General features: G+C 37.4%; 1 protein-coding gene across 1 annotated transcript; it reads right to left on the bottom strand.

Moving 5' to 3' along the window:
- Positions 1–13,614: 13,614 nt before the first annotated feature.
- PPARGC1A (PPARG coactivator 1 alpha) lies at positions 13,615–106,170 on the bottom strand. Its single transcript, XM_063107644.1, has 13 exons — positions 106,087–106,170; positions 100,933–101,112; positions 50,590–50,784; positions 48,617–48,739; positions 47,551–47,755; positions 43,541–43,586; positions 43,358–43,431; positions 31,269–32,184; positions 30,613–30,717; positions 30,339–30,459; positions 20,642–20,763; positions 20,144–20,295; positions 13,615–15,216 (listed from the first exon to the last, which is right to left on the bottom strand). Exons 1-13 carry the CDS (start codon positions 106,132–106,134, stop codon positions 15,113–15,115), a joined length of 2,391 nt encoding a protein of 796 aa, XP_062963714.1. The 5' UTR covers positions 106,135–106,170; the 3' UTR covers positions 13,615–15,112.
- Between the last annotated feature and the right edge of the window lie 38,009 nt (positions 106,171–144,179).

A 144,179-nucleotide genomic window follows, 5' to 3' on the forward strand; every position in this document is an offset into this window, starting at 1 on the left:
TAACCTTACCATCTGGAATTGTCTATGGAGACTAAAACAAACTAAAACAAAATTGATTTTAAAAATGCATCCTTTTGACCTCAGATTTCACCACAACTTTCTACTTTTTCAAAGGCACCGAGAATGGAGTGTGCTCCTTGCTTGCCAGGTTCTTTTAGATAGATTAGTCCAGGAAATGTCATGTCAACCCCACCAAATTGGCTCTGTTTTCCCATTTTCTTCTGAGGAAACTGAGGCTAAGAGATGTAAAGAAATAAACGTCCTTGAGTCACATCATTAGGAAAGATAGTTATTTCATTGTCAGATTGTCCTAATTATTTTTCAGTTTGTCACCTTCTTAGGGGTTCTGATTCCACATGCATACTGCCCAGAAGGGACCATTTAGGGGGCCAATCAATAATTAAAAGAGGGGAAGATTAATTAACAAGCTTTGTTCTCTGTACTGGAGGACTGAGATGGATTCTAAAGTGGAGCCACAGCTTTGGTGAAAACAGGAATATCCTTCAATAAATGCCAATAATTGAGAACTATCTCTATAGTTATTCACAGAATTGGTGCTTTCTACTTTCAGAGCAAGTCTATCATTGTGCAGAGGCCTCAGCCTCTTGTGTTGGAAATGAGTTAACGTAGTCACAATATGACATGCTATTTTTATTCCTTACCCAGATCAGCCAAAGCCTAACAATACATTTCAAAGTACTGCTGATGGAAGCTCCACCTGAAACCTGTTCTCCCAGATAGGTATCTTCACCCTATTCATCGTTTCAAGAAAAAAAAAAAAAAAGTCTTACTGCATGGCAGCATTTTCATCTGCTTTGGTTTCAGCTGGAGATAAACCGTGCCTGCTGCAAACTAATTAATATCAGTCACCTGGAAAGCAGAAATTGGGAGACAACAGGCTTCTCTTTCTTGATAAACAGATTGGTGGGTAAGGGATGCACATGGAAGTGACAATTCATTTGGCCGTAGAAATAGGAGAAATGAGATGTTTTTAGACAGATATTTGGAAGGCATGAGCAAATATCCCCAGGCTTCATCCATTCGAGCTCAGATGAGTCTTTTGTGCTAAGTTTCAAGCTTCTCTAAGTACCTAGGATCAGCAGAAATCTCCAGGCCCCCAGGGAAGGGCCCCTAAAACAATAACCAGGATTATTAAAATAATGGCCTTGGAAAATTGGTGCTATACCCTGTCCTCAGCAGACCCCCTTGTCTGACCCAAGTTCCCATTTGGGTAAGGAACCAAAAAGCCTGGATCTAAAGCCATGCAGCTAAGAAAGAAAAGCAAAAATGTTTAAAAGCAAAGGATGTTTATAAACAAGAAACAGAGGACAAGTTCCTCAGAGCTAGCCTGGGAGGGGAGAAGCCCAAAAGCTCTGAGGGAAGACAGCCCAGGTTTTGCATGGACTGGGTTGGGCAAGTTCATTGGATGACCTCCAAATGAAAAAAATCACATTTCTGTTATAGCAAAAGTGTTGTGTTCTGGATTGTTCCGTAAATAAATCATAAGAGGGAAAATGCCACCACCCTGGTATTCCATACCTCAGTTTCTCAAAGAAGGCCCAACGAATCATTTACCCATCTCAAGAATCATAAATTGCTATTAGTATAGGAGCTAGAGAAGAATGATATTCCAGAAGCAATTCAGAGCCAGGGCATTTGGGGATTAGTTTGGCTAAACATGAAAATTTCGTGAATTTTCATCTATCCATTCAGTCTGTCAGCCAACATCTTTACAAACTCAAAGGACACAACAAAAGTAAACTAATAATTTAGAATATGATATTATCAGTGCTATGGTAGATGTGCAGAGGACACAAAAAGGAGTAGGTTCTACAAATCTGGAGATAGAAAGTGGGAAGAGATGGGTCAGGGAAGTTTTTGTAGAGAAAACACTTGAACTAAGTCGTTGAACAAAGGGAAGTATTCAAATAATGACAGATTAGAGAAATCTTGGCTGGTCTTAACTCCAGGAGAGATCTCTGAAAAGAGAGAATTTTATAACTTCTGACTGTCCACTGACCAATTCTACATTCTAAGGGTCAGCTCAGGCAATACAGATCCCATGGAAACTTCACTGTCCTTCCTCCCTCCTGGGTAGCAGGTTTGTTCCCATGGATCTGGTGACATTACTTAGTTATACACTCATTATATTGTGTAAATCTACTAGACCAAATTGCTTGATCACAGGGTCTCTCATTAATTCATTTTTGCCACCTTGGTGACTATAACAGTGTCTGGGATATAGTAGGTATTTTTATTAAAGTTTGTTGAATACTACATATGTCTCCACACTTGATTAGGAGATTTTTGAAGATAGAAACTGCATAATTTATCCCTTCTATGTCTAGCACAGTGCTCAAACTAGATCTTCAATAAATACTTAATGAATGAGGAGCCCACTCAAACTTCAACATAATAGTGAAGTCAATAGCACCTTATGTGTCCTTCCTCTGAACACCCAGTGTCACTGTCCTTTCTGCCTTCCTCCAGGCAGTGAGGACTTTGTTATCCAGATTTCTCTCACTTTTGCCCTAATACAACCAGCTCTCATCTTGAAATGATCTGAGCAAAGGTGTACTAGAATTAGTAATGGCTATAGTTCATTATCTTTTCCAGCTTAATTAAAGATACATGAATCACCAAATGTTGGATTTCCATATGATTTGTAAGCCATAGAGCAGATATTTGGGAGAAAAGGATATATCACAGACCTTTTAACTAATATTATCGGTACAACTGCTTAATCTGCAATAAGACTAATTCTGCCTTCCTTTTTGGCTACACCTGACTGGTCAGTGTCAGTATCCCTGCTGTCCTTACAGACTTAGTTTGTTCTTCATGAGTTTGTTCTTGTTGATGGGTTTCTGGTTTGTATTCTAATGCTGTATGGTGCCAGGCAACTTGTGGTATAACTGAAACAGCAATGGTAGCCTATATTCTTACCCACACTCTACTGTTGTGTGACCTGAAGCCAGGATCTTATCACCTGTGATCATCCTCGGCAACCTCATTTGTGTCCTCTAACACCCACACCCTGATTTAGTTCTAATTATTTGACTTTATCTATTGTCTCAAATAGAGTCCAGGAAATCAACCGATATGGTATTTAGCATTATCTTCTTCTTAAGTTTCCTTTGGGAGGGGGAGGTGTAACCCTGGACCCTGTGAGAATCACCATGGATCTTGTGTGACTTGTTACTCGAGATGATTCATTAAGCTGCCAAGAGGTTCACAGCCCATTCTAGCCTCTCAAACAACCCATTCAATCCTAGTCCTTGACCTGATCTAAGTAGATGGTCAGAAAATTCCCAGCAGTAGAAAGCAGTAGAAATGGAAAGTCCTAGGTGACGGGGGAGACCTGAAGAAGTAGAAGAAGCAGCATCTTTTGCCATCTTGATTTTCCTCAGGTCCATCCCCTTCTTGAATTTAGACTTTCATTAATTATACACAGTGGCCCTACATATAAAAGGGCCCAGGAGAACTATGTCCTCCAAACAGCCTCATAAACCAAATGCTAGCCAGATTCTCCCAGAATAAAACGTTGCACTTCCTCCACTGAGCTCAACCTCCTTTCAACAACTCCCGTCTTACTTGGCTCGTGCAATGAATCATGAAGAGATTATTTTCTGGGCAAATTGGTAGAAAAATCCTGATGCAGACAGTTCCTCTTCTGATTGCAGCTTGCTTTCCACTTATTGAATATCACATCAAGTAGTGGTTCAGGGATTTCAAAAGAGAGCTCAGAAAAAGAAGAAGAAGAAAGAAAAAGCCCACAAAGTTTTTCAAGGTACCTACTGCAGAGTTATCAGGTCACGGATCTAAATGTCAGCACTGTATGCCTGATTTGCACATTCCAAACCGATTTGGTAATTTTTTTTTTTTTTCATTTTTATCTGCACACATGAAGTGCTTTGGAATACTGGAACAATTTAGAATCATACTTAGTTTCCAACACTTCAATTAACTTAAGTGCTGAAACATGTTCTCCAGCTGGTAACTAGTTTAATTGGTTACTATTACAAGAAATAATTTCTTCAGTGCTGGGGCTCCCGAATGTCATCTCTGGAGAGGGCATGGCTGTGCACAGGTATGTGGGAATGGGAAGGTGAGGAGTCTGGCCAAAATCACTGACTTAACAAAGAAGAAAAAAAAAAATAGAATACGTTCTCATATAAAAAATAAATAAATAAATAACTACCCAGGTATGGGTTTCCATCTTCTGCTGTGATTTTATGACCTCCTGTTCCCTTGGAACAACTTTATAACCACTCAATGAGTAAGAAGAGGGTGTGGATCAAGGGTCGAAGACTTTTAAAGTTATTGCATAAATGCACTTAACCATGAGCCAAAGCGATAAATAGGAAACCAAGATGAATGTCAGGAATGCTGTGAAGAATGATTAGCTGGGACAGTTAGAGCAGCTGCTAAGGCACCTGGAAAAGAAGGATTTCCTTCTGGCTTATACCAAGGCTCGATTGTTCTAATTGCATTTGCATTAACTGGCACTACTGGCAAATTGCAAAAAGATATGTACGGTAGAAAAAAATTAAGTAAATTTTCAAAAGACACAAAATAATAATACTGCATCTTACTTTTGAATATATGGAAATGTAGTTTTAAAAAAGTAGGTGGAAACAACATATACCAACAACTGGAGAGAGATTACTACTGAGGTGGGAAGGAGAAAAAAAAGGATGCATGTGTGATTCGTTTTAAGAGCAATCTTAAGCATATTAGATAAACTGTTAACATCTCATAAATCTAGGTAGTAGGTACACAGGGCTCAATTCTATTTTTTATGCACTTACATTTTATTTGAAATGTTTTTAAATTAAACTTAAAAACATTTTTAAAAGGGTCTATGACACTACCTGTTTTGCAGGCATTTCTTGAAATCAGTCACTTCTCGAAAATTCTTCTCCTACCATAGAAACCACAAACCCTAGACTATTTTTATTAAGGTTCACAGAATTCCAAAGATGAAAGTTTATGACCAACTTCCCTTCTTTCCCATCTTGTCATCTTAAATGACCTATTCTCACTGAGCATGGTCACTGGATTGGAGATGGGGCCCAGGAATTGCAATGTTATGAACTGAGCCCCTTCCCCTGCTATTGATGTCAATAGGTACAATAAGGACACTACCCCAAAAAGGCCATCCATAAACTGAGACTATCGTAATCTTAAGATTTACCTAGAAAGAGGTTAGCATTGTAGAAAGAAATCCAGATAAATATATTTGAGAAATCTTAAGAAGGTCTTTTTTTATGAACACCTATATTCAAGTTAGCTTTGTGTCATAACAGCGAGTGTAACCATAGGAATGAGGCAGTGTTTGGTCTAAAAGTGGCTATTCAATGTGCCTGTCACTTGTCACATATCCTAGCCTTAAACCAGAAACACTTTATTAGTGCTAAGAAAACCATAAAAAGCTATTAAATATTGATTATTTTTATCATTTAATTCCTCAGTGGTAGGAGTATACCATCTAAAACATCCAAATACACTCGAATGTAGGAAGAGGTCTGCCTTTTTAAAAAGCTGGTTATTCATGCTTTTAAATCAGGTTGTATACCATGGGATCACAGAACTGTAATTCCCGACTATTAAGTATGAGGATCTCTGGCCTCAACTTTCATAGACGTTGGTTATAAGCAATATGCATTCCAGAAAACACAGTAAATGTAGATAGGTAGGTAGGTAGGTAGGTAAATAGATAGATACTCACCCTAAGGACCCTGGCAAGGGTGTCCTACTGCTACCATTAGAAAACACACATTTTAATTTTCTTTACTATACTTCCAGGTAGATGTGGAGTAGGAACTATGTATGTTCCTCCATTCTGCTCTTATTACCTAGTGTGATCTCTGGCATATTGGAGGAGTTCAACAATGTAAAATGAGTAATTGCGATACATGCAGAGTTTTGCTTCAACCAGATGGTAACAGCAAAACTACAGAAACTTTCAATAACCAATTACCTCCAACAGAAAAAAAGTTTTCTTTTGAACACTAATATTTTATTCCTGGGGGCATTATATGTATACCACAATAGTTTAGAAAATAAGTGTTGGAGTCAACTAGAATTTGCCCAAATCTGAGCAGTTACTTAACTTCCCTAAACCTCCATTTTCTCATCTATAAAATGGGAAGCGTTGTATACCTATCTCATCCTTTGGTTAGGAGGATTAATTGAGAAAACTCATGAAAATAGCTAAGCAAAGTGACTAAAAGATAGTAAATCCACAATAAATGTTAGCTGATGCCATCATCATCATCATTATCATCATCATCACCTTCACTGTGCTAATCACATCTGAATCTCCTGGACTTTCAATTAGAGGGCAGCTTTCCACATTTCCTTCTTACTGCAACAGGAAGATCTATTTAATTTTACAATGAAGATGTTGGAGAAAAAGGGTCAGGTTAAGCCACATCATTACCCGAGGTTCAATTGCTGGGCAATAGGATGACCAGGTGTGTCTCTAAGAACTAATTCTAAGAAAGGAAGTCTCCAAGCTTATCAACTTTCCAAATGGAGTTGATAAAGCTGAGTTTTTAAGAGAGAGAGAGAGAAAAAAAAAAAAAGCAAATAATGCCTTTAAATCAATCCAATGCCATGAATTTAAAAGTCTCCATGGTATATAGCAGATATGACTTTTGAGAGGGTTCAAGTAAAACCTTCAAAACTGAAAGTCCCCACTCCACTTTGTATTCCAAGGTATGTTCTCTAGGGAGGGAGGTTGGGGATAATTGGGTGGGGGACATGGGGTATAATCACAATTTGTGGTAATGGGTGTGCTGCCAGAATGGATCTGGCCTTCACATCTTGGGCACGAGGGGTGACAATCAGCTTTGAATCCCATGAATATTCATAAATAATAAAAAAAATTATGAATATAAAAATAATGTATTATTTTCCAAATTATAAAACACAATTTTAATTAATAAAGAAAATAAGTTTGAAAAATGAAAGTCGGTAAAGGTCCCTTGTTACAAATGGCTAGTTTGAGATGGTAAAACTGAATCAATTAGAAGAAAAAAGGGGGCCTTGTTTAATGGATCACTGGACTGTGAAGATCCCTTTTTCTTTAATTGTTTTTATGTAGGGGCATCTTTTTTCTATCATTCACAAAATTAAAGCTTCAAAGTTCTATCCAAAAACCTGGCTGTGGAAATCCCCAAGTGCCTCCCATTAATCTAATAACAAGGCAATGAACAGGATTTTAATTAACCCCTCTGAGAAAACACCAGGCCATGAAAGGCCAGTTGCCTTCTAGCTGACACAGAACCAGCCACCCACATGGAACCAGCACTGTGAGGTTCCTTCTCTTCTTCACAGCTCTACTGGCCTGCTGTACAATCGTATGATCGACTCTTTTGTTTATATAATCCCATGGAATGAGTCAGCATAAAAGGCAAATAAGAAACCATAGGAAATCTTTGCCCAAACCTTGCTTTGTATCTGAAGTTCAATTGTGTTTGGTTAACCTTTTATTTATTCCTTCTCTTTCCTTCAGGTGACCTTTCTAGTCTTAGTCCTTGCCATGACATGGCCTGGCAGATAGTGGCTCAGTGAGGCCCTGGCACCATGTGACAAAGGGACTCTTATGAGCTGCCCATGAATTATTTCATTCATCAGGTGCATGCACTGGCACTCCCATTGTAGGCCACCACAGCTGCCATTGGAAACAGGAAAATATCAGCCCAACACACGGGTACTCCCTACCCTCCACATACTTAGGCCGAATGATGAATGGTGAACTCCAGTTTTTGCTTTTCCTCCTATTGTTTTTCTGTTGGACAGTCTGAACTACGATTCAGATTGCTGACTCTGGGAAAGGCAGCTCACTGAAACCATCCCAGAATGCTTTCCCCATGTGTTCAGGTAAGTGGAGGCAAATTAGGCCATGCATTTCACTTGATCATAAGTCACCTGACATGAAAGTAACACAGCCACATCACATACTATGTGACCAGTTTACTAACTTATCCTGCTCTAGAAAGCAGAGAAATTAATCATCATTCTGTCATAATGTACACATATTCCTGCCAACAAATACAGAAGTGCTTACAGAGTGTGGTACCTCTAAATACTGTGCAACATTAGTCATATGTTTGATTAAAGGGAATAGCCATCAAGCTGAAAACCTCCTAAATGGTTAAACTAGGAACAAGCATGGCTTCACTTTCTTTTAAGAGTTAAGTAAGTCTTTTAAGTGCACTGCGAAGCTATCAAGAGACCTGGTTGGGAATAAAGTGAGAAAGCAATGATAAGAGGGAAGACAGGACTTGATTTTCAACAACACCAAAGTCAATCAAAGGAAAGTACCTGTGAATTTCCTTAAATGACTTGCTGGAGGGTATTGCGTTGTATAGCCACTTTCTTTTCATCAATTAGTATTGTTAAAGGGAAGCTTGACTATAGAGTTCCTAACAGCAGCAAAAATAAATTCTCTCCAATTAAGTAGTCTAATAAGCTATTTAGGATTTTACCACTTAACATTCTTTCCTTCTCATTTAATTTCAGCTTTCACTTGAATGTCATCTTGTTGAAAATCCATCACAGAAAACTATGTGGAAAAAAAGATAATGTTGCTAAGTGCCCCTGATGTTCAAAAACGAGCAGGAGCACAATATTTTTTCTACATCACCCCAGGATTTTTCCTAATAATTCAGCTTCTTCCTACTAGAAATTAATATATGAAAATGTATGAAAATGGTCAATATGCAAATTCAAATATCACACTAGCTACTTTCAATAAGTGCTATATGCATAAATTTGAAACAATACAATATTTTAAGGTTCTTGATTATAATAATGCCTCTGTGTGCATATGTGCTTGTATAATTATGTTCATTTAATTCAATCATGAAAATATTATAGGATCATTTTGTTTTCTCCTCTAAAAGTTCTCTCACGTTTCTCAATTAATTCCACTCTGCCCCTTCTATGTCAGCTGATGGTAAATAATGGGTTTTGAGGTAAAAGGAATATGATCACATTTCTACAGAATTATGGACAGAAAAGAGGGATGAGGGAAGGGGATAGCCTCTTGCCTATAGTGTACAACTTAGTCATGGGGTAATGTTAGGCTTTTCAGTAGAAGCTGGTCCTTGACATACCCACATTTTATGATCATTTCTCCTTGCAAGTTTCCAGTGTCCCCAACACTAAGAATTTGCCCAGGGCCAGTCACCTGATTATAACCAAAGAGACCTGAAAATTGTCCCGTGTGACCCACACATTCCACATGCTTGACTGGAGTGGAGTTTTTAGGACTCTGCATAGTTACTGGAATCACATGGGATATACTGGGGTAAGAGGGGATAGAGGACATTTAATTTAACCATGCACTAGAAGAACAGATAATGCCACAGTAAGTAGAACAAAATGGGCCATCATGAGTGGGCGGGATGAAGCATGACATAAAGGTGACTGCATATTATCCTTCCCCCATCAAGAAAACCTTATTTTCCTTCTCATGTAAAAAACTATGTTCCTTTTCCCAAACATATTAACAGAGACCATTGAAAAGAAATAGATGGCTTTGTGCCCATCAATAGAATCTATATAGCATCTTTTCCCCCAGGGATTAATTCAGCTTTTGATTAAATCTTTCCTAGATTTAAATCATGATGTTACAAACCTCCAAGGAACTTCTCTATGAGTTGTGACCTTCTTTATTACTCTCTGCTGTTTGATGAAGTACAGAGATTTATTTATAACGGTGTATAGTGTGTGTGAAAACAAGAAATAGCAGTGAGAATTGCAAAATTGAAGATTAATATAAAGTAAATATTGCAAAAACTAGGCTTTGGTTAAAATATTCTAAAATTAATACTGAATTATACTGGGTAGCTAGTAACACTAGTGTCAAATGAGTATAATAATGGTATTAGGGCTGTAAATTACATCCACTGATTAGTTAAATAACCCTACAAAGAAGAGAAAACTAGCAGTGCTGAAAAAGAATCTCAACTTAATATCACATTGTATATAGATCAGACAGATTTAGTTTAAAGGACTTTTGAATTAAGACAAGCTTCTTTTAAATAAACTACTCATAGCAAGTGTTTGTTTATTTTTATCAACCTAATTTTGGCTTTAATAATTATTTTGCCATTAGTATCATCAAGGATGGAAGTGATTTAAGGTTTTGAGGACAACATGAAAGGAATCCTTTATCTCTAATCGGTATGTCTCAGCACCAAACTAGTGGGGCTACCACTGCTGTTTCTTAAAATCTCTCATTTTCTCTCTGCCTTCAAAGGCTTTATTAGGGTGAAAAGTTAACCTTTTGGGGAATACTTGAATTATTCTAATGCCCTTGCTGGTCCCAGCCAGAATATGAAAAATGCCCTGTACAGCTGAAGCATCGAGGAGAGAAGACAAGTCAGGATGTCAGGTTTATCCACTGAATCTCAGGAGCGCTTAGTATCCACAGTTGTCAACGAATGCATATTTGGGTGAGATAAAGGTAAGTTTTTATTTTCTATTTTGATAAAATTATTGACAAATTTTACACTGGTATAAAATAGAAAGAGAACCATGGGGAGTGCTTCTTGTGTTGTTTAGCAAATTTTAATGCACTATTGAAAGTTTTATCACATCTCCAATATTTACAAACATTTCCTTTCTCTCTAGGAGATTGGGGCAGGGGGGTAGGATATATTTAGCCACAATTCCCCAGTGCTGTGTTTATATTGGGTCTTTCAATACAATAGTTGGAAGTGGGAATGACCACCTGAAATTGGGAGGGAGAGGAGTACTAATTCATTAATAAATGCATTCTGTGTCATCAGGACCGCCATCACCTACCAGGCACAGTGGACACTGTGACAGCAAGATGTGTCAGCAGCTCTTAGTTCATCCCATATTTAACCTGATGACTTGCATATGATGGGGGATTGCATCCTGTTACAGGTCTTTGAAAAATATTCAGTCCATCCATAATAGAATCGCTTCCTATGCTGCATATTTAGTGGGTTTCTCCCTAGGTGCAATAACTTGTACTTAAAAATACACTTTCCAGGGTTAGGTACAAAAATAGAGCTAATCCATTTGATAAAGTCCCATGTCACTTTTCACCTCTGAATGTTCATTATAGAAATCACCATGTCTGCCTTTGCTGTTTGAAAGAGGACAAGGTAAAATACAGAAGGTGCACATTACCTTAGAGCTGAAATGTATACATGAATATGGAAAAGCAGGGAGAAAGGAAGAAGGAGCCAGACAGGAAATAGAATAATAATAAGCAAGTAATGTATACTGATCTGAGAAAATGCCAGTAGTATGGTTACGATAAATAAGAAAAGCAGAAGTAGATTTGAAACATTCGTTTCCCTTTATTAGCTCAGTGAGGCTGATGTGTACTGCACATTTAAAAAAAAAAAAATCACAGGAATTTTCATACAATGGATAAAACCACAACAATACATGTAGAATTGGCAGGTGGGAAAAAAGCCCTGTAAGGGCTCAACTAATCGCTCACTTTCCCTCTTCAGCATATTTCAACCAACAGCATTACACTTTCACCTACAAATCTTAAAGTAGCTCCATCAAATCAGCAGTTCACATTATTGAAAATGTCTGTCACATAGGTACAAATTTAGAATCATCACATTATAGTACATGGCTATTCTAGGTCATCTATAGATCAGGTCTTAGACTACGGTGATTGAAGTTCTCGTTACAGCCATCAGAAAAGGACACATAATCATTACCTACTGTAAGCTCACATCTAAAAGGCATGAAAAGGTTTCCTTTTTTCAACTGACCCAAACATTATACTCCAATAGTGCAAAGTTCCCTCTCTGCTGCTTTGAATGTTGACAGCCCAACCGTTGTTCTCAGAGTCGTTTAGCAAAATTGATTTTGTTGCACTGGAAGAATTATTCTGCTACATCTCTTACAAAACAAAACAAAACCACATTTCTAAAGCACCAGTTCAATTACCAAAATTGTAGATGTGGTACTTACCACAGCATGAAGGCAATGGCCCGCGATCATCTAAAAATCCTACAGATCTACGCTGAAATTTGCTTCCAGTAATGATGGGGTGCATGTGCTCATTTGAAATATTCTCTTCCAAAAAAAATTTAAAATAAAAATAAAAGGAACACAGCTTATATTTTGATGGGCTACCCACAGCATTTGCATAAGACACAAAGGCTCCACTAATTTTAGATGAAATTTGAAGTTCATGGAGAAAAACTATCTTCCTGGTAACACTATTTCTCAGGCTGGAGGGGACATAAATTAATCCTTGACATGAAATCTGTAGTCTTGTCTTTTGATAAGTGAGAAAACAAAAAAATAAAACCCCAAGTGTTTCACTCATGTCAACAATCCAGGGCACAAAGGAGAATGTATTTAAAATTGGATCACAAAAAGTTAAAGGCAAAATAGAGAACACATCTGGTCCTTGAACACATAGTAGGATTTACTAAATATTGATTTTTTAAAAATAATTTATTGCTCTTAATAGTCTTTTTATTTTATTATTCTACAACAGAAGATACTCAAAATTCAGAAAGAAAGACTGTAAACTTTAGTTTGGCGTTCACACAGAGTTAAAATACCTGCATTTAACCTACAGAACAACAAGAATTAGGCGGATTAACGATGTGTTACTGTTGTAACGCAGAACCTGTGAACAAGTTCTTTTATTTCATAGTATTTTTATTGCTTTCTATCTACTTAAAAAGAAGAAGCCAAAAAATCAAGCAAGCATCCGACAGGACAGACAGTGGATTCACTCAGAACACAATATGCTGGTGATAAATGAATGCAGCTATCAAAATTAGCTGCATTGGCCTGGGGGTGAAATCCATTTTATAAGATCATGTTGGATGGGAGAAAGGAAAAGAACAATTAAGTAGTAGGTATATCACGTCTTCCAGAAAAGTCATGTCAGCCAAACAGTAATCAAATCTCAGTTTAGAAACTGGAATACACACTCCAAACTTTACTGAATTCCATTCCGGGGACTTCACACTCAGATGAAATCCTGATGCTCAAAATGAAGGTTTTTTCTGAAGTTTTTATTGAATTTAGCAGAAGCAATGTCATCGAGAACAACATCATGGTCACGTCAGAGGCCATGCTAGTGCAAGTAGAAACACTGCTTCTGCAAAAGCTGAATTTCCCAAATGAAGCACTTACACTCCAACCTGACAAATGCCATGCATCCTAGGTAGAAAATTTCCACTGGCTTTATTATTTTCATCATCTCATAATTTATAATAAATAGGCTATTTGCAACTGATAAATATGTCTCTTTAGTAAACAAAGGAATGAAATATCAGGATTTATACAGGATGCATAACTGTAAAAAATACAGATAAATACCATCATCATACTCTGCCAAGGGAAAGAGATACTGGCTTCAAAGATAGTCTTCAGACACACATTAATTATTGTAAAAATCATACTGTAATTATTACCTCAGCATTTTGTATCAAATTAAAATCACAAAAATTAAAACAAAACAGCATTTTAAAAAGATTTTTGACCTCTAGTTTTCAAAACTACTGTTGATAGAGAAAATAAAAACATTTCTTAATGGTTACCCATTGAGAGACTTTACATAAAATCATGATATCTTCTAGAAAAATTTTAGATGAGAAAATTTCATTCCCCTAACAAATCCAGTGTATAAAACTTCAAAGAAAAACAAGCAACAAGAAAATGTGGAAAAATATCGCAGAAGTGGTTAATACCTTTAGGGGACTAGGATATTTCTTGACAAGATGCTTAGATAGAAGCTCACCTAAGCCGGGATGGATTGCGTAAAGCATCGTTTTGTTTTGTTGCACTCAACAGACACACACACTGTCTTTTTTTTTTTTTTTTTACAATCAAATATATATAAGCAGTAAGTTCAGCTTCTAAATATGTTAGTGTACAATAATCGTTTCACCTCATAATTACATTTGAATATTCTTGATTAAGAAAAATTTAGCAGTTTTGAAAAGAAGGCTGCATTTACAGTGCATAGCTGTAACAAAAAAAGAACATCATTGTATAGTATGTACATAAAATAAAAATACTCCATTTAACATCTGTAAATACTTAACTACATCAGAGAATGTAGCAATTACACTATCTGAACACATCCCAGAGAGTTCTACCCAACTCTCATTAGTAATGTAACACCGTGTCCGCTCCTCAAAAAGAACCGCTGAACAAGCTGCACGCTTGACCATCGACAAGGCTTTTGAAATTTGCGGTGGAAGATCAACATTTTGGACATATACATGAGTGTCAGGATAAAGGACGAACTACAGAAACTTCAAAATGTTAGGAAAGTTTAGCATTCTGGTGCCCACAGTATCCTCTCCCACCCAGATTCCATGGCAAAAGAAAAAAGGGAGGAAAGAGAGAGAGAGAGAGAGAGAGAGGATATTAGTTCTATGGAACCTGTGGTTTCTTCAGGATTGTCATATAATCACTACGTTACGAGAGAGCTTGCTTCAAGTTGATTTTGCACTTTCTTAAAAAATACAGTACAGAGGAGGCCAATGCCCAGACATCAGCGGCTGTCATTTTAGGGTGGTTTGTGGTTGGTTGGTTAGTTTTCTTTCCTTTTAAATTTGTGTATTTTTTTTTCCATTTGAATAGAATATGAACATTTTGAAGTTCTAGGTTCTAAGTGTGTCTTCGTGGAACTGCTGCCATTTGAAGTGATTTGCCCTTGCACATTCTGATCGGGTGCCCCCAGTCTCCACAAGTGCATGCACATACTTCCCTCAAACCAGGTTCCCGTGCACACATACGCGTGCACATGTGCACACACACACACACACACACACACACACGCACACACATCATCACTAAGAGACTCCAGAGAAAGCAAATCCGACACCCATGAATAAACGTGTGCTTACTGGATATCATTCTGTCTCTTGCCTCTTCAGCAGCTGTGTTCATGTAAACCATGGTTGTGGTTGTTGTTCTTGTTGTACTGTTGTTCTTTTAATTTGCTTTTGTACAGAGAGTGTAAAGTAGGAGAAATTCCTAAGTATGACTTGGAATAGTCTGTTAGGGAAGGACGCGCTGTCCCGTGAGGTATTCACCATCCCTCTGTCATCCTCAGTCAGGGAACATGTTACCTGCGCAAGCTTCTCTGAGCTTCTTTCAGTAAACTATCAAAATCCAGAGAGTCATACTTGCTCTTAGTTGAAGCAGGGTCAAAGTCATCTGAGTTTGAATCTGAAAGAAACCCAAGCCAGGTTAGATACGTGCTTTGCTAATAGCCATTAACTCAATCATTCCAATCAAAGATTACCTGATTCAATAGCAACTTTTCTACACAATATACTTTAAAAAACAATGCACAGACTTTATTGGAGAGTGGGAGTGGTGTGCTCTCAAAAACACTCACCCATTGACTCATTTTAGATATAAATATTCCTGGGAGGTAGGCAGAGCAGACTGTAGTATTTCTGCTTTATAGAGAACCACCCTCCCATTGCTCCTGGCATATTAAAAGACTTGTCCATGATTCCTCAACTTAATTGCAGAGGTAAGAGTAAAGTTGGAACTTTCCTATTCAATGGTATTAATTTAATTGAGCATAAAATCAGGTTGAGTGGGAGAGAGAGAATCATCAGCACTTCCCCTAATCTCCAAACTGCTGTCCCCCTTCGAGGCAGGAGGGACATATGAACTGGCCATCTACTCCACTACCTCTGGGATCCTCAGCAACAATGGTGCAAACTCTCCCCAGATTAGAAGGTCTAGGGAAATGCTTCACATTCCAAGAGGGTATGTTCAGCATCTTTACTCATTAATAGGAGAAAAAAAATATGCAGGTATAAATAAACCCATGCTCTTTCTTGGATCCTTATCCTAGTCCATGTCAGCTTTTGTGCAAATTTCCACAAGTCACTCCAAATAACCCTTAACAAATTGATTATGTTTTAGCAGTGTTGAATGTAAAGTGAAATTCTGTGAAATATTTCTGATTTTTCTCTATGGACATCTTTGAAAAAAATCAGATATTTCTGCTGGTCTTGCAAGAAAGAGGGTGGCTCTTGCAAATACTTTCATTCTTTTAAAAACATTTAAGTGAAGGAAAAACAAATCCTTTCTGGAAAACATGAACAATTCTACTAAAATATGAGTGTTTTTCTGTTTTTCCCAGATTAAGTTACAAAATAGAAATGCTCGAAGTGACAGATGACTATAGTACTAGATAATGTACAGGTACAATCACTGACCTAACAAGTTGTTTTGCTGAAAAGATTACAAGGCCCCAAGCTCTCCTGACCCAGCCTGATTTCCACCACCCCAAGCTTTAATCTACTTTCACCATTTTAGATGGCAGAGACAGAAGAAAAAAGAATTCCATTTGCAGTGTACATCAAGATGGAAGATTTTCCCAGCAACAGCACACTGTGTGACAAAAGTCATCGTGAAACTGTCAAGAACATATATACTTAACTTTCCTTGGAGGGAATTTTGAGATTATTTTAAGTGTCCTAACTTGGAATTATTCTAAGTAAAGCCTAGAATTTTAGTGCTTTTGTATTTTCATTAGCAAATATTAAAAATATTGTGAACGACAGTTCTCAAGAGTTTCTTCTCTGTGAAATACAGTGATCATATACATACCCACTTACAGGGGCATACTATGTTACCCAGTGGGCAACCAAACAATCTTCTTTTGTTGTATGATATAGAATGTGGGTGTATGCAATTTTTGAGGCAATAGCATCTACTCTTTCACTTTCTCTCTCACTAACAGAAGGATATTGGAACACAGTAAGGGATATTAAGATTTATATAGGAATAGCCACAAAGCCCCTCTATTTTTCAAAAGAAATTGCTGTAAATAATTATACCATATTAATAGAAACAAATCACATTACACTTGGATTTCTAACATCTGGAAAACCATCAGCACAAAGTAGGTACTCAAATTAATGTTTTTGAATGAATGTCTTACTCTCAAACACCAGCATATTATTAAAGCCATGGTCGAAAATATTTGTGTGGGGATCTGAGAATGATTTACCAATGAATGGCAAAGGTATATATAAAGTTATGTATATATTCAATATGCTGATAATCTAAAACATTTCAATGAGTTAAAAAATTTGTGATGAATGTGTTATCTCATTTTTACTGTATGTTTGAATTCTACACCCCACTAATTCCTGGTCAAAATTAGTATATTCATACTACTGACCCATTCTTCTGTTCTAATCCTATAGTCCATATTTAATTTCTTTCTTTCTTTCTTAATTTTTTTATCAAGTTTTTTTAGAAAGATCCATTTGTTTATAAGACAGTGAAAAGAAAGACAGACTACACAGACTACACAGACACAGAGATTTATAGAAAGCTGGACTTAATTCCTGGCTTCACTATGGTAACCTTGATCAAGTCACTTTAAATGCAATGTCTCATTTATAAAACTGGCTCATAAATAGTAGCTGGAATAATTATTATGTTTTGTTTTAATAATATTGTAGTTACCATTACCTCATTTCAATAGTAGAGAAATAGGATGTGTGAGGTAACTAAATTTGGTGGAGTAAATAAAAACAGAAAAAAAATCGGTTAAACCTATCTAAAATGATATGTCACCTCACTGCGTGTATGCATGCGTGTGTGTGTGTATAACTTTTAAATTCTACTTTTCTCAATTAATATTATATAAGTTTATTTCCTCTGTATTTTGCTCTGTATCACAACATTTTGCTTCATTCTGGATACATGTAAGCTCCCAGTCCCTCTAAGAGTCCAGTATATTCTTATGGTCACTGTATTTAGTGCCCACACACGCCCTGAAGCATTTAACTTGAATTCTTCGGGGAACAAAGAAAAGATACATGACAATTTTGTTGCGTTTCAAAGCTGGCCCCCTTGTTGATTCTCCCATTTTAAAATAACTTTAAATTTCTCACTTCTTCTCATTATCATCATTTTTAATGATAATCATAGCTATTATTTATTGAGCGACTATGTTATGCCAGACCTTGTGCTAACAGCTTCACAAACATTTATTTAGTGTTTACAGCAACATTATAAGGTATTTTTTAAATGAAGAACTAGAAGCTGAAGGAGCTAAATTGTTTGCCCAAGGTCAGTGGTAAGCCAGGTCTGCAAACCCAGGTCTGCAGGATTCCAAAGCCAGGGCTCTTCTGACTATGCCATGCCTACAATCAGAAAAATTATCTCTCATGCCATGGTAGAGCTTGAGGGAACTGGAAAAACCCATGCTACTACAATGCACATCAAAGGTACTCTTCAGAAAATACAGAGCGAGCTTAGCAATACCAAAGTTTCTATTGCTGCTGGCTAGGCAAGGAGATAACGAGAAGGGAAGCATTCTTCTTAGAAATATTTTAGGGAGGCTCTAGTTCAATTCAGAAATACCATCCAATCCTCCCAGTACCAGTGATGAATTATGCTCTACAGGCCCCTCTAGGTAGCTTATTTTAAACTCTAGATGTTTTGAGAGACTAGAAACACCTTGGCCTTCATCACTGAAGAAAATAAGTCAACTCGACTCAAGACTTCAATCTGTCTTGACTGTTTTTATCAGCCAACATTTGAACAAATGACTTGCCACGTTTTATACTCTCATCCCTAGGCCTCTATCTCTCTAACAGTCAGCCAGCTCTCCCCTGCTTCAGACTATCTATTTAGCTTGTGAAGTGAATTACAGCATATTCCCTCTGAACAATGCACATCACCTATATCAATTACACTAAGAAGACATCACTTCACTGGAAGGGAGAAAAAAATTCCCTGTATTTGGTATTCATTTCTTTCTTTATGCCAAACCAGAGTAAACGCAAATAAATGTCTAATAATGCTGAGGAATAGATTTATATGTTAGTTTTATGGTTTTAATTATAAATTAATTTAAAATAATTATGTCATATTCACAAGACATTTGCCACTTTTCTTCCTTTGTTCTTTCCACGAAGAATGTAAAGGCTTACAATACACACATTAGATAAGGAATGACATGCAATGGAACAGAATTAAAATTGAAATGAAGGTGTCCATTGTAGCATTATCTGTAATATCAGAAAATTTAAAAATTGAACAAATGTTTATTTATAATGAAATGATTAAACATGTTACTATTCGCCCAACAAAATACTGTGCAATCATTAAAATATGTTGATAAATTATTTTAATCCTGTGAGTCACGGGAGAAAATAAATTTATATAATGTTAATTGAGAAAGTAGAATTTAAAAGTTTTATATATATATATTTCTATTGCTGCTGTATACGTGTGTGTGTGTGTATGTACATATATATGATCTCAACTATAAAAAATTAGACATTTGAAGACAAAATACTTCAAGGCAAATCACTTGGTTGGTAATAGTGCTTATCTCTGGGTTAGGTGATTTTATTTTTCTTAATACTTTTTTATATTTTCCAATTTTACTCCTTGAGTTTGCAAAATCTTTAGAATAAGAAAAACAAATATGTATGTATGCTTCAGTTTCCTTATCTGTAAAATGGGGATGATAATAACAATATCTACCTCCTAAGATAGTTCTAGTAATTAAATGAAAAAATCCTCGCAAAGCTCCTACACAGTAACTAGCACAGTAACTCAACAAATAACTATTTTTTTTAAAAGTAAGTACAGCATGATACCATATGAAATTTGATTTTATCTCTCAAGTTGTAATTCACAGAACGTGATTATATTTCTAAGAGTCTGTGAAATAACAAGGAAAAACGCAAGATTTTTGCATATTTTGTTCTATAAAACAATGATGGGAATGCTATGACTTGTACAAAAAGATTCAGGATATGCACAGAAAGCAAAAGCAGATTTCAAACATACATACACACACAAAACATAAACAAAGGTAGATACACACAATATACTACACACACACATGCACACGCACAAATCGTGCAGAATTTCAGCACCCGGGCAGAGAATAAAAAGAACTAACTTTCGCCCTTTATTGCCAAAACATAAGCCCCTCACTTCTGAAACTGTTTTAAACATTAAAAAAAAAAAATCTGAACTCAAATATTCCCTCTAGTAAAATAAAGTGATAGTCCAACCCAAGCTACCTATGGATTACGTTTGCTACCATTTTGAGCTCTACATTATGGATTCTTCATTCCACATACAATAAAATCCATACCTAGGTCTGCATAGTTAGACTTGAAAAATTGCTTGCGTCCACAAAAGTACAGCTCGAAGTCAGTTTCATTTGACCTGCGCAAAGTGTATCCATTTTCAAGAGCAGCAAAAGCATCACAGGTATAACGGTAGGTAATGAAACCGTAGCTGTCTCTGTAATGGACAAAGAAGACAAGTTTGAAGTTGGTGAAGAAGCATTAGCATATAGGACTGTAACCCTTTCTACTTGGGGAGACTTGGCTGGTGCCAACACGTGTGGCTCTGCATCCATTTATCAGTGTGATTGTCCTGTCAAGCAGCTAAATACTTATTTCTGAGACAGGAAATCTCAACAAGAAAGATTAATAAATAGGGATGAGAGAAAATAAATAAGGTTCTGAACTCAACATGTCATCTGTCAAAGCACTTACATTGGCAACTCCCATCCTAGTAATCTTACAGCCATAATTTTTTTACATACGTCAGCTTCTAAACAAGAAATAATCTTGAAGATGCTCACCCATCATCCCGCAGATTTACTGTGCACTCTTCAATTTCACCAAAAACTTCAAAACGGTCCCTCAGTTCTGTCCGTGTTGTGTCAGGTCTGATTTTACCAACATAAATCACACGGCGTTCTTCCTATGGGGGGGGGGAGTCAGGAGAGACTTTTTGCTAGTTCTAGAGATAGGAAAAGAGTTGAACCTCTAGCAACATTTGTAAACGTACAATAATGCATACTAGGAATTCACAGAGCATGCCAGTGACAGCAAAACGTGCACTACAACTGAAGGAAAGACTCTGCTTGAACTGAGTTTTAATTTCCATTTCTTCAATATCAATCTCTTCTCTATCACGTGCATTCTCCGTAACTCTCCTCTTTCCTACTTTTTCTATCCATCTCTCTTCTCACATAAACATTTATGTGTTAGAAAAGACATTTATGCAATGTGATGTTCTTTTATCACTAAACTGCTGAACAATACCTACTAAACATTTGAACACTTGTGACTTAATTATTAATCTTCAAAATTGGTATGAAACTGACCTGGCTTTCAAAATTATTTAATTTCTCATTAAATTCTAATAGTGAGATGTACAAATTTTTATATCCCCCAAAGAGCAGTTCTCCAACTCTGATATAAATAAAAATCACTTGGGGTGCTTGTTAAAATGCAAATTATTGGGGTTTATCCCAGTTATACTAAAAAATAATTTTTAGAAGATAAGGTTCAACGATCTTTATTTTTAACAAGCACACCCCAGTGCTTCTGATGCAGATGGTCTGAAGACAATAACTTGAGATATACAGTCTTAAAATGTAGGCCATTTAAGCCATGGGTCTCTGAAGAATAAGAGCTAAATAAAAGAGGCTATAAATTTCACTTTGCCAATAAATCTAGTCTTATTTTAAGATCAGACTAGAGGGGTGTGGCCTAATTTTCACAAGTGGAGTCAATATCATCATAATCTGAAAGTCATCAGCAATTTATTACCTACAAAATATGGGAAGAATATTTTATAGCCTGAGGATGAATTTCTTTGTTAAAAACATGAATACAATCTTCATGTAAGAAACGATCCTACATCTCTTATTCCAAGAAGGCCAAAGGTGATGATATCTCTCAAAACTGAGAAAAGGTTTTTTAAGAACATAAGGAGTTAATATAAAGAATGTGCTTCCAAGTTAGTCTGTATGTCTACAAGTATTAAAAAGAATAAAATGAATTTAAGTTTACAGAGATTTAAGTTAGATTGAAGCAAAGGCCAGGAAACATAGGACTAAGGTACAGATTTAGCTTGTCCAAGAGTTTTCTTTGGATGTACTGTCTCCAATATAGAATGATGTAAAAATTAATTTAGGCTTAAGGCAAAGAGATGACCTACACTATTTACTGAATGTCTTTCCTTTTCATATGCCTAATATTTAGCAAAGAATATGGCAAAGATGGACACTCAATAAGCATTTGTGAAATGTAACCAAACAATTCACAATTCCTAGATGATCTGATCATCTATTCCTGGTCTTCTTTTACCATATGTAACACTCCTGTCTCTATTTGCATCAGAGAAGTAAGGTGCTCTGAGCTCTAGACTCAAATAACTATCTACTTGACAGCTCAGGTTGGCTGTTCCCTAGGCACTTCAAACCAGACCAACCTTACCCAAACCAAACTCTCCAATTTTGCCCTCTCGTTAAGTAGTCCTTTTCCAATGTTCTTGTGAAAGTTAACACCATCTAGCCATTTATTCAGGACAAAAACTTGAGTGCCTCCATCACCTCTTGATCCCCTCCACACACCCAGTCCCTCATTAAGTCCTGCTGATTTTTTACCTCCTAAATCTCTCTTTAGTTTGTCTCCTTTATTCCCTCTCCCCTAAGCCAAGCTGCTGGCTTTCTTCTTGGACTAGTATAACAACAGCCTCTTAACTTGGATCCCTGTGTTCATGTTTACTCTACTCCAATTCATTCTTTCACTGCAGTCAGAATAGTCTTTGCTAAAGAAGCAGAATTCCAGACATGTCAATTACCACCTAAAATATTTAAATGGCTTCTCATAACTTTTAACAAAAGACATAAATCATTAAGAAGACCTACAGGGCCCTGCATGGTCTGGACTTGTCTCCATCACAGTCTATATCTCCTACATCCCATTTTTGCTTTGACTCTGTTTTCCAGCCACACTGAGCTTCTAACAGTCCCTTGTATATACCATGCTCTCTCCTTCCCACAGCCTTTGCAAAAGCTGTTCCCCTGCTACCTGGAACATCCCTCCCACACTGCCCCTTCCTGAATCCCTCACATACACATACTATCTAGAATTACATTAAGTTCAAAAATCACTTCCTTTCCGAGACTTAAGATGAGGTCAGATTTCCTATTAGCTGCTCTTATAGAAAAGTCAATTTCTCCTTTATAGTTACATACCCAATTGTAATCAAATAATTAATAGTTTCTTCATTGTTCAATGTGTGCCTCTCCGCTACAGTAAAGGCTTCATGCTAGTAGAGATCACAGATGTCCTATCTCTACTCTAAGAGTAACTAAAATATAACCAAGTCCCAATAAATATTTGTTGTAAAAAACCAATCAATTTCCAATTAATTATTTTTTAGCACTCAGCCTATACCCTTCATTACATCAAAAATGCCTAAGTGTGATCCTTACTCTCTGAGACTCTTCAATGCAACAGGGAGTGAAAACTGGATTTGGTGATTTATCACAGAAAAACCCTTGCCCAAGTAGCTCAGCTTAGTGGATTAACAAAGGTTTCCATGATTTGTTTTTACAGGTTTAAGTATAAGAAGTGTAGAGAAGCTATATGTTTGCAGGGCTCTCACTCATAAAAATTGCCTCTGGAAATCAGAGGTGGAACTCCACTGAAACAGTTGATTAAACACAACTCCTCTGACAATAGCTATTGAACCTAAATAACTGACCAAGTAAAGTACAGCAAACAGAGCCAGCTGCCTGATTCACCTCCATGCAGATTGTATGTCTCAATTGAAGGCTGTAATTGTGTTGTTCCAGAGCGCCTAGAACATCCTGGCAGTAAATAAATAGAAATGGATGGAGAGGCTCATTCTGGAGCAGTGTTGCACACTTCAGCAGGGGGATCATAACACATTCCTTTCTATTTACGCAGCTAGCTCTAGCCAAACAGCCAAATGTGATGGGACTGTTATCTAAACTTAAACTTCCTGGCGCCTGCTCGCATGGGTGTTACGGATTTTTTTTCTTTAAATGAGCCTTTTAGGAAAGTTACTACTGTAAAGAGGAAAAGGAGGGGTGAATGCAGAAGAGAGAAAAAGAAATTGAGCCATTGCAAAGAAATTGCTCAACTACCATTATGGGAATACACACAGCCTATGTATTAAAGGAAATTTGAAGTTAAAGCTAAAATAGACCATATGTACGCCCAGATGCAGACATATTGGGACAGCCTCTGAATTGCAGCTTTACACAAAGTTGTATACAACAATGATCCCACAAAAAAGATAAACCAGAGGACCTTTTATAATGGATACTGATACATTCTGCAATAAAAAGAAGATACAACCTCAAGGGGAAAAACAGGAAACCAAAGGGCTACACTACAATCACTTAAATTACCTATTTGTCTATCATCTCTTTTTATGAAACACAGGAATGGGGCCATGCCTTGCTACTTCATAAAGATCATAGATGAAATACGTGTTGAAGTTCTTATTTGAGAAAATTATTGAAGTAGTTGGTTTTCCTAGTGCTAAAACTGAAAAGAAAAGGCATCCAAAGTTCTAGAAAGCAAAGACAAAAATCTTTCCAAGATTGGCCAAAATGTCTAGCAAAGAACCAATTCTTTTTAACACATTGCCGTTGTATTAGACAGATGAATAGATTTCATATCTTTACAAAACCTTAACATTTGCAGCCAATTTTTCAAGACATTAATTTCTAAACAGGAGATGAAAGGAAAAGAAATCAAAATGCTTAATAACATTTCCAACTTCTTAAAGGCTTGAAGGAACTCTAAACCTCTGGAAAAGGCTCCTTGAAAAATGATTTTCAGACCAGTTTTCACTATTGAGGAGGATGGAACATTTATCAAATAACTTTTAGCTTCAATTTTCACAAAAGCTAGTTTGCTGATGGGTGGATAATAAAATTGAAGATTTATGTTGTATTAACAGCTACAGTAAATCCTCATTATATCAAAACACAGGGGATAAATAAAAGACTGACTGAATTAACTGACTTTGCATTACCAAAATCTTTATCGAAAGGAGTATAGAGCCTCTCAATTAGGTGGGGAAAATATATTATGGTTGTTTCTCATCAAATAATAAGCTACTCCTGGTAAAAAAGATCTTGACTAAGTAAAGACAAAAAGCAGTAGGAAGGTTAATATTTATTGAACTCTAATCTATGGTAAGTACTATGTGTGATGGTTTTTTTATGGGTTATCCTTCTAAAATGTCCTGTAATGCTGGGTAACAAAAAGGAAGAGCCTAATATAATTTAGGTTTTGGTTTCCTCTCCATTTCCAAGTCAGAAGAATGTAAAAATTCGTCCTCCAATGCTACAAAAACTGCATGTCCATTTTGTCGATGAAAGATGCACATTCATTTCTAGATTTTGCTGCAACCTGACTTTCTCAAAAATTCCAAGGATATTATAAACACCATGGATGAGTGAATGGTGTACCTAGGTACTCTTACTAAAAGAAAACACAAGAGGGGTGAATGGCCATAGAAAGATATGAGCGAACAGAAATACCAAAACTCTGAAAAATGCTAAAGAAATGTGTTTGTTTTTTCTTTCTTACTCTTAATATTGATTACATGCATCTAATTCAGCAGGCAATCAATAAGTGCCTACTATTAGGTGGTGTTCTTAGGGGAGAAACAAAATTATAGCATTCAATTTTCCAAAGTTAATCCCATCCAAGTATTGCCCAGGAATATTCCCGCTTAGTGTTTAAGGCCAGATAAATGTGAATAAATTCAGGTTAGTCTACTTAAACACTAAAACATAAGTAAAAGCTAAGATGCAAGTAAATGCATTGATAAGCCAGAAAACATGAAACTACAGAGTATGCATAACTGCTTTTTAAAAGCTTTATTGAAGTATAATTGATACACACAAAAAATGCACATATTGAAGATATAGATTTTGATGAATTTGGACATATGCATACACCCATGATATCATCACCACAATCAAGGTACTAAATGTATCCATCGCCTCCAAAAATTTCCTTGTGTTTTTTTGTGGATTTGTTTTGTTTTACTGTGTGTGTGTGTGTGTGTAACAACACATAACATGAGATCTATCCTCTTAACATAATTTAAAGTACACAATACCTTATTGTTAACTATAGGTACTATGGTATATGGCAGATCTCTAGGACTTAATTCCAAGGATATTATAAACACCACGGATGCATGGTGTTTGTAATATCCTTGGAATTTTTGAGAAAGTCAGGTTGCGGCAGGTTGCCATAAAACTAAAGATTTCTAAATACTGAACTTAGAGTGATAATACAACATATATCTACCCGCATGAAATATCTCGTTAAAAGGCTTAAATAGAAAACTATTTTATTTTCTCCAAAAAAGAACAGCTCTGAGAAATTGCACAACTTTTTTTTTTTCATTTGGAAGAAGTATATAATTATCAGTGATGATACACTGTTCCTGGCTCCTGGGCTGCTACTGACCAAAGGAGAAGAAAAATGAAATGGCAGAGTCATTGCCCAAGCACATCTGGTTTGGGGTTTTAAGCACTGAGCCATATTATAATGTCTAGATTTGCCCTTTAAATTAACATCCTATTATCATGTTTTCTGGCAGGAAACTGTACAGATTGCAAATGAAGTTGGACTTAGAACTCCACAAGAAATTAGAGCAGTGACAGTTTAGAGATTAAGTACTACACTCTGGCTTGCTGAGTCCCAATATAACCTGAATTATTTGAAGCTGATGAGACTTAAAAAGGAGAGAGCAAATTGGTTATCGAGAAAGAGTTTAGATGGGAATTGGAGGAAATTGGAAACTGAAACAATGGCAATATTCAATCACAATATATGATTCTATATTAGTAATCACTAATTAGCAATGTTCTCTTAGCTTTCTGATTTGGTGCACTTGACCTGGGCTGGATTAAGACTTTTAGAGGCATAAGCAATGAAAAGTTTGTAGACCTAATCTACCTCCTTCTTATGGAACTCAAAATAAAAGCAGTACACACCACAAGAGAAAGGTAGAAAAGATTACTTTAATTTGTAAAAATATCAATTATTAAATTTTTAAAGATTTTTAAAATTTCCTTTTGGAGCTCTGTTTTGTTGTTCCCCTAAGTACTGTATGATTACTCTGATTAAGAGATAATCCAGCACTGCACCTAACATATTCCAAATGTAATTTGCTACTTATTCATTACTTTAAGGATGTCTCAAAAATCTAATGGAAATCACATACCCAATCAACTTAGGTGGACTGTCCTAGCTCCCTTTAAGCTGTTTCATGAATGACTTTTCAAACTAATTTAGTCAAGTGAGTCAAAAATCGTTGCATGCATCTCCATGCTCAAGTCCATAGAAATATGCTTTGCAAATGCTTTATGGCACAAGAAAGCAGACTATATGGAGGAGGGAAATCAATCAGAAAATCTTCCTGTGGGTAAACTCATTAAATAGTTCCAATCTGCCTTCAAGATAGATTTCAAAACCTTTAGCATGAGTTACATGACCCTTCAATATCTGCCTTTCACCAAGTTCTGTAGATGTATTTCTTGCCCTCGTGTGTCCCAGTGTTCTAGTTAATTAAATAGTAGTTTCCCAATATACCTTACTTTTTTCCAGAGACTTAGTATGAGCTGTAGCCTCTGCCTATAATAGCAATGTCCAACAAAAATACAATGCTGCATATTTAATTTTAAATTTTCTATGAGCCACATTTGAAAAAGTAAAAAGAAACTAAAAAATTAATGTTAATAATATATTATATTTATCTCAATATATCCAAAATATTAGCTATCAACTTATAATTCATATAAAAATATTCATGAGATATTTTACACTATTACTTTGTACCAAGTCTTCAAAATCCAGTCATACAGGGCATCTTAATTCAGCCTAGCCAAATTAGCCATATGGCTAATGGCTACCATATTGGACACTGCAGGTGTAGAAAACCTTTTCCCTTCCTCCCTTTGGATTTAGACCAATCTCACCCTTCTCAGGGATGCTCTCTCTTATTCCAAGGTCTAGGTGCCCACTTACATACCACCACAATGCTTTAGATGTACCTGGTATAATAGCATTTACCATACTGTATTGCCTATTTGTATATCTTTATCTGCTAGTGGATTTGAGGCTTCCTGGATGTGGAGACTATGATTTACCTAACTTTATATCCCAGGAACCTAGCAAATGTTTGTTGCAGAAAGAGTTTTCACTTATATGAAACAGAAATAGCATACAATTGTCCAATTGGGCACTGGTTCAACAGCAAATCACAAATCTTTATTAAGCACTTACTACCCATAGGTCATTGTGTTAGTAAGCATCCTTCATGTCCTTGGTTTTTTAAAATCTGATTTTCAAAAAAACCCCACAAAAACAAAAACTAATCTCAAAGCCAAAATTTTACAAATGCGTAGTTAATATAAGATGATTTAATATATGTCAAGTAGACATTTGCACTACTCTAAGTCCTCTTTTGAAGAAAACTGATAAAGATGGTGTTAATCAAAGAATTAACTAAGCAACTGGTCAACATTCATAACACAAAGGGATAGCAGGGGTAGTATCTGCTTCCAAGTTGAGGCTGGTAACCCAGAAACTGTTTCCAAACCAATGACACTCTTTGATCTATTTGGAAAGGGTCACACTAGCAAAAAGACTCCTGCCTCTCTTTGTTTATCTCCTGCTAAATTACCTTTAGAAGGCATAAAACAGCACATGTCATTTATCTACATGTTACTGATTAAAACATGAATCTGGCTTTGGTCATAATTGTGTTGTGTGCTGCCCAAATGAGCAAATATACAATGAAATTATTAATCTCTTTTTCATGTCTTATTTTTGGGAAAAAAAATGAAGGATTTTATATAATATGAATTTGGAAACATTGAAAAAACTATCTTCCTGCATGCTTGTTCAACAAGATTCTCTTTTCTAATGATTAACTGTAATGTGCCATATGAAAAAGCTTTGTAAACTATAAGACACTATATAAAAGTAAGTTGTTATAATTATTGAGTAGGCCATTAATTAAATATAGCAATATTAGAAAAAATTGAATTTTTAATTTTCATTAGTCTTTGTGAGTGCAACTAATGATACTCTAGAAAAATCTTAAAATCACTTCTCATTTGAAAGTTGAGAAAAATGAGAGAAAGTTTAATTCACACAAGGCCTTTGATTCACTCTTAGGTAGACTCAAAGTTAAATGGCAGCAAACACCCCAGAATTTAAGCCTCCACATTCATTTACTTCTTGCTTCTTTCTCCTTGAGTGCCTATAATTAGTAAACCTCTCATTTAACCTTTTTCTTCCAGCTAGTAACTGTTGGCCAATGCTTGACTCTGACTCTATTCATCAGCTCTTTTATATAGGTTTTTCAAAATTTTGTTGATGTTAGTGGATTTTCTTAAAGGCACCACATAAATCTAACCTGTGCAGTTAAAAATCATTTTCCTAAACCTTGCATGCAAAATATGGCAAAAGCTGATCTGCACTGAACTGACTCTTAGCAGCTAGCACAGGCAGGCAGCACCTGCAATGAACACAAGCAGTGCCAGATCTGATTGATTAGCCGTGACTCCCTGAAGTGCCATGTTGGGAAAGACTCTAAGGCTCTGTGGGGGCTCAGTGGGAAAGAGCTTCATGATCGATTAGGAATGCCTGTCATGGACATGTACTGGATGTCGACAATTGGAGAGTCTCATTTTTCCATCCAAAGCCTAGGTTGATAAGCAGTGGTAGGGAGCCCGGGTAAAGTCTCTACCCATTAGTAAGTAACTGCTGAAAAAGAATACTGACCTTTAGAGAGCAAACAAGTTCAATAGAACCTGGATCTTTACACAGAAAAGTCAGCACTATCTATACGTCAAATGAATATAACAACCTCTAGTAAGTGGTGCTGAAATCTGTAATGAGTTATTGAAAAGAAGTTCATAAGAAAAACGGACTTGTCAGCTACCCAGTTAGGTGTTGACCCATCACAGGTTAATAAATGATGACTTTCTTAACAAATGTTCCTCTGCTGCCTCCTTTAGACCTAACTTGAACCCAGTCTCTTCGTGGACAATCCAATGCTCATGTCTGCCAAAAAGACAAAAACTGAAACAAAACAGCAATTCCTCCTCATTTTCCACTCAGAGAAAGAAGCAACAGGAAACAGAAAGCAGAACTCATCCTGGGACCAGAGGAAACCGGTATCTGACTGAATGCATCTCTACTTTCTTCTTTTTTTCAAAACAAAAGTTAAAAACAGTAATGAACTTCAGAATGAAACTATGGATGAGAAATATACCAACTTAACATTTTGTTTTCCAGTAAGTTGAAGAATTGAAGACTCATTGACTATTTCAAAGCCAAAAGGCTGAAAATTGCCTATATCTAACAAAGCCTTAGCTTTACTTTTTTCTAGTCTACCAATCAAAAAAAAAAAAAGCACACAGAGGAAAAGAAACCCTCCTTGAAAGTGAAAATTAGCTGTGAGCTGCTTACAATTGCCTTCTGCCTCTGCCTCTCCCTTTGCTTGGCCCTTTCAGACTCCCGTTTCTCATACTCTTTGCGGTATTCTTCCCTCTTCAGCCTTTCGTGCTGATATTCCTCGTAGCTGTCATACCTGGGAAACACAACTTCATCATTAAGTCAACCACCTCAATTTGCACAAGCAAAATGAATAATAATTTGGGGAGGGACATAGAGTCTTAGATAATATCTTGTCATCTAAAAGACGGGACAAAAAGAGACGAGGGACAACGGCATGCCTCATTACCTGGGCCTACGGCTGTAGGGCGATCTTGAACGTGATCTCACATACAAGGGAGAATTTCGGTGCGTGCAGTGTCTGTAGTGGCTTGACTCGTAGTAGTAGCAGGATCTGGGAGAGAGGAGAAAAACAAAAATGGCGTTTGCAACTGCCACTTAATCCAAGTTTATCAGCACTATGGAACATCCTCTGGAACACCGTCTTACATAAACCGGCTTTTCTTTCTTCCTAGCTACTAGTGAGATCTCCCAGTGACAGTGTGTGATCATCTAGTCAGCTCAAAAGTCTGGGAGTGATGTGTTCTCTTTGAGCATCTCTTATTGATGTTAACACAGAGCACCAGGTCTGGTAGACTGTCAGCTTTATCTTGCATGGATCTCAACTATCCTGATACAGGGCAGTTCTCCAGGTAATGGAAAAAGTTAGATGAGCAAGTTTCTTACAAATTGCTCTCTCTGATCTGACTGGCTCAAGGCACTGTGCTCAGGGCTGACAGATTTAAGAGAACACAGGAAGGGATGTATGTGTAACAACATTCTTGTTAGTTGCAGCGTGGCATTCAGAAGGCAATGGTGAGGGGCTGGGCTGGCTTTGGATTTTGAATACTTTTCTTGACTTCCTGGGAATACTTTATGCACTGGGTGGGTTTTGACAAAGTTTACCTTGAAGAGGATCTACTGCCTGGGGACCTTGATCTTGACCTGGAATATGGTGATCGAGAACACGACCTGTGTCGAGAAAAAGACCTTGAACGAGAGCGCATCCTTTGGGGTCTTTGAGAAAATAAGGATTTGGGTGGTGACACGGAATCTCTACATGGAGAGTTAAAAGAAGAGCAAGAAGGCGACACATCAAACAATGAATAGGATTGCGTGCCATCCCAAGGGTAGCTTAGTTTATCACTTTCATCTTCGCTGTCATCAAACAGGCCATCCATGGCTAGTCCTGAATTTATAAACATAGGTAGTTTGGAGAATTGTTCATTACTGAAATCACTGTCCCTCAGTTCACTGGTCTTGTCTGCTTCGTCATCAAAAACAGCTTGACTGGGATGACCGAAGTGCTTGTTCAGCTCGGCTCGGATTTCCTGGTCTTGGAGCTGTTTTCTGGTGCTGCTAGGAGAGACCTGCTTGCTTGCCTCCAAAGTCTCTCTCAGGTAGCACTGGTCTGAATCTGTGGAAGAACAAATCTGCCCCTGCCAATCAGAGGAGGCATGTTTATATACTAGTTGTCGAGAGTCTTGGAGCTCCTGTGATATATTAATGCGTATTTCCGTTTTGGAATTAATTGATTGACAGTAGTCATGGTCACCAAACAGCCGCAGACTGGGCCGCTTGGTCTTCCTTTCCTCATGTCCACTGGTGAGCACTGAGGACTTGCTGAGCTGCGCATACAACTCGGATTGCTCGGGCCCTTTCTTGGTGGAGTTATTGCCTTGGGTACCAGAAGACTCACTGTACCGGGGCTTCTTTGATGGTGGTGGCACCACAGTCTTGCAAGAGGACTTCAGCTTTGGAGAAGCCCTAAAAGGGTTATCTTGGTTGGCTTTATGAGGAGGAGTTGTGGGTGGAGTTAGGCCTAAGGCAAAAAAAGAAAAAATAAATAAAAAGGAAGAAAGAAAAAGGACAGAGATGTTCTTAAATGCCGGAACACGCTTCCTAACTTTCCCAAGATTTTGGACAAGAGTTAAAATTGAGTGAAGAAGAAGGGACCTAAATTCATGACAAAACCTGAAAAACTGACTGTTCCCCTAAGCCTCTGTCACCAAGAAAAGATGGATCCACAATGCCAGGCAGCAGCGAGAACTGTGATATTTTGTATTTCAAACACCAATGCTAACAAATCCTGCTTCCCAGAAAACATGAATGTGTCACCACTGGCCTCCACAGACAAGGCATCACCAAAGCTCCCATTTTCAAGGGTATCACATAGGCTGCTTTATGAGAAATTAATGCAATGGGACTCGGGAGTCAAAGAGTAGCTTTAGTGGCATTTGTCTGCAAAGAACATTGTGGAGGATACAAGCAGCTCAGGGTTCCTTTTCCAAATAAGGAAATCTACCCTGGGAGCCAAAGAATCAAGTGACATAAAAAAAAAAAAAAAATGGGATGACAGTAAATGTGGGGTGGATGAGAATGACATAGGCAGCTTCAAAGTTAAGTTCAATAAAATACAACAGATGAATGCGGGGAACTGGAGCAACTGTGCAACTAGATGGCAATGATTCTTCGTCTCCACAGTTCATTAACTTAGTAAACCATGGCTAATGTAGGTATAATACATTCTTGTAAGCATAACTAATACATTCTGTCTAAAATATGGTTCTGCAACAGAAACCTAAGTGAACAGTAACACTAAATACTGCAGTGCCAGTGGACTATTTTATGTAGAATACACCACCAGTCAGGGTTACGAGACTGAGGGATTGAAATGAATCCAACCTTCAGCAACAAACTAATTAAATAAGTAAAAAAATAAAGGAAGAAAGGTGATTACCCATCAGTGGTTGTCTTTCTTGCTTTTCTGCAGAAAGGCTGAAAATTCCCTCAAAAGCCATTGTGAGAGAGTCTATGAAGCATAGTAGTTACCTCTTACATTTCACCCCTGAGCAAGTCCCACTCATCCCTTTGTGCTGAGGGAGAATCATTGAAAAATGGCTCTGGAGTCCAAGGAACTTTGAAGAGGGGCAGGATGGAGTTCAGATGACTTTCTGCTTACAACAGAACATTTTCGTTTACAATACACTTTCTATTTAGGAGGATGGGTGAATGCTAGTCAGCAAAAAGAACTTCAAGTCCACTAACAAGCCTGGGGTGAGACTTAAGGCAACTGCACGTTTCAAGGAAAAATTCTACCTTGCTGGAAAAAAAAAATAGATATCAAGAATCAAGTAGGTCACAGAAAGCCACTTGAAATGCTGACATGAAGAGGAAGACACTGTCTCACTCTTCTACTTTACAATAAAGAGATGGAAGAGATGGATGTTTTCCCTCAAATAAAGTATTTTACATCAGTACTTAGCAATTTGTATCAGTCGCAGCTAATTCTCCCTAAGAGAGGAAAGTAAGAGTACGAAAATGCTACGTGGTTTGACTTTGGAATTCCCTCCCAGAAAAGTTCAGAAAGACAGGAAAATGTAGACTCAAAGAGAAGGGGACACTGCCTTCCCTTCATGCCACACCTGAGTCTCAGAAAAGCTTGCCTTTGCTATCCGTCACTTTTGTGTGCCTCCATCACTTTCTAAAAGGGGGGTGACATATTATTGGATGAAACACCTGTGCCACTGACACACACTCCTTTGTTTCCTCTTTCATACATGATTAGGTCTTTTATTCAGTCTAAGAAATCCCTATATGGTCGATCTTTTCTTCTCTCTCTCTCTTTTTTCTTGTTTCATTTACCTTGTGCACTGTCCCATTCATACATACTGATTTCTACCACACGCCACGTTCAATGACTACTACAACAAATTTAAAGATACTAACTCACAGTAAAGAAATGGCACTTTCTCAAATACTCCTCATAGGAGCCTAAGATGCATAAACAACTGATGATGAATAATTTCTCTTTGCTGAGTAAATACCAGTCAAATATGGCAAATGAGGTAGCCCTTGAATTAGAGGAAATGACGTTCAACATCCCAAAATATAACTCCATAAATCTTTTCATGATCACTCCAATTTATGTATTTATTTAATTTTTTATTGACATATCATTGATTGTACATATCTGTGGGGTGCTGTGTTGAATCACCTCAATTTAGCCTAATTTTTACTTCCTTAATGATAGAGTTTGGAAGTGTTGTCCTGCCCAAAACTCATGTGGAAATCTGATCTCCAATGTGGCAGTGCCGGGAGCTGTTTGAGTCATGGGGGCAGATCCCTCATGAATGGATTTATGCTTTCCCTGGGGGATGGGGGTAGTGAGTGAGATCTCACTCTATTAGTTCCCAGGAGAGCTGGTTGTTTAAAGGCATCTGGCACCTCCTCTCTCTCTCTCTCTCTCTCTCTCTCTCTGTCTCTCTCTGTCTCTCTCCGTCTCTCTCTCTCACCCCCTCCGTCCCTCTCTCATCTCCTGCTTTCTCTCCCCATGTGATCTGCTCGAACCATCAGCTCCCTGCCACTTTCTGCTAAAAGTAGAAGCAGACTGAGGCCCACACCAGATGCAGCTGCCCCAGATTCGCAAGCCAAATAAACCTACTTTCTTTATAAATTACCCAGTCTCAGGTATTCTGTTATAGCAACACAAAACAGGCTAATACACTTAATAATTTACTGTCAAGATCAATCACTTGAACCTTAGACATTGCTATGTACTCTTGCTTATTTCTTTCTGAATGTGAATTATATCTTGTTTGTCCAAATAGGTTCTAAACTCTTTGGGGGATGTTGCTCAGGCTTATTTGTTGCAAAAATTTTTTTTTCTCATTTTTATTTTTCTTCTTCTAGATTCTCCTTTAATAGTGGGTCTCACAATTCAGCCTTCCAAGGATCACTTAGGAAGCTGGTTAAGCATTTTTAATGACCTGGTTCACGGACCACATGTGGAGAATCACGGCCTCAGAGTGTCTCTGGCAGCACAATACTTTGTACTCTCAAGGTACTCATATTTTGATTGACATTCTAGATTTATAAAAAGAAACTCTAAACTTCAGAAATGCCAAATTAGGCCACCATTAAAGAGAGACTAGTTCTAAAAATAACTCAGATGTCTAGGGATTTTAAATATAGAAATTTTTTTTAGTCTTGAAAATTTGAAACCCTTGTCCTCATACCTAAGCTTATTATCCCTTTAACAACTGGTTCTCAAGTTGTTCCTGGGAATGGTGGCACCCTGATTATACTTCCTTTGAGTTGAGTACAAAGCCCTTACCTTCTTCACATGTAGCCACCATGTGGCCGCCGAACAGACATTCATTGAACACCCACTACCATGCGCTGGACGCTACGCCAGATGCTGATATTGCAGGGACTCAGTCCCCAAGGACTTCACGGTTCAATTTAATAAGGAGGCAATTCTTTCTAATTTGAAGTAAGTATATGCTCTTGCAGATATGCTTAGAATTTCCAAAAATATTCAGAGACAACCAATTATGCCCTATGAGTGAAAATATCATGCTGTAAATTTCTGATGGCATCCCTTGTTGAAACAAGTAATACTTGATTATTGAATGGAAAATATTTTAGAACTAGTGAGTAGGTGAGTAGGAGGAAATAATTTACAAAGTTTACTAAACTTTTTACTATTTACTGAAATGTCTTCAATCAGAGAATATCTTACAGTAAGACTGAGAAATCTCATGGATGACAAGACTTTGTATCCAAGTGCCTAACTGAAAATCTATTTCCAGAGATAGTTGAGACCCAAACCAAACCAAACCAAAGTGCACACAGCATTTTTTTTTTCCTTTTAACATAGTGTCAAACTTTTAAGAGCTGCTGATGGGTCAGGCAAAACTAGTTCTATTTCTCTAACTTCACCCGCTCTATCCAGAATTGTCCCCCCTGCAGTAGAAGGGAGGTCAATACTCAATCCCTTAATGCCACCACTTTTGCTCATCTTCCCACTAATCGTCAGACTCTTGATTTCAGGCCACCAGCCTAAATCAACAGTGCTAATGCCTTCCATAACCTCTGGATTATTTCCTGTGTGTTGATTTTCTGGGGAATGTGTACAGTTTGGTGTTGACAGTACAAGGTATATTCCGTGCTCTCTCTTGAACTTAGCAGGTTTTGACAGATTTATGTGAGGACAGATGGCCATTACAGGCTGAAGGCTGACAAGAGGCAGTTCAGAGCATTGTTAACACACTTGCACAAACTCTCAGCAGTGCAGCTCTGTGCAGAATGTAATTCAGACTATAGCTTTTTTATTGCTGCCTATTTTCTTTTGTCAAAAGAGCCTGCTGTGCAGAGCAACAAACGGCTGCTATTACCCGGAATGTAATGGGTGTCAGACAAATCACGTAACACAAACAATCAAGAGTATGTAGGTCATATTTCAACAGAGCACAACCTTAGCAATATTTATGATTACTGCATTGAAATGTGCTCTATAATAAACAAGTACCCCTACATCACTCACACTCACGCACTTCGGCACAGCAAATCTGGGAGAAGTGGTACACACTCTACAGTCTTTTTAAATGGACCTCTTATTTAAAAAAAAGTTCAAGCCAAGTTTTGTTTTGTTTTGTTTTTTATTATGCGCTATAAACAATTTTCTTTCAGGAGTCCTTTTGGGGTTTTGTTTGTTTAATTGAATGACTGATAAATGCTGAGTCCTTTGCTCTGTTTCTTGTGCTTTCACTATCTACCCAATGACTTCAGCAGGACTTTTTAATTTTTTTTGGAATAGTTTATAATATTTTACAGAATCCACTGTTAAATCTGCAACTTACTTATGATTTTATTTAACAGTGGGATTTTGCTCGTGTTGCACACCAATTCAGGTACTTGAAGGAAAAGAATAAGGAGAAGAGTTTCTAATTTGTTTAAAACCTCACCAAAATAGGAAGACTCCTCAAAGAAAGGTGTGTCACTTGTCCAACTCATATTTTAGGCCTCAAGAACTTCAAGTGGGTTTCAAGAGAGCATAGGGAATACCAATTCACTCGGTGTCAACAGTTAACTCTACACCAGTTGTGAAAATACTTAGTTGAAAGAAGCTCCTCTAGTGCCCCCCACACCCCTCATCCTCACTTCCATAGGATTCACTGGAGCTCCACAAGATCCAGCAACTAAAGCGTTAACACTTGGCACAGCAGAGCGTCCTCCTACTCTGGTCCTCTGGCAGGCATCAGTCCACTCTGACAGCGAGGGCCCTGCCTTTACTGCTTTTTAAGTATTTCTTATATCACCCTTGATTACTGAGGAACAAGCTGGCTTTGCAGAACATTCCTATGACATGTGCCTAATTCCCCAACTCTTGCTCATGGAAGATGAAGATATGATTAATTGGCCCTGGTGTACTTTCCCACAGAGCTGGGGCAGGGACAGAGAAGACCTGGCATTCCAGGTATCTACCACCAAACCCCAAAGCTGATGTGGGAGAGGAAATTACTTTGTTATCCTTGGCTTAAAAGAAATGGAGCAGTCCCAATTTTAGAAAAGAAAACTGAGGAACAAGGGAACTATTGTTATAGACATTGGGTCAAGAAGAATGAGATTGAAAACAGAAAAGGAAGGATATGGTTGAAATATGGAAGCAATTCCTGACAGTAAGAGTTGCCAAACATTGAAATGGGCTATAAAGAGAATTTGTTGAGTTTCCCTTTCTTGGATTCTTCAGGCACAGGAATTGATTACATGACCTGAAAAAATTACTTTCTAGTTCTCTGATGCTATGGTTTTCCTTTTTAAACTACCAACTACTGCTCATATTTTCTTTGGTCTGTTTTCCCAAAGACATGTCACACACAAAACAAGTACAAAAATGTACAGCAAATTTATGCTGTTTGTCAGTATTCCTTCCAGCAAAATGAAATTTTAAATGGGAAGTCCAAAAAAGACAGTATAAAAATTTACCTAGAGGAGAACAAAAAGTTATAAATTAATTTATCACTGAATGTTTTTTTTTTTCTTTTTTTCTTAATTGCAATTTTGCTAAAATGCTGACATAAACCATGGGAAAACATTTAGTGAGAAATAAGTAACATCAAATCACACATCCACTGTGATTAAAATCACATGGAAAAACATGTATCAATAAAGGAAAATAATGCTAAGACCTAGTTGTGTTAGGGTAATGAGACTTCTGATTTTTCTCTTCTCAAACTGATTTACTTAATCAGATACAAAATAGTTGTATTGATTTTACAATGCTTACAGTAATAACAATAAAAATAATTTATATATACATATACATGAAATTTTTGAGTCAGTCACTTTGGTTCCTAACCAAATTCCTTCAGGTTTTGTGTTTAAAACCATCACCTTGTTGAGCTGACATTGCTTTTCCATTTCCATTTCAGAAACAAAAAAGGGTGGCACTCCGAAAATCCCCATATGCAATAGATTTAAATGCCTTCTGCCAAAAGAGCATTCTCTTTTCTCTCATCTTGCTTTACTAACAGCTATTCTGAAATCAAATTAGTTTTTACACCTGTAAAAGAAAAGAGTTTTTTTTATCAGCCAAAATGAGCCAGTTTAGGACATTCACAAAGAAGTCAAACCAGCTGGCAATACCTAATAAAGCAAACTTCCTATTGCATCCCTCCTGTTTCCCAAAGACACTGCAGATGGGGCAGAGGCATTATTCTGGAGGTCTTAGAATTTTGTTGACTCTTTACATTTCCACTTAAACATTTGGAAAATTTCACTAAAATTTGTGAGAGTAAAGAAAAAGAAGACACCAGAAGGCTTGGGCAACAGATTGATCCCTTCCTCTGCCACAACCAAACAGAATCAGCAGGTAGAACAAAGATCAACAAATCAAATGCTGATTCTATCCTCTCTACCCACCTGCTGCACCTATGGCAGACATTACTAATTGATCATGACATTCCCACTGAGTACAAACTTGGCCTCTGAAATCCTTCTCAAAACAATTCTCCTGGCAGCTCATACCAGTCAATGACACTTGGCAAGTGAAATGAAACTTATTTAACATAACAGATGTCAACTACTATCTTTTAAATTCAGGCTTCAGGAAGGAGACATAATCTCTAGTTAGACAGACCTGCTTTGAACCCAGGGTTCACCACATGGCTGATATCAACATCTAGCTCAACAATTAACTGGGCAGGGTGTTAAAAAGATAATATATGTAAAGTGCCTATTAGGGAGTGCCTAATTGCTAGAATTTGTAGTAATAGAAGTAGCAGTTGTTGAGAAAATATCAAAGAAGTTATTTTTCTACCTTGACTTGGTAAATCCCACATTTACACCCAACGTAATATCGTTTTAATTTTGTGAGAAAGGTGGAGGATTGCCACAAAAAAATAACGAATAATTTTATGTATGAGGTTCCAAAGAGGATATAGCAGCAAGGCCAGTAAAAAGGAACAGTTGAAGAGAGTCAAAAGTTGAAAAGGTAAGAAGTAAAATACAAGATCCTCAGTAGATGAAGTTAACTCAGAATTAGTAATTAAGTCTGATATGTATTGAATACTTCTATAATATGCTGGCACTCATGTTCCATCTCATTTAACTCTCACAGTGATCCAGTACTGAGATGTTGGTAACTGTCATTCTCTTCATTTGATGCATAAGGATCCTAAGTCTTACAGAAGTTAAGTATATTGACCAAGGCTGTACATTAGATGGGAGTAGATCCAGAATGCAAGTTTGTCCAACATCAAAGCCTAGGTTTTCTACTATTTCACTGAGCTATGCTGTCTGCTTTTAAAACATCATAATAGACAACTTTTATTTGGAGCTTTCCTGCTTATTAATGTTGTTACTTCAGGTTGAACCATATGGAATTGCCATTTTTGTATGTCAAATGGTTGAATACTGGCAATTTTATATTTCAACCAATATTTTAGTCCTTTGAACCAGTAATTGCACTTGGTAGTTATGAATATGACTTTTAAAGCTGAGGAAACGTAGTCTGAGAAAAGATCAAGGATACTGAAAAGAGTCTTAGCAATCAAAAGATTAAACAGGAAAAGTGTGTGTTCCATTTTGTCATTCCTTACTGATTTCAACACCCATGTCAAATTCACTGTCATAAAAGCATCTCTGATTTCCTGCCTTCTTTATGGAGAGCTCAGTTTCCTCCAAACTCCTTTCCATGGATCACCTCTGTCATTCACTAAGAAATGGGATTGCCTTAATGTTTCTTTCAGTCCTGGAACAGTCTTTAAATTTTTTAAAAATCTTTTGCACAACCATTGTCTTTAATTTGAAGCCATATTACAGTGTTCCCTTTGATAGCTCCTTGCTTCCCTTTATGATTCTCTTGAGCTACCATCAGTGTTTGTCACATCCTCTAAACACTAAGCAACAAATTTTATCAAAGATTTTTAGAGGAGATGGAGATCATAGGCATCATATACTACATAGCATTTCAAACCCAGAATATCTCCATCCAAAAAAAGTACAAAAACAAAAGACCAAATAAAACAATTTCCCCCCTGACTGCCTTACATTCCAAACTTCACCTTCCAGCCTCCTCCAGCATCCCCCAAGTTCCTCTTCATCTCTTTGTTTTCACAGAGTTCTAAATTCCTTCTCTTATGCAATGCAATTTAGCTCTACCTCAGCTCCTCCTATTTACATCTTCACAGTTATTACCATCATGCTCAACAAACTAAAAACCACCTTCTAGGTGCAACTTTCTTAGAAGGTGGCAAAACATTACATAGAATAAATAATATTTTCCATCCATGTTACTTATCAATATGTGTTATTTTCCCAACAAACTATAAGCCAATGTCTTAAACACAAGAACATTTATTTAGCACCTACTATGGTCAACTACTATGCTACATACTTTACATGGACTCTATATCTTACACTTCCTGAAGACCCACCAGGACCAACCACATTGCCAGCATAAAGCAGTTATAAAAAATATATTAGTAAATTGGTTTCCATTGTACCCATTAATCTTTCAACAGTACCAAGAAGAAAATATGTAAACTAAGATGAATGTTGATTCACTGACAGAAATAAATCCACGGTATGCAATTTTAGGTATCCCTAGTATTAACAAAAAAGTACCTTTTATAAATCACTACCTGCCTTTCAATAGATGAGCTATCAACTTTTAAAAATTGTAAGTGTTTTTTCAAACTAGTTATCTACCAACAACAAGAAATGTCCAAACTTCTGCCAAGGAGAATAAAAAAAAAAAATGTTTTTTTTATTATACTATAATCTCACTAATAGTATAAATGCAATCTAAATGATATGTTTGTATATATAGATTAGAATAACACTTTAAAAACAAAGATACCCAATGCTAGCAAAGATGTAATAAAGCAAGTATATCCATGCAGTGATAATGAGACTATAAATAGAATTACCCTTTTTGGAAGGAAATGTGCGTGTGTGTGTGCGTGTGTGTGTGTGTGTGTGTGTGTGTGTGTATGTGTGTGTATCAGATACCTCCAAGATATTTATAGCCTTATTTTCAGCATTAATAACTATTAGGAATCTATTTTGAAAAAATAAGGTTAAACATTTATGAACAAAGATGTCCACTGTTGTGCTATCCCAAAATAACAACACTTTAAAACAACCTAAACATATAACAACAGAAATACGATTAAATAATTTTTATGTGACTTCCCAAACTATGAATATTTTTTCCTACTAGTTTATATTTTTGACACTTTTTGTAGTAAGGTTGTATTACTTATAATCAGAGAATAAAAAGTGTTTACTTAATGGAAAGCTCAGTACTTGTGTATACAAAGGAAGCTCTCTCACCCCTCTTCAAAACAGAGTAACTGACTAATGCCTACTACACTCTGAACACTCCTAGTTATTAAATTCCTTTCTACTGAGTTGATACCAAGAACCACAGTAGTTTACTTTCCCAAATCAGTTAATATTCATTGTATTGATAATTGAAATTTTATAAGATAGTAAAATGTTACATAAATGAATGAAATGTGAGTATGAAAAGTCATTTCTATAAAAAGACCCATATAAAGATGCATCACTACAAGAAGAGCTGTCAAATTAAGTGTGGATGGGTGGTATTGAAAAACATTGGGAAAAATTATAAAAATCTAGAAAGATTTTCATTCACACTATTATACAAATGCCTGTAATTCTTTTTCTTCAAAGAGCAAAAAATGAAAAGTGGATGCCATCTATGATATATCATTAGAGTGGTTTGTGCAAGAAAGATGAATGGGTCACCAGTTAGCACACTTAAGCTCAAGGTGAATGTCTCTGTCTTCTACCAAAAATGTGACATTTGAGTGTACATATATATGTTTTAAGTGAAAGTAAAATAACAAAATTGTATATGCTTGAATCAGCTTTTAAAATAAACCCACCAATTACTGTTCCCCACTGGTCAAATAAGTAGGTCTCTACTGCGTAATATACAAACACAAAAGTTACTTCTAATCATATATATGTAAGTTGTAATTTATTCAAGAAACATTATGTATGTATGCATGTGTTTAAGAAATTATGTGTACATTTATAAATGAATATATGTGGATATATATGTATATACATACAAAGGCATATTTGTATATATTTATATATGTGTTGGTCTGCATACACACACACAACACACATACACTCTGTATATATATATACCATGAAATTAACTACTCTATTGCTTCACGAAATCATGCAATCATGCAATAGACCTTTCATAAGGAGATAATTTAGCAAACTCTAAGTGTGAAATTAAACTTAGCGACAATAACCATGGTGCGTGTAGGCACCATAGTTCTGGATGAAAGCATCTTGTTTAACTTACTGTTCCTTTACCCTTATCAGCAACGGCCAGAGCCAAGGAATTTCCTATTCAGACATCCTAAAATTCTCTTTCCGGTGGGGTTCAACTACCTCAACCTAAAGTACTTAGTGCAAAAAACCATTTGCAATCAACTCAGATCTTTGTCTAGGAACTCTTCATTAGTCCAAGTTTCTAAAGCTCTTCAGCATTTTTTAATTAATTTTTTTAAAGTAAACAACTTAAAATATTTACAGATAACATCTTACCCAATTTCATTTGTACTCTTTCTGAATTTCATTAATCACACAGAGAATACACTCTACTATCTAATATATATTTCATATACACACGCAACTTCCAAGTGAAATGTAAGGCTTACCTGCAGTTCCAGAGAGTTCCACACTTAAGGTTCGTTCAATAGTCTTGTTCTCAAATGGGGAACCCTTGGGGTCACTGGAAGATATGGCACATTTATAAAAACAAACTGAAATGGAGTTGCTGTAGCCAAATGTATTAGAACCCCCTTCCCTTTATGAAAATGGTTACATTTCTTAATACTTACTTTGGTGACTCGGGGGTCAGAGGAAGAGATAAAGTTGTTGGTTTGGCTGAACGGAAAAAGAAAAGAAACTGATTATGAAATATTGAGTGTTTTTTAGATTCATTTTCTTTCTACCATAGTCAAGTTGGGAACACAACCAGGAAACTGGAAGACTGAACTCAGGAAAAGCCTGAATATTGGATCAAAGTCAGACAACAGTCCATTATGCTAAAACAAATTCCAAACAACATTTGCATCAGTAAACCATCATTTGAAAACACATAAAAAACCAGAATTTTCCCAAAATGTACCATCCCTATTAAAAGATACAAAATTTGCATCGTATCGTCAGAGAGAAATAATGTTTTCTGTTTTAATTTGGAATACAGTACATGGTTTGTTTTGACAAGAAAACTGCAGAGTAACTACAAGGCGACAGAACGTTATGAATATTCAGTTGATTTTACTACTAAAATGTATAATTTTATATCTAGCCCTGAGAATAGGTTATTTCTATGAGGTCAAAGCTCAAGCAATAACTATTCCACTCACTGAAAATTAATTGAGGAATTATGGCAAATTGTGGGCATTGACCCAGATGGTTTAAAAGGACATCAGATCCCCAAATCTGATAGACAACTAAAGTAAGATACCATGTTTATCAGTTTAGAGATCTATAGACTTGCAAAGAGAGCTCACTACTTTCTTTTATGCTGTCCTAAATCTTACCTCCTATGGGAGGCATTTCCCAATAATGAGGGGTGGAGTAAGAATCTTCTCACTCCAAAATTTCAATTGCTTCTCCTTGGCAGTCTTGTATTTTGAAGTAGGGGAAAGGAGGAAGGAGGGGAAAATATGATGAGAAAACGTGCTTGGGATATACATCCATGTATTATGTATATAATATAGCTATATATTTAGATGTATGTAGATTTATGTCTAATTTTTTTCTTATCAAAATAACTACTTTGAAAAGATCAAGAGGTAGCCATTTATGTAGCGAAAATCATAGAATTGAAAACAGAAAGGTCTTTAGAATAAACCTTCTTATTTCATGGATAAAGAAACTGAGATCCAAAGATGCTAAATGATATTTCCAAGGCCATAAAATTAGTTACTGGCAGAGTTGGCCAAGATTACATATCCTTTTTCCTATTATCAAAAGGAATTGCATTCCAAAGACTTTAAAGTAAATTAATCAACCCCAGTAATTAAGATCCAATGAAATGTGAAAATATTATTTATGTCTAAATTAGCCTGAAATTAGGTACTTTACTTGATAAATAGTATTTACATACTTAATTTGTAGATTTAGATTTAGTTTTTAAACAATTGAATGGTATGTCATCTATATACAATGTGCATCCAATAATATGAAGCTCATACTGTCTTCTACAAATTAGGTACACTGATTGATTAGCTTTTTCATATATGCAGATAAATGAGCTAATTGTACACTTATTTTTGAGTATGTCTAATATAATAAGCCTTTCAAAAAGAATGCGTTTATGAAGGAACTTTACTAACTTTTATGGTGCTCAACTAATAATTAGGATAATTCATATAGGTTCTATAGAAAATATAACAAGAGATGAACTGCATGCTCCGTCACACCATAAACATACATTGAAAAACAGTCACTGAAAGTCCGATTTTCAACACGTAGGGTAGGCTGTCTGAAATGCTCAAAGGAAGACCCTTAAAATTCTGGTAGGAGGGTACAGGTAAAGCCAAGAGCAATGGAAGAATCAGCAGCAACTGTATTTAATGGTACCAAAGGCAAACAGGAAATGAGAGCCATAGGAAGGGTACAGTCCCCAAACCACATACAGAACCCAGTTCCTGAATAAGCCCATGTTCACAAACGCTACCACTAGAGAAGGACTGACTTGGTTTCCTGGAAGTTTAAGCCACATTGTTCCAATTACTGGTAGATCAGAAACTGGTAGGATTCTTGAGGGCACGTATGCATCATTTTCATGCAGATTAGGGCATTTTTGAAAGAATGAATTAGCAAATAAATGAACAAATGAATAAGTGGGACACCAACCCACACCAAAGGCAAAATGATTATCCTAAGCAAGTGAAAAGAACCTGACCCCACAATGTTACGAAGACCGCAAATGAAGTGCAGTGAGAAAAAACTATAGCATGTTAAGAAAGGTAACTTCAGTAGATCCTCTTAGTTATCTCTAATTGTTCATATACTCTTTACTTTTTGATTTTGAATAATAATTTAAATAATATCTGAAGCTGAGCATTTATTGGTTATTAACAGCCAGCCACGTTTTATATCTTTAAGGCTTTTAATAGCTACAGGTTTGTTGTGTGTTTGTTTTGTTTTTCGACAGGCTTTGTTCCCGGATAAGCCTTTTATGCTTTGCCACAGATAGATACCTTTAAAAAAAATCTACATGCAGCTGATTTCCTCTAAAGAATATTTCCTCCAGAGGCCTCTTTAATTCTTCATTGTCATGATTTGTAAATGTTTACAGTAATGGTGAGTGAATTTAATAAATGAAACAGCTCAAAATTTAAAAGAACCTACTTAAAGAAAAAAAAAGGAAAAAGGGCTTTAAAACAGGCTCTGATGGGCTGGGTTCACTGATTACAGGTTTCATCGAGCTTGGTTGGGACTTTAAATTCATCTCCAGAAAATGAATGACCAGCACAAGGTGGGAAGTAGCCGGTGAATCTATCAGTTCACTCACTAGAGCCAGCCCAGAGGGCTTTCCTTCACCTGAGGCCTTCAGCGCCGAACAGTCCCACAGTAAAGTGGTTCTGCTCTAAGAAAATCTGTTACAGTGCTTGAGATGAGAATCCAACCAGCACAAAGACAGCTGGAGGAGAATTGGCCATTTTGCTAAATGTATTTTCCCAAATTGACAGAAAGCGATAGACAGTGAGTTGGAGATATCCACCAGGGAAAATCTAATTGAGAGACAATATAAAATATTAAAGGAAGGTTGCTGAAGATCCTGGGTTAATGATGAGGTAGGGATGAGGGAGGGAAATTCAAAACCCTGGGAAAGAAAATACTTATTAAAATCAGCAGCAACAACAGCATACCTGTATGAAATAATCATGGTTCAGAACAGGGATCAGAGGTTACCACTCTGCAGCTAAAGGGGAAGTTGGAGAAACAAAAGGGAAAAAAAGAGGTGGGTGTTTATAATTGCTATTTTAGAATATGCTGACTTCCACTGCAAGGTTAGAGGTGGAGTTAAGGTAGAAGCTGGCATATTTTAAAGCAACAGCTACTTTTGACAAGCTCTTTTTGGGCCTCCAAGACTACAATATTTTGAGAAGGAGGAGCCCAAAAGAAAGAAAACAGTATCTCTGCCAAGAGAGGTTTTCCCCAAATCACCCAGATCTGCATCAGAAGCATCAGCCTTCTAGCAATGCACAGGGAACAATAAAAATCAACCCAGATGTTTAGTTTGATCTAGGCAATAGTTTTTTTTAAATAGACAGGGGGAAAAATGAGGAATTATTTAAAAATTTTATTTACAAAAAATGAGATCATCCACGAGCATATTATGTGGTCTTAAAAAAAAAAAAATGCATTTAATAATCAGGAGAGGTTGCATAAATACTATTTACTCCTGCTTAAGGGATATACAGCAAATCAGCAATGCCTCATTTTTTTCATTACTGGAAGGGAAAAAATAAAAGCTCTTTATTGAATTGGCTAGCCCAGCTTGCACACAACTTCGGTTATCTCAGCAATTCAGAGATTCATATAAACTTCATGTGATGTTGCAATTCCTCCCCACCTCCTCCCCGCCATGAGGCTAACATTTCAGGTGCCTTTTGGTGATCGTGAATTAGACCACCTATCAGCTCAACGGGATATGTTCATCCTGTGTTTGAGGAAGGATTTTTCCCCCTCTATAACGAAGTGCCAAATTCTCTTTCCACAGAGAGACACCAAGGGGATGGGAGCATGAAATTTTGCTTTCTCAGACCTTATATGTGCTTTCTTTGCCTTGGGCGCCCTCACTGACAGGTCGTTTTGGTCCCCAGCCTACCTTGTAAATGTTGCGACTGCGATTGTGTGTGGGACTTCTTTTTGGAGGTGCATTTGTCTCTGCTGCTGTTCCTGTTCTCTGAGGGTTTGGTGTGAGGAGGGTCATCGTTTGTGGTCAGATACTTGAGAAGCTCTGAGCAGGGACGTCTTTGTGGCTTTTGCTGTTGACAAATGCTCTTCGCTTTATTGCTCCATGAATTCTCAGTCTTAAAAACAAGGCATAAAGAAAGCTAAAATTAGTGAACTGAACCTTATCAGAATGGATATAGGTTTTCTGAAGAGATGAGATTTTCAATGAAGTGTTCAGTCTAAGTGTACTAGATCTATGAGCTGTGAATAATTGTTTGCAGAACAAGGAAAGAAAATTACATTTAAAATTCCTAAATGACATTTATGCTGCTTTTTATTTCATTTCTCCTACATTTCAATGTTCCTACTCAGCAACATGTAACTAACAAGACCCTACAGCGCCTTTACTGTGAATAAAAAAATATAAATAAGCTGGTTTAAACCTTAATTTGCCGCTGATTGCTGAAGCCCAGGACTCACAACTCTCTTAAGTACCCCTTAATGCTCCGTTTTCACTCACAGTGAATGGCAAGACAAACATTGTTTAATACAGCCCGCTAACCGAATTATGTCATTGCCAGCATTCCATCCAATTAATGGCAGAGATAGATCTTCTGCAGTGATTCCAAAGCAATCTTTCTCAGGTTAGACAGCTGGCGAAACAGCAATCCTACGTCTTAAAGTCACTCATAGATAAGACCAGCCTATCAGCAAATTTTACTGTAGCCCACATGGCCGCCTGTATTAATAAAGTGGGCAAGGAAGAACAGACAGGGCCACTGCATTCCAATCGACCAAAGACAAAGCATAACTGAGCTCTTCCTCGTTTAAAGGAACTCAAGTGCTGCTTTCAGAGACCATTTCTTAATCTGGTTTACCAGTATGAAGCAGCTGCAGGTTCTAGGTTGAATTAATACATTTAAATCTGTTTGTTTTACAGCTTCAAGCAAAAACCCTTTGTTACTTTCTCCCCTGTATTAAAAAGTTTACGTTTGTACCTTAACAACTGCAGGGTTTGTTCTGATCCTGTGATTATGGTTTGCATGGTTCTGGGTACTGAGACCACTGCATTCATTATAACTTAGCTGAGTGTTGGCTGGCGCCAGTAAGAGCTTCTTAAGCTAGAAACATATCAGGGAAGGGGAAAAAAAAAGAAAAGTTATGCATCTTTCAAGCATTAGAATAAGTTATTGAAATTTCAAACTTAATATTAATTAATTATAATAATAAAAATTAATTCTATCACTAATTACATCACACTTTAGCACAATAGTGCTAAAGAAAACGTTTTTTTAAGAAAGAAAAGTTTGGCATTACATTATCAACTGCAAAAACATTTCCTTTTCCTACATTTGAGACTTGGTATTGTCTACCTTAATTTTTTTTTTTTTTTTTAAGATGCATTGAAGCAAAAGGATTTCCCTAAAATGATTCCCAAGTCACTACTAGATGAGAAAAGCTGCCTTGCTAAATGAGGACTTGGGAGTTGGAGGACATAGGTATACATTTTTCTCATCAAAACCCCAAATAAATCAAATGGCAATAAATAAAAAGATTCTGCAATGCTTTGAACTATGTCTCACAACCAAGTACACACATTTACCAACTCAAAGAATGTATGGGATAAAAGAGTGACTATCACTGATTTCAGAAAGGAAGAAAAAGATTTGTCAGTAGATGGAGTTCTGGCCTATAGATCAGGATTTGTGGGTTCTGACTCAGGCAAAGCATTTACTGTCCCTTGACTTCTGTTTCTTCATTTGACTGGATGACCCTTGAGGACCTCCCTGCCCTAACATGCAGTATGTCTCTGAGTTAACAATCCCTCCCAATTGAATTAACTGTGCAGATGACAATCATCTGGTATCAATGTAAAGCAATCAGGGTATAAAACAGCAAAGCCAAGGATGCAGACAAATGGAGGAACTGAAGAATAAATAGATAGCAATTATTTATGAACTATTTGCCTGTAGACCAGAAATCCAAAAATGCAAAGAAATTCATGTGTTATGTGGAGTTCTTTTAACATTTAAAAAATCAGAGATATGAGAGAAACCACCTCTAAATGGCATGTCAAATCACATTATTAAAGTTTGGAGGATGACATTCCATTATTTACACAGAATGCTCATATATCAGATTTATGGCAAATGGCAAATGTCTACCATAGATGAGAAGGTAAACTGTATCTTAGAACTAATAAAATTCTGGTCAGGCACTGCACTGAACACAAAATTCACTTTTCATTGCCAACAAATTCACTCTTCATTGCCTACCATAAATTTAAGTAACTTAGGTTGCAAATGTGCTATTATTTTTCAATCTTTATAAGAAGTATGGACCCAAAGTCTTAAAATATTGCTCACCCTTTGATCTACCAATTCTACTTCTAGAATTGTACACATAAGTATAAAAATGTAAATATGTCAATTACTGTACAATTCATAATAATGAAAAATAGAAAAAAAAAAACCTGCATACCCAACCATAAGGGATTGCTTAATACATTAGAACATCTTCATGCAATAAAACACTGTGCAACCATTAAAAATTATGCTTATATTTAATTTCACCAACACATTCATGATATACCTTAAATCAAAAGAAGATTTCAATCATTTTTTATATTAGAAAGTTATTTGAAATCACAAGTGAATTTTTAGTCTCTTCTTTGTCTACATTTTCTAAGTTTTCACCATGAACATAAATAATGCTAAGAAATAAAAATACACACACTTAAACAGCAAAAGATAGTTTTAAAAAAGAAAACTGTAGTAAGACCCCATGAAGAGCTGTATTAGCAACACTTTTAAACAGAGAATCACAGGATTTGCAGCTCTGAGTGTGCTTGGGGATTGTTTGGCATCAGTTTAAATTAAAAATCCAAACCTTATTGTTACTACATCATACCCATGCAGCGGGTAGCCAGAGGCAACTCCAGTTCCTGTTAAACAGTAGGAAGGATTCTTACTAGAGACGGTTCTTCTGCCTCCTGAGGTGGAGGGGTGCCGTCAGGCATGGAGGAAGGACTAGCCTCGTTGTCAGTGGTCACGTCTCCATCTGTCAGCGCATCAAATGAGGGCAATCCGTCTTCATCCACAGGGAGACTGTCCAGTGTCTCTGTGAGGACTGCTAGCAAGTTTGCCTCATTCTCTTCATCTATCTTCTGCAAAAACAAAAAAGAGAAGACGTGAGTCAGTTGACATGGGGAGGTAGGTAGCACTATTAATCAACATAGCCTGACCATGTTTAACCAAATGAGTAAACTGTAGGTGAAATCTTGAATGCCCACAGCAGAACACAAAGACCATGGCTTCCTCAAACTCCAAATCCACTTTTGGACTGAATCACATAACTAATGAATACTTCTTCTATACCAATCTCTGATTGCTGAGCTGTCCAATTTAACTGCTGGTTATGTCAGTGGTTAACAATGCTGTGTATGATTCTGTCTTGTTCTCATTTTCCACATGCTCATGTCTTATTTCCCTAAGTACAAGAGGTTTAGAAAATCTCAGGACTTGAGAGAATTTGAACCATCATCTATTTCATTTTCAGATATAGTGTTTGACTCCCCTGTACAGGATACCCCCAAAAATGTTTTTAAAATCCCCTATTTGAACACCACCAGAAATGAAACTATGCCAAGAGAAACTATATACTTTCATGGTTTCAATTATAATCTCATCACTGAACACTCCAAAATCATTTTTTTCTCTCCCTGACATCTCTCCCAATTTTAGTCATAAATCTTTAACCCTACTGGACATTTCTGCTTTGTAATAATAGCTCCCACATCTCCAAAACCCAAACTTTGGACCCTTTGCAACAGAACTGCTATTTCTCTTGACTTCTTTAGTTTGGATAACAATTCTTCAGACTTAAACCTTGGAACTACCTTGACTCCTCTTCATCTGGTCAGTCACTGAGTAGAGTCTAACATTGTAATATCTCTTAAATTCACCCATTTCTTGTGTCCAGGGATACTATTCTAATGCAACGTGATTTCTAATAGGAGGTTTCTACTAATATAGTCATGTGCCGCATAGCAATGTTTCTGTCAACGAAAGAGCATATATATGATGTTGGCTATACCATACGGCCTAAGTGTGTAACAGGCTATATCATCTAGGTTTGTGTAAATACACTCCAGAATGCTCACACAAGCAATGACAAAAGAGCCTAATGGCGTATTTCTCAGAAAGTATCCCTGTTAACAAGTAATTGTATATTCTAACTTGTTTTCCCACCTCCTAGATTCATTCCCACCAACACACTTTTGGAAAGTTAATCTTCAATCATTCATTCCTAAACATTTTTGAACATCTACTCTGTGCCATGCTAGGTGTTAGACATACTAAGAAACAAGACAAAACTCTGTCCCTTTGAGAATCCCTCAGTGGAAGGGAAGAACCTGTAAACAATTTATTATAAAAGATAATATTTATTTCAGTATTCCATACATAAACATTCAAATACTACCAAACTGGAGCTTATGTGCCTTATTAACCGGGCATTGTGTATATTCTATGCACCTGGACAATCAGTACCAGTGCTGGGCCCACGGGATAGGGAATCAATGATTACTTGATGAATAATCCATTGATCTGCATTTACTGCCAACAATATACGCTATATAGACCACTTCTTTTCCTTCCTTCAGCACTTCACTTTGTCCAATTTGACCTGCTTCAAAAGTCTTCTTTTTTAAGTTCTGTATACTATGACATTAACAATATGGGCTAAATTATCCACACAGATTCTATTATGAAATGCACCTACATTGCTGACATCTAATGAAGCCAGCAGGGCCCACATTCCTTTCCCTGTAGCATTGAACTCCAGTTAATTGACCTGACAAAATTACAAGAATCACAGAATAAGACAGCTAATCAGAAAATCAAATTGTATTACTAGAGAAATTAGGCAGGCCCTTATCATGTATACATTCTATTTTCACATAAAAATTATTTTCCCTCATTACTGATCAGTTTCCATCCAGGAGTAAAAACTATAAACTTATTAATCTTTTGGATTCAAGGGGCCAAGAAGAGCCCATTTGTACTCAAGGCAGACTTTAATTGGCATTTTTTACATTTGCATAATGCATTTCCCTAATGCCTCTGTATCTGAGATTGTGAGTCAAGTAGTTTGGGCACAATCTGGTGTGACAACTGTATGAGGTTTAAAACTCTACTGCAGGAGGTAAATTCTAATCCAAAGCGGTAACTGTTAGCTTCAAAGTGGTACTATTTACTTCCATAAACTGACCAATTTGTTAAAATACAAATTGCACGATTCAGCAACAAAATCTTATTGAACACCCCCAGCCTCAACTCTTCTGGGAATCATAATCCTGATAATAAAGATACTGAAATAATTTTCCCTTATTTTCTGCCCAGGATCATAATCTGGTATCCAAAGATTCCAACCATCTCCTTTTTAGATTCCCCCACATGCCAAAAACAAAATTCAGATTATTAAACTGTTCTGAATAAGATTATATTTAAAAAAACATGTATCATTTTAAATTATCTAAAAATTAATGCTTACTTATTATAAATATCTCCATATTATCTAATGAAATAATATTAGAAAACGTCTCAAACGCACACCCACTCACAGACACATTTCAGTAAATTGGACATTTTTTCCAGGTATTCCATTTTTCAGAAAGATTTATTTCACTGAAGTTCAAACACAGCTCAAGAAAGATAGTTAAGAATGTTTACCAATAAATGAGAAATTTTGTTTATCCCAATTTAAATTTTGTGTTTGTCTTTCCAGCAATACTACAAGCTGCTATTTGCTCTCAATCACATAATACAATAGCACTTAGCTCGATCCCTAGTGTAAACAAACTGCATTAATTCCAATCAAATCAAAATGACAAAGAACAGTGAAATTAACTAGTTTCCTCCAATTTCATTAATAAGTCTGGGTTAATGCATACCAAAATACAATGGCAGAAATATTGGAGCTTGATGTCATAATTAATTTACAAGATCTGATTAAACCACCAACCATTTTAATTCTCTTATCTACAGGAACCACAACAGAAGAGAAGAATTTGAGGGATGTGAGATTGGCATGGTGTGTGTGTCTGTTTGTGTGTGTGTGTATGTGTATGCATTGGGATATGTAGGTAGGGAGTCTAGTATTTAACCAGTATGTACCAGTAGGGCAGTAATCATTATTTACTGTCAGTGTCCATTAGAAATAATGATTTAATATTTTTATCTTCATCCCTGTACATGACTGACCCAGAGAGGTACTCCAAGACCATTTATTTTAGTAAAGTTCTTCTTGAATTAATGAAGAAAAAAATGTTGTTATTTAAAATTTTCTGTTTTCTTTAATCACGGAAGGCGGAGGAAGAAAGCTTGATATTTACCAATGATACTTTTGTGTTAAAGCTTAACAGATACTCCCTGTCTGTAAAGTTGAGTGGACACGGCCCCTCACTATGGCAATTTCAATTAGTTTAATACAAGTTTCAACAATCAAACGCCCCAGAGAAGGCAATGGTTGTGACAAAGAGGACTCTGTTAAACAATTAATGTTACTTTACATTATAGCTTTGGTCCCAATTTACAGAGCAAATAAATCAAAGTCACCACAGATGAAGCAAACTGGCCTACCAACACATGTCTGTTCACAGGTGACAGGGTATGGAAAAACATTAGTCAGGAAAATGACATTGCAAGATATCCTTTCAAAGACTCGGGTCTGATTGTGCTTTCTAGTTGTTTGAAATATACTTAGCTCCATCTAATTTTTAAAAAAGAAGAGAAAAGCAGAGACATGTGAAGGAAAGCAGATCACCAATTGGGTAGTCATCTGCAGCTACACAAACTAAGCTCAGTTTTGGAGCCACTGCAGAGGTAGAAATCCAGGTAGAAAACAGGCCAACAGGCATTTCCAAAGTTTAGCTCTATGGCTGTTAAGCAGCATTTCCTGATGCAATTCTTCCGATCTCAATAAAGGTATCTGTGACCATAACATTTTCTTCTCTAAGAGCTCTCCAGAAAGAATGAGAGCACATCAACAAAAACTGATTCAAGGTGTAAAGAAATTCCAGTGACACATGATACACATGCACTTATACTAACAACCCAAAATTTAGAATCTACAATTCCTAAGCCACATCATTTCTAACAAAATTAGAAAGTTCATCACTGCTCTTTGGGACTGCCAGTCTTTATATAGGACCTGCATTAAGTCTGACATAATTCAAAAGTCACAGTTAAAAGAAGGTAGATTCTACCCCTTTGAGTGCCCAGGGTCACCTCAAGATTGAAATTCTGGATCCAGTCTATAATATCTTGCACTCTCTCTTCTGTGAGCAGTTGGCAAAAGGATCTTCCAACTAGTTATACATAGTAGGGTAGACAGTGCATTCAACTCACCCAACTACACACAGAGGGTGAATAAATCCACTAAATTAAGGAGGAGATGAGGGATTCCAAGATATTAACTGACACCTGAAGGGAGAACGCAGAGTGAAAACTGTATGGGGTATTCCAAAGATTTTTAAATGCAGGTTATTACGGAAGGACCAAGCCCTGCTTATGATAGTGATTTTTTCTGCATCTTGTAGATTTTCAATTATACTCTGCATCCCCAGATTCTCACACTCGCTTGATCTCTGTTTGATAAAAATAGTTTAATAGCCATTTAATCACAGCTTCATTATCTTAGCTCTCTTAATGCGAATTAGGCCAGGAGAATACTCGCTTCCTCATTATTCAAATCATCAATAAGAAGGAAACAGTGGGGTCTTCTCATGCTTTAATCAGTTTCAGTATCTTAGGTACTGTTTACCTAGAGATCAATCTGTGTGAGAGGTCACTTAACCTCTCTGAGCCTCTATTTTTTTTTTTTCTATGCAAAATTTCAGGTTATTATTATTTGCCTAATTCCTGTTATGGAACTTTTCCTGCACTCATGATGAATAGAAAGAAAGAGTTGATAAAGGCCTGAGAATTCTTCAAGAAGGTGTTCTAATCATTTCCAGTATATATGCCCATCATCTTGACTAATCGTATTTGAATTTCATTCTTTGAGCACAATCTACTGCCAACTTCTAGCACTGGGCCAGCTTCCCCCAGATACCCAGCATGCCCTGGGCTTCCCTTTGCCCCATCCTGCTGATTTGGAAACAGCTAATGAAGACAAAATTAACTCCTACTTTAAGTGGGGCCTAATTAGGAAGGGAAATCTGCTAGAGTAACATCTGGTAATGTATTCCGAAGCCAAATGTAAATGACATTTTTGGATTATCCACTATTTTGGATTATTTGTTCTAGTAGTCCCCAAAAGGAGTTCAAAAACTAAACGGAGAAGTGACTTTTACGACAGATTCAGAAGTTCAAATAAAAGATACAATCGATCATAGGTGTTCCTTTCCTGAATCTCCATACAGAAAGCTCTGTACCTCAATTTCATGCACAAATCAGCAAAAAAGCTTGCATGTATAAATTTTGGTTTTGATGTGTAAAGTTTGATTCAAGATTTGTGAGATGAATGCAAAACAAAAAAAAAACAAAGTTGTTCTTCTGAAATGAAATTAAGAGATAATAATCCAGACTAGACCATTGAAATAGAATTTGAGGTTTTAAGCTTATTTTCTTTAAAACATTATAATCAGGAAAGATACCACTTTGCTGATTGTTTATTGTACATGTTTGCTCTGAGTGGTCTGAGCCTTTGCTAAAGAGGCTGTGAAATATTTTAAATACCATTTTTTTTTTCTGGCCCGTACAAGGATTGGACCCTGGACCTTGGTGTTATCAGCACCACACTTTAACCAACTGAGCTAACCGGCCAGCCCTTGAACCCCCATGTTTAAGCAACTCTCTTTCTATTCCTCTTTCTCTTTCTCTCCTTAAACTCTCTACAATCCACCATGGTTCTTCTTCCTTCTCTTACACCCAAGTGTGGGCACCAACACTTGGTCTTCCACCTTCTCACACACTCAACAGAAAATGGGCAGTATCCCCACATGGCACTACTAGTAGGTGTCTAGCTCCTGCCCTATTCAATAGAAGTCCCTAACATGACCCACTAAATTTTTGTTTAGCATATAGAATACAGGGCTTTGAATACACGATGGGCATTTCAAGGTAGGAAAAAAAGATTTGAGGAATCTTAAGCATATATGTGCAAAAGAAAAGTAGTCAAGACAGTAAAGACCACCATGCATATAAAATATGTTTGTGTCTATGCATTTCTTATAAATGCCCTGAGAGTTAGCTTATTCCTCTTGTTTTCCCAGGAGAGATAAGCATATTTATGACACTGTACTTGCCCTGCTGGATGCCAAAGTTGTTTGATTTAGGGGCTAGCACAAAGAACATAAATTGTGATTTCATTGTCTGGGTAACTCCCCAGGGCCATACAGAATAATAGAAATACCATGTATGTGAATGTATCTATACATACCACCTCCCAACACTCATGAGTTTATCTCTCAAGTATACATATTTAAAACAGAATCTATGTACATGTACATCTCAATCTATTGAGTATATTCTCACATATTCAAGTGTAATTGACTATGTAAAAATATGTCATAAGCGCATACATCCTTCTTCCCAGTTATCCACTCTAACTGAAGAAAGCAATGATGAGAAACTGAGGATAATGCCTGCAAAAATAAGAATCAAGTTGAAATGAAATATAAGCAAAATTGAAGAGTTCTCTCCAGAGATAGATTTAGACCTGTGGGAATCCATTTAAATCCCATCAATACATGTGCTCCTACTGAAGCAGAAATAAAATTTATATTCACATCTGTACTTAGACTCCATTCTAATTTATTAGCTTATATCACACGTTCATGAGTTCATAAGCATGTACTGAATCTGTGGAATTCATTGTTCTGGAGAGGCTACATAAGCCAAAAGCATAAATACAGGGTTCAAATTGAAAGGCCTAAAAAAATCCCGGTTGATGAATGCAAAATGAACTATTTCAGGAAATAAAAAATAATCACATTTTGTGGTAATGGGCATGCTGATAGTGTTGATCTGGCCATCACATCATGGGTACAAGTGGGGATGGCCAGCTTTGTACCCCATGAATATGCATAACCAATATAATAAAAATAAGGCAAAATAATTTTGTTAAAATAGGAGATGTTTCACGCCTGTTTCTCACTATGGGAAGAGAAAGGAACGGTATTGTGCAATCAAACAGGAGCAAATGGTGCTGGGAAAACTGGATATTCATATTTAGGAGAATGAAACTAAACACATACTTCTCCCCATATACCAAAATCAACTCAAAGTGGATTTAAAAATTAAATATACATCCTGAAACAATAAAACTCCTTAAAGGAAACATTGGGGAAACACTCCAGGAAGTAGGATTCGGTATAGACTTCATGAATAGGACCCCAAAAGCACAGGCAACCAAAGGAAAAATAAACAAATGGGATTATATCAAACTAAACAGCTTCTGCACAGCAAAAGAAACAATCAACAAAGTGAAAAGACAACCAACAAAGTGGGAGAAAATATTTGCAAAATACACATCTGACAAAGGATTAATATCCAGAACATACAAAGAACTCAAACAACTTTACCGCAAAAAAACAAATAACCCAATTAAAAAATGGGCAAAGGAGCTGAATAGGCATTTCTCAAAGGAAGATATATGAATGGCCAACAGACACATGAAAAAATGTTCAACATCACTCAGCATTCGGGAAATGCAAATCCAAACCACTCTGAGATACCATCTCACTCAAGTTGGGATGGCTAATATCCAAAAGACTGAGAATGATAAATGCTGGTGAGGTTGTGGAGAAAAAGGAACTCTCATACACTGTTGGTGGGAATGCAAAATGGTGCAGCCTTTATGGAAAATGGTGTGGAGGTTCCTCAAACAATTACAGATAGATCTACCATATGACCCAGGTATTCCACTGCTGGGAATATACCCAGAGGAATGGAAAACATCATGCTGAAGGGATACCTGTGCTCCCATGTTTATTGCAGCACTATTTATAATAGCCAAGAGCTGGAACCAGCCCAAATGTCCATCATCAGATGAGTGGATATGGAAACTGTGGTATATCTACACAATGGAATGCCACTTGCTATAAGAAAAAATGAAATACTACCATTTGCAGCAACATGGATGGACTTAGAGAAAATTATATTAAGTGAAACAAGTCAGGCACAGAAAAAGGAATACCACATGTTATCACTTATTTGTGGGAGCTATAAATAAATAAATAGATAGACAGAAAGACAGGCAGACAGATAGATAGATAGATAAATAAATATACAAAGAAATAAAGGGTGGGGAGAAGACACAATAATCACAATTCCATGAATTTGTTAAGACAAGTGAGCAGATATGATGTTGTGGGGAGGGAGGGCGGGGGGAAGAGAAACAGGTAAAGGGATATGAAAATCAACTAAAATGTATATTGAGAAGTTAAAATTTTTAAAAAAATAAAATAAATAAAAACAGGAGCCTTACTAGACCTGAAAAGAATCAGCAAGGCATTCCATCTGTCTTCAAGTTTAAAATAAGAGAGAAACTGGGCACAGTGGAAAGAACGCCAGCCTGGAAGTCAGGAACATTATTCCTAGTTCCATTTCCACCACTGGCTAGCCACATATCCTCAAGTGACAAATCTCAAAACTCTATGGCTGCACTACTCATGACTGGCTTCTCTGTTTTCACCTTTGCTACTTGCCACTCCACCCCAATATTCCACTCTCAACACAGAAGACTAAGTAATCCTGATAAAACCTAAGTCATATCTCGCCCCTCTTCTGACCAAACCTTCTATGGCTTCCCATACCTAAAAGCCAAAGCCAACATCTTTTTTTTTTTTTTTTTTTCTTTTTTTTTTGTCTTTTTCGTGACCGGCACTCAGCCAGTGAGTGCACTGGCCATTCCTATATGGGATCCGAACCCGCGGCTGGAGCGTTGCCACGCTCCCAGCGTCGCACTCTCCCGAGTGCGCCATGGGCTCGGCCCCAAAGCCAGCATCTTGAGAGTGACCTACTACCCTAGGGTCACCATATAACTTATCATCTAAGCCAGAACACTTTTGAGTGTGAGAGGGAATAATATCAATAATCAACTACTCAGGGGTTAATTCAGATGATCCCAGGCTAACCAGGATGTACACTTGCCCTATACTAGGCCAACATCATCTGACCCCATCAGTACCCCCACCTACCTGGCTGAATCCTTTACAACCGCTCTGGTTGCCTCACTAGTCTACAGAAATGCCAGGAATTCTCTTGTCCCAAGGCCTTTGTACTTGCTGTTTTCTCTGCTTAAAAGGCAGAGAAAGACTTAAAAGGCTCTTCTGCCAGATGACTACATGGTTTGCCCCTGCATCCTCTCATTTACTCAAGTGTCAGTTTCTCAGTGAGACCTTCCCAGCTACTCTGGACACATTCTATCCACCTTCCCTAGTGTATTTTTCACTTTGACATTTATCTCTACAACTCAATATATATTTTAGTGACTTATCTTCTTCATGGCCTATTTCAAATAGAAGCTCTGAGGTATATTTGATTACTGTTAACATACTTGACATATAGATGCTTAACAAAAATAAATAAGAAAAATAACTAAAAAGTCTAACCTGTCCTAAGACTATAAAAATGTGGCTTTTCATTCTTCCTTTGTTGTTGTTATTTTGTCTGTAATTTCTGTCTCCTCCCACCTCCCACAGATTATTTTGCTAATGATATTTAACTTAGGCTGTGTTTTAAAATAAGCTTGCATTGTTTCACATGTACCAGCTGAAAGGCCAGGCCAGCAGCCTGTATATTCTTAGTGGGAAAAAAAGAAATATGAACAGTTATACCTACAGAGGGGCTAATTCTTAACCCTTAGTCTCTGAATCTGTAAGAGTAAGTGTAATGCCCATCTTTTGTAAAAGAAAGGGTTTGAATGGGTCTTATAAATGCAGAGATTGATTCACCCCAACTCTGTTGTTTGGGAGGATACAGGAACATATCACCAAGCAATCAATTTGCAAACATCTTGGAAGAGTCAGGATGGTTTTGTGAAGAGAAAATCATGCCAGGCAAACTTACTATCTGCTCGTTAAGGAGTGTTGGCTCACTAATCAAGAGAAAACAACTGAGGGAGTCTATCTGTACTAGAGTGAGCTTCTTCATCTCAGGCCCTATAATACACTCATCTACAAGCTGGGAATATATATTAATATTAGCCAAAGGTTTTCAAACTGTGTTCCATGGAACCCTGAACATTAGAATAGTTGCTGAAAAGATTAATTATACATAATGTATTTATGATGTATGTTGTGTATTTATATAATTGAATTCATTTGTCAATATAACTAACTTTTTTAGAAAGCAACATGCACACTCAAATGTGTTATCTATTTTATCATAAACACAGTGGAGCCCACCACTACATTAACTAGCCAATGGAATCATTTTGTATTGATATCAAGATAAAAATAAAAGTCTTGAGAAGTGAGGGCTAGCAGTTTAACACCTGGAACTATTTACAAATATTCATTTCTACGAAGCAGCATTTTCTCAATCCTCTTTAATCAAAAGAAAGTACAAAATAATTAGTTGCTAAGATTAATAACAAGGTACCAATCATCATCTTAAACCTGAACTTCCCTTTTCTCTGTTCATTTAAGTAGTGTTATAGTTCTCTCAGGTAAATGTTATTCTAATTATAAAAATAGTGAACAGAAGCTGACCTTGACCGAGTGCTTCCTCTATTCTTGATGCTGAGTTAATTTCTTTACATTTATTATTTTATTAAAACTACCCATTTAACCCAGTTATTAGCTCCACACTTACACAGTTAATGAGAGGCAGAGTTGGATATCAAACAAGTTATGTCTGATGAAATATTATTTTCACTCCCTTTCTTTATATATTGGGATTTTATGAAAAAGGTTATTAGAACAAAAATGAGAGGACATGGGCTACTCTAATTTTTCTTCATATTAGGGGATACAAAATGAGTTAGAAAGGCATATCTGTTATTTATCAACAGATATAAATTAAGGTGGGGAGTCACAGTTACATCCCATGAAGCAGAGCTGGCCTTCCGTGTAGAAAGAGGAGATTGCTTTGAAATTGATTCTCACTGTTTATTGCTGGCCTGGTGTTGTTATCTTATAGTCTGTCTTTGGTCCTACTGAGTGTGAGTTACTTTTCTATTAGAATGTTCTTCTTTTTTCCCTTCATTTGTTCATTTCCTATCCCTACCTCAAGGCTGCTTTAAATATTTTCTCTTCTATATGATGTTTTTCAACAAATCCAGCTCATACGGTGATTTCCAAGTTCCTGAATCCTTTACTGGAATAACCTGGATTCCTGGGTAGAAATACAGATTTCTGGGCCCGATCACAAACCACTAAATCAATCTCTAGATCACGGTTTCTCAACTTCAGTACTATCGACATTTTGAGCCAGATAATTCTTTGTTGTGGGGGCTGCCCTGTGCATTTTTGGATGTTTAACTGCAACCCTGGCCACTACCTGGTAGATGCCAGTAGCATCTCTCCAGTTACAATAACCAAAAATGTCTGCAGGTATTGCCAAATGTTCCCTAGAGGCAAAACTACCCTCAGTGGAGAAGGACTGTCCTAGAGGAACTGCCTAGGATTCTGCAATTTTGATAAGCCCCAATTGATTCTAATAATCAGGCAAGTTTCGGTAATTTGTGAATTTGTGACTATTGAGTAGTGTATAAATCAATTTGGAATTTATAATTCTATAGGCTAGATTCACCGCCTCTAACATATGCAATTCTACATCTTAATAGTTATTAACAACGTATTTTTTATTTATTCTATGCGAATTCTTATTCCCAATATCTTACATTAATGTGCCTAGATATTTTACGGTCTATGCTTCCCTGGTGGTTACAGTTTATTGGTTATTCACTTCCTGAATTTCTTTTTGATTAGTCCTATGGCATCTCACTCTTTTTATTGCCAGCCATTCTTTCTTTAACATCTTCTGACCATCACCATTATCATAAAGTTCATTTTGATTTTGTAGTCTATTTGATTACATAAACTACATGCTAAATGATTCTTAAGGATTTTCGTCTATATACTTTCAAGGAGTACTCAAGCATTTCTAGACTTCTTAAGATTTTTTAAAAGCTCAAAATAAGCATCAAGGTCTTATATTTTTATATTCTTATGAAAGAGGCAGTGAGGCAAAATATAGGCTCTGAAGTTAGACTGCCTGATTTTAGATTCTGAGTACTTCACTTACAAGGTGTGTGACCTTCAGCAAGTTACTTGATGTCTCTGTGGCTCAGATTTCATGTCTGAGAAGTGTATTATAACAGTAAGACCTACATTGTAGGGTTTATTCAGAGAATCAGTTTAGCTAATCCATGCAAATTATGTATTAGTGACTGGTATATAGTGAAGAATTGTGTTTACTCTTATTAATATTATCATTTTTATCATCCTCTTGCACTAGATTGAGTTCAAAATAAGTGAGACAAATACAGATTTGTCGAAAAACATCCCATAATAGAGGGAAATTAGATTTTGACTACACAATAAGCCTCCACAATATAGAAATTGTAAGTGTGATATCAAAATTATTAAATACATAAATGCTCAGAATTCCCTACAATTTGTATAAAGGCGATTTTCCACTAGTTATTTGTGAAGGTTGATATGTTGGAATTAACAGGCATGGCTTGATATGATCACTGACTGTTGGCAAGTTTATTGCACAGAGCAATCACCTGAAATCTGTACCAAGCTGAACTATAATATCTATACTTGACACACTCTCCACTTGTGCACACATGCAGGCCTATATCGTATCTACAAGTACATTTGTATATATGCATGTATATTTATGTGCATATTTACAAATACATACATAATTACTACATACATACTTATTGAGTACCTACTATGTGCTGGAATTTGTGTTCTAGGAACTTATATTTTAGTTTTGTGGAGAGAGGATGACGGATAATAACCAATAAGCCCTATCCAAATACAGATAGAATATATATACATATATGGAGAGAGAGAGACAGAAAGAGAGAGAGTAGTATTTGAGCAGTAAGCCATAATAGCTGCAAAAGAAATGTTCTAGACAGAGAAAAGAGTAAGTGCAAAGGCACTGAGGTAGAAACTTGCAATGAGTAAGATATTATTTTTGCATAGTTTGCATATAGGTATAAATGAGGGGGGTGACAGTCAAAATATTTAACAAACATTACTCATAAGTATTGATCAATCAGAATAGCAACACCAGGACTTCAGGAAGGAGGCCTACTGTAAATAACTGACAAAGCACTGTGAATTAGCAGACTACATTAACCCTGGACAAAACCAGTGTTTTTCAGACTGAATATGTAAGAAATAGTAATTTCCCGTTACAACCAAAAGGTTCTCTATAAGATAGTACATTTTATTCCTAAAAGATGTGCTTAGAAGACACCATCACAGAGGTCAATGCTATTTGCTCATAAAGACTTAGCACCACAAGGTATATGTGAAATTGTGCAGCTGCAGATTCCTGACACTTGGATCTACACTTGGTAAATTAAGGTTGGACACTAAGGTACAGGTGATGTCAAATGATCTGATTACTATAATATACTGGCAATAGCATCAGAATGAGAGAAAATTGTCTCAAGGTCGTTAAAAGCTATTCAGATGGCCTCTCTGTGAGGCCATCCAGGGTAAAGGGAATCTAAGTGTGCCTCCTGGTAATCCTCTGGGCCTTTTGTGTCCCTTTCCCAAGAGACTAGAAGCCACTTAGAGACTGGGATTGGGTCTTGGACTCCTTGAGCAACTTTTACATCCAAGTTTTCTGCACAGAATAGTGTTTTGTCAATAAATGCTCGCCAAGTAAATACAATATAAGAAGTCTATCTAAGTGTTCTACATGGGTTTAGGTTTTATCTGGGTAAGTTCACAATCTCCTAGGATTTAGAGACTGAGCTCCTTTTAATGCCAGACTGAGTATACCTCTTATGAAGAATCTTTAAATACTTTATACTGACTCCTTTCCAAATGCAGACTCCTTCATGGTTATCCGTGATTTACACGCACATGTGGTAAGCATGCACAGCAGAGTAGCATATGCCATTGGGTTAGACAAAATGGCTAACAACACTGAAGTGGGCATTTTTAAAAATGAGTTTGATAATGGGACCTGTCCGTGTAAGAACATGGGAAATGACAGGAGAATTGCAAACTAATCTGCATAAAAATTTAAGAGTTACAGAACAATGAAAGGAGAAAACAAGTCACTTAATGACTCGATGTAGTAACACCAAATAATAAGAGCCACAAATAGTCAACTCACGCAATGTTATGCTTTTGGAAATGAGAAGACTGACACCCAAAGGATTCAACAGACTTTCTCAAAGCCAACTAATAACTGATCTAATTCTATATCTATTTTGGGCCTACCTGCTCCTTAGTTTTCCTACTAGACCATGCTTCTGGGAGAATAAAAGGAAATAATCATGAAGAATAATCTTTCTCCTACACTTGCCATTTTTCTTCTTTAGGCCTTAATATTGTTTAAAATATTGTAAATGGAAAGTTCTGCTATATTGACCTCTATAGAGATACTGGACCATTATTATTAATTTTAATGTTTATATTTTTCAATATATCATAAGCTTCTTAGGAATAAGAATTATAATTTGTGCATCAAAATGAGTGTCAAAAATGTTAACAAATATTTATTGAGTGCTTACTGTGTGGTGGGCATTCTTGACACTGGGACTATAGTAATGAACAACAGAATGAAAAATCCTTGCCCTCATGGAACTTATTTTATAGGGTAAGACAAACTATTGACAAAATTAATTATTGTAAACAAAATAAACAACCATGAGAAATAAATGGATGGATAAAGCAATAAGAACTCAACTTGTATTTAAGGAAAGCCAAATATATTTAAAAATCAGAGTTATTTACAAAAGCAAGGCATGAATGTTTTTCTTAGAAAAGGCTTAGTACTGGGATAACGTAGAAACACTTAAATCTCTAAAACTGTTTGATATAATTCTTTGTGCAAAAACTTGACTAAAAGAAAAATTACCTACTAGTTTTACACGAAGTGAAAAATACCTACAAAGGAATAAATCTCAATGTTGGCTGTAAAGTTTGAATCATCTGTGAATTTAAAAAAATATTTATGATTGGAGCCCACCCCAGAGCAATTAAATCAGTATCTTTGTAGATGGAAGTTAGTATTTTTAAATGCTCCCCAGATGGGATTCTAATGGAAGCTAGGACTGAGAACCACTCCTATAAAAGACTGCATAGTAGAGCCTTGGAGGAAAGGTGAAAATATTTGTTATACTCTATTTTGTGGGCTGAAGCAGAAAAGGTTTGCTCATCAGTGAGGACCATGTGTCCCACCTTGAAATGCTCAGAATCCCTCATGTGTTACACAGAATGTGAATGCTTTATCTTTATCCAGTGCATACTGAGCCCGGCCCCCTTACCCGGAGGGGTTTTCTTTTTTGAGTCCCAGTTCTCTCCTCAATTACCCACTCAGACCCTGCATCAGTACTTACTAAGTCCATCAGATATATCCCTTTGGCGTATGACAGGGCCACGCACCAGCCAAGACCCTCGTGACAATGACTACTGCCTTCAGGCTAGATCCCTTTTCCAAAAAAAAAATCACAAATCACAGTAAAGCTACAGATCATATTAGAGTTTTCTTTGACCATAGGCTGGGCAGGCTACAAGAGGTTGGGTTCACAGGTAAAAAGACAACCAGGGTAACTCATACGGTGAAATGTTTTATATGCATGAAAAGGATGACATAGGTATATATTTGTTAAATGAAGCATGCCCACTGAATTTTATGAAATCAACCAAGAAAAAGAGCACTTGTTCAGCCCATGATCTATGCATGTATACTGAGAAACACTTGAAAGAATAAACACCGAAATATTACAAGGTGAGACTTCAGATGACTTTTAAAGTCAATTTGTCTTTTTGTAATCTTTCTGTAATGAGTGTTTTTGTACTCAGAAAATAGAAATATAAAAATTAAAAGCCACAGAGTATGTGTGTGTGTTTGTAGTGTGTGTCAAAAAGTCAGGAGAAAAATTATGATTAGGTAATTAATAAAGGTCAGTCAAGAACTACTCAACTTTGTAGCCATGAGGTTGAATTTGCCTTCCTTGGGCCTTAATTTTCTCATCCATAAATAGGCACTAGTGAAATCTGCCAGGGCTATTCCATAAGGTTATTAATGTAAAAATAACACAATAACTATGTGATTTGAGGAAGAGTTAAGAAGCATTATATAAGAATATAGTACTAAAGATTCATGCATCTCAGACAAAATCATTTAAGCAATATTTACTGAATTTGTATTATACTTATATAGTTGAATGCTTGACAAGTTTATGTCATCCTCATAACACCTCAAAATAGCAAGTAGACTATAACAACCTGAATCAAAACAATAGATTTTGTCTGAGACTCTATAGCAAAGCCACAGAAGCAGAAGAGACACCATGATGCCCTCACGCTTAAGCCTCTTCAAAGTTCTCATCACCCCAGCTGATATCAATGGTTGTAGACAAACTTTCCAGCTCTGTTTGTTGGGATAATGTCAGCCAGCTGTAATATGTTTATAGGTGAAAGGTCTGATGCTATTAGCTAGAGGTGGCCCTGGAGTAGGGCCAATCACCTCCAGGAACAATATGAAAATATCAGGCTTTAACAATTGTGATGGAGTTTGGATGTGTTGTCCCCTCCAAAACTCATGTGGAAATTCGATCTCCAATCTGGCAGTGTTGGGAGCTGTTTGATTCATGGGGGCGGATCCCTCATGAATGGATTTATGCTCTCCCTGGGGGAGGGGGAGTAATGAGTGAGTTCTCACTCTATTAGTTCCACAAGAGCCAGTTGTTTAAAAGACCCTGGCACCTCCCCTCTCTCTCTCTTGCTTCTTCTCATCATGTGAACTGCTTGTACCCACCAGCTGCCTGCCTCTTTCCACCATGAGTAGCAGCAGCCTGAGGCCCAGCCAGAAGCAGCTGTCCCAGAATCTTGAGCCAAATACACCTCTGTTCTTTATAAATTACCCAGTCTCAGGTATTCTGTTATAGCAACACAAAACGGACTAATAAAAATTGATAGCAAAATAGTTCAGTGCCATTATAGCATCAGTTGCTGTTCACCTTGTCCCTCGAAGAGCATTCAATATCCCTGAAATATTAATCCAGCCTCTTTCATTGTGAATATCTCCAAAGTAGTATAATTAAAATCTTATGGGATATGGCCTAGGAAGAATTGGGTTCAAGTTCTAATACTATCACATACAGGCTTTTGTCCTTGAAGAAGGCATTCGGGCCTTCTGACCTCAGTACTGTAAAAATAGAGATAGCTGCTTCACAACATTGAGGTAAGAATTAAATGAGATATTGGGCATAAAGGGCACCATAAAACACCATATTAATATTTCCTGCTATTTCTCTAATGATGCTCCTTATTTGAAATCATTTTCAAATTGTACTGTGAGTGAAAGAGCAAAACTTAAGAGAAATCCTAGGAAATCTTATGCCACAAGAAACTAATCTATTACCTAAGATGAGCCACATCACAATCTTTACCCCTGACTACATAGCCTTTCTACTTACATAATAAATTGAGTTTAGTATACTTGGCAAAAGGCTCAAAGATAGAGCCTTCAATTTGGAGTAGTTGAACTAGGAGAAAAAAATCACTTTTTTAAAAATCAAGAACCATTGAAGTCATAGGAAAAGTAAATGGGGATACATACAAGAAAAAGGGTTTTTTGTGTTTGAAGATGATAAAGGGAAGAAATAAATTAATTCATCATATTTAAAAATAAGACTATGGAAAATAGTGTCTTCAGTAAGTAGAGCAGGGATTTTACCTAAATTCTTTATAATATCAAAAAAAGGGGTGAGGGGCAAGGCCACAATACATACTTAAGCTACTTGTAGGCCATAGTCATGTTTTATTGGCTTTATTCATTCCTTCCTTCTTTTATTTATTTGTAGACTTAGAATGGCAGGTGTCTCAGGCATGCGGAGACATAGCAGTGTACCAAATAGGCACTGTCCCTGTCTTCATGAAGTTTACAGCATCCTAGCTGCCTAGCAGAGTCACTGGTCTACAACGTAATATAATTATTCAAATGCTCAATGAGGGAAATAATAGACTAAATGAAAAAATGTAGAAAAAATGAAAATCAGAAAAGGAAATTAGAAGGGGAATGGAATAATCCATAATTTTATTATCAATTTTAGTTGAAAATAAAATATTTGCATATTATATTGTTCATTTGTGCTATGAGCTTCAGAAAATAATTACTGTCTTTGAAATGTGAAGTAAAGTTTTAATCACCACTCACAACTCTTCAACTGCTCTTTATTCTTAAACATTGCCGAAATCTTTGGGAGGTATAGCTATAATAAAGCAATAGAGGAGAAGCAAGATTTTTCTTTGAGCTTTTGACAGTGATCAGAGTAATATTGCCATAAAGGCCAAATAAAAACATCCACAATCTACCAGAGAACTAAAAAGTAACTGTTTCGGCAGAAACCATCAATTTCTATAAAGTACAAGCATGACAGCAAGATATAGCCTTCTTTCTAATAAAGAATACAAAGGGCTACAAGCTTTTTAATGATTACATCTTTAATGTTGAAAAAATTAAATCAAACATTCCAAGATAAAGGCAAGAGAAGAAAAACATCTAAGTTCACAAATAAAAGAGTAATAATAGCAGCCATTGACTAAGCTGTTGCTAGTGCTAAGAATATTGCTAAGCATTTTATACATGCTAATTTCTTTTATATTCATAATAAACCTTTGAAATAAATTTTATCTCACCATTTTACAGATGAAGATTAGTGAGGCTTAAAGAGGTTAAGTCAGTCACTGAATGTCACATAACAAACACGTGGCAGAGTAGGAATTTGAATCCAGGTTCCCCTTGCTTCAGTGACCCTAACTTTTCCAGAGCATCATTCCAGTGACAGAATTCAAGACCCTTATACTTTCACCGGTATAAATTTAAACTAAATGTTAATTTTATTTTCAAGATCTCTTTTGGGGGCAAAACACAGCTCACTGAATAGTCTTTTAGAAAAAAAGTCACATGTTTCTTTGCTTCTAATGAGTTGCTACAGTTCAGAAATTTCATTACATTCTGACAATTAAGTTGCTAATAAAGTGAGGAACCACTAATTGACTTATCCATCTCACAAACTCAAGATCCAGCTAGCAACCTAGAACACTACTTCCACCATTGGACCAAAAGTCATTCACATTTTGCAATATACTTAGTGATTTGATTTGATTTGTGGACATTGAATATTGTTCCTGTACTTGACATGAAGTTCTGATTGAGAACACACACACGCACACATGCTCACGTGCATTTTAGTAATGTGTTGTGCAGCTGCAGACTGCATTATCAGAACCAATGATAAGACATTGTTATGCTGGGGCCAATGCAATAGCTATGGCCACAATATCAAAAATTTATGGTAATTGAAACCACAAAATCTTAGGAAATGCAGTCAATTTCATAGACTACCAAAAGGTCACTCTATTCAATTTATACTTGAGACTGAGCGCAATATTGAAAAAAACACATGAAAGCAAATGATCTTATCAGTTGTCTAGGATTCGACAATTTGCTGACTATATAAGGTAATTTACTGATTACCAAATAAATGCTTTACCTATGTGGAGCTTTGTATTTGGCTCACCAAGTTCTCATGAAAAACTTAACATGGTGAATGCATTACTAAATATGTCACCATTACCATATTAACTGCTCTGGTCAAGCTTCAGTAAGAGTGAAACTTTTTCATTTAGTGTTCCACTAGTAACCCTAAAGGTTGTCTGAAATTTTGCTATCTGCTCCAACTTTTGAAGTATGCTTTGTCTTACAGGGGCTGTTTAAAAACAAGAAAACTAAATTTACTAAATCTGGTGCTTCTCAAATATTAATAATGCACATACAAATCACCTTAAGATGTTTAAATGTAGATTCTGATTCAGGAAGACTGGGGTGCAGCCTGAGATTCTGAATCTCTTACAAGTTCCCAGGTAATGCTCAAGCTGCTGGTCCACAAACATAGCTGAAGCAGTAAGGTTCGAGTTTTAATCAACTCAGCACATTTTCTCAAGTACTTGCAACCATCACGCAGGGCAGAAAAATTCTGTCTGGTTACATTTATTCCCCACTAGAAAGGCATGCTGTCATATTTGGAACTAAAACTTAGATGTTTATATCATTTCATTCATCCTAGCTCAGGTTGCAAACAAGAGGTCTTTATCCCAAACCGGCCCAGACACATGTATTGTTTGGCTAACAGGTTTTTTTGCCTGCAAAAGATTTTAAACATTTATTAACCTGGAAATTTCATCTGAAATTTTTGCTCTTTAAAAATAAATCAGGAGATCTGGAAAGATTGGGATTTGCAGAGCAGCTGATCACTTTCCACAGGGGATAGTCTCTCTCGGCCTCTACTGTCTCCTCCACCCCGTACAGCCCTGACACTGAGTTTCTTTGGCCACTCTCATTGTCCTTGCCTCCTCTCCAGGGCACACTGCTCATTTACTTTCCTTCCTGCAACACTCTCCTCTGATTTTCCTTTTTGAAAATGTTTCCTCATTTTCCTACCTCCTCATTATGGTATCTCTGATATAGCATGTTTTTCCCACTTTTTATTCCTGATGGAAATTCTAAGACTTAAGATCCTGTTTTAGTTCTCCTGTCCCATGAATTATTAGTTAAGCACACTAACCTAACTTTTTAAAACTGTGTTAGCACATCGTGCCATGTTTTATACTTGTACAAAGCCCAGTTTTTATCTTTTCATAAGCACATCAGCCTTTACCTGTATAATGAAATAGACATGTACAAGAGCTACATGACCCAGATATGCATAAGCATGTGTTTGTATGTGTCCACGTGTACACATACATGTACACAAATTACCTCACTGTCCTCAGGGAATTTATGATGCATTGTGGTGCTTGCAAGTTAACAGAATGATCTTCATGAAATCATTACAATCAAAATTATTTGCTGATTTGGTTCCAGAGCTATGAGAGATCTATCACAGGCTTTTCTTTTCGTATAAGAGATTTATAAAGAACTTTTTAAAATTAAGCATTTAGCATTTAGGATATTGGTTCTCCATATTAGAAGAAGGTTTTCATTATAGAAAGCAAAGACACAGTAAAAGTTTTTAAATACTTCAAACTTCATAGCTTGATTAAGGGTAAGTACAGAAAGAAGGGATCATTACTAGTGGAAGGCATTCTCTGAAATGTCTCTTAGGGTGGGAAAAGTGAGAGATGGGAGACAGAAAGATGGTACAGAAAATTAAGCATAAAAGTAATATTTACATCAGTGTCATTAAACCTTTTAGGACCTATTACAACTGGCCAAAGAATTATTATTTATTAAACAAATGAAAAGAAAGATTTCCTAAGTTATGTCTACTATGTTGCTTCAGATAAATGAAATACATTTTGAGGAGGAAAAGTTGACTAGACCAATCTCAAATTTGGGGATTAAACATGTTCCCATATCTGAATCTAATGAACACTTAGCAACTATGAATTTTCAGTGGTGACAATGAGGACAGATTTCTGCAGATAATTCTTTGTTGTATCTGAAATAATCCCTGCTCTTTATTCATATTATCACCAAGAATATTAAAATAATAACAACTCTCTTATATCTACTATGCAAAAGGACATATAGAAACTTGATACAATCATGAAAACATTTAGAATTATTTGATAAATCAATGATTAAATATTTTTGGAGCATCTTCCATGTGCAAGTGACCCTGTGGTAAAGCATGAGCTATCTAGAGAAGCCACATAATGAAGTAGATAAGGGTACAGGGTATGCAGTCAGACTGCTTGGACATTGAGCCCCCCCCTGCCACTTACTAGGACTAGGGACCTAGGGCAAGCTACTAAACTTCTCTGGGATTCAGTTCCCCATCCACCCTGAAGATAATGGTAAAATACCTGCCTCATAGGTTGTTATAAAAATTAAATGAATGAAAACATGTAAAGTGCTTAGAATACTGCCTGGCACATAGAGGCCTTCAGTAAATATTAACTACCACCAATGTTATTTTTATTGTCTGCAAAGAGTTTATAATCTAATCAAGAAATGAGACAGGAATAGTGAAAATATAGCTAAGTCCACAGGCCATATGAATATGGAAAGTGTCAGATAAGTCATTCAGATACTGAGTGTTAGTTCTGAGAAGGGAGAATCATTTTTAGTTATAGATAATGTTGCCAGGAATCCAGGCAAGGCAATTCTTATCAGGTCACAGGGTTTTTAGCATAGTTACTTTATTTTGGTCATGGAAATCCCTTTGACAGTTATTTCAAAAAAGACCTCTCCTACACACAGCAGAGTGGCGCAGCGGAAGCGTGCTGGGCCCATAGCAAAAAAGACCTCTCCTAACATCTGTGTATATTAAGGTATCCAGGTTTTCTCTCCTTCCGGGAAATAAAGGCCCATGATGAGCACATCTAGACTTCATATAATCCTTGATTATGAACCTATCCAGTTACCAGAAATTTGTACAAGTTTTTATAGCCTCCAAACTATGTCTGGCCTGACGGAGAGATCAAGCAGACAAATAGTTCCAAAGAAACATAGGCTGAGAGAACGAATAAAAAGTCTATAAATGAAGATGGCCTTGTCCCACAAAAATGGGACATCATAAGCATTTTACTAAAATGTTTGGCTGAAAGGTAGGGCTCACCTCTAAAAAATGTTTAACGATGTGTATTTCTGGAGAAGGTATGTTATTTATTTTTGTATTCCGATTATCTAACCAATGCTTACATCCCAGATGGATGAATGCGTGGATAAGACGGGAAACAAAAAAGAAGAAAGAAAAGGCCTTTGTTTCAATATAAAAGAGGTAGAAATATGTTACCAGTCTTTTAAAGTAATCTTCCCACTCAAGTCACCCCTCATCCCTCATTGTCTAATTTGAACCAACCCTTTAGCACTCAAGACAAACAACTTTTAATATAGTTATAGTTTAAAATACTCATCTTTATTTCCAAATAATTGGTAACCTGGAACACACTAGGCATTCAAAAAGCACTTGTCAATTATATGAAAATGTTGAGTTAACTAGAAGCACCTTTAGGACATGCAAGTGCCTACTATGCTCGATGCTTCTTAAAATACCTCATGTTGTGTTTTGCATGATGCACTCCAAAAATAATTTCACATTTATTTAATTCCTTATTCTGCAGTACTTAATAAACACTTACTATGCTTCAGACATTGAGTTAAGTAACGGTACTGAGTAAGTAAAAATCATAGACCAGTTCTTCAAATAGCTTCCCATCCAGTGGGAGAGGCAGAGCAGATTAGAAAGAGCAGACTGAGAAATCATGGGGGAAAGTATGGCCGCTGCAGGCACATGGTAGAGACACCCCAGCTGTCTTAGGGTGCCAGGGGTTGGTGATTTGGGAGAAGTGACGTAGGAGGGGAAGTCTTGTTGATAATGAGGAATTAGCCAAGGAAAGAAGTACATAAAAAAAATATGCTACATCAAAACCCAAAGCAATGCAGCTTACACACAGAAAACCCACAATGTCACCAGACCTGGCATATAGCAGACATTCAATAAATAGTCATTGAATTAATAAATGATTGTGCTAGTGTTATGTTATGCTATGGAAACCATCTAACTACCACCAGGTTCTGCCATCCTGAACCAAAATAAAGTATGATATTTGGAAATGTGTTGTCATAATTAAAATATAAAATAAAACATTTATATTCCTATCCCTACTCCAGAAAGATCACACAACATATATCCCAGCTTATTGCCTTTCCGGAATGTGCCACCACCACCGTAAAGTCAATCACACAGCAGTTGTTGAAAATGCCAAATGCTGAACTTTTGCAGCCAGTATTCTGAGCAGGGATACTCAGTGCTGGTATTTTCTGTGGTGCAGGCCACTGCTTCTTGGTTTCTGCATGCCAGGGACTCATTAGTCATTGCAAGCATTGTTGACTCAACGTGGTTCACTTGAACATACAAAATGCCTTTGCTTATTGGCTCTCATCAGCCACATCAGAGAGAGGCCCGGGCCATGCTCAAAGCTGCAGGACACTCTCAGAAGTCACACTGTGATTGCTTGTCTTCCCTCCAAAGGTTACATTTCATGACAGAGATAAAACACCTTGCCCGTTCTAGGGTTGCTTTTGAAAATTATGCACTAATGACAGCCACTCAAGCAAGCTGCTTAGTCATTTCCCTATGGCCTTTGTCTAGAGCATCCCAATTGGGGTTTTCCTCCAACAAATATTTCTTTGGTGCATACCATATGCTAGGGTCCATGGTAAGTGTGTCCATGTACAGTGACATATAAAACAGACACAGCCCCTCCTTTCTGGAATTTACCTTTGATTAAAGGTACACACTGGATCCACAATGGGCACCCAGTAAGCAGAAGCCGCACCCTCCTTCATCAACAAGGGGCTGGCAAGAGCCCAGGGACAGGCGTTGGACGCTCCCTCCCTGGAATTTGAATCTTGACCAGAATTCTTAATGCAGTTTTGTTCCCAAGGACACTTTTAGTTTTACAGAGCTATCCAGGAAGTCCAAGGTATTGGATGTTCCTACAAATTGCCATTTATTGACTACCAATTAAGTACAAGCATTGAACTATGCACTTTCCTTATATTATTTCCACATATATTATTTGAAGACTTCAAAAAAAGAAAAGGCTAATGTTTCTTGGCAGAGACACATAAATGATTTCTCCAGGATAGCAAATACATGTAATTACGCAAGGCAGTATGTCGTGTCCCTCCATGTTTCCAGAGCCGGCACACCACTGAATTCACAGAAGATGCTTGTTGCTGATACTTGCTTTGTGTCTCTGGAATTGTTGTGACAATATAAAAGGCAATGAGTGCAGAGTGACAAATGCCAATGAGATGCAGAGACCACAAGATGGAGGGCTCCCCTTTAGAAAATAATGTTAGGCATGAGATTTCGTTAAATATATTTAGTGTGTATATGTATATATACACATATATGTACAGATGAATACATATTTACTTAGATATTTATGTTTTAAAAGCAAATGGTAACTAAAACACAAGCACTATTTTCAATTCATGGAATTTCAGAGGATAGCCACTGGGTGGTAGAATTCCCACTGTTTAGTTGGGAACAAGAACCCCATTTCTTTCCTTAATGTCAAGCATTTTGTGCTGACAAGATCCCCATCAACTTTAACACCCTATAGCTGTCATGGGTTGTTTCTTGACTGCCCAATATGTTGTAACAGCACCACATCTATAAAAATATCTCTTCTCCACTGGATATGCACTGAGAGCTAGGAGGCAAAAGCCTACTCTCTTTTCACCACCGAGGAGTTGACAGGCAACCTATGGGAAACCTATTGAAATTTGAATCATGATCAGAATCCTGTTGCAGTTTAGTTCCCAGGCTCCAGGTCTTTTAGAAGATTCACTTGGTTCAACACCCTCTCATCAACTGCATCAGCCACAAACATCCTTCTGACCTTCTGCTTGAGGAAACTAGAGCTCATTCTTTTATAATTATTATTTCATTATTTGCAACCAAAGAACTCTAAATTATAAATCCCAACTACTATAGCTAAATTCTGAATAGTTTCCATGTAATGAAGTAGTTCTTGGAAAAGTAAAGGCTTTGTTAATATTACATTTCCTATCTCAATAGATGCATTTATGGATGAAAGGCAAATGCCATCACCTCCCTGTTTATAGGTTTTATATACATTTTGCAAAAAATTATTTATTGCCTACTGCTTCTGTTCCAAGCACTGTGCAAAGCCCTTTGAATACATTATCTCATTTAATCTTCACAACTCATTAGAACATAAGCTCCCTGGGGGCAGGCTTTTTTGCTTCCTTGTTCACTACAGCATCCTTAGAAGATTTTTCACAGGTGATCAGTAAATGTTTGCTGAACGAATAAATCAGCAGACACTAATTTACAAAAGAAGAAATGTATCCATGGTCCCCCTGCAAGTAAGTGGTGGGGCTAGGATTTGAAATGCAGGCCTGCCTGACTTAAGGACCCAGTCTCTTAACCATCTCACTACACTGCCTTTGTGTTCTTGGGATACAGAGAAGAAAGAGAGGGTTGCTGACCTCAGAGAGCCTGGGCAACTCCCAGAGTCCTGGTTTCCTCATTGTGACAATATGGCCCTCATTTGGATTTTGAAAGCTGAAGATAGTCTCTTTGCACATATGGAAAATGACAGGTAGAGATAATATGTTAAAATTGGGAATCTGTTAAGTATTCGAATAAACAGGAGATTGAGAGTCCTATCTCATCAGAGCCATTACTAGTTTGTGGACTGGCAAGCCTCTCAATTCTGAGACTCAGTTCCACATTGTAAAATATTTGCCTTTCAGTCCTTTTAGGAAAACAGAAACAATAAGTGAAAGTTGTATAGACTGGCTCTGTGAGTTGAAATATGAATATAACTTAAGGTATATAAATATATATTATATAAATATAAATCATAAATTTAAACTGTAAACATATATTTACATTTTATAAGATAAATTAAATATAAATTAAGGTAATATATAAATATGTTTCCATAATATAAATAAATATGTTTATAAATTAAGGTATTATGATAATAACTTTAATACCAGCCCACTCTTGTACACTGTTCAAATGAATTATCAATTCTATGGGCTTCCCAAGGAATAATGTTATACTAGGAGACTACTCAAGCATCATTTCATAAACCATTCTTCTTTGGGTTGTCTCTGTTAATAAAGGAAGGATAGTATTGCTTAAAATGCCAGTCCCAAAGTCAAGCCGAGACAAGGTTCTTAACTCAGAGATGATGCCAGTACAGCCAGACACAGAGCCACTGGCGGGCCAGTTCAGAAGTGGTCCTTGGCTTGACCAATTACGTGTAGTCTGCCTGCATGCTGAAAGTTTAAGGGAGAGGGACCTTTAGGATCTTCCAGCAAAGGAAAGAGAAAAGATGGGTTTAAAGAAGAAGGAAGAAAACTGGGAGACTGCAAAGAGGAATATTAGCAAAAACTCAAATATTTAGAATAAAACACCAAGGGAGAAAAGTTCACTACAGCCTGGTCAATGGGAAATATTCCAATAGCACAGATAATTCAAGAAGAATGGGGACCTGAAAAGGGCTTCTGTATTAGGCAATTAGACAAGGGGGGGAGGAGGGGAAAAGGGGAAATATAGGTACAAACTTGCAGTTATGTAGGATGAATAAGTTTAGAGATCTGAGGTACCACACGAGGACCACAGTTAATAACATTGTATTGCATAGTGAAATTTTGCTAAGAGTAGATTTTAGGTGCCCTTACCACAAAAAAGTTACTATGTAAGGTGATTATTAATTTACTTGACTGTCATAATCATTTCATGATGTATATGTATATCCAAACATCATGTTGTACAGCTTAAATGTATACAATAAAAAATAAAATTAAAAAGGTATCTGATGACATCAGAGGAAGCACCATTAAACACAAGAGAAGAGGGTTACAAGCAACGATATTGTTTCCTCATAATCCTTCAAAAATGGATGAAAATATGAGTATTTCAGCAAGAAAAAGAAAGGAAGGAGAGAGAAGTGACAAGGAAGTTCTAAAAAGTCAAGGAAACCTAAATAAAGAGTAAAACAACAGATGCAGGAAGAGCAAAGGGCCAGAATCTAAATAGTGGTGAATGAAGGGGATTGGGTGCCACTGGCTTGCACTCTGCTAACACAACTCTTGATAACATTCACCTGCTGACCATTTTGACAAAGCACACAAGGGATGACCAGGCTCCCAGGAAAAACAATAATGCCACGTAATACCAGTTGCATTCTTGGATATTTATCTTCATCCAATCAGCAGTACAGCTGTTCCCATAATACTCTGATCAATAATTTGCTACCCAAACCAGAACACTATGACCTCTAAGTACAACATATTTCAAACTAAGGGCAAAGACACATAACAGCTCTTTCTCACTGTGCTGCAGTGGGAGTGGTTGTGAGCCCTCTCATGTTTAGGTAGCAATAAAACACTGTTTTGTAAACGTAACCAGAAATGCAAAATGGGCACCACTTTATCTTAAAACATCAATGCAGAAAAACCTGTTTTATTTGAGACAAAGAATGAACAAGCTGAAATGGAATTACTGACCTATCTGAAGATTTTGATACAGTCACCAGACCCAGCCCAGCAGCTACTCAACAGATCTTGTTACTCAGGTAATTTTCCTAGTCCCCTAAAAATATTTCCAGGATGGTTTAGAAGATCACAAGCTAAATGTCATTTATTCATCCATTTATTCATTAGCCAACTACTGAGTACCTGTTATACATCATTTTGAACTAAAGACTGAAGAATTGCTAGGAGAACATAGTAACCAAAAGAAATAAAAGTCATTGTCCCTGCTTATAATTTAACTAAAAGAATAACATGCTGTCTTGTGGCATGTATTTATTGGGCTCCTATTATGTGTGAGGCATTGTATATAAGAAAAAGATGAATAAGGCATGGTTTCACTCCTTAACTCAGGAGCAAAAAAACGCCAAAATATTAAGAAAAAAATGCATAGCCACAAATGCAGAATGATTTAGTGCCCACTAAGAGAAAGGGAATGATCAGAACTAAGTATAATTTGTAAAAAATGGTTTATTAGGGGAAATATGCATATATTCAAATGCATTTTAAAGGAGTTATATGCCCCACTAAACTTGTCTTTCAGGTGACTTATCTTACAGGCATATTCTACTGAATCTAGTTTACGAAGACATGCCCAAGAGTTCACTAAAGAACTTTAAAGCCAAGTTTAGGATGCATTATCAATATTCTGTAATTGCCTTCCTTCTCAACCAAATGCCAACAAGAATCTTAGTCAATCAATCAACATGCATACTGCAGATGAAGGGTAACACTAATAGTTTCTAGCCTTACCATTTTAACATATGTTTTTTATGTGCAATCCTCTGCAAATGAAAATATCTACAGCTGTATGGTCAGTAGTACATGAACTCTGATCTGCTGACCAGTCTGCAGCAGGGTGGATTTATGCTGAACTCTCCACTAAATAACATGAAATCTACTGGACAAGATGAAGTCAAGGCTCTGCTAGTTATTTAGGTAGAGGTGGAATTAATCAGGGAAAACTTCCTGAATTCGAGAGTTTCCTGTGATTTTAAAATTCAGGAGAATTAAAAACAAGGAGACAGAAATAATTCCAGGCATTTGGAAAATTTGAAAAAGGCTAGGAGTAGGAGGGGATGAGAAGCTTAGTGCCTAGCAATAGAGGTATTAATTAAAAGGCTGTATAAGGGAGTGGTTAAGAACTTAAGTTTTGGAGTTAGGCAATTTTAGCTCTTCTGGTTACTTTCTGTAACTTGGCCCTGCGCAAGTTACTTATCTAAACCTCACTTTCTGAACTATAAAATGAAATAACCTCTCTACCCCATCATGGTGATTATGAGAGTTAGATGAGATTAGTATTTTTTAAAATGTATTAAATTAAACTTTATAAAACTGATTTTTTACATTAAAAATATTTGTATAAAACGTTTAGCCCCCATGCCTGGTACATGGAAATACCCAAAGCTACTATTTTTACTAGCAAAAAGAAGCCTGGCAAATGATCGGCCCCAAAGCAAAAATGAAAAATCTTTAATATGAAGACACTTCAAAAAGTTCATCGAAAGATTTGTATTATCTTTTAATACTATTTTTCCATGAACTTTTGGAAGTACTCTGCTTTGTGGGGCAAAGTGAGCCCTGGCATTTCTCCCCGAGTGTATCTGCCAAGTAAATATATCCTTCAAGACACCCCTCCTCATAAAGGCTTCCATGACGACTGCAGAGCTCAATCATCAGGGTATTTTGTTCACAGACTTCTTTGCACTAGCGGCCACCTGATGTGCTTTACCATCCACACATGGTACATTCTGGAGTCTTCTTTGCTCCTTCCCTGAACCATATCCTCTTGATTCATTTTCGTGAACTGATCTCCACTTCTCCAAATCACCCAAGCTTGAAACCACAGGCATTTTTATTCCCTTTTCTTTCACCACAGCATCGAAACTATCACTTTACATGATAAAGATTTTATCGATTCTTTCTTCACAAAGTCTCCCACATACATCCTTTCCTCTCATTGTCACCCTCATCCCCCTAATTCAAGCCCCATTACCTCAAGCTTGGTAACCACAGCTACTTCCTCGCTGGGCTCCTGCCTGCAATCTGCCCACGATCACCCTTCTTCCATGATGCTTCCTTATAACTCTTAAGAGTCCTTGGTCTCTAACAAGCCCTATCATGTCTTCTCCCTGCTTGTCCTGACTTAACGTTAATATTCCTGAAGCAAGTCACTTAACATGCCTGCGTCTCAGTTTCCCTATTACCAAATGAGAGTGCTGAACTGAATCTCTCCTCATGTTAAGTTACTACCAGAATCTAACCACATGCATCACTTTCTGTTCTGGACAATCATCCTATTTCCTAATCATTTCTTGGGCTTTCCTCATCAGTGTGGCTTTGCTCATACTATTGTCCAATTCAGGTTCTTATTCTAATACCTAACATAAATCCTTGCACCTCGTAGGTGATAAGTGTGTGTTAAAACAATAATGAGATGAAAGCTCATGTTTGAAACATCCACATTTCCTGCCTGCCAATGGAAATCTCTCTGCATCTTGAAGATCTATTTCAGAGACAACCTCTACTAGTCTAGCTTCCCACTTCACCCACAGGTTTTATGGATCTCTTCCCACCTCTAAAACTCTTAGACGAATTTGCTAATATCATGCCAATGATCACATTTGCTTATGCAACAATGAGCTTTGAATGGGCCCTGAAGGCAGGAGCTGCTTCATCGATTTGTATATTCCGTAGGATGCCTAGAACAGAGCTTTGTCGAGTGACTATCCACATGTCAGGCATTGTCTGATTGTATCACCTGGGTACATCTTGTCTCCCCATAAATCTGCGCATCCCCCAAGAAAGACCATCTCTAAAGTTCATTTGTATGTACCACAGTTTCTAGCAAAGTTTCAGGCACACGACAGAAGCTGGTTGGTTTCGTAATCAAGCACGGTATGTGTGGGATATGACACCTTCAGGAGTAGCGGGGAACAGCACTGACAGAGGGGAGAGAAGGCAGTGATCACCTAGGTACAAGCTACTAAGGACACAAAGGAAATGACAGTCAAAGACGGTGAGCATTCACTGAAAAGCAAGAAGAAAGCTGTTAGCAACAGACCATATGTAGAGAACAAAGGACACCTTGATGACAGTGACCCCAAGGCTTGCAGTTTGGGGGGAAAACAGCAAACTGGTTTCTGATCCCTGGGAACACACAAACAAGAAGTTAGGCAACCCAGTGTGCACTATACTGCAGAGTCAGCCTTGTGCTAAAGATTAACAGCCGGTCTTAAAGGGGACTAAAGATCAGGAGTGAGCTTGCAAAGCACCAAACACCTCATTGGCAGCAGACTGCAATAGCGGGGCAATGAATGTCCCACCAGTTCTCTGCAGAAATAGGTACCATTTGACCATTTAACAGACAATAGAGCATCTCAATAAAGCAAACATAACCTTGTAGATCACTATGCAGCTGGCCAGTGTTTCTGAGGCTTCCTAATAGAAAATATCAATTTCATCTTACTGGCACTGAGGAGAAGCAGTAGGAACCAGGAATTTGAGTTCTGGTTAAATACTAACTCCTAAATTCCTACTCTGTGGGAAGACAGAAACCATGCATAACCAGAGGTAGTGATTGGCACCTAGCTGGGGCCCAATAAAACGTTTATGAGAAGCGTGGTAATTCAGGAAGAGTAAGACTCTATAAGAGGGAAGACCTAGGCATGGTGTCTGGGACATAGCAGGATCTCTATAAATGTCCTATGCTCCCTTGGCTGCCATTCTATGGGCATGGGTATCTCATTTTTGCAGTTCAGTGACAGTCTCCTTGAGGACTGCATTAGATGCCTTTCAACTCCCCACTGTACCTGGCATAATACCTTGCACATAATATGAGCTCAAGAACTACCTGGTGATTGATTGCCTCATGGGGAGCATCTGTGGCTGAAATCTATCCCCTACTAAATTGGCAAATGCAGTCTTCTGAATTTAGGTACACTGGTCACACTTGGGACAATCTTAAACTTTGATGATGAGCAGCTTTGTTTTTGGTGAACTGAATGGAAGCTAATACATTGTTAAGTGCTGTAATCCTCATGTGTGGTCATTTGATTCAAACTGAGACAACCTATTATACCTCCAGAGACACACCTCACCCCCCCCCCACACACACACTCACAAACTGAGAAGGTGGGGAAAGATAAGAGCTGATAAGGTTATTGTACATGCTGTATAGAGACAAACAGACAAGATTTGACAGAGCAATAGTCTCACAGAGAGTTGTTAATATGTAAGAAAGAAAGATACAGGAATAGCCAGCCTCATGTTTTAAAACTGCATTTTCTTTGCTTTCTGCTTTTAAATTACACACTGCAAAGTCACTGAGGAGAAAGCTTTAAGAAAACTTTCATTTGCTATGGTACAGCTCGCTGGTCTTTCTTTGCCTAAATAAATAAATAAATAAATAAACCCCTGGAAACGTTTCTTTCTTCTCATAGACATTAATAATGATAGCTTGAACTGTAAAGATTTGGTTTTACTGAAGGTAATGGAGTAATGTTTATTTCCATTAGACCAGGCCTATAAAATCCTCTTTTTATAACCATGAGCCTACAATTTCAAAACAGCAAAGCTTGACATTTTGGTCTCTGACAGGCAACACTTAATATCGGGATGTTTTAAAAATCTATATGAAAAAAGCTCTTAATACGAAACAGGCCGAACATTTTCCCCGCAAATGGTTTGTTTTAGCTCTTTCTTCCTCCCGGATGGACGAGGAAAATCAGACAGCTTATTGGCTTAGTTTGTTAGGCCAGGTTAAAGGGATACAGTGCCCAAAGACTCTTAGAGGAGCTTGCCCTGAGGCTAAAAATAGCAGGCACTAGAGAATTATCTTAAATACGACCAAACTTGTTCTGTACTGTGAATGCAGATAACTGTAATATGTTTCCATTTTTGGTCATTTCAGAGCTTTTTCTTTCTTTTATTTTTTTTTTTTTTTCCAGTTTGGCTGCTGTAGCTGACTATTTAATTCCTTTCTGATTCTATTTTTCACATTTGCTCTCAGAGATTCCGCCTGGGGGTCCACGAAGAAGACTTCTTACTTAGCTGAGCTGCTTTCGTTAAAATCTAATTTGCTGCCGGACTGCCAAGCACAATTCAGACAGGATTTTTTAGAAGGCAAATTCACTAAAACTGTTATTAAGAACCTACTATGTGTGTCCTTTTTCTTATCTTTCTCCTAAGAGTGGGAAAGGCAGTTTACCACATTTTATAAATAAATAAGAGCATGTTTGACTTCGGATTTGTTAAAGTCTCATGAGTAAATAATCTACCAGCAACAATCAATCTCCTCTCTTCTCAGCCTTTCAGCAGACATGTTTACTCCTGTTTTTGTCTGCATGGTACACCAGTCCTAACTTTACTTCATAACTCATCCCCTTATCTTATAACTAATTGTTTCAATCTGTCTTTTCACTAGACAACCAACTCCCAAAGGGAAAATTCTGTCTTATGTACTATGTGTATAATATATCTTTATATTATGAGCATCTAAATTAGTGCCTGGTATGTAGTTGTTGCTCATTGATAAATGTGTTAATTTAAGAATGAACAAAATCAGTTTTTGTATTAGAGGACCGTGCATAAGAACATACTGAATTATAACAGACAGTCAGATTACAGTCCTAGACTGGGTGGACTGTTCTCTTTTGATAAAGGCAGCTCACCTAAACAGCAATGACCATGAATTCAACAGAAACCAGGAAAAGACAGAGCATTAAGGTGAAGGGAATCCTCTCCTTACTATTTTTGCACTTTGGTTCCTATGGTCGCAGCCTATAAATGAAAGCAAGGACAAAAGCATCACATCTTCTGAAATTAGCTATCCTTTGCCAGCCCAGGATTTCTTTGTAGACCCTTTGCTTGATTATTCTAAGAAATAAGGCAACTTCCATACAACTACGGCATAGTAAACTTGTAATCACTTTTCCACAAGAGGTAAATTCTTTTCATTGCAACTGTTGACAAGGAAACAACAACAAAATATCTGCAAAAATTTGAAGTCTGAATCTGCTGAGAGGGTCAAAGCAAGCCAGGAAATATGGGCACAGTGTTGGTAACAGCATGTTGGGAATCTCTGGCCATGTATTTTCATGAGGTCCATGTACAGAGGCAGTTACGTGGATGTCCTGGAATCCCAGAAAGATACCTATTCTTTAGTTCTTCATCAAGTGTGAGAAATGTTCCCTCTTCTGTAGTGGGGAGAGGTGAATGCTTTCCATCCTCAGTCAATGTATAGCAGTGCCCTTACATGCCAATGCACATCAGCTTAGCATAGCCACATGTCTCCCAAATGCCATTAAAACCACACATATATCTTCATCTGAGCAGCAAGTCTTCTCAGTCAGTTAGAAGGTGGCAGGCACACAAGAGACTGTTGTCACTGTTGGCTCTGTTTACAACCCATCTCTTGGAGGATACACTCTCAGATCTTTGATATGTCTTATTTTTAGCACAATCGGGCTGAACGGCTGAGAAAGTCATTTTATTCTCTCTCTCTCTCTCTCTCTCTCTCTCTCTCTCTGTGTCTCTTTCTGAATTTGGTAGAACCACTGTAACCATTCATTCACATGCACTAGAGTGAGTTCCAAGGTGCATAGCTTTGTGCCAGCCACTGAAGCGGGGATGAAGCACCAGCTTTTCCTCACATAGTATACAATACAGCTGGAGGGATACAGCCAAAAAGTTATCACTTAGACAATGGCACCACAATTCAAAGGTCTTAACAACAGTAAAAGATGCTCTTTACACATGTGACAACAAAAGCTCACTTTGTGCCAAAGAGGGCCACAGATACCTTCCTAAATTTAGGGACTTAATCATTTATTCTGTGCCTGGTAAAATCTCCAACTAAACACAGACCAAAAACAGTCTTTAAAATAGCATGTTGTTACAATACCATTTATGGGAATGGTGTCTATGGAAAATTTCCTTTGGAGTATTGCTTTTTCAGACTTATTTCCAATGGTACTCAAAAGAGGACCCATTTTATTTCTGATAACCTCTGACTGCACACCTTATTCTATCACCTTGTTCTAATTTGCATGGATATTCTCCTTTTTACTGCTTGGTTCAGAGAGGGCACAGAGATGGCAGGGCAGCTGGTTTGCACACAGTCCAGAATCAGCTTCTATGCCACAGGACAAAAGGTCAGTGGAAAGTCCCACCAGTGGCACAATTACTCTGGTCACTCAGGGGCCATCCACTGGTCCAGGAATAGCTTGCAGGTGAGTGATGGACAGGGTCATGGCTGCCTGGCTGTATCAGGAGCTATTATGACAGCCATAAAGAGAAAGGGAAAAATTGAACAAAGGGAAGAATTACTCCTGAAAGGGACATGAAGAAAGACACAAATGCCTGTCTACAAAGGATAAGCGTGAGGAAGTACCAGGAGAGCTGGACTGTTTACAGTGGTAGAAAAGAACATCATCCTTTGAAATCTCCAGTGTTTGAATATTAATGAGGGGCCATAGCTTAACCAAGGTGCAGGGTCCATGTAGAAACCCAAGCTGCCCATTCTCAGGTGAGAGGTGCCAGAGCCAGTCAAGAGTGTTTGGATAAAGAAGATACAGCTAAAGCATTCCCTGGGTTTCTAAAAGAAATTAGATTTAGAAAACTCAGTCCTGTACATTATCTGAAATGCTTTATCTAAAACCAAGTAGCACATTTTAATGATTGTTTTGCAAGCCCTAAGGCTGGTGATTTATGTATAAGGATCTCCAAACAAAATGGGGAAATAAAGAGAGGTACACTGTCAGTTCCAGTATTCAATTTAGTGTGCTCTAAATGAATATATACAAGTGAATTTTGTGTTGTTGGGGTGGTGGCTTATTTAGGGGCTGGGTAGGAAAAATATGGAAAGTAATAAAGAGGGAAAGTATAGGCAATTTCATTCTAAAGCAATGTGGCAAATTACTTAACAATAACTCTGATGAGCTGTATTTGTCTTGACCAATGTTCCTGTAGCCAAAGAGCATTACTATTGACAAGAAAAAAATCAGTGAAATTTTAACAGCTATAATTTTTAGGGAGAAAGTAATTCAACAGATTACGTAAGTTCAACATTTCACGAAGCATTCTCTTATTTAGTGCTGCATTATGGGAAAGATTTACAGGATAATATTAAGAGCCCATGAAAATATTTTATATCTAAAACTATGCATGTGTATTTGTATATATGCGTCACTTATCTCTCACATCATCAGGCATTAATGTACATAGGCACCTGCTCAGAGGAAATCAAAGATGTTGACTCACTTAAGCATCCAACATTTTATTAAAGCATTTTAATAGAAAGATTTCAAAATCATTTACATATTTCCCGCATCTTAAAAACTATGAGAATCGATTTTTTAGAATTATGTGATATTGCAATATGGCTGTAGAGAGCTATTGAGAAATACAGGGCTATTTGCCCTCAAATTTTTGAGTGTCTGTCCATGTTTTGCAGTTTTTAGTCTTGTTTCTCTCGGTCAGTTCTCACTTCTCACTATGATCTACTTGCCTCTACCATCTTGTAAATTTTCAAAAAACATTTCTTCCAATGCCCTATGTGCTCAAAAAACAGATAACAATATCCACTTAAATTGGAAGTAAAACAAAAGGAAGAAAGTTTTAAAAAGAGGGCTTGAGAAGCTTATGTGCAAATAAAATCGGTTGAGTTTGAAGGAATTGTTTGGAATCTGGTTTCGCTTCTCAGAGACATTTTTACAAACAGTGTGTTTCTCAGCTATGCTTCAGACAATTAATAATATTAAGTTAATAATGGCCAGAGAAATGAGGTCTTTAAGTATAAATTATAAAAATAACCACTATAATTAAATAAAAATGCATCCTATCTATGGAACATACATCTTCTCTTTCAAGGATTAAACATGTAGCTGGAATTAAAAATGAATCAGTAACAAAAGGAAAAAAGTGCTGGGTTTTTTTTTTTTTTTTTCTATACCTCAAAAGCAGTGGGGAGGTCACACAGTCCTGTTGGAGGTTATCATCCCTTTTGCTGACTCAGAGAATAAACACATTTGCTATTCAAAGACAAATTAAACAGGGCATGGCTTGTGCTATGTGGATCCCCAACCTGTTATCTGCCAAGACCAGGCAACATTTAGTTACCTCCAAACACATCTAAACAGAGAAAATTCTTTGGCTCTGTGTGGACAGAATGTCTTTGTCAAAATTTTCAGTTTGATCAAATATTGCAAAGCAGTCCGGACTAGATTTGTCCCAGGAGAAATTGATACAAATTCCTTTAGGACAAGAGCAGCCACCTCAGCTACATTGCTGGGATTGCCAGGTGATAGGATTAATGAAGCTAGACAGTGGCATTGTGACCTAACGTAACTCTCAAATCTGCTGCACGCAGAGCCCTGGAATTGGGGACCAGCAGGGGAAAGAAATCATTTATCCTGTATAGCATTTCCATGTTCAGATTCCCAGGCAAATGTCCAAACTCTTCTCCAGTGGGAAAAAGAGGTGAGTCTGCTCATCAAGCAGCACCACCTGAAAGAAAAAACCGGGCTGAGATATACAGCTCAGAGGAGAGCAGGGTGTCCCCACTAAGCATGGGCTGGCAAGACACAGAGGATTCTGACATGAGAACATATCTGGACAGAATCTGAGTTGGCAAAGATCCCTGGACACCCAAGAGAACTATGTCTGGAATATAGAAGCTCCAACTTCTCATCTGAGCAAACGAGATGGCATCCAGGGAAGCTAATGTCGTTAGGCCAAGAGCCCACAGAAAAACCAAGGGCATTTCTATAATAGAGGCACTTTTCCCCCTATGCAAAAACTATTCAAAAGCAGAAATAAACCCTTCTCAGAAAGGACTGGGAAAAGAGAATTTAAGCCAGAGCATTATAGAAATCCAAAAGAGATCTAATTGAGTACCTCTCTGTAGAGGCGTAATGCTCAGTGACTCCAAAGAGGAGGAAAGAGATAGGGAGCATTCTTTCTGTGCATCCCCATTCAAGGGGCAGGACAGCCCCTGGACAGCACTACCCCATGAGGCAATATCTTTTCAAAGTGAAGGGTCCAAAAGAGAAAAGCCACATGCACAGGGTGTCTCATACAGGCAAAAAGTGTGTCAGTCCTTCCAGCTGGACAGAAATGTCATTCTCAAAGAGAAAGGTCAAGAGGTCTAAAATGGTACAAAATGGTTTTCATCCTAGAAGCCCTACATATGTTGCCAGGGATGTAGCATTCAAGTCATGTCAGACTTGCACACCGGTTAAGGAACTTTCTGCTGATGGTCTACCTCTCTTCTCTTAGGTTGGCTTCCTCTTCTTTTCCTTTGGCAATTTCCATGAGAAAACTGTTGCTCTACTCAATACATGATGTGTGGGACACCATGAATCCCAGGTCTCCCAATTTCAAATACAGTCTTCTGCCCCACTATCCTGAATTTGTTGGTCCCTATGTCTGGGCTCTTGGTTTGGAATAGAAGGTTTTTCTAGCTAAATGTTCTCCAGCAAAATTCCACTCCAAGGAGAAGGTATTTCTAAAGATAATAAGAAGGGCATAATTTATCTATAAGTGATGCCCAGGATAACAGGTAGGTGGGGAAAGTCCTTGCTTTGCTTCCTCTATCAGAGAGCTTATCTCACTTGACATTAGAGGCCTCTTCATCATTAACCACGAACTTCACAAAGCCAGGGACTGTGTCTACTCTTAACCACAGGCTCTCCAGAAATGGTCAAGAAGCTAAGCATGCTAATAGTTGACAGTAATTATTTTTTAATGAATGTGTAAATAAATCAGTAAGAGAACAGATGAACTTTTGAAATTCATAAGCATGAAGAATTATAAAAATGTACAAAAGATGGAAACCAAGAGCTTTGGCCAGTGAATGTTTCTCATATGAGAAAATGTGACCATCCATACCCCAAGTAATATGGCATGAAAAGAGCAGTGTTAGTAATAATCCTTGGTAATATCTGCATTACCTTTAGAATATCCAAAGCACTGTCCTGAGGTTTTGAAGTTAGCAACTTAATCATGTAAGTCAAAATGATTGCAGATACAGACTGCAACACCTTCATGTCTTCAGGCCATTTGAAGAAAGATGGGCAGAGTTGAACACTTCTATGAATTCCGCAAAAGTGGGAAAAAAAAAAATACTTGCAGCAGTTTCAACCTATGCCTTTGGTGCAGAAATATCAGCCAACTGGTCTCTGAATTTCTCCCTAGATTGTAAGTACAATCCATTTTTTTTCTCCTTTTAGTAAGTTGCAAATTTTGTTCAACACTTTCTTTTCTGCATCTCTGTAATTCTCTTTCTTAGGAAAGTTTGAACAAAATGTCCAGTTGGAAGAAAACGTCACTATTTTCTAATGCTCTTGTAAAGAATTAAGAGTTAACTGGGGTGCAAAGGCAATAAGAAAGCTTGCTAGAGCACAGTTAGAGAATTTCATGACAATTAGCACTGATTTGCACTACAAGAATAGAAGGGGAAAAAAAGCCAAAAAAATTTTGTTTTAAAGAAGAACAAAAAAAAAAAAAAAAAAAAAAAAGCTATTCACACATACACAACCCAAAAAAAGCCTCCAAGCACTGGCTGAAAAACCCATTGGATAACAGAAGAAACACACCAGATCAGCCAATTAGCATTCACCCAAGAAAAGACAGCACTTCGGAGGGAGGGAAGAAAAGGAGCTCGTCAACAGTAATATCAACTTTACAATAGCCCTGACTGTTTATCAACCCAAAGGAAGGGCTACCTCCCTACTTTCTTGTGACCCTCTCGACAATTCTGGGGGAAAAGATGTTAGTTCAACATTATTGCAAGCCAGAATATGACTCTATTTATGTGACAAGTTGACAACATACAATTTCATGCTTGTTGAGCTGATCGGTGTTATATATTCACTGTGAATATTATGAAGCCTCACCATTATAAATATGAAACAGTATACACTTATTCAAAATAACTCCAGCAGTGGCAATTTATAGCTTAGTTGTTTGTGTTCTTATGAAGTCCAAATGCCACCTTAAGAAGCTGCAGCTCGCAGAAACAGATGTGCAGTGTGACTGCGACCAAAATGGATTGACTATGACCTATGTGAAGGCAGGCTATTACATTTTGGTCTGCATGGCAGCTGACACTGGTTTGTATTTAGATATGTGACGGTTGGGAACACTGTGTCCTTAAAGCACTGTTTAAACATGGGCCAAAACATTTGTCTACTAGACTAATTATTTTATCACCCTTCTATGGCAAGGATCACTTTTATTTTCCTTTTAAAAAAAATGTGAGTGTGTCTGCACACACACAGGCACATATTCCCTCTATGCTTGGTAAAGTTACAGCAAGGACTTTAAACCTTGGTCATGTCAGGTGAATGCTGGCAAGATTTCCAGAATGCCTGCATAACAGGATTGTACCACTTTCTTGATCAGGTGCCTGGGAACTGGACAAGGCCACAGACCATCAAGTCATAAGCTGTCACAGCAACTGTTTGGGGGCAGGTTTTTTCCTCCTCTTCCCTCCCCCGTTCCTTGTTTCCTCTTAGCAGGCTTCAACCAATTTGCAAGTGTTCGCTTCCACAAGGACAAATTTGGAATAGTGTAGAACAACACAATTTATCCAAATGTGGAAGGAAGTGAAGGAACCAGACACCTTGCTAAAACTAGATATCAAAAATTTGCATAAGTAGTTTCCCAACAACAGAAGTGTTATTTGGAACAAAATAAATTGCTTGTATTGCATGCAAGGGCACAAGCCTTGACCAACTTTGTGGTTGCTTCCCTGCTTGTACATTTCTTAAGTACACTCAGATACTCCTGCTGTGAAGCTCAAGTTAGTAGCCCTCAATAGGTAGACCTAAAAAGGTAAGTGCTTATAGAATTAGAAGTCTTCAACATCTTTATTTAATAATCGAAAAATAAACCCAAAATATTTAAAATATGGATTTAGTTTTCTCCAGGATTTTCTAGTAATTCTTTGTTTCTTTTTTGTTTGTTTACTTAACATTAGGTAATGCCTCTAGATCTTGTTTTAAGACCTAGCAAAGGATTCACTGACTGGAATCCTGGATCTCTTTTGAGACACTTTAATTACAGTCAGTGTTTTGGGTTCTGGAACTTTACCATTCCAACAAAGTTTGCTATGCAAAATCTGCATATATTTCTACTTTTCCTGTTGGGCTAAAGTGAAGGTGTTGTCGGTCTGTCTAGTAAATCCAACCCACAAGATAACATAATCACATACATTCATTTCTCAGGGACCTTGGCAGCTCTTATCTCCTTGCTTTTATGATCTCTTATGAACAGCCAGAAATAGCAATTTGCAGCCTGTTTGTAAAGCCATCTTAGTCTGAACTTAGCCGTCTCCTCTTTTATCACACAGTGATATTCTGCAGCTAAATCCCATTCGCCACAGCAAAATTTACTCTGAGCTCCATTTCAGAATATTGTAAGTATTCTCTGTGTGTATGGAACATATCAAACATGTAATGGAGGGCAACTATCATCTCAATGAACTATTTATTAGTAGAAGATGTTTTGTGTGCTTTGCTTAGATTTATTGATATGCTTCCCACAGTACACAGCAGCCTGAAGCTATTTAGTTCATGTTCATCAGCATCTCAGGCAAGCAGCTCTGCTGTTCACACAGTTCTGGTTCTTCTATGTGCTTTGCTCAACTTTGTTTTACCATTATATCACCTAGAACATTAAACACAAGGCCCCAGTTCCATGTGTTAAATCACAATTGTTTCCTATTAAGTGTTCCAAGCTACCCATTTTTATTAACAGTTACTTTATTAAATCCTTAATAACACAGATAGAATAGTTAGTTAATTTGTGTGTTGAGCCATGGATGTTAATTTGTAAACATAATAACATACCGCAATCATTTGCATAATAGCATTTTAATCTTTTTAGTAAAAGCTGTAATTCCCTACAAAGTACACTGCAGTAGAAACTAAGTGACTATTGGTAATAATACAAAAGGCCTTAAAATTCTGATCCTATTATAGTGTTGGAACATACCCAAACTGCTTCCATAATCTCTGAAATGTTACTGTTCTCTGATTTAGGTGTCTGTGTCAAGAATAAAAATGAAGTATAACTGGTAGCAGTAGACTATTTCCTAAATGTAATTTAGTATTCACTAAGCACCAGCACTTTGCAAATAGCTCTGAGGCTTTCCTTCAAAGTTCAGAGCTCCAGCTATGCATATTGTGTGAGGAACACCATGGAACTCACTCTAAACTCGGCTGTGCTGAAGAGAAGGCTCTGATAAATCATGCTGATTTGGCACACAGAAGGGCATCGACCACCAGGGATTTGGCTACTGAGTCTCCTCCCTTCTCCTTACCCTAGCAGCCTGATTTTATCTCCTTGAACTCACTCCGAGTAGAAATTTGGAAGAGAATAAAAAAGTTGGGGGAATGCTTAAAGAAGCTACTTTAAACAAAAAAAAAAGGTAACATCTATATGGCACTCAGTCTGTAGAATCCATTAACACCAATCACAAGACTGCTCCCCCCCCCACACACACACAAAGTAATTCTTTAAACGTCAGGCCAAGTCATTTTACGCAAGATCTGGTAATTCATTAATCCATCCAGCTGCAAACCTTGAATGAATAACTTGCAGTAGTAATGGAGACGGGCAGGTCTACAAAGTATTAGTGTTTAGAATCTGAAACTGTGCAAATGACTCTATCATTTTGGAAAAGAAAAGACACATAAGCATATTCTATCACCATTTTGAGACAAACGGCTTAATGAATCAGAGTCGTATATCTTTGAAAAATTTTGCCCTTGCCAAAAATAAGAATGTTTATTTCACGGTGGATCTCTCTCCTTTCTTGCTCTCATTCTAGCTACTTGTAAGTCAGCATCTTTGGCTGCCTACAGTAAAACACAGTACCCTGCTTTGCTTTCAAACTGTACCTCGGAGCACACAGTCTTCAAAGTAACCTGAGAGGTTAAAGAAGAAGAAAAAAAATGGCCCTTACAAAATTGTTTCACATCACAGGCAATTCATTTTATAAAAGCCACAATAAAAGTTTTCATTGCTAAAAGAATGGGCACATAATTATAGAGACAAACTAACCTTGTTAAAAATGAGGAGTCTGGGATAAGAAATAGTGGAGGAAGGACTTGGCTCTCCGTTTAATAACATGGCCTTTAATGTTCATCTTTTTATCTGCTTTGTGCATTGATCTCATTAGGAGGTGAGCCATCTGCTGGGCTGTGGTTCCATGACATTGGGAATAGATAGGGAACATGAACAAATAAACACGGTATATGTATACAGTCACTACATAGGCGCACACACTTGCTATGCGAATAGTTGGTCCAATGCAGCATCCTGAACCTTGACTACTTAAACCAGACTAATATCTTTGAAGTACCTAAGAGAAAATGAGCCACTTTTTCCCGATTCCACTCCAAGATTTCCTCCTTGTGAATTTAGGTGTCTACTTTTTTGGCCCCAAAGATAGCCAGGCAGAGTAATTTTTATTTAAATGACCCACTTAAGAGTTCAGGAGATTGGAAAAGCCTATAAAATGGCTCACCTGCTTCTTAGAATGCTCAGTGTATCTGACATGAAATCATTGGTCTCTACCCCAAAAAACACAAAATAGTACTTTCCAGAATCATTGTGCCTAATTAAACATACAGATTCTCACTTTCCAAATGGCAAGTGGCTTAGAACTGGATCAATTTCCATGAAAAACACCAGCCAATTTCATCCTTTGTAACCACAACTTCCATTAACAAAAAGCCACCACTGGAAAAGTTTGTGCTGGTGAAAGATGGTCATGTAACCTGCATACTGTGCCTTGTTATCTATTAGTGGGGGTTGGTGCCAACAGACAGAGCCCTGGGGGTCAGAACTCCCAAGCCATATTTTTTCAGTGGTCAGCATAATGACAGAGAGGAAATAGGGTGATAAACCAGATGTTCCCAAGATAAGCCAGATGTTATCTAGCTGAGAAGTCTAAAACAGTGTTTAACTGAGGTGTGTAGATGAACACACACACACCACTATTTAGTCTCCCTGCAAGATAAGCCGACGGTAGAAGTTAAAAATAAAGCTGCACACAGACTGGATCAGATTGTTGCTTCCTGATTTGTGACTCTCCAAGAGGAACATCTAACTGATTTATACCCAGAATTTGGAATTTTGTGGTAGACTACAAATGCAAAGATAAGTACAACATAAATTTTTAAAATACTCCATAAGTCTCCATGAGTTTCAACATTCTTCAATGTTCTTCTGTTACAGCCAATTATCTCCCCACTTAAATGGCTATTATTTTCTTCCTTGAAGTCTATGTTCTCCCTAAGTGTCATTACCAAGTGTGGCAAAAATCTGGTTGTGGGCCGTAAATTTAATTTAAATGAAAAACATTTATTGATTGCAAATTGGAAATTCCAGAAATCTTTAAAAAGTGATTATTGTAAATGACTTCAGTCTCTCCACATAACAAAGGAGAATTTATTCTCCCAAGGATTAAATTAAGGTGAGGTTGCTTTTACACACCTTTTTTTTTTTTTTTTTTTTTTTTTGTCTGTTTGTTTTGTTAACATTCCAAGAAGTTTGCCATTCATAGAAAAGTCTGACCACAGGCACAGTCAGAAGCAGGAATTCATTACCATGGAAGGCTGCAGAATTTCCTTCAAGGAGACAAGTGAGGAAAAGCAGACACCATGTAAATGTGTGCATTGGGTTAAATATGTTCTGTCCCTGAGGCAGCAGGGAGATGGAGAGTCCTTTGTAAAATGACTCGCAAGTTTAAGGAAGCACTTCAGCTTCTAAAGGTGAGCAGAAACCTAACCCGGAAAGACAGCCCTAAAGTGCTGATTCTCTGGAATATTTTGGAGTTGGATTCCTTGCCACCCATAACCTAACTCATATTCGTCATGGCTGGCGGAATTTTCCTTCAAGATGCTTCGTGCCTGTTCCCCACATGCCATTCCCTCAATTCTCACCTGCCCTGCACCTGTGTCACATTGTGTCTGGAATGCAGCAGGGCCTGCTGTCTCATTTCCTCTACTTCCTACTTGCCCATATCTCTTACAACTGCCAACAATCTCACTCTTAAATACCACCTCCATGACATCGTTCTCCTGCCCCCAATGTTTAATGACACCCTGCTTTGTACCATGTAAACTCTAAGCACTTCAAACCAGGTTTTCACGGCCTCCCATAATTTTGTACCTCCCTACCTCCAAACTTACTCTCCCTCCCCCTGGGTTCCCGCTAATGTATATTTTACTTTGAGTAAACCAATCTCTTCACCTCCGTGCTCCCTCCATGAAACACTCGCTCCTCTTCTCTTACCAGCCTTGGTGAATTTATTCTTGCTGTTTGCCGCCTTAATTTCATACATACACACACGTTATGTATATACATGCATAAACAGTCTCACGATGTTTGTCAATTGCTAATATATATTTATATATATAATAAATACAATCCTATGTATGTACATATACATATATACGTAGACATCAATATACCGTCTTATGCTTTTTTCTAGTTGCTAATACATAAAACATATACATATATTTGTGCGTATGTATGTACATACAGTCTTGCATTGTTTGCTAGTTGTTTTACATTTGATCAATTTGTCTCTCAAACTAGATTTAATACTGTTTAGGAAACAAGCTTTCTTTTGTGCTTTATATGTAATCTTCACATTACCTAACACAGTTCTAGCCATCAATAAGCACGTGATGATCAACTCATTCATTATGCTACAAATATGCATGGAATGCTTACTTTCCACTGTTTCTAAGAAAACACCTAAGAAAACTTCAGTGAACAAGACAGGCAGATTCCCTGCTCTCAACATGCTCATGGCCTATTGAATTGCCAAGACTTGTTACTTTTACTTTTTGATAGGTACAGAATATAGGCCCATTTTTGAAAAAAAATTAGAATATAACTAAAAGCAAAAAGAAAAAATGTAAAGTCATCTATATTTCCACCAGAATGATGGATTCTTGAAGGCTTCCACCATTCACTTCCTTGGTGGCATATAGCAGGATACCTTATACACAGATAACACAAAACCACCACTCACCGTTTTTCTCCTACAAAAGTTCACAGTGTCAGGCCTTCCTGAGAGTTCCAGTAATTACCAGATATGAATACTGGCTACAGCTGTGAGTCCTTCTCTCCTCATTAGCGAAGGCAGGCCTCAGAACATATTATGAGTAATGACCTATAGACAACCGCCTTCTCACTTGCCACCGTTCTAAAGAACCCCAAGTAGCTGCATTCAGAAGTAACAGACGAATGAATGAAAGATGCCCATTCGGTTGTATCATGGAGGCATTAAAACAGGTGTTAAAATAAAGCAGGGACAAGGTGGCCCACAGTGACCCAGAAAGGCCAATGTGCTATTTAAACTAACCCCATGCCACCCCTCTTTACACACTGCTGTGCTGTAAAAGTTGTCCTTTATTCTCCGCCTTCAAACAATGCACAAAGGCAGCAGAAGGAAGGAAGTTATGTTGCAATATTCTGAAACATAAATCTTTCTTCCAGCCGGTCCAGGGACAGTATCCTGTTTTCTTTACACATGGATTAGATTCACTGGAGGCTGCACCTGTAGGCCTTGTGCCCTGTTTCTCAAAGTGGCTTCTGAATCATACCTGGTCACCTGCATTTACACATTCAGTCACAGGTTGTGCAAGCAAGCAGAGATCATTGTTAGTGTGTCCTGTTACTCAACCAGCGTATACAATTGCGTGTTGGTACACAATTGCTCCCACTCAGAATTCACTCTTTCTGAAATTGTGACATTCAACTTCATTCTTTTTTATTATTATGATGTTTGGGAAGTTAAAAATTAAACTTAGATTCTCATGAATGGAATAGGCAAAGGGCACAGATTTCTGTTTACTCCCAACATTTTGACATTCTGTTATACTATTACGTAGCCCTAAATCCCACTGTCTGCACTGATTAAAACTCAGAAATCCCATGGTCAATTTTCAGGGGTGTCATTAACATGCTACTTGAGTCAGGTGAAAGTGTTTAACTACTCAATGCCATATTTTCTTCTGGGAATCAGAGGTAGATAATGCTTGCTACTGTAGGATGAGAGATGGCAGAGCCCGTGACTGTCTGGCTTGTTCAAATGTGATGAGGCAGGGCTCTGAGAACCGGAAGAAGGTGAGCACAGGTGAAAAGTCCACTGCAAGAGGCTGACCTGCGAAAAGGCTTCAGTGAAATGCTGCTTTGGATGAAGCAACACAAAGCCCTGACCATTCAAGGGTTATTTTGTTGTATGTGGACCTTCTTCTCAGGGAAGACCCAATTTTAAAATTTCACCTATGCTCCAAACACACTTTTTTCCCCCATTATAGAAAAGATGTCTGAGTTAAACACTAGAGGGCAAAGAGTAGATGCGTCACCACACTATTCAAATGCTCATGGAGCTGCTGCTATCTGTAACAGTATTGCCACATATGACCTTTCCTTTCACATAGACAAAGAATGGGTTTTGTGATATCAGAGAAAACTGTTATGGGTACTTATCTAAACAGTCACTTTTGCTCTCTGTCACTATGAGAATACCTGACATATTAGTCCTATGGCCCCGGACACTTTGATAGTTTTGAATGGCTTCTCATTCTTTATATCCAGTATCTTACTATACTTTCTCTCAGAAATTTGACAAATTCATCTTTAGCACTTTATAAAAGAGAATTTCAGTGATTTTAAACAAAACAAAACAAAACAGGGTTTCTTAACCTCAGACCTGTTAGCATTTGAGGCTGAATAGTTCCTTGTTGTGTACAATCCTGTGCATTGTAGGATATTTAGCATCATCCCCAGTCTCTCCCCACCACGTGCCAGGAGCATCACCTTGTCCCCAGGCGTAACAATTAAACACGCCTCCAGACATTGTCAAACATCCCCTGGGGAGTAACATGGCCTTCGGTTGAGAATCATGGGTTTAAAATAGTCTAATGAGAGAAAAAATTAAATAAATCTTTTGTTTTAGAGTGTTGAAAACAATTCTATCAGTGGTGGAATATTCCTCAAGGACTAAAAAGCAGTGCCATTGTATAGATTAAGCATCTATACATAGATAACTAACTAGTTGCTTAACCAAGTCAATTGAAGGTACACATTTGAAGTACCTCACGTAGGTACCACAAGGAATATAAGGTCACGGAAAAGCTGATCTTGTTTGAAACTAGCTCACCAGGGAGGGCTTGACTGCCATGACATCTCCTCCCACCTCTTAGTTACTCTCTAACCATCATCGTCTACAAAATGCATGGCATTCACCCAATGTGAAATAGCGATTTTTAGATAAGAGGTCTATAGAGATGGACATTTTTTAAAGTGCTGTTTATTTAATGCAGCATGACTTAGAATGGGCCTGTAACCTGACAAGTGTGCTGGATGAGGAATGTTCAATTTACCAGTTCTAACCAGCCAAGTCCTCACATGAACTTTCTAAGACCCGGCTGAGCAGCCTGGGAAAGTATAGCTAACCACAAACCTTCAGTGTTTCCTCCACCTCGTTCCATCTCCCCAGCCCTAATTTTACCACCTTAAGCTTTCTTCTAAGATCCACTTAATGTTCCAGACGTATTATAAAATCTTAGCTGTGGGCAGAACCTACAGTTGCCTCAGCACACCAGCTATCCCTATCTCCGTGTCAACCAACACTGAAAGGAAAGATTCTGTTCTATTTTTAAATATATTGAGCAAAGAAGCAGCTTGCCACGTCTTTGTAAAGGATGGCTGTCACCCAAATTCACTGTTTCCCTATTTTTATCTATGATATAGACTTTGAAGTCAGATAAATTTGGAGTTCAAATCCTAGGTCTTTATTTGTCACCTGTGTGATTTGTGGAAAATCACTTAACCTCTCTGAGACTTATGTCTCCATACGTAAAATGGGAAAGTGTCTAAACAATAGGTTGTTTTGAGGGATAAGTGAGATTATACACATAAAGTGAGAATGTTTCAAAATGTTGGCCATTGTTGTTATTACTATCATTGTTATCAACATCATAATATTTATCATTCTCTCATTATTCAACAAATGTTTATTCAGCACCTTCTATGCACTGGGTGCTGAAAAATTCAATTAATATTATAAAATTAGCTTTGTTAAAGACTCAAGATTTCAATCAAATAACATTGAAGTATAAGAAATGTCTTTGCTGGTGAATAACAAAAGCTTTATATAGAGCCCGGCACATAGTAGGTACTCAGAAAATATTAGATGATGTTGATGGTGCTGGTGGTTGTAATATGGAAAACTAGTTGATTTGGCAATCTTTATTCAATTTCCTTGCCAGAGAATTTCACTAAATGTTTGTCACTTTATGACATCATTTTATTTTCAAGTAAATGAGTACTGATCTTATGAGAAAGAATTTCTTTTCTTAAAGTAACACTTTAAAAGAAGTAAATTAAATTTTTTATTAAAGAGTAGGCTTATAATAAGAGTCTAGAATCTGGGAGGTAATTCTCACTATTAAAAGGCAAATTAATTTCTACTAATTTATAAGTATTTATTAGATTAGTTGAGTTTAGAAGTTTTTAATAGGTAAGTAAGTTAAGGGTATGTACCAAAAATTTTATAATAAAAAAAAGATTTCTCACCTACTTTGTAAAACAAATAAAGGTAGAGATCTAACCTCTTGGTTAAAAAGAAATGCCTTCTTGTATACTACGATTGAGCATCATATACTCTTCAGTCTCTTTCTGTGGTAAACAGACAGGGATAAACAGGTTTAAAGTTTTGTTCTTTGTCAGTAATTCTCTCACAACCCCTTAGTATTTCAACACAGTTTAATGCACTTTGTTTTTGGTTCTTAGCCCCTTAAATCTCAAAACAAAACAAAACAATCAAAAAATAATAATAAAAAAACCACCATACGTTTTCCAAACATTGTTTTTCCATAGAATAAGAAGTGTATAACTGTGATGAAAAATCTTTTGATGACAGCCAAGCAAAAATCCATTATATTTTCAGGCCTACTACCTAACCATGTTAGTCCTGCCCAAGCCAAGTTCATTGAGAAATTAATTTTTCCAAAAGATGTCCTTACCTCAAATATGTTGGAAGGCTCATTGTTGTACTGATTGGAAATTATTTCTGATTGGTCACTGCACCACTTGAGTCCACCCAGAAAGCTGTCTGTATCCAAGTCATTCACATCTAGTTCAGAAAGATCAAGTTCAGGAAGATCTGGGCAAAGAGGCTGGTCTTCACCAACCAGAGCAGCACACTGTAGGAGGCAGAGAGGGGGAAAAAAACCTTTCATTAACTGCAGGAATTTATTAAACTGCAATAGCATGTGATAGGAATTAAACCCGGTTAATTCAACGACATCACCAAAGCTGGTCTCTGGGGCTTTAATCACCAGGAAAAACATCCTGGATTCTTTACTCACTTGGCTCCCAAAGGATACTTTGTCTGATTTATTTCATCCAAAATTCTAACCTCCAGATCCATGGTTAATACAACACTTCCATGAAGACTTCTCTGATTCTTCTTGTTAGAAATCAGCTGGATTTGTTTGTACCTCTTTGATAGTTAGCACTTACCAAGTTCTAAATTGTCTTATGGTGAATTGTATGCAAAATTTTACTCTCTCCTTAGAGAACAATCCCTTTGAGGGAAGGATACAAGCTTGATTTTACTTTCGAATTGCCATCACACATAATAGAGACTCAATAAACAATTTGTTAAATGAAAAATAGAATGCAGGAACTATACTAGGAACACTTTCTCCATTTATGCTACTTTTAAGCATTATAATTTATATAATTCATTTAGCAACTAATGATGCAAAGTCTTTACTCATTTATGGTTCTCTTGAATTGTTATTTAAATCATTTACTCTTACTTGATTTTTCATGCATTTTTGCACTTCATCCTTAACAGGTCAAAAGCAAATTCCTTGAGCTGAAGGACAAAAGTTATACTTCTTTTTATATCTTTCACTATGTATAACTTGCATGTCATGTGTGTTAATGCGCTTATGTGTACATGTGCGTGTGTGCGTGTGAGTGTATGTGGTTGGGATCACCTCACACCTGGAAAAGAAAAGCCATAATAGCATATCACAACTATATTTTGTTCATTATTTATGTATACCTACTCTATGAATTCAAAATAACTATTTCAGTTTAGAGTTTTAAAACGACTTCAAAATAAGGTTTAAAATATCCTCTACTGTGGCTGGGCTGCTGATCAGGAAGGCTATTTTAGATTGCCATAGTCGTCCATCTCCTCATATGGAGGAGACAGTCTTTTAACTGTCCCACCCTGTAGCTTTCTGAGGAAAGAGGACCCCTGTACCCCACCAATTAGGTGGTCTCCTAAGCTTGAATTGACTATCTAACCGCTGATTCCAGTCTGCACCCTGTACAGAACCCTACAGAAACTCCTGTTGCAGGAATCTGATGATGCCAGAGCCGTAAGGACGTTACCCACCTGCATGCCAAGGTGTCTCACACACTCTGAAAAATCAGGAGACACACACTCTGAAGCTGCACCCTCATGGCCCTAACATCCAAGGTCAGGAGAGATGCTGTGGAGCTGTTCAGATCCAGGCAGCAGTTGGGCATGAAGCTAAAGGTCCTCCTTGACATTTAGATTTTGAATAAAATAAGTCCTATGCAGATCTTTTTTCTCGAGCACCCCTGTCATCCCCGGCGGGCTCCACTGCACTAGTCATATGGAGCAGGGTGATCTAGCAACATGCTGAGAAGTTGGTAGCAGGTAACGGAGTCAGCAGTCGGTAAGGGGAGGGAGGGAAGGACCTGCAAACCACTGTGGTTCTTCCCAGAGACCACCGGGTCCCAGTGGGATCCCGAACAGCAGGCACAAGGTAATGCAAAGAAAGGGCCCTCGTTTTGATCGAAACTCTTTCCTTATCATCTTATTGGTCTTTCCTTTTGATTATCTGAGTTAGCCCAAAGTTACAGAACAGTAGACTTGACTAGGTTCATAAGTAAGTGGAGGCTGGGCAGAAGAGAAGATCCTGTTCTGGCACAATATTCGCGTTTTGTTGTGGGTGTAACACTGCCAGACTCCATTCCTGCCCATACTGTTTATCCTCCAAGCACAAGTACACAGCTTTAACTCTTCCTCAACACCATCAGTTCAGAGACAAGGGGACAACTTTCTCAATGGTAAAAAAAAAAATAAAAAATAATAAAAAAAAACAGGATTTCATTGGGGGATATTCCTTTTTTAAAAAAAAAGCATAAACAACAGAAATAGGAACAACAACAAAAAAAGCTAGAAAATGTAGACTCTCTACATCTGGCTTAAGTTCCTGTTGTGGAACTTAGAAACTGCGTTTTGGAATGCTGAAGTGTTATACTGGTTGTGGACAACTTCTCTCTGTTTCTTTAACTGTCCTCTCGAGGCATGACTTGTTTCAAATCCTTTAACCTTTGAAACGTGTATTTTTATATACAATTTGTTATATTTTACTTTCTTGCAATGTACGTATTCCTTTTCTTTCCTACCCACCACCCCCTTTATTTTTGTTTTTATCTTATGGTTGAAAAAAATGCCTGTGGTCTTGCCAGTGTTGACATGCTAATAAAATCATTGCTTCTGAATGTGGCATTATCCTGCTAATCTAAAACACATTAGTAGTAGCAAGTGTTCCTGTTATTAATTTATATCTGGCCTTTGGATGATGCCAGACTTAACAGTCCGAGCCCTGTAACTGTCCTCATCTGACTTGCTGATATTTACTGCTTCCCAATACATCTGTAACAGGTGTGCTTTATTGCAATTGCACAGACACATTCTTCTGCCTCTTTGCAACTATGACAGCTATTTCACAACTGTAGCCTTAATTTTATAATAAGATTTAAGAGGATAAAGCAGTCACTAAACACAAAAGGCTAATTATTATACGTTATTTCACCCCAACAGACTTTTCTTTTAGTTAAGGAGCAGACAATAAATTAGTTTAACTGCACCGATGATAATGAATCATTATAATTAAGTATAATTCTCCATTAACCTTTTGGAGGTTTTTGTGCCATTGATGGTAAATTTTAAAGAGAGAGAGAGAAGAAGGAGCGGACTTGGCCACATTAATTATATTAATGAAAAAAGAATCTTACTTCTTAAAAAAAATTAGTCAAGACAGGGGAAAGGAGGTGGAGAGGGGGCATTAAAGAATGACAGTCTTAGTGGAGTGTATGTCATGTGAATTGTCTCTATCAATCTTAGTAACCTTATTGTACATCACCTTCATTAAACTGTGAAACACTGGGGACTCTGAGTAGCTATAGCGATATAGGCCTTTATTAACCGATGTGCTGTCCTGTCATTATGTGCAAAAGGGCATAATATGTTTTAGGATGACAGCAAACATTAATGATTCAAAAAATGAAAACTGCTATGCTACCTGCTGCTCATAATATTTTAGACTGGCAGAGGTGATTCCCAGAGCTGCTGCCACAAAGGCAGGGCTTCCAGCCACTGACTGCCTACAGCACCACAGAGAATCAACTGGCCAGTCTCAGCCTACTGCCCGACAACTCAATCCAAGGCTGGACAATTAGCCTGAGACCTCTCCTCTCTAAGAAAAAAAAAAAAAAATTAAAGGCCACTTTTCTCAATGGTTCTGATGCCTTTTTGAAAGTGATGGCAGGAATTCTAATGATTAAAGTGAATTTTCCTTATTTCTATATGATCTGGTTCCTCAATCAACTCCTAGCAGCATCAGGAATAATACATGATGGAAAAATGAAACTACAGCAGCCGAGATCCACAGTGCCAGCCAGACAGCCACCCACAGGATACTCCGGCTACTCAAAGACAATTAGGACTTTGAAGCCACTTAGAACTCTGACTCATAATAGCTACAGGACATATGAATGATCCATATCTATTCTTCCTTACCAAGAAATCACAACAAGATGAGAACAATTACAATCCACAAACACAATCTGCCAAGGAAAGGGGGGGGAGGGGTAAACGAAGGCAACATTTGCAAACCTGCAAAGAGTTAAGAATCCAGGGCATGCCTCGCTAGATAGGAAAAATGCATTCTCAGATGGCCTTGGCCAAATTATTTTCACTTTAGATGTGTATCGCTGTACCACATGGACATCTTATTTAATCAAATCACGTGTGGCACTTGATCCTCCCCCTTACCCTACGTGCCCCCGGCTACCCAGAGGAAATACTCCCAGTCCTTTGCCAGACTCATTGTGAGCAGCTCGGATCCTCCATGCAATTCAATTCAGGTCCATCTCACCAGAGTCCACAGAAAGTTTCACTTGTTTCCCAAGTTGCCCAAACTTTCCGGGAACATTCCATTGTGCTGAATGCAAACACGCCGAGGTCCTCTGTCCCCCTACTAGGCTCCAGAGATTACGAGGAAACTGCTTGCATTTTTCCCCCCCTGTATGAATTGTAGCCAGCAGAGACTGTGGAATTGATGTATTGCCATCTATTTTTACACAAGCAGCGAGCAGTTCCACACACAGTCCTGCATAAACTCTATTCTCTCTCCGACTTCAGGCAGCTCTCCGTGGTACAGGGAGATTTAACCATTGGATTCCCTGCCACCAACGCAAAAGGAAAACATTACACTGGCAAGGCATTTTTTTATCCGCTGGCCAAATCTTTCAACCACATAGATGAGTTTTAAGGGAAGCAGCATTGTTGTTTTGTGTTGTGTGGGAAAAGCAATCTAAAATAGCCCAGCGGGATTATTTAGGATTTTGTAAGTTCTCTGTCTGATGAACAGAGAGAGAAGGGGAAAAAAAATCCAGGCTAGAGTCAAAACGGACTATATTTGAACACATCCATTTTAATACTTTTATCTTCATCTTATTATAAATAGAAATGGCATTTTTCCAACCAGGCCACTAAACACCACTGGAAAGACTTCAGCTTCTGATTCATATCAATATCTTAGAGCATAAATATTGCATATGAGTAGAAACAGAGCCAAAGGCACATGGAAAGAGTTCCTAACTGCAACAGATACTGATGACAGCAGCTAAGCTTTGATTTGCTCAAGGCATCTCAGAGCCACCTTAAAATAGCAAACTTATTGGAGTTAAGATAAGATTGAGATTCCCTTCCAAAAGCTCCACCTGCCTGGGCTACTTTTCTGCCTCCTCTCCTCGCCCAAGCCCATCCCCCCTTACAGGAATAATTGCAGCTGAGAGAACCTTCAGCCCTGGCTGCCATGCGGAGCCCAGCCCCGGCTCACCTCGATGTCACTCCATACAGAGTCCTGGTTGCACATGTCCCACGCCATCCAGCTCCTGAATGACGCCAGTCAAGCTTTTTCAACTCCAATCCACAGTGACACAGAGCACACACTCATGCAGGCAACCAGCCCCTTACTGAGAGTGAACTGAAGGCACCTGTCTTACTACAGTCCCCAGTCACATGACAAAGCTATTAAAAAGTAGGCTGGGCTGTCACTCACCCAGCCTCCCTTCTCCTGTGCAGCTTGCTGCTCAAACTCGTGACGTCACTCAAAGGCAGCCCTCTGCCTCAGTGAAGTAACGTTTAAAAAAAAAAAAAAAAAAAGGAAAGAAGAATGAAAGAAAAAAGAAAGAAAGGAAACAACACTTGGACTTTTGGAAGCTTCAAGCATCATGCTGTGATTAAAGCCAGCTTTGAATGCCACAGACTCTAAAGGGAGCCCTAGCCATATAATAACCAAAATCCCCTCCAATCTTTTTTTTTTAAATTTATTTTCCTTCCAAAACAAGCAAGTGGCAAAGCTCCCTGTTTCATGACAGAGTAACTACGAGTCACTGCTCGTATATTCTTAGCTAAAATGTGTAGTCTCTGAGGACTCAGATTCTGAGATCTCCAAGTGGTCTCAAGCTCAGTTTGGGACAAAAGCTTATCCACATGATGCATTTTTTTGTGGTATTTTCTAATTGGGGGAGTGTTTGAAAGAGAATGGGGCATTTTTTGCTTGTTTTCATCAATAAAACAGCCTGTATTTGCTAAGGCATAAACAAACTCCTTCACCCAGAAATCGGCTGTCCCCGTGTCAGTAAGGACTATACCAGCTTCCGAAGTGTTACTGCAGCTTGCTCTGCTCCATATAAGGAGAGAAGCCACAAAACCCCATCCTTTCAGGTTCCTTCTGATTATTTCCATTTCTCTCATAGGCTCCCAGAAAACAAGTGTTAGTAAATACAGTCGCTGCTTCTGTGCCCAGACCCACCCGCTTAGATTCCTGGCTGCTTTTACATGTAGCATTTCCTCCCTAATTGCCTTAGGGTGCCTTTTTGAAAAAATATTGGATTCCAACCTTAGTGCCCTAGGTTGTACAGTTCATGTTGGAAATCAAGAATGTCCAAGGAGTGAGGGAAAAATACTGACACTCTTTTAGAATAAATATCCATTTCTTGAGGTTTTTTTCTTTATTATTTTTCAGCTTGTACCTTGAGACAACGAGGGCTAATGCAGGTGCAACTGTTTTATGATGACACTACATATTGAATACATAACAAACTCAAGGTACTAGATACAGCAGAAAACCACTTCCCATAACATCACAGTGGTCTGACTTAACCCTTCCAATTTCCAAGGAGATGTACACATTCATATATCATTATAAATAGAAGTATTTTTATAAAATGATAAACCCAATATACATTTAAAATCAGCTCAATTCTTCTACTTAGTAATAATTTATCTGAAAAATAATTCCCCAGATATCTAAAAATAATTTGTAAAGCACTATTAATTTAAACTCCTATTCGACTATGTTCTCTACGGTTCATCTCCATAAATGGTGACTTGCTCTGAGACATTTTAAACATTAAGTTTCTCAAATATTAAAGTGAAAGAAAGAAATGCAAAACAAAACAAATAAAAATCTCAGACAGCTACTTCTTTCAGACCACACATATTATAAGACATTTGTCTACTCTGATATCTGCAACAAGTTGCAAGTAAATTCCTAAATTACGTGATAAAATTGACAGTTTGTCGTCACAGGACATAAAAAGATGGCCAAAAGCCATAACATTTGAAGGTAGCTGAATACTTTTCATTGGCACTTTTTCCCTTTTACAATTGGCATAAAATTACTGTAGTTTTAATTTTCTAAATCAAAGAAGAACAGTAAAATACAACTTCGAGAATGCTTTTATACATGCAATTAGTGGCATTACTTTGCACTCACCACAAAGAAACACTAATTTTCTTCCCAATTATATTCTGATTTAATGTAAAACTTCAGTAAATTATTAAAATTCAGGACAAAGGTCATTGGCTCTACCCTCAACACAGTCAACTGTGAAGTAATATTGGTCACTTGGCTAAGAATAGTCAATGTTTATTAATTATTGTCAGGCGATCCCTGCATCGTGATATCTAATGATATTTTTATTTGTGTCCATCCACTGCTAGTCGTCATCTCATTTTTTCAATTATATTCACACTTATCAAAGACGTTCTTTACGCTGGAACATGTCCTGTTGCTGTTTTTGATATTTTAACTTGCTCACATTGCATTGTTGGGATTTTCTTGTTTGTTTTTTTGCCACCTAATTCCATTTTTTTCTTACCCAAATCAGCACACCCGCTCAAACCAGAGGTAGTTTCATGCATGTTATTTTTCCCCTTTCACCATCATAAAGTGGGTGATTTGGGAGTAAATGCATTTAAAGGACTTATAAACTACAGCATATTGCATTTCCCCCCTCAAATTTCTACTACTGTACAAAGCAAAATTTAAACAGACTCCTGGAACAAACTGGAGAACCTTCCTTACTTTTTTTTTTTAATTCTCAAAATTAAACTCTAATGAGAGGAATATTTTAGAAGTCTTATAATTTGGTTAATCAACTCTTCAGATTAAAAATTCTCTTCTGTCCAGTTTTGGTTGTTTTTTTTTAGGGAACTTAAATAGTTAGTTGCTCACCACCCTTGGTCTTTTCTGCCTCCCCAGGCAATTTCTATATTTAATTCTTTCTTTGCCTTGACTGTTTCTCTTCCTCTCTCCCCACAGGCCTCCTTTTGCCCCTTCATCAACTGCCTCCAAGATTTCCAAATGCTTAATTTCAATTAACAAGGATCTATTGAAACCTCACTGTGTGCATAGCAATGTTTCATAAGGACAACCAAGAAGGCATATGACACAGACACAATGGAGCTTACAGTTTTAGGGGGATGACAGCCCTTAAAAATGGAGAATAGTTTGATATGAAAAAGCATGTCATTTTGTTCAATACCCACGTTCCTCTTCTACTTCTTAAAACACACCCTGTTTAGGTACAAGGTCCTTTCATTGACCATCACAATTTACACCCAAATCAATCCCATTTTATCTCAACAATAGAAAGAGGTATTTATTAACAACCGTTAAGTGCCGGTAATGTTCCATATCTACATTGGGAGCCTAGATTTCATCCCAATGGAATTTATCCCCTCAGTAGTTCTGGTAAAGGCCCCAACGTTGGTGGAGTCAAGAGAATCTATCCTTCAAGTTGGGGGGGGGGGGGGAAGAACCCTAAAATAATGATTCAATTCTATAACAAAAATATTTGATGAAGTGTGTAACATTTGGATTTTCTTCCCCACTTCTGACCCAAATTACATGCTTTTCCCACCTTCCATATTTCAGATAACTGCACATTTCTAAAAAACAAATAATCATCACACTCAAACACGCAAACTCAAACTCTTCTGACAATAGCAAAACAGTTGGTTTTGATGTCAGTATTGTATACAGGTGAGTACAGAATTAAATTCAGAAGTAAAGATCTACTAGTATAAATATTTTTGTTCATTTGTTTTTATAAGCTTACACTAAACTATATACGAATAAATTTAAGGTTAAGACTTTTCAAGGAAGAAAGTAAAGAAGAAAATATACACGGCTTAGCCTTTGGGGCCTAGACATTGAGATTAGAACTTCATTTATCATATCTCAATCATTTTAGTCCTCAAAATTACTCAACAAAGAGGATCTATGTACCCATTTTACAGCTGAGAAAAATAAGGCAGGGCAGGGGTTTAGGTAGCAGCTAAAAAGAGCATGCAGATTTCTGAAAGTCCTTCTAGGAAGAACTAAAGTTTCATACATGAGACTAACAATCATCCCCAAATCAAAGGCACAGCAGAGTCCCCCGAGGCAACTTCACACCCGAGAGAGTGTCCACTTAAGTGAAAACCAATATTCCTGGGATGCTGCTTACCAAGAGCATTCTTCCAGAAAGAAACAGGGCCTGCCCAGAATTGCTAATATTTTTTTGAAGTTAATCATTGCTAACAGTCATTCAATTGCTTGTTTTTAATTCCTAAAGGAACTAATTGATCTTGATACCCCCACATGCATTTCTGAGCATCCATTTCTGGGTCTCTGATTTGAAGCTGGGACTGTGCAGGGCACAAAAGTTACTAGCAACGTAGGCCTCCATTCTATAAATACTCCAAAATTAAATCTTATTTTACACGAAACTGCCATGGTGATGTCCATGTAAACAAAGACCTTTTGATGTCATGTAAACAAAGACCTTTTCCTCAACAACTAGAGGAAAATCAGAAGACAGTTTTAATGCCTCCTAGCATTTATTTTTCTTTTTTTAGTAAACAGGATATGTTAGACAACCTCAGTGACACTTCTCCCATCTCTTATAAAAGCTGCTGCAGACCAGCTCTATGGAACTGAGTCAGCCTCTGTTTCAATTTAAACCTCAAAATGTGCTTCTGGCATTTTTTTATATTAAAACAAAAAATAACATGAAAATTAATTTGAGTTGCAGTCAGTTGGACTAATCTAAATATAAAGCAAGAAGAGTACTTATTAAGTACACAGATAAGAGATAATAAAAGGATGGTTAAAATCTGATTTTGTCTGATGTTCAACTCTGCTGTATTTGTGAATCTACAGACATTTTCATTTACCTTAATTATTCCAGGTTAATTTATCTATAATGCAGAGAGTTATTGATTATTTAGACAAGAAATCTTCAGTAGGATTATTTGCAATGTATTTTTATTGAAACTGAAAATAAGGCATACACATTTTATTAAATTTAGCACTATTTAAAAATTTAAAGGGATACTGAACCTCGATAACATATTTCATTTAGTAAGATAGGTATTTTATCCTACTAACTGAAGTTAGTAAGGGTGGAGAGAACCGAGATATACAAATTGTTAAACTGGAAAAAAAAAATTGGTAATCAAATTGCTCCCACGGTACTTATTTCTAGAGTTTGGGTCCTAATTTATTTAACTTTTCTCTATGTAGGGGAGAAAACTGTATTTTACAAATAGTCTCAAAAGGGAAGAATGAGTAAATGAAGTTTTTTGTGTGGTTTTTTGTTGTTGTTGTTTATGCTTGTTTGTTTCACTTTATTTTAATCCCGCCAGACAGAGTCTTGAAAGGATTTTTGGTTATTTTGACTTTGTTATAGGTTTTTCTAGTGCTTTCATATTTAATTTTACTCTTGCACAGCTAATATGAATATAAATCACAAAAATTTAGAAAAGGCAGAAAGAAAATAAATTCTCCTCTCAAGAAGCAATTAACTTTAAGGTCTAAGCTAAATTTTGTAGTGACATTAAAAACAATCTTACTTTAAATTAGCTAACCCAATTAGACACAGGATTTTTGAGGCAACATCCTTCACAAAGACCACTTCTAGGATCAACCTCCACATGCAGCAACTCAATCAAAAAGCAGATATCAGATACTACTGGTAGGATTAGAAATGGGTACAATTTTTCTAGAGGGCAAGAAGGTGACATCTATCAAAAACTTAAAAGTGGGTAGCCCCATAGACCCCCAAATTCTACATCTAGAAATTCATCCTAAAGAAATAACAGGGGGATATGTACAAAGATTTTTGGGGTGAGGACAGTCAATGCTACATAATTTATATTACTGAAAACTTAAATGCAATGTAAATGTCCAACATTAAAGGCTCTACTTAAATAAATTACAAAGCAGTATACATAATACATATTCAATGCTATCATTAGAAACTGTTGTAAATTATATTTAACAGCATAATGGCAAAATGTTCAAAATATATTAAGCTTTAAAATTATGTTTGAAAAAACTATAATCACAAAAAGTTTACCTATAAATATAGATACTAAGAAAGAAAGGAAGAGGAGAATATGTAACAAGCTGTTTGTAATAGATGATGACATTATAAGTACTTTTTTTATTTTATGTGTGTGTGTGCCTTTCTGTAATTTTTAAATTTCTGGATATACATGGATAACTTTCATATTCAGAAGAATATTCATTTTTTTAAAGGAATAGAGAGATTCAGAATTGAAGCTAAGCCTTCTTCACCTACAGGGAATGTAGCAAATAGAAATAACCCCTGACATTCAATATTAGCCTCAAATATTCATCATATATTTAAAATGAAGCCATTTCTGCCTGTCTTACTAAGTCAAACAGCTACTCCACTCAGAATGCAAGGCTCAGGAGCACCACCGAGAAAAGTCACTACCTGGCATGCTTAGAAGCCTTCTGAGCTCTAAATTACAGGGGAAGGGAAGCTGTCAACTACAATTAGCTTCCTCAGAGGGGGGTCCAAGCCACTGACTTCCAGGTGCCACTACATCTTCATTTCTCCACTTGAAATATCTATTAATTATGTTAAACTTTTCCTTCAAAAATTTAATTATTGTTGGTAGGGTTAAAGGAATTTCAGTCACTTATGCAAAAGTATCTGTTAGTCATCTTTTTTCTTCCCTTCTGGCATCTAATAGAAGCATATGCCAAGAAAAAAAGAATAGTACATGTCTGATGAAGGGTAGGACTAAACTGTTAAGAAAATTTGTCAGAAAGAGATTCCACCACCTGAGAAAAGAAACTGAAATTAGTTGGGTGAGAAAAACACAGTCCAAGTTTCAAGCCACTGACTTACAAGTGAACTTCTGGAACACAGCCTGTTCCTCATGTAGAATCACCTATGTACATGCTGTCAAGCCGAAGCCTGTTCTCGGGTAGGAAGCTCATTCTAAGCCCTCCAAGAATCACATGAGGGGCTTACCCACCTTCTTTCCTCTGGAAAGCCAACTGAAGGCACAGGAATAGAGGCTTCACTATCAGCCAATTCAAGTTAGTGTTCTCGCAGTTGCCTGAGCCTTCCCTGCATGCTCTTCCCATACTTGGGTGATTATTATTTTGACCATTAAAAATGTTTGCAAGAAGAGAAGTAATGAGGTTTAAACCAAAACCAACTTCATGAGATTAAAGGTGATTACATGAAGCTCAAGTCTATCTGATAAGATCCTACTTTGCGGATCAAAGTAGGAAGAAAAGCATGATAGGAAGAACATGGATCTTCATCCAGCCGTGTCACGAGCCAGCAACTTGACTTTGGGCAGTTCACTTAATGATTCTGAGCCTCAGTTTCTACAGATGTCAAAGGAGATGGGCAGATTCAATTATATCTAAGATTCTTGCCAGCTCTAAAATGCAGGGATGTGCCCTCCTTGACAAAGACGGGCAGCTTGGGAAGTCTTTGCACAGGGTGAATCCAAATGTCTCATTGCACAGACACTGGAAATCAGGGAAGATGTGCAAAAAAGATAACTGGTGCTCAACTTTGCTGAAAGAGCACAGTTTCATCACTTTCTTTACAATACAGATATTTAACCATTTAACCACTCTAGAAAAAGAACAGCAGAGAATTTGTGAAATATGATCATGTCCACCACACGTATTGTCTGTGAGAACCAGCTTCTAGAGACACGAGTTTCTTACAAAGCCTAAGTAGCTGCCCAGAGAAACAACATGCTTTCATTTTGTTTATCATTAATTCTGATAAGTGGCACAAGCACATGTGAGACCAAGCTCTTGCTTGCACAGTAAGTGCAAAAACACACCAGTGATGTAGAAGTTACTATTAACTTACATCTGCATTTGGATGCAATATAACATACTGACAAGTGATTTGTTTTTATGACAGTTTAGAAATGATGTTATCCAAGAAAGAAGATTCAGAAAAGAGGGCTGATCCTAAATTCAGGGTTTGTAAATAAGAATAAGGTCTATAGCATCTAAGAAAATAAGAACTTAAAGTAATACCTTTACATCCTAATATTAGAGAACTTCCCCTATAAGTAAAAAGCTCATTACTTTTGGTAAAAGAAGACCTTATATCTTTTTAATTTGGGGGGAATCAGCTAAGATATTACTGTATTGTGTGGAGAGAGGAAAGAAGGTCGTATGTCTAATATTTTATCATGGCATTATTAGCAAATGTATTAAACCAAGGCCCTATCACAAGATAGATAGTTTATATATCTCTGGGGGTTACAGAGTTTTCCTGTTCAACTGTTTTCCTTGTACATATAATCCCATTTAACAAGAGATAGAAGATTTGGGCGATCTAATAGCACCCAGCTTGGAGGTTTTCCTTCAAGGCTGAATGAATAGCCACAGGCACACTAAATTCCCTACCAGAAAATTTGGAGGGGGAGCAACCATGACATAGTAGTAAGTGAAGTAAGACTGGGTAAATGATAAACTTCAGTTAGGACAATGCCTTGATAAACCTCCAGCTGTTATCACACAATACTGTGTCCTAACTAGCAGTATTCCCCAGCATGACATATTTAACTTCACATTTTCTTGCAACTAGAGAAAAGAAACAATAAGAAAACTAACCTAAGAAAGCTTGATTTCTGTGCCCGTGAAACAATCTGCAAAAGGAGGTTGACAAGAGTTTCCCTTTTAAAGAAGCCTAAAGCTCTATTATTCTTTTAAGAGCTCAGGTTGTACTTTGCCCCAAGCAGATGATCAGAATGAATTCATTTTCCACCCTTTTCAAAGTAAAAATCTCTAACAATCCCTGAGGTGGAACTTTCTACCATCCATCTTAGTAGATCCATTTTCATTCAGGGCACCTAAATATAGGGCATACCTAACCTTTTGCACATCTATACAAAGCCACTAAGTGGGAACTCCAGCCCCACACTCTCCAATGGGTATTTTCAGCCTGTGTACTCTTTGTCTTCTCTATTACATTACCCAATGTCACTCATACTACATAAGAACATGGGACAGGAGTGGTTTGCTGGGACAGGTCATGCATTACAACCACTGATGCACCATATTTCAGCTGTCTTACTTTGTCTTAGACTGAATCAAACAAAACTATGGCTAGTAATTTTCTGAAAAAAAGGAAATTTGAATAGTAATTAAAATTAATTAAACTTATTCATTCTGCCTACATTATGGTTGTGGGGATCTTAAACTTCAAAAGTACTGTCAAATACATCAGTGAGAATGAATGAACTTCTATGTACATCTAAATGTGGATAAATCCCACAAACATAAATCCAAAGAAGCCAGATACATACAAAAAGTACATGCCTTATAATTTCCTTTTTAAAAAGCACAGAAAGAGGCATACTCAATCTATCACTTTCTAATCTGAAAGTGAGGAAAAAGGTTGCCTTTAGTGGTAATTGGGAGTGGGACACAATAGTCAAGGGGGAAGGGGCTCCAGGAAGCCAGTTATGGTTTCTTTCTTGCTGTCAGTCCTGGTTACATGGGTATGTTCAGTTACTATTACTTCATTGAGCTAAACCCTTATGATAATACAGTTTTCAGTATTCATTATCCTTCAATTAAAAGTTTTAAATGCATAGAGGAGAAAGAGAAAGGAGTGTTTCTAGTACCACAAGTCTTATAAACACTGTTAAAAAAATTCCAAATGTTCAACTTGTCTTCTTAAAGAGGCCATTAAACCACTTAGACAAACCGCAGTGGAGCAGGTATCAAGAGACCTGATGTCTTGCTTGTTTGACCTTGGACAAAGCCACTTCAAATTTCTATATCTATTTTCTCTTCCACCAAAATGTGGGATAGGATTAGGTGTATGTATCTCTGTATGTATTTCTTGAATAAATGAAATGAAGGAAACTTCCAACTCTAAAATAGTATTTTGTCCTTGGCTCAAAATTTATTATCGAAGGATGTTATTTACTTGGTATGAAAATGTGGTCCTCTTGTCTGAGAGCATGGGCTTTGGAGTCAGAAAACACAGATCTGCCACTTATTGTCTATTTGTGTAATCTCAAGTTGTCTAAACTATCTGAACCTCAAATACTGTTAGGGTTAAAGAAATGTATTATAAAAGCCCAGTCCTTGGTATATAATAAGTACTCAATAAGGACACCTGCTATTCATGTACGGATACTTAAAATTCAATTGAAAATCAAGCAACATTAGAATAGATGCAGGAGTTTGCTCTTTGTCTGACTTGCTCATCTAGGAAAAAAAAAAAAGATCTAGAAACAAAGCACAGCAGACTTTCTTTTTCAGTCCTCTATTAAGCTGACATTCTGTGAGTGACAGACATCAGACGTTGTGGGGATGCCAGGCGCCTGTTGGTTTCTCTGCTTACCTGAAAAAAAGTAAAAACCAGCCTCACACTAGTCCTGACCTGGCTCTATCTCTAAAAAGACCAGAAGTAGCAAGTGCAGAAAACAGTTTTTGTTTCCATTAGGCTGGCCACAAAATTATTTGAGCCAAAAGTCTTTCAAGAATTTCTCTGTTAAGAATCAAGACATCCATGTGGTACATGAAAACTGACAAGAAACCATGAGTTTGCAAATGTGAAAGGAACTGCAAAAAATCAAATTGTGCTTTAAATGTTGATATCTGAAATACACAGAAAAGGAAGAACAGAAAACAAAGCCACAGGAGCAAAACAATTCAATATAAAGTCAATTTTGCCACCAGTGGCCTATCAACTAAATTGTCTTAGCATTCACACTTCTCATGAATCTGTGATCAATTATACAATCACTTTTTAAACTGATAAAATGAGATAAAACATATGCTATATTTTGCCTTCGATATTTAAGCATTTTTTTTCCTTGAAATAATTTTTTTCTGTGTAATGGAATACTGACAGGTCAGTATATAAGCTGAAATCTGCTGGCCACATATAGCTACTGAGCATCTGAAATGTGTCCAGTCAGAAATAAGATGCTCTGTGAATGTAAAATATACCTTGAATTTCAAAGTCTTAGTATGAAAAATAGAATGTAAAATATATCATTAATAATTTATAGGTTACATGTTGATACAATATTTTGGATATCTTGTGTTAAATATAAGATTGTATTCAAATTAAAGTAACCTTTTAAAAATGTAATTACTGGAAAATTTAAAATTACATGTGTGATGTGCATAATATTCCTATTCAACAGCACAAAACTTTCAAAGTTTTGCATTTAGCCTTCAAGAAAGTGATATCATAAATGCAAAGAAAAATGAATTCCAGAATCAGGTAATTTCAGAATTACATGGGGTATTAGAGCAGGTCCACATAAGTGTACAACTCTAGGGGGCGCCATTCACATCACAGTGTGTGAAAAGTGATCTTTGGAACTTCACAGTGCTCAGCTTGCATGACTCTGTATTAAATGCTGTATAATCCATACTTCCTACAAAATCATGAATCCCTTCTAAAACATCCCTGGGGCAATCCCATAAATCTTTTCAGCACTGTCTACACCTTTTCAAAATATATACATAATAAGGAGATGCAAATTTCCAAAGTATGCATTACCCAGTGCTCCAGAATTGGGAGAGTGGAAAATAGAGCTGATCATATTCTAAATCTCTAATAGGATGCAGAAGAAGGCCAGAGCATCACCAAGTATGCAAAGTCTGAGATATACACAGGCATGCAATGTTTTCAAAAAGACTGTTTCCTTCCTGGAGACTAGAGGCATTTTTCAGAGGATAACATTCACTTTAATTACAAAATGCACCCGCCTCTGTCTTCCAAGGGAGAAAAGTCTGCTGTTGCATCTATAATGTAGCTTTAGTTTTTGATGCCAAAAATGATTCAGTAAACACAGTTATGTTATGGTATACTACTTCTTATTCAGTTCTCAAATTAATCTCAAGGCAGTACTGGCATTAATTCAATTTGATGCCTGTACTTAGGATTTCACATAGGTGCCTTCATCCAATTCTTCTTTGCAACTAATAAAATCTTAATTCATGGTAATATATTTATTTCTAGTTCAGTTCATGTTAAGGAGTGCAGTACTTTACAAAAAACTAATTAATATCAATCATATATTATAACACTTTTAATGGTTCAGAGGAAAATCCTACACTGGGGGAAATATTAGATGAATCAAGGGGTCTTAGCCCATTCTATTTACTCTATTTTTAGTATTTGAGAAAAAGATACCAAGCATCAGTTCAAATATAAATTTAATTGAAGGTGTGTATCATAGGAATTCTGGGAATTAAGAACCCTGAATTAGGTTCTGATCCCTAATAGGACATTGATTTGATGTGGCCCAAGAATGTAATTTATGCCCTCACTCTGTTTTCCACCTATGTCGCGTAATAACCATATAATTTGCAAGTTGGTAAAGATATTCAAATTTAGATGCCTGGCACTATTAAAATAAAGAACAACTTCACTAATAGCAAGCCGTCTGCAATTGTTGGTAACAATTCTATTTTTATGCAATGTTTGAGTAATGCTGATTGCATCATATTTCCTGGGATCATACATATAGTCAGCCGGATTGTTTAAGTGTGAGTCCTTGTCTGTGCCATAAAAGTTACCCCCTAGAGTCATGCAGTATACTGGCCTCACGTTTCCTTAAGGAGCTACATTTAAAAGGCCTAATTCTTCCCCCGGCACAAAAAACTGGAGCAGTGGGTAATAAAACCCTGAAAATCTAAATAAGAAAAATTAAAAAAAACTAATACAATAGATTGCTTGAAATAATATCATCTTCCCAAATTAGGCATTTCATTCTAAAACAATTCTCCACACTGACACGCTACCAACTTAAAAACAAATAAATAAATAAAACCCCCAAAATATTTAGAAGCATACTACGTACAAATCATTTTCTTTTTTTTCTTTTTTTTTGGACTCTTTAACAAAATACACAGAAAACCTCCGAATATGATATACGAGGGTACTTCAGAAAGTTCATACAAGGATTTGTATTATCTTTTAATTCTATTTTTCTACAAACATTTTGAATTACCCTTGTATATACAATAAATAAATAAATAAATAAACAACTCATCACTAACAATAAAACAAAAAAAAAAATACCAACAGCACCCAGGTTCCTAGGTGCATAAATAATGCCTGTAATACTCACTTTTAAAAATGAATCCATAGATGACAACCTTAAGACGCAGGTCATTCATTTTACTGCAGTGCAAACATTTGTATTTCAAGTTGAGGGTTAGCTCACGATGGGGGCTTAAACACGCGACTTTTTAATTCACAAGGGCATGGTGACGTTGGAGGGCACCTCAGAGCTGCTGCTGAATGAACTCCTCAATAGGGCACAAATCTGAAACCCAGTCTTAGCCAGATATGGACGTAAGAGCAAATATGTACAGTATCATGTGCTTTCCAACAGCCCCGTGTCTCAAGGGAGCTCTCTGACATCAGCAGTTGAGACAGGTGGTTCCCTTTCCAACTGTGGAAAATAAAACCCTAGTGCAGAGGCACTAAGTAAATATAGCAGTACTGTAATTTCTCCTGGGGCACTCACTCTGTGATTTCTGTCCTGTGATGATACTTTAACCAATGAACCTATTCAGGACATACTTCTAGGCTAATAAGAGACTAAACATTTGTAAACTAGTTGATGCTGACTTGAAAGATACTGGTAGAGAGAACTCTAGTTTGCTTCCCCAGTTGGTAGAACTGGGGTTTTCTTCCTCTTGTTTATTCAGAAGGCGTTGTCATGGGGCTGCTCAAACCCTTGCTGGATTATGTCACCCTTTGTCCCCTGTTATTAATACAACCCAACAGAATGACAAACTAGAGTCAGACCATCTTAAAATCACATGCACTGAGCAGGTCAATACCAATCATATCCAGTTTGAGTCTGAGAGCTAAAATCAGCTGAGATGTACTAAGCCCTTTGTGGTCACAACTATTTGCTTTTGAATTTAAGAATTACTAGCAGAAGGGCACCCTGTGACGTGTGTATAAAATTACTTAATTCAGCTTCTATTTCCCTTTCTGAACATAGATACTTTTACACTCTGACAGCCGCTGGCTCTTGAAGCATTCTCCTTTTTGTTGTATCTCCTTAGAAACACAAATCTTGTTCCCTGGCAGGAGCAGCGCTGAGTGCTGTACCACATGCCCAAACTAGTTCTCCCTCGCAGCTTTAATTCACAGTAAGTGGCATGAAAGGAGGTCAACCATTCTCAGAAAACACTCGGACTTCTTTCTGACTTCAGCATCTATTTCAGAAAGCCACACTCCCCGGTATGTAAGGACTGGTTTTCCCATTTTGAAATTCTGGCGGTAACTATTGACAACTTTATGGAATGGTCCACAAAGGGGCAAACACAGGAAGATAATCACAGTTTCAACTCTTGGTCATAATTCTCTGTGAATTCATGAAACTCTGTGAGACAAGGAAGTCAGTAACTGCCATCTCCTCTTCGCTCCCAGCTAACCCTTCCATTTGAAAACTATTTAAGGCATGCATATATGTTTTGGCTTTTCTTTCCTGAGGTGTTCATTGAATGCTTAACTCAGTAATGCCACCTTAATCCTGAAAGTTTCCATGGTAACCTACAACTGTAATAAACAAGTCTAAAGAATGGGAAATGAAGCAAGGTCCTCCTACTTTCCCCTATCCTTCAACTTTCAAAGAAATGGTCTTCTCTACTTTTCTAAGTTCATAGTTCATAGGTCTGTGGGCTAGAGTAAAAATAATAGTAATAAAGAAATGGCACCCAATATTTGGTGCCCACTTACTGTGTGCCAAGCACTGTACTGAGCTGTTATGTGGATTATCTCACGTAATAATTACACTAACAGACTGAGTCAGTACCATTATTCTGCCAATTCTAGGGATAAGCTCTCTTAAGTTTAGACAGGTTAAGTAACTTTTCTAAAGACAGAAAGCTGGTATGTGGGAGACCTGGGACTTGAAATCAGGCCTGTTGACTTCACACATTTTGCTCTTAATGACCACGCTGTACAGAAAAATAGCATTTTTGTTTGTGCCCAACAGTCACATAACTTAGACATCTAGGAGTCCCCCAACAAATCAGAAGGGAACCACAATGACATGTTCAGAATGAAAGTAAAAACACCACACACAATCTAGCTAAAACCACCAGGGAAATTAAGGCAGGACTCAGAAGAACACAGCCAACACATGGCACCCTGCTCTGATCAAAAGAAGCCTTACTACAAGAGTGTATGAATTTGAGCTGACAAATCATTTAGAAGAAGGCAGCTTCCTTTGCAGATCAATTTCTAAAGTTAACTTGGGGTGTTGGATCCAGGTTATTAAAGAGCACCTCCAAAGGAAAAGGAGCCTTTATTACAATGCAACCCTTCTCCTTAAATACATTTAATCCTTCTTTCAAAGATGGCAATTCCAAATAAAGGCCAGAGTAAAACACATATTAAGACCATGTGGCAAACCATATTACAAAGACATTTTCCTCTTGTTCTTATGGAATAGGGGATTCTTACATTTAGTTTGAATATGAACACTATTTTAGCAATAATCAGAATAAATTGCTGATATTCACAAATTACTTTTAATACTTAAAAGAAATTTATTTTATGTATCAAGCACTGTATAAACTCCTAATAAAGAATTGTTTATAATGAAACAAAGATGTTTTCCATGCCACAAATGTGTTTCTGTGCAAGTCTATACCATGAAGTACATGCAATATATTTATCTAATCTAGAACAGAACTCAACAAGTAGACTTTATGCCTCTTAGCATCAATAATAGAATCAATTTCCAATAGACATTTTATAGTCTATGCTTGGAAATGTGGTCAGATATGAAAAGGTCACATGTTAGGTCCATTCAAAACTCATTATGATGCCAATCTTCAGGGAGAGGGGCTAAAATATGTGGTTTACTAGTCTCTGATTAGGAAACATAAATAAAACAAAGTCTATGTAATGTATTTCAAAAAATATAAGCTCTGGGAACTTTGCGGCTCTGGTTTTGAAACGGTTATAACTGAGGTCCAAAGTACCTGGGTTCCTTGGCAGACTGACGGGCCATCATTCAATTGGGCAGTTTCCAAAATAAACAGCCCAGGACCCAAAGCCAGAATAAGCCGCCTTCTCTGATACCGTCACACCTTCTGGAAGAACAAAGGTAATCAAGGATGGCCTGTGGCCATCTGGGGAAGTAGGTATGTGAATATTAACTCTGAAATCCCCACTGCCACCATCACCACTATACCTAAAAAATAAACCCAAACCACACTGATTATAATATAACTGGGTGGGAATGAAAGTTGTATGCTTTTGATTAGGTAATGTATTGAGGTCTGAGCTAAAGGTGATGATTTGTAAAAAAAGAAATTCACTTTCTAAAAGACCATTAAGCCAAGTTCACATCCATCATCCCTTTTTTAACATGCAAATTATGTTGCTAAGAACAAACATTTCAGAGTAGAATAAGAACTCAGACAGATGCAGAATATGTTGGCTGTGATGGCTGAACCTTCAGCAAGGAGTATTAGAGACAGGGACATGAGGGTGAAGTCCACTTCAGTACACTCTGCCTCAATACCACTGGTTGAGCTATTTAACTTCCTCTGAAGTTAAATTTTTTAAGTTTTGCATCTAGAAAATGGGAATAACACCTACTTCACAGACTTATCTTGGAAATCCAGCACATACTTACTACAACTTAACTGAGTGGATGTCCTCTCCCTTCTTACCTAGGGCATTTTAAAATAAAATACATGCAGTAAGCTTTCTGCACTTTCTATATCATGGAGTGGATGTTGGGATTTATGAATATAAAAACATGTATGGGAAACAGCAGGTCATATTTCCCTCTCTGGGGGTGCCTTGCCACATAGAGAGGAGAAAAGGAAGGATAGACCTGCCTGGAGCATAGTGAGCCTCCAAAATGAATGTGCAAGAGAGGCACTTTAAATGATCAAAGATTTGTGTGGGGAAAAAAAAAAAATCTTGAACACTTTGAAATGGAAAGATGCAATGATATCTGAATTCTCTACCAGTGCTTAGTCACTGCAAGTTTGAGCACATGTATGAGGAAAGATGCAGTGCAAACGGCCACCAAATGTAACTCTTTAAAAGAACAAGTGATGATGTCTGCATTTTCCTATTTCAACCATTTCTTTAGGTATGTACAGGCAAAATCATAAAGGATTAAATGTAAAAACTCAAAACTTTGAAAATCCAAAATAGATAAAATGCAGTAATATCCCACTCAGAAAAAAAAAAAAAAAAAGAAAACCTGAAAGTTAGATGATTCATTCATACTGAAGCTTTTTTTTTTGGATATCTGTATCATAAAACTAGTCTATAAATGCCCTCAGAGTTAGAAATAAGTAAAATATATTGGTGACAGGACAGAAGAAATGTATGCATAGAATTTATACATTATTTTTTCTAAATATTATCAATAACTATCACCACTTCAAAGTAGGAAACAGGAAAGAAAACACCATTCTGGTTGGAAAATTATCCACAAGGAATCTATCTCTTCAATTCATGTTTATAGTAATTATTTACAGACTCAGACAGTAATTTAGACATGTCAAAAGGTACAGAATGGACTTCCTTTTCTCCTACATGAACTTTGCCTAGTAAATACTAACTGTTCACAGTCTTCTTACCTTATTAAAGTAGATAAAGTTGATCCTAAAAAATTAAAATTAAAATTAAAAATCTTTGCCAAAACTCTCCACGGGGGTCAAATAATGTCTTTAGCTCCACAAAGCCTTGGCAAAGACAAAGACAAATCACAATTCTCTCTACACATAGCCACATATGGGAATATATGTATCTGCAAATGTGTAGAACACAAGATATAAAGGGAAACCTCCATAAGAATTTACTATGGACAGGTCAGGTAAAGGGCATAAAGAAAAATCATAATTTGTAAGAATGAATATACTACTAATAATAAAAAATAAAATAAAAAAAAGAATTTACTATGCTCCAAAAGATCATCCACCAACCTGCCAGGTATTTAATGTATATAAGATTTTATAACTGTCTGCCCCAAAAACATGAATGGAAGATTCAACACACAATCAATCAAAATACCTACCTATGGAAACATCAATAGTGAGCTTGTTGAGGAAGGAGTGAGGATCAGTAAGGGGCTTGAAAATAGATCTAATTAATCTCATACCAGCCAACCTCTATGAAAAGACTTTTATAGGCCCCTGTGCCATATGTAATTCAAAATAAAAACTAGACTCATTACTAAATTATGTCTTATAGAGAAGCCCAATAAAGTTCTAATCTTTGTCCTAATAAATAGCTGCTTCAATGACTTCTTTAAAAGATCAAATAAAATTGTCCTTCAAAGAAAAAAATTTGGCGCCCAATATTGGTGTCTTGCTCTACTGGGCACCCTGATCACTAGTGTAGTGTAGTATTGGGTAATCCTGTATATGGGCCAACATTCAGATACAGTAAAGCAAACACAGGTTGCCAGGACCTTTCCCATCCATTTGTGGGGACTCTAATAAAAGCTATGGGATCCAGAACGAAGGTGTGCAAGAGGCATACTTAGCTAGAAAACAGCATGTGGATTCCTTTGGCTTCTCTTTTGCGAGGGGGGGGGGCTGTTGGGACCCTAGGACAGTGACAGGCAGAGGCAAGAAGGATAATGAGGGAGAGGCAGCATTCCCTTTGTCATGAGACCGACCTGGAGGCAGAACCAGACTATGACACTTCCTAACTCTTTGAGATGGGTCAAGATACTTCATGTCCCTGGGCCTCTATAAAATAGAGATGACACCACTGCCCTCATGAGAATATAAAGATCAGATACCTAGCTTGGCATCTGGTAGACATTTGGTAACTGTTAGTTCTCCTTGATACTAAGGGGGCTAGAAAATAAAAAGTCCTGGTGACAAATGATGAATCATGCAAGGTCCAGTGTTAGCTGCTAAGGGAAATACAAAGAAATATGAAAGGTAGTGAGAGCCAAGATTTGGCTCTCAACCAGGTGGTGGATGCAGCTGCTAACATGATTTTATTGTGAAAACTGGTCTTTAACCCACAAAATGCCATCCCGTCATCAAGCAGACCAGAGACATAAAATGAAGAGCAGTTTAAAATGGAAATAGGTGTTTCTTTAAAAAAAAAAAAAAAATCTAATTCACAATATCTACCATCTACCCACTATTATTCTAAGTGCTCTACTTGTATTATCTTATGAAATGGTTACTATGATTATCCCTCTTTTCTTCAGATGGAGAAACTGAGACAGCGTTCCATAACTTGTTTGAAGTTACACATCTAACAAGTGGAAAGGTTGGGACTTGAACCTGGGCAGGCTGGTTCCAGAGGGCATGCCCTCAACATGCACGTGCCTCCTCAACCACTAAACTGCCTGCCTCCAACACCTGCCAAAGTTTTAAATCATCACTGCTTACAACTGTGTGAGCACTAAAACCACACAGTTGAGTAAGACCTGGCTCCTGGTCTAATGGGGCCCACAGTCTAACAGGGAGAAAGGAATCCCTGAGTCTGGAGCAACAGAGGAATCTAAGGACACAGTGAGTGAAGCACAAAGAACAGAGAAACCCAGGCTGCCTGGAAGAGAGGGGCATGGAGAAGCAGGTGTTATGAGAACAGAGGCTTTCTTTCCTCTCCTTTACTTCCAAATCATTCTAGGTGTAGCCAGAACAGTGTTGGGCACACTCAGGAAAAATAATTGCCTTTGTCATCTTTGAAGTATCAAGATCATGATACTTCCCACAGATCTTATTTACAAATATAAATAAAATATCATCTATCCCCATAAGGTGTTTACGATCTTGTGGGGGCAGAAGACATAGACACAAATAATTCTAATATGAGTTCCCACGGTATGTGGTTAAGACCTGAGATCTCAAGATGAAAGACAGAATATACAATCAAAGCCCTGACATAACCACACGGCCAACTTCTTATAGGCACCTCATAAAAGAACACATGTTAAACTACAGTTAATCAATAACTACAATTAATACAATTAATATAATTAATACAATTAATCAATAACTACAATTAATCAATAACTGTCCAATTGGACAATTGACAGGGTCTTCCAAATACTAGAGAAATCATGATAAGTGAACATGAATTCCGTCAAGAAATACACACTAAAATGCTTATCAGTAGCTTTAAAAAGCACCCATTGTTTTTTACTGTGGTAAGGACCCTTAACATGAAATCCACCTTCTTAACAAGTTTTAAGTGTGCAGTACAGTTCAGGTATCTATAGGCACAATGTTGCACAACAGACATCTAGAACTGAACCACCTTGCACAACTGAAACTTTAAAAAGCACCCATTTTTAAAGAAGTGTGATCCTGGAAGTATCTCTCTCTCTGTTTCTCTGAAGAACCCTGACTGATATAGCATCTTCCACATCTTCCAATATTGAATTCTGCCTCTATGGCAGCAGGGCTTGGGCACTTTTAAAATGCTAACTCTTAAAATCTCTCTCTGTTTCTCTCTCTGTCTTCCCACCCACACCTCCATGTAATAAATGACCATATGGAACAAAAAGCCCATCATAAGAGGTAGACTCACTGGCAAAATGTCTAAAAGCCCAGGATTTTAATTTTTAATGTGATTTCAAAAGCAAATCTGGAACTCTCTGAGGAGAGGAAATGTGAATAAAATGAGCTTAAAGAAGATGTTTCGAACATAAGCGCTATGAAGACAAGGACACTGTCTTGTTTATAGCTATGTTCTTAGGCCCTAAAATGGTGACTGACCAACTCAATAAACACATGTTGAGTGAATGAATGATAGAGGCAGGTAGGAATTGCTTTCCTATGACTCAGTGTCAGCCCAAGCTACCTTTCTCACTTGGGCATCGCAGAGGAAGAACATGTTCATTCATCCTTTTCTACATCCAACCACTCACCTAACATGCACTGAGTACCTGCCCCATTCTCGAGGCTGTACTACCCCCAGGGCTGTGAGGATGAGGAAGTCAAAAGTCTTGCACTCATAGGCTAGTAAGTGAGCAGATGAATAAGCATGTATAATTATATTACAGGTTGAGTTTTTTGTTTTGTTTTGTTTCGTTTTTGATGGCTGGCCAGTAAGAGGATCCGAACCCCAGGCTGAATAATTCTTATCTGAAATGCTTGAGAGCATTTTGAGAGTGTTTTGGATTTCAGAATTTTTCAGATTTTGGAATGTTTCCTTTATACTTACGGGTCAGCATCTCTAATTTGAAAATTTGAAATCCAAAATGCTCCAATGAGCATTTCCTTTGAGCTTCATGATGTTGGTGCTCAAAAAGTTCTGGATTTTGGAGCATTTAGGATTTCTCATTTTGGGGTTAGGGATGCTGAACACATAGTTTTATGTACGGGAGTAAAGTTGTGCAGGAGGTGCTGGGAAAGTCTGGAGAATGAACACCTAATCTCATTCTTTTATGCATTCATTCCTTAAATGAATATCTATTAACACGAACTCTGTGCCAAGCACTATGCTATGCCCTGGGACTACTCAGATACAATAACATGTAAAATTAATAATGGCTACATTCTACTGAGCACTTAGTATTATGTTTCAGGCATTGTCCTAAGCCCTTTATACTCTTTCATTGATTCTGTTCATACTACCATGGAATTTGGTATGTATTTTTCATACTTTGTCATAGAAGACAATCAAATAGGCATAAATTCATGTACTTACTCTTCAAACACATATTAATCACTTATTATCTAAAAGGCACGCTGTTAGGCACCAAGTTAATCAATGCATAATCTCTGTCCTTAAATCTAGTGAAGAAGAGAGATGTACCCACACACAACTGCAACTTTAGACTGTCTGACTCCTACAGTTTTGCAAATGCCTTGTCATAGGCATACGTATGCCACTTCCAAAACTTCCCTGAAACTTAAGAATATGAGTTTGAACACCGTCAATAGAAACGTGTTGAAAGTGTTTTGTCCTATCTTTATATAAGGAAAATAATCAAAGAGAAATATTACCACGCATGTTAGATAGCCTCAAAATTATGTTTAAAAATAAAACTCTTGAGCTAAAAATTAATATATAAATTCACACACACACATACACACATACACACACAAACCGGGGGGCGGGGAGGAAGAAGATATAACAACCACAATTATTTGAAGTTGATACAACAAACAAACAGAAAGGACATTGTTGGGGGGGGGAGGGAGAAGGGAGGGAGGTTTTGGTGATGGGGAGCATTAATCAGCTACAATGTATATCGACAAAATAAAATTTAAAAAATAAAATAAAATAAAATAAAATAAAAATAAAAAAAAAATAAATCTTAAAAAAAAAAAAATTAAAAAAAATAAAAATAAAAATAAAACTCTTTCTTTTTGTGACTAACCTTGTTAACTTCAGGTCAATGTGGCCTGAACCTAGCGCAGCCACTTGGGATGTCACTCAACATCAGTGTTTTCAATTACCTTCCTGCCACTGATACTAACAAAAAACATTGTTTCTCAAGATCTCAATGTTAAAAGTGTGAATACAGCCATAGTGACAGAAGATGTGGATATAAATATCTGGCATTATTGATAAATAGCCTGCATTTGTCATCAATTAATAGTGAGTACATATTGCAAAAATTTCTAAGTGAAGCCTTATAAATAATTGCAGTTTTAATTACTCGAGAAAAACTATGGTATCTATCAACATCCATAACTCTTGCTAAGTATCCCAGAGGTCCTAGGCTGTTGTACAGTCACTCAAAAAGGCTACAGCAATTAAAGAGTACAGATTTTTGTACCATAAAGGAAAAGGGACAACTGTATACAGCAATACAAATCTAGTCCTTCTTGGAAATGAAAATTAGAAAAGAGCACACACGCTCTCACATATGTGCGTATGTGCATGAGCGTGTGCACACACAGTGTGTACACTCCATTTGTGTTGGAGAAAAAGCAATAAAGGAAAATGAATAGTCCCCAATCAAATCAGAGATGAGATTACTCAACAGTCAAAACAGGTAAAAATGAGGAGACTCCTTTGGGCTAAAGGAGAATGGGCCGTCTCCTTTCTTCTGTGCTTTACATTGACTCCATTTATTTTTTAATGTTTACAATTTGTATCTTATCTATTTCCAAAAATGGGATTTCAGATTACACATCAAGTTAGACACAATGAAACAAGAAAATAAAAATAAAAACCAAATCAAATTGGGTTAAAAGGATCAAGGTAGCAAACGCTAGCGTATACCTGAAATGCACTATGTTTTTTTGTTCTGAACTCAGCTCTGAGTTTCCTGGCAGTTTGGAGGAACTTAAAATGTATTGGATTAAATAAATATTCATTATCCAACAAAAGGAAATAGGACTTCCCTTATCTCCCGATTTCAATTCTAACCTCATCTCCACTCCTGGCACCCAGCCATGTTTCTTTCATATTTTTCTTCATAACATTTATCTGTTGTCTAAATTCTACGTCTTTTGCTTATTTTCTGTCCATTACACTAGAATGTAAGGTACATGAGGACAGGAGTCTTTTCACTATTGCTTTTCAGGAGATTGTTCGCTATTTTAATCTCAAGTTCCTGGAAGAGTGTCGGGCACATGGCAGGTGATACATATATAATACATACAGAAAAGAGAGAGAGAGAGTGAGATTTTATTCCCAATACCAAAATCCAGGAGAAATTTATCATGAGGTCCCCAGGCTATGAAGCTATGTTGCATTAGGGAGGTAACAGCCTGACAATCCATGATCAGCATAAAATAAAAGGAACATGAAAATATATAGTGACAAGAGAACAGAATTTGGAGCCAGAAGATCTAAGTTCATCCACCGAGGCCACCATGTGCCTTCTACCGGGGAGTATGACATAACTGTGAAGTATGCAGACTCTGGAGCCAAGGGATCTGTCTTTAAGTCCTGGCTCTGCCACTTATAAGTTCATAAGCTGTGTGACCTTTGACAAATGGCTTAGACTCTCTGTGCCTCAGTTGCTTCATCTGTAAAACTTGGATAATGATAATATCTACCTTAAAGGATTACTGTGAGAATTAAATGACTTTATAAATTAATCAGAACATTACCCTGCACATAGTAAAACTAAGTACTGGCAGTTAATCCTAACTCATCCCTCATATGTAAGAGATGGATAATTATCCTTGAAGTAGTTGTAAGGATCAAGTGATCTTAATATGAGATAACGTGCTTAATTTTTTAAATGGATGTGACCTTATTGATTTTTATTTTCATGAAAGTAGAATATGTTCATCACAAGTATTCAAAAAATGCAGAAAGATAAAAAGGAGAAAGTCAAAATCCCCTATATTCCAGTCAACAATGAGAACCACTATTAGCATTTTCTTGAAAAATTTCCAGATTTCTGTCTATGCCATAAGCACATACAGATATATATATATACATGTATGTGTGCATGAAAATATAATTTTAAACAGAGTTAGATACATAAAATATACTGCTCTGAAACCTGCTTATTTAAAAACTTATCATGGGTGTTAGCTCATATCAGCAAATAAAGATCTCTATCATTCTATGTAATAGCTGCCTAGTATTCCATTGTACGAAAAGTGCCTTGATTTATTTAGCCAATATTCCATTCACAGACAGGTTGTTTTCAATTTGTGAAAGTGCTTTGTAAACTACAAGGTAATATACAAACATTAGTTATCATCACTATCATCTTTAAAATAAATATCTAGGCATTATCATTAAACTCTCAAAAGATCTTCTTTCCCTATTTCTTTAAGCCCCTGGAAGGGATGCTTTGATCTAATTGTATTCACACCATCCTTTAAAAATCATGGCATTTAGGGATTCACATCCGAACACAAATACATATGAACTGCTGAATCAAAACAAGGGGGAGGTGTTGGCAGATATCCACACAAGCCTATTTCCCAGTACAAAGACTGTGTACTTGCTCTTGGCACATGCTACCACACTCTGCTTTGCTCATAGACTGACTTAACTCGCTGAATGCCACCCTTTTCCCCAGAATCTACCCATGGCATCAGAATTTTTCACAATAAACTTCAAGTAGTCAGTATGAGGCATTTGGGACAGGCAGGAGAGGTGAAATGTATTTGCAAATTCCATGTTAAGGGTATAAAGAATGAAGAAGGTGATATCTCCAAGTACTTACTGAGTAACTGCCCTGGAAGGTATACATGCTGTAAGTGTCAGCTTTTGCAGCTGTATTAATTTTATTAATTAACGCCACTGCCCCTCCTATATTCTGAGCTCCTTGAGATTAGGAACTAGGTTCTGTCTTTCTTTGTGTTCCTACTTTTGCCTAATAAAATGCCATATAAGAGTAAATGCTTAACAAGTGTTCATTTGTGGAGTGAGCAGTTGAAGTAGTGAGTGAAACCCCTGATCTCATGTATTTTACAAAAAATTGTCAATGTACTCTCTGGAAATAAAACCTGCCATATTATTTCTGATAGGGTAGAGCTAGGTAGGTTATCTAAATGCACAAAAATAAGTAAATTAGAATTGCTACTCTTTATAACAATAAATTTTCCCTATTAATTAATGTTGTAACTTAGAGCAAATGCACATGGCAGGAAACGGAGGGCCCTGCTGATACCAATTTTGCATAAGAAGGTGGTTTGTGCATTGAGATATATTGTAGATGTACTACTCCTTGGTGCCAGTCCCAGCATGAGCTGGATGGATTCAGCTTATAAAACTATGGCCTTTCACCTCTTCAAGGCTACAACTAACTCCTCTGTGAGTTTTATTCATTCGACAAATATTTACTGCATGTCCAGTATGTACCAGGAATTGTAGCAAGTGCTAGATTTGGAGAGGTCCAACATGACTAAAGATCATTTAAATTCAAATTACATTATCCACAAACCCTTGAGGTCTCTTAACAATGGATCGTCATAACAAGTATTTAAGTACCAAAGGTACATACATGAGTACCAAAGGTAGTGCTTATATATTTTTATCTCCTAATATTAAAATATGAACCCATCACTCTGCCTAGGAAGATCTTTTTACCCAATATGGAGGCTAGCAAATAGGTTTCATCATCTCCTGCCTGTTCTATTTCATATTGGCTGCCAGAAATTTTTAATGAAGATTCAACCATTTCTGAATTCTAGGAAAAGTACTGCATTAATGAGTGATGTCTGTCATGAATAAAGAGTGGAACAGTAGCCTGTATATCAAGTACTTGCCATTTCTATCCCATATATTTCATGTTGACCCTGCTTCTCTGTCCTGTACTGATTTCTCTACAGGACTCTATTCTACTGTCTTTTTGTGATTTATTTTAAGACCCATCTATTTTATAAACATGGTTAATATTGAATGCTGCTTCTAGCCACACTGTACCATCTAGCACCAGATATCAAGCCTCATCCTTCACTTGGATATGTCCTATTTTTAAAAAAATCTCATAAAACTCCATGAGGGCAGCAACCTTCTTTTCTCATTTTTTAAGCCTTTATAGCATCAAGCATACTGTTAGCTATATCAAAAGTACTCAACTAATACATTTTGTATGATTGCATGGGGAAAGATTAGTCTCAGAGCCCTGATAATCTGGCTTCACAGACAAGTTCTCCACTTACCATGCAAATACATTTGGCCTCAGTTTCCCCATCTCTAAAATAGAGAGATGGTGATACAAAAACTCTAAGACTTCAAAATCAACTTACCATTCAATGATCCTACATATTTTAGAGGGTATTGTGCTTCAAGAACTTTTGCAGTTCGAAGTATCTCTTTTCATCTAATAAAATGAGGGGTTTTTTTCTTTGAAAAAGAAATAAATTGTGAATCCCCTTGAGAGGCAGCTCAGCTTTCATTTACTCTCTATTCTAAGTTCCCAATAAATGAATGGTGATTCGCTCCTCTCGCTTCGGCCCTTAAAAAAAGTCCATCCTCTTACTAATAAAAAATAGGATTTGAGTGATGGCCCTTACACTAATTGGTCAGGAGCCCTAGATAAAATATTGTTATTGACAGAATGTTCTCCCTTTTCCATGCACTGATAAAGTAGCTTAGCCAAGTACGTAGATAGACAGCAAATGCAGGACAAAGAAAAAGCACCTGAAACTTGGAACCGATTGGAAGAATCAAGTCAGCACTGTAAAGTTCTTGCTCTTAAAAGACCTTGCTAAGAGGATATAACAGAAGCCAGCACATTCAACAAGACAATGGGAATAGAGGAGCAGGACTCGCCAGTGGTGGCAGAGAGTCTAAGAAAAGAGCAAAGATCCGAAAGGTCCAACTTGATCTGTCTGACCCTTGAGGTCTGCGTAGGATCAAATGTAAATGAAATCATTTTAGAGACTGCAGTTTTTCACTCAGCAAGAAGAGTGGTATGCATAAAAGAAATCCCATCACAATATGTCAAAAACTATCTATTGATTTAAAGAGATAAAACATAAAATGTTCAAAGGAGCAATGTAAATACAATGGTATAGGTTAAGATCAAGTACAGAGAAGCTTCTACCAGTGGGACTGCATTCTACCATGGCAGGTGATGAACTAACTCAATAATCTACCAGGTCTCTCCTGGAAAGGAGCCTCTGGCTACTATGACTTGATCTATCTAAATTTTAAAAGGGCAAAAATGGAATCAAGGTTAATGTCCACATTAGTCCTCATGAGGGTAGTTTATACTGTGGTCAACATTTCAATTTGCCATCTATTATCACTAATCTACTAGGTTGCAGAAAACACTACATGCCCAGATGCTTAGCAATGCATTGATGAAAACAGCAAATTGCCTCCTGCACCTGGGTGGTTTGATTAAGGAATGATCCTTCAAGGAACCAAAGCTTTATTTTCTCTGAAACCCTAAACTTGTCTATGAAGAATTCTGAAATTATACTTCCTGTCTTTTCCTGTTCCCACCCTAACTTTCCTCCTCCCGTCTCTCCAATCCCAACCCTCCCCCCACCTCAGAAAACAGAAAATTGGAGAAAATTTTTCTGGAATTCTTTTATGTGGTCTCCCACCTCCTACAGTGTCATCGTCCAGCTTTCAGAGTTTCTTTCCTGCTTGCCCTGCTACTGAAATGACCAGAGCCAGTCTGGACTCAAGTTCCTGTTTGGAAGAGCAGAGAGGTTTCTCCCATTCTTCAAACCATTTCCAGCCACCAGGAGCCTGTTCCAACCAGAGCTCAATCTCTGCTGAGGACATAACAGCCGCAGGACCCAGCTTGTGCTTGCCCATCAAGAAAACAGCAAGGAGCCAACAAGGCACAACCCAGAGGACTAGGGGTTCTTCTATAAAAAGGAAAATAGAGTCCCGCACACCACCCACCCACCCCTCCTACCATCTCTCTCAGAGGGAAAGGAGTGGGCTACATCACTTCGAGCTCCGTGCAAAGCGAACAACTCCTCTCTCCCACACTCATCCCGTTCTTCTAAGGAATGGGGCTGGCTTTGATTCTTCAGATTACATTCACAATTAAACTCTTCAAGACTTTGTACCCTGAGAAAACAGTAAACAACCCAACTCTTGTCCTCAGATAACCAAGCATGTGTGTGTGCGTGGCAGGGCAGAAGGGAGGGGGAAGTGTAAAGAATTGAATTGAATGAGAAGGGATTCTGTAACTCCCCCAAGAATGTCTCCACAAAGAGAAATGCATGTGGGTGAACCCCTTGTAATTTAAAACTATGTTTTTTTCCGGAATCTCCAGTTCTCAGCCTGAGCCAGGCGTGGGATTTGATTTGGCCACCCTAATGTTAAAAATGTGCTACAAAGCAGACACTAGGGTGCCAGGCAGCTCGTCCTGTAAAGCCCCCTGGCATGCTGAACACCATTTTATTTGACATTTCAGTGGTGACAATAGAAATGCTCATATCCCATCAAGCACAGGCATGTGGAAAGGGAGGGGTTAACAAATAAGCACACTTTGTGCAGGGCTCTTCTGGAATGCATTGGAAAAGGTACATGGAAGCTACTGAAAGCAAGCACGGTTTTACTGGTGCATATTTTGTGGATTAGTTGGGGGAAAAGTTATTTGGACTCATATTTCAAAAGGAAAGTCAATCCTGAAAAAAAAGGTAATAGTAATTCTGTGGTTTAAAGGAAAATACAGCATTCACCTGAATAGAATACCTATACTGGCCCCCAGATTATAGTGTGGTGCTAGAAATGGTAGAAAGCACATTCTACACGTTCGAACTTTGCTCATTACACAGTCACAGAGAATACTATTCATTCGTCCCACAAATATTTGTTGAATATACACAATGTTCACAAAATATTCCTACCATGCCAGAAGCAGAGCAGAGAAAGATACTCAGATAATCAGAGATGGATTTTGACCTTATGTAATTTGCAGTCTGATAGGGTAAATGATACACAAACACCAAAGACCCCTCAGTGCAGGACAGAAATGTTAGGCATGCCAGAAACAGGCTCGAATGGATTGGGTGTTTGGCACTTGAAGGGAAATTGTTTCCAGCTGGGGCAAAGTATATTGCTTTGCTTTGGAATCCAACAAAGGCAGGGAGCCCTCAACATCCCATCACATTAAGAAAGGAGTATCTCTAAGACAACTTCACTTTCTCGCCAAAAAATGCAGGTACACATCCATGTGTGGACTGAATTTCTATAACTATAGAGGAGTTTTTTCCTCCTTTCATTCCCCCAGTGATAACAGTGGAGTAGATGTGCTTACACAATATCAAAGTTAAAAAAAAAAAAAAACTCATGTTTTAAGAGGATTATTTTTATTAGTTCAGTCAGTTCACTTTCCTTTGATTTTATGACGTAAAAACAAAGAGAGAAAAAGAAGGCATTGGCTTCAGTAGTCCATAGTAAGGTTCCTACTCTCTGGGTCTGAGGCGGAGGCTTCTGCTAACATTTTAGCTTTCTGTGTGTGTTTTTTTTTTTTTTTTTTGGTTTACTCCTCACAGATACAATGGAATGCTTCAATGAAAAACACCCCCCTCATTTTCCATCTATGAATGAACAAAAGGCACCCCGTGGCTAAGGAGGGATAAATATTCAACACCACGGGAGCCTGCTGGCTTGCCCATGCAACACCATTATTGAACCCACCCTGTCTTCCATGCACAATTTACTAAAGTTTGTGCTGTTTCATGGCTGGGTGATATATCACTGACACCTCTTTGCCACTTCAACTGGGGGCTGCTGCAATGGGGCAAGGTTCAAGGAAGTTGGCCGAAACTGAAGCAGACGTTTTATCAACTAACTATTGCATTTTCTAGTTCTTGACTTTTCCCCAGGAGCTTTTGTTTTTCATTTTGTTTGCTGCCTTTAACTCCTCTAGTGCTATGCAACCCCAGGTTATTTTTTCTGAAAATAATAGAGCCTTCAGTACATTGGTCTTGGTTTTTGTTTTCTTGTGGGGCTTTTTGGCTTTTTTTTTTTTTTTTTTTTGGCAAAAGGATATCAAGGCTATCCTTACCTCTAACAACTGAGTCTCACCACAGCTTCAAGTATTACAGAAGTATTAATGAAGACACTGGATAGATGGGTAAACTGAGGTATTAAATTGAGAATCTTAAGTTTTATAGGTCAGCAGAGGCAACTGAGAAAAGTGGCTGTATGTTTCACTTACCCACTTGAAAACAATCCTATTCCATTATCTGTTCTGTTCATAACTTCTTCATTTTCTCAATTACTCATTTATTCATTCATTTATTTCTTCATTCAACAAATGAGTACCTAACATGAGAAATATTGCTGCACACATGGCTAGATGCTAGTGGTGCAAGCAAAAAAGGAAATAAGATATGGGTGCATCTCTCAAAAAACTCATTATCCTGTGGGGAAAATACTCAGTCAACAAAAGGTAAAGAAAAAATAAAAGGCAAAAAAATAAAAATATACCATTTAAGAGCTGGCAGAATAAGAAGGAAGGAAGGGAGTGTGTCCTGATCTGCATATATTTAGAAATCCATTCCGAAAATGCACCAATTGTACTGAAAGAAAATTGTAACCTGACCTGAGATGGAAAAGGAAGAGAGACATCACATTCTTTCTCCTGAGATAAAATATTTTCCAAAAAGTTCACTTTCAAAATAACCTGCCAATCTCCTTTCCTTTAACTCTACTCCCAACCCTAATACCTCATTTTCATTCTTTTTGCTCTTGTTGAAGATACATCATTTTCTTTGAGAGGACCACAACCCATAATGCAAAGAGAAATCACAAAATTTCCTTCCAGGCCTGGCCTACACTCTCACTCTTTACTAAGGAGAGATGCCTTTAACTGAGTCCAGGAAGCAATTCAACTCCAAAGCTGGCTCAGTCCTGGTCTCTCCTGGGCACAGGTAGAAATGATACCAAACCATGTTGAATCACTTACGGTGGTTTCATGATGAACACAATCAGTCACAGGAGACTGGCTTGACCATCAAATTCATTTTATAATACTGAAAAACAGGTTGGATTCAAAATGGAACAGTCTTAAATTTCTTGGTCTCCTCTCTATGTAGTCAAATGCTTTCCCTACCCCTCCTATGAGATTCCCTATTTCTTTTCCAAGGACTGTCAGCACCATTTGGAGGAAGCATTGCTCGATGAATGTCCCCAGTAGATGTCCAACTGTCTAAGGCAAAAAGTAAAGTAAGAGTTTTTATTCCATTTCTTTTCTTAGCCAAGCCTTCAGCCAGAAGGCTCTAGGACAGTTTGCCCTTTGCATCCACAAACTTCCAGTACAGCACCAAGCCCAAGCAGGACCAACTTCCTCACACAGTTACTCATTGACTTGTTCCCCTCATCCTCATCATTAAAGTGTGCAAGAAATGTGACTTCCTGTCAAAGCTCCTGGTTACACACAGTTTCATTTAAGACTCTCCTGCTCCACCCCCCTTCCTACAGCAAACACAAGGAGAGCTGTTTTTTCCTCTTTCCTCCTGTTTATAGGAGTGTGTTGAGTTTATGGTGCATAAGATCAGAGCATGACAGTTTCAAGTAAAACACATTATCTTTTGAAAAGTATGAACTACGTGAACAATTAAAGAGTGTAAAAGACAAACCTTCAAGTGTCCTCAGAAGAAATGTGTAAGTACAGTTTTCTCCTAAAATGCAAACCTGGAGAACTAAATATGGACCTGAAAGCATTTTATTTTTAATTAACTTCTCTAGAAATCTTCTCAAGAAGAGTGATCCTTCACTGACTCATTGTCCACTGGAGGAAATAATTACTTTGGTCATTGAGAGTCATTTTTACCAATGAACTGTCATTATCTATCAATCTAGGGCTCCTGCACTAAATACAAAAATGAATAGGAGAATAAATCTGTAAGTGAATAAATTGTCTGCACACCAATCCCCGCAGGCCATGTGTTTATAAGTCAACAGCTTAAAATGAAAACATCTGATGAAGGTAATACACCTGTTAAAGGAGCATAAAATTCCAAACCCAATGGTAAAATATAAAGATTATAAAGCCTCTTAAAGGAGTCATCAAAGCAAACTATTAAATGAATACATCTGCTCTGTGCTAGACTCTAGTTTATAAGTGCCACTCAAAATAAAAGAGATTTAGGACAAACATTTCATAAAAGGATGTGAAAAGCAGTGAAGAGAACATATTTTGAGAATGATGAGAGAAAATAGAATGGATTCAGTTAAAAAGAATAATTGACCTAAACTCAGTCTGGGACTCAAACGAAAGGTTTTATGAGTCTAGTTTTCATGGAAGAGGTGAGATGTAAGGAGATATAGTGGGATCGTTTTTCATGTCCTACTTCATACTTTGGTTTTAGTCTACAGGCAAAAGGGGGGGGAAATCAGTTTAGTACTACATAGTTACTTGTAGTGAAACATAATACTTAAAAAAAGAAAAGAAAGAAAAAAAGAAAAGAAACATTTAGTTAAGGCTGTTCCCATAAGTGTCAAACCTGTAATGTAGCAGCATTGTAAGAGTACGATATTAATTGTACATGACTGTATTTCTACCTAATCCTCTTGAATTTGGGTTTAGTAATTGCCACAGGTTGAATGGGTCCCCCAAAAGTTTATGTATTGGAAACCTGATCCACATTGTAACAGTGTTAGGAGGGTGGGAAATCCAATTATGGTATTTGAAAGGTGGGGCCTTTAAGAGGTGATTAGATTGTGAGGACTGTGCCCTTGAGAATGGATTGATCCATTCATAGAGTAATGGGTGTGGGTCTGATGGCTTTGAAAGGAGAGTGAGTGAGAAGCTTAGCTCTTTTGCTCAGCCCATTCTTGCCATGTGATACCATGAGTTGCTGTAGAGAATCACTGCACCAGGAAGAAGGCCCTCATCAGATGTGTTCCCTGGATCTTGGACTTCCCACCTCCAAACTGTAAGAAATAAATTTTGTTTCTTTATAAATTACCCAGTTTCAAGTATTCTATCATAAGAATCAGAAATGGACTAATACAACATGCTGAACTTTTCTGGTTTTCCTGCCTCTCTAAATGCTATTTCTCAGTGCCCCATCCCTTAAGTGTTGTTTCCCCTGTAATTCTGGTCTCAGCTCACTCTGCTTGGTCTTTTCATTCTTCCTTGGCTGACCTCATTGTCTCTCAAGGTTTGAACTGCCATCATGGAAATGGTCTATATCTCCAGCCCTGACTGCCCCCTCTCAGCCTTGGAGGTCCAGGGAAACTCAATAAATATAAAATGGACCTTCACACCCTCCCCTAGCCTCAGCTGCTTCTCTGTCTGTGTTCTCTGTATCAGTTGGAAAGTAGTAACACAACCCACCCAAGCCAAAAGTACAGTCATCTCCTTTAATTCCTCATCATTTTTAAATCTGTTCCTTCCTTTCATTCCACTATAAATGCCCTAGATCAGGCCCTCATCAACCTTGTGCCAGTGATCTTTCTAAAACCACTCAGGCCATGGTCCACCTTGGTGTGTCTCATTTTAGTACCTCCACACTGACTGAGAGGGAGCCCTTGAACACAGCAGCAGGGTCTTCTCAGAGCTGGCCCTGGTTGTGCCTCCACCCTCATCTCTCATCACTCCCTGCTTCCAATTTCCATCTAGTTCTCTTTATCATGTTTTGCTCAAGCTCTACCTGAAATCCCTCGTTCTTTACCCAACACTCTTCATCCTTTAAGAATCAGCTTCAATCTCGGTTCTTCCAGGAAGTTCTCTCTGAACCTTTGAGGCCAAGTTAGGTCCTCCTGCCCAGGGCTCTCCAAGTGCCTGGTGTTCTCATGCGCTAGTATACCTGGCACATTATAATGATCAGTTCATACATTTGCTTCCCCACAGACAATGAGCTCCTTGACAGCAGGGGCTCTCTGTTACCCATCTCTATATCCTTGTATGGATGTAACAGCAAATGATTACTGAATACATGCTCTCTCCCACAAAAGCACATGTACCGATAAATCTTACACATAGATGTTTTAAAAATCTATGTTATTGTGACAGTAAAATAAGAACTTTGTGTATATTTATTTTTTCATATCCATCCAGAAAGGGTTTATGGTTCTTTCTTGTTTTTGTTTTGTTTTGCTGTTGGAGAAGAAGGTAATTAAATCTATTTCACCTTTTCTTGAAATCAATCAAATTTGAACTTGAGTTCAACCAAACTATCTAATACTATAATAACAAATATATTCTTTATGAGCATCTACCATGTTGAAACACTGTTCTAGGTGCTTCACATGTCTGCATTAATTTATCCTAGTATTTTCCCCAGGCAGCCTGTAGTCTAGGCATTACTATTCTCTCCACCTACACACACTAAGCCATTAAGAATAACTTATCCAAGGCCATATAGACCATAAGAGACACAATCTAGACCCAGCCCAGGCTCTTCAATTCTACTACACCATCCTCAATTGAAATTCAGCTTATGATGATTGACTTCTCCATCATGGAATGGAATGGTGCTATGATTCAAAAACATCCATAGGCTTAACAACCAGTATGAAAATGGATACCAACCAACCAGAACATGTCCTAGGGGCCTCTGCAATGATAAGCATTAATCCCCTGGTAACCGGATCATGAAGCAGCCAAGGAGTTCTAAGAGTAGGAGCCATGGTGATGGGGGTAGACACTGAGAGGTTCTGAGCAGCAGCTATTAACTAACCAGTATTTTAATATTTTGACAACTGATACTGTCATAATGGTGTACCCCAGCTGAATATCAACCCTGATCTGATCCATCAGAAAACAAAGGTGTTAGGAAAAAGTGTCTGGCCTATTTTCAGGGTTTGATGTTTTACTCTCCCACGGGTCATTGTTCTTGAGCACAGCTGCCATTGAGAAGAGTTTCCTTAGAGGGGAAATCCATACTTTCTGTTGGAAGAACGGTAACAGCAAAATTATTCCAGGTTTCTGGGCTCTTTTTCTCCTATAATCCCAGGCCTTAGAAGAGTACCTGGTACAAAACAGGTGATCAACAAGTATCATTAAATAAATAAATAAGTAACTCACCAAAACTGGATTAAAGGTTAGGTTAACCACCAGAGAGATACACAGAGCACCGATCTAGAAAAAGAACGTAATTGCTATAGACAAAATGAGACAGAATGTGCTATATATGGTAGAAGGAAAACTAGGGTAACTTGTTCAAGATGGAAAGGTAACCCCCCTGAGAATGTGCTCACATCATAATACTGCTATCTAAGGATGTAGGCCCAGTTAACTACAAGCCTTTTGTATGATTGAGCAGCATATGCAAGTTTGAGGCCAGAGCTGAATTGCTTGGGACAGGAGGGGTGAGGCTGATTGTGCCTCAATCAGAGGGTCCAACCCCTCTTTCTATAGGTTTGTTGGAAATTGTTCTGGTCCCTTTGCAGTAGCAAAGTGTGAGTACCATTGAACCTCAATAACAGAAGCAGCAGCAGCCACTTTACAGAGAGGAAGAAGTATGACACCCACGGTGGGGGTGAGGGAGGAATGCTGGGGATGGCTTTACCCTCACTGGGAAAAGATTGAAGTGGCTCCAAGGTTGAAATCATCCTGGGAATGTCAGCATTTAAAGTCTGTGTTCAAATGTTGCTTCCTTCTGTTGCAGAGCATTTGCCTACAAATAATGACAATAAGAGAAATAACAACTAGAACGATGCCTGCCACCTCTTATTAAGCACTCATTGTGTTCTAGGCTAAACCTTTAAAAGGTGCTTCTCATTAAATCTTTTTGACATTCCTATGAGGAAGGTACTATTATTATTCCATTTTGCAGCAGAGTGTTAACAGGTCCTAAACTCACCAAAGAAATCCTCAAACATGGCTGATGTTCAACATCTCCTATAGGTTCGCAGACAGCACTGTCTCTCCAGGGTACCACATTGAACTCACTAGTATTTTAACACCCTGGACAACTTTAAAGGATATCATCTGAATTTTCATCCAGATACTCTGTTTTATTTACTTTTAAGTACCCGAGTCAAGTTGGAAATTCCTTTCTGCTCAAACATACAGATGATTTAAACTGCTGCACATGGCTTAGAACAGGACAGAATCTCTCTCCACCATGTGAGTGACTCCAAATTAGATGTTTGGTGTAGCAGCCTTTGTGTAGATGCCTACTATTGTGCCATTCCGTGTGCACTCAGGGCAGCATGTAAATAATAAATAACAGCATTCCTTATGTTTTCTGCTTCTCACCATCCAAGACGCCAATCATATCGTGGAGAACAACACCTTCTCATGGCTGACATTTAGCTACAATGCTGAAGGACTATTTCTCTAGCCAGGACTTCAATGCAGTTCTCTAATATCTTAAAGATCAACCTTAACAACAACCACAACAATGACAAAGGCATGGAATTTTATCAGTACAAGGTGTAAGGAAAGAAAGGTGGTGAAATATGAACAACCCTCATCACTGATTTTTTTTTTAAGCCAAAAGAACATCTACCACTCAACCTATGGGGACAGAATAAATCATTGCTGAGAAGAAATCCAAATGGGAACCAAGAGGATCCTTCGGGGTTCAGAGCACTTTTTGGATTCTGTCCCCTCACCTCCCTACCCACACTCTCAAGGAGACAAACTCATGCAGGAAAGTGATCCTGGAAAGAATGGGTTAATACAAGCTGCACAGTGCACTCAGTGATGCCTTAAATAATCATCACATGGCCCCTATAATCTGTCCCATGCTGTCAGCACTGAGTTAGTCATAATAATATCAGATAAGAGCTGTTCAAAGTGACACGCTAACCAACATGAGAGCCGCATGACTTTCTGGCTTGGCTACTGCCCTTCAGCTGAACTCTGGCTTAGAACGAAAGGCTCCCAGAGGCGGCCCGGCACATGCCGTGTAGAGTGTCTGGTGGCATTTTCCGTTGCTAGGGCCTCTGTTGCTTCACAGTCCCAGTGAGTGGTAACTGGAGCTCAGTTACAGGGAGTCGCAAGCTCACCCCTACCTCTGGGGCAGGGAAAGGGAATTTGCTGCTGTGGCAGCCGCTGCCTTTTCTGAGCTTGTGCTGGGACTCCCTGTCCCTCCCACAGTTGATTAGTTTTGCACACGTTAGGCCAAGTGCTGCAGCAGGAAAACTCGGACCCCCAAAGGGAGTTTGTGCTGGAAGAGGTAGAGAAGGAATGTGACTCTTGGCTAAGAGGACACAAAGCCAAGGGCAGGGTAAAAAAGGAGGAAAAAATCCAGAAGGAAAGTGGTTTCCTCTGGGTGGAAGGTTATGGACTGGCTCTGTTTTATTTGTGCTTTATTTGTGCTTTTCTTTATCTCCTCACTTGTTTCTTTTATTTCCAGCATGTTTCAGGTTTTAAATTTGAAAAGTCAAGTCATATTTTTTTTAAGAAGAAGGAAAATTTAAAAAGCAAAGAATAGTGGGAAGGAGGAGAGAAAGGTGACCTGTTCAATCACTGATTCATTCACAAAGCAAAGAGGAGAAAGGAAGCAATAAGAGAGGTCATCTGACATTGGATTTGAGAACATTTACTGGCTGTGTGCCTCTGGCATACTTACCTAACATCTCTCTCTAAGCTTTATTATCCTCGGCAGTAAAATGGAAAAATAATACCTAATTTACAAGACTGCTGTGAGGATAAAAAGAGGTGATCTATGTGAAGTGGCTAACAGGTGGTAGGTGCTTGATATAGTAGCTATCAGGAAGCCATGCAAGCTACGTTGATCTTTAGAGGCAGAGACACCCGGAGCCCAAGCCTGGCTCCACCGCTGATGAGCATGTGACTTCAGGTGAGTTATTTCACCTGGCTGAGCCTCAGTCTCCTGTGTACGAAATGGGATCATAATATCCAACTGTCAGGGTTGTTAAAGCAATGCCTGAGGTAATGTTTTACACTTAGCACAAAGTCAGGCACACAGTAGGTATACAGTAGTTAGTAACAGTGGTTGTAGGAGTGGTGGGGGTGGTAGCAGGAGGTAGAAAGAAAGAAAATCCATTCATTGATTCAACAAATGGGAACAGAAAGAAGTATAAGTAA

This window comes from Cynocephalus volans, chromosome 9 (assembly GCF_027409185.1).
Source record: "Cynocephalus volans isolate mCynVol1 chromosome 9, mCynVol1.pri, whole genome shotgun sequence".
Lineage (NCBI taxonomy): Eukaryota > Metazoa > Chordata > Mammalia > Dermoptera > Cynocephalidae > Cynocephalus > Cynocephalus volans.

Bases quoted from the DNA above. Each gene is read 5' to 3' on its own strand.
- PPARGC1A (XM_063107644.1), bottom strand. From the start codon at position 106,134: ATGGCGTGGGACATGTGCAACCAGGACTCTGTATGGAGTGACATCGAG. The intron at 43,432-43,540 runs GTAAGTATTAAG...CATATCTTCCAG, and splicing joins CTGACCCCCGAGTCACCAAA to TGACCCCAAGGGTTCCCCAT. The intron at 30,718-31,268 runs GTAAACTTTGTC...CCTCTCTCCCAG, and splicing joins GGCAGTAGATCCTCTTCAAG to ATCCTGCTACTACTACGAGT.